Raw genomic sequence first — 102599 nt, 5'->3', positions numbered from 1 at the left:
TTTGTTGGTCTTACAAGATAATTGGATAACAACAACCATTGCTTCACCCATTTGTCTTTGATATGCAAAAGTATTATCATTCGGTTTCCTTTGTAGGAAGGGCTTAGATAATTTGATAAACAGAAATGCCAGACCTAACAGTTTCTAACGATACTGAGATCATCGCAAAAGTCTAAAACAGCAGAGATATTGATGATTTTCAAAGTTCACACTTATGGGAAACGGACAGTAGATAAGCATAATCCTAACAGCAATTACCTGTGTCATGTTAATCAATGTCTAATTGATATTAATTTTTTATTGCAACATTGTAAATTTATGCAATTTTTGCTATTGTTGTGACTATCGTGCTGTTGCATATACACTATGTGATTTTATTGTGAATATATGTGATTTTGTTTGATTTTGTTGTGAATTTATACAATTCTTTTGTTATTGTGTTGCGGATATATGCAATTCTGTGTCAGGTGCTGTGAATACATGTGATTATGTGTTTTGTTTGCATTTATGCAATTGTGTTGCGATTGTGTCGCAAATATATGCCATTCTGTTGTGAATATATACGATCAAGTTTTTTATTATTTTGGAATATATGCGATATAGTTGTGAATATAAGCAATTCTTTCTCGATTCTGTTTTGGATATATGCAATTATGTTGTGAATCTATATGCAGTTTAACAACCAATATGTACGTGATGCTTCTTCATAGAAGAATTTAGGTATGCAATGCTTCATTTAATAGATGCAATCTTCGCACAGACACGTATGACCCCGTTCAACGGTTGGCATGCTGAGATTGTTCTTTCGCATCTCTATTGAGCAACAATTAGCGTGCTATACTTTGATACCTGACTATGTAGATGAAACCTCTTAACAGAATTAAAGATCCATTTGATTATGTCTTTGAGAATCGAGACAACTGTACCAGAAAATTTGCTCTGCTTTCTGTGGCAATGCCATGCTGTAATGGCGAAACGAATTTGCTAAGAATCCTTGTATTGAGAGCAGATAGGTTTGCAGTTATTTGCTGAAAAACATCTCTACTACAAATGTCCTCACATCACTTGATGATTTGGGTAAGGCAATCAATTAAGCTGCAGACATTCTAGTAACCTTGTTATTAGTTCAGGAATCATGCCCGTTGCAATAGTAATGCAAAGTCTGAAAACATTTTCAGCTATGAATGCGTTAGCAATCAAAACTCAAAGGGATGTCATACCTTCAGCCACTGGGCTCATATCCTGATCCTTTAGGAGCTTTCTTGATGTAATAAAGAGATGTGATGACAACTATATAGGAAAGCTAATGACAGTGTCTGCTACTTAATGGATGTTCAATTAGAGAGGACCTCAGATGGTGTTTTGCTGCAAGGTTTTGGACAGTTTCCTTTGTTGCTTGGGCCAAACCAGAAATTGTGACAATGTGAGCAGTTTTGGATGGTTTACCACATGTAATCAGTTGGAGAGCTGATTTCTGGCTGGATCTTTAGTTGCCATACTGTCGTTTGATGTCACTGTCTGAATTGAAGACTCTCCAGGTAATGTAAGCTAAGAGAGACACTGAGGCTGCCCAAATCCATGCCACTGTCAGTGACAGCGATGGCGACTGTCCATCTGATATAAACATCAACTGTTACTGTTACAGAATCATCAAAATTAGGCAGGTTGACACAGAGCATGCGTAAAACAGACATCACCACTTGTCTAGTTTGTAAGTAACACTGTAACAAGAAGTGGAAGAGACAGAAGAGTGAGTCACTTTCTTACAGTATGACTTTTCAAGCTTCAGAAGCAGTCAGAGAGGCTGCTATTGCACGAGATGACGATCAAGTGTTGCTGGAGCTACAGTGTGGACCAGATGCTATTGCTGCTGAAGTTCAGTATCACCATTTTGCTATAGTGCCTACACTGACAAGAGAACGATACCGAACATGTTAGAGAAAAGAGTGTCAAATGAGAATAGAGTGTCTAAACTGGAAACTCACCCTTATCAGCTATCACATTTTAACGCCTTGCCACAGAGATCCAACAGCAAATTCTATTGCCATTGGCAATGCTGATCTGACGGCAGCTATTACAATGAGCAATTTTTGAAATCGCTATGTGCTTCTTCTTCACAATAAGGGCGTAGAAGCACTTAATTACCATATAGGCCATCTAAAAGTGAGGCTTCACTTTTACAGCAGGAATGCAGCAGTTCTTCCAGGGAATACTTCAGTTTTATAGGGAGATGAGTGACCGAGCCAGAGATTGTTATAGTTGCAGAGGTATCGATTAGCGTTCTTGTCCATGCTACTTGTGTGAATATTGATGTTCAGATTGATATTGATGGCATCTAACCATGCACGTACTGATGAGACTGTTAGCCAACCATTTGCCTACAAGAACTGTCAAGAACTCTTCACTACAGCAATGTTTTTTAGAGTCATTTTGTCAATGAAGAACACCCTCCCAGGAATCCCAGATGCAGCAGACCTTTCTTCTGAGAACATAGATGCCCATGTGTCATTAGATAACTTTCTGGTATGGTTGCTTGGCGGTTGCTCTGATGGTAACAGCAGTACAATAGACCGTTGCATGTCTGACCCCTCACATATCCAACCCTTTTTGCAATGCGGATACGACTCACAAGCCCATTTGTGCAAATGCAGTGACAACTTCCAGTGATGGCGACGTAAGATACAGAGGCGTCTAGGATTAGTTTTGTGATTACAGTATGCATTTAAACTTGAATGTCTGTTATCCGGACGTCTAAGATACGGGCACGCCTGTATACCGGGCACGCGTGAGAACGTGCGCAATCATTTGTTGCAAATACTTGCGCGAGTACTGTACATGTAATCATGCATTAGGGTACTGTATTACACATCTAAATGATAGCTGCAGCATCGACATACACGTACAGTACGTACATATTCACTCTTGTGTAATCTAATTTTCACATGAGAAAGAGCTTTCAACACTGTTCAAACCGATCTACTGCTTGTAAAATGTATTTATCCAAGATATGGGCAATTCTGAGATATGGGCAATTCTGAGATATGGGCAGTGCCCGGATAAGAGATGTCTGAGTGTAGTACACTTATTACGTCTTCGTGCAGTCATTTTATCACTGGCGTATTGTACATGTTTCAGAGTTTAAACCACGTACATTCTGGAACTCAAAAAGCGGACTGGAACTCCGAGGTACAGTTGAAACTTTGGCACTTTGTTTATTTATTCTTTTCACTTTTTCGACCCTTGCTCTGTGGCTTGCCCAAAAGGGATCGGATATGTGAGGGTCAGATATGTGAGGGTCTACTGCATCTCCATTAATCAGCTTCAGCATCAGATTGGTGTCATCATCATGCTATGTCATTATTGTAAGATAGAATCTATTGCGCCTCCAACAGTCATATTCGCACTTGTAAGAACCTGACTTTGCCATTGACAGGCATCACTTGACTCAAAGTGAGCAGGTCCATATTCTGAATCAATTTCTTCATTGCTGTTCCAGTTCAAACTACTGGAATATGAAACAGCACTTGCAGAAGATCTGATTAGACAAAATGAAACTGAAGATTGCTATATTCCAAGCAACATTGACCCACATTTGCTAGTAATATTTTGCTGAGACAACAAGATTTAATAGAGGAAACTCTATGGGGAAAGGGAACGACTCATTGCACTAATGGCATTGTTATGCAACGCTCATTACACACAAAATCACAGGTAATCGTCATTGCACTGAAAGGAAGGGACAAAGCAAAAGGCTGTCATTAACTATGCCTGTTGCTTTGCCATTACAACCCTGGAATCAGGTGTGGTCCTCCTACCGCAGTTATTGCTGACTCTGTAAGGCATTTCCACTGTGATTGTATGTTTGAGGCATAGTTTGCTGTTAAGGCCAATCCCAGGAAGACCGACAGACTATCCTATGTTGGTCTGCCTTCAATGCAGTTTTATTGACCCGGGGAGGGTTACTGTAATACCGCTGTGGACGACCAGCCAATTGGAATGCAGTGCACGCGCTCATTGTTATTGCTTGTGTTAATTAGCATGCCAGATGTTGACAATTCTGTGTGCCAGTTCCATTACCTAAGCTAGCAGCCCAGAGTTTAGCACTTTAGTGCTTCTTTATTTTCTGCTGTTCTGCCTGTTAAAAGCATTGTTTGGATATCTGCCAATCATTCTTCAAGCTCCAACCAGTCTGGCAGCTGTTTATGAATTGCTGATACAATCTTGCGGTGTTGCATCACAGCTGCAACAAGACAAGATCACATAATAGTCAACCGTGATCACGCCATTTATTACAAGTCTCTGGAGGTAGTATGGAAACACTCAGAACAGTTTAAACAAGTTCTGTTGTGTATGGATCATCTGCAGCTGACAGTGTTCTATCTGGCAAGTATTATAGTCAAGCTCTTCGAGTCCATAAATGAGTGTTTGTGGCGTTACTTTGATTAAAGTGGCAGGTTTGTCAATCACTGTTAATTGATGACAACGGTGATGCTAAGAAAAGCTTGCAAGACTTGGGTGAAGAACTTATTATTTTTTGGTAGGAAGACAGGTGCTTTTATGTCATGAACTTGCTTAAATCACGTGGTTTGGTATATTCAACCAGGTCCTAACTGAGAGCAAACAAGTAGGTGTTATGTCAACATTCTGGCAGTTATATAGATATGGTTTCACTTGTTCTTACTTTCATTCAAGCAACACATGAAGGTGATCGGGTGCTGCATACTAGCTGTGTGTCGCAAATGCTTCCATGGTTCTTTGCCTAAGACAGAATATATTATTCTTACTATTTGTTTGTATCTGGTGGCAAAAGGTTTGTTTGCCCCAAACACACCCCAAGTGCATATGAACAGCTCATTAAGGAAGAGTTTGTGTGCAACCTGATCAGTCACTGTTTGTCTAGATAGCTGTGCATTACTGCATTGAACACAGTGGTGTATGCAGGGTTACTCACAGAGGTACCGTATAATCGGTTATTTCTGCGAATTCTGTGAGTCGTGAAATGCACAAATAGAATTCACAAATGTTTAGTCCTATCCTCAGAGTCCCAAGAAGTCACTGTTGCAACACGTGTACATGTGTGACACTGTGTGTATCAGTAACTGTCTTTGCAGTTGGAACGCATAAATTTAATTTGCAGTAATTTTAAGACCACAGAAATAACCAGTTTACGGTATTGCTGAAGTTAGCTTGTGTGTCAATATTTATGACATCAATTTTTAAAGATAAGGCCACACTGACAAAATTGTCTGATTGGGTAACATGCAGTGGAAAAAGATGGGCGGGTGGGCAGGCGGAGTTTTTATTTTTAATTTTTTAATCATCATCTAACCCAGTGTCTTGTTAGGAGGAAGTGTGTGGTCGCAGTTTGCACGCTGCATGAGTACATCGTCCACTCAATCACCAAATCCAACTTCCTGCAACATCTCACGAAGGCTACAGTTGCCAGACACATGAAGAATCTTACCATCTCTCAAAACACGTGCCTCTCGGACACGGATAGGCAACAGAAAACATCTTATTTCTCAGCAATGTTCATGAGCAAAACACAGCAGCCGTCCAAACACGGCTCGCTGAGTACATCGTCCACTTGATCACTGAATCCAACTTTCTACAATACCTCATGAAGACTACAGTCGCCAGACACACGAAGAATTTGAAAAATTCAGAGGCCCTCCAAACACGGGCGGACGAGTTACCCAATCAGACAATTTTACGGTGCGACTTAATAGTAATGTTATTCAATTAACTTGTACTGATTTGAAAAACACTACAACAAAGCAGATTAAAACATCAACACTTAAATGACTCACTATTTTATAGGCTATATAGTTAATTAGCCATTAGCTGTAAGAACTTGATGGCCATACATGACAAAGATTCCTCTTGACAAACAAGTCAACCACGCCAGCAATGATGTTGTTGGAATCTGTCGATCTGCAATGTACAAACAATAGCGCCAGTGATGTCATCCTGTCATTGGTCATTGTTAAACACAAATAGGTTTTGAGCAGTTTTAGCTTGCTAAAGCTATACTCACAACTATTTGTAGTGACAGAATCTGAAGGAGTAATATGAGATGCAATGTGCTCACGGAGAACCACTGAAGTGCCAGTTAATTACGATATGAAACGCCTAGAGAGAAGCTCAAGGAGCATAGAACTTTGCCGGCTGTCAAGTAGGAATCAATCTTTTTCCGTCTTTACGAGTTCGATGTCGCTAATCAAGTTTCCTGGATGCATTATTTACGTCTCAAGATAAAATGCTCTAGTCTAGGGGTATTGCTAGCTGAAACATATGCTCGGGGAGAGGTGGCAATGAATATCTTTATTAGAGACTGTTTAGAGACTTCCAAGGATCCCTTCTATAAATAAGCCTATATCAAGGAAAAGTTGCATACCTTTTTTCTCTTCTAATACTGAAAAAAGCTAAAGTGAAAAATTAGCAAGCAAGAAATTGTTCTGAAAGCTGATAGAGCAATGTTTACGCGACTGCTATTTGTAGCTCAGAGTTGGACCAATTTCATCGTCTTTAGCCAATACAGATAGACCTTGGCAAAAATCGTCAAATCAAAACTGTTGGATCTGATGGAGGCTGGTACACCTATTAAAATTGGACTAGCTATAGTGAATTTTGGATAGTATGGCTTTACTGCAGAAATTGTCCTCTCTTTTGTAATTGTACATTTGGTGATTTGGCAGACCAAGGGTGTGTTTAATTTGCAGTTCTAGAACTGAAATGAGGGTGTGTTGGAACTGTTGGAACTGACAGAAGCAGAACTAAGTCAAACGAAAATCTGCTCTGTGAACCAGAACTGCTAGCTGAAACAATGTCAATGCGTACTGCGGCTCGTCAGCTACCGATCTATTGACTATCGGAACCACTTCAGCTAACAGTGTTTCTTGCTGACCTTGTGATGCCAATTTTCCTCAAATGGAGCAATAGCGTGCTTGAAGCTGTTCTGCTGTCTGCAAGATAGTGCGCCATCACTCATTCGGGACTTTGCAGGAAATAGGGATGTCAGTCCTAGCCTTAAACTTTCAGACCAGAGAGCATGCCGTCAGTTCTAGCAGTTCTGGCTCCTTGGACGGAACTATCGGAAACAGTTTGAACAGTTCCAGAACTAAATCGAACGCGAGTTCTCGCAGTTCCGGCAGTTGGAACTGCAAATTGAACGTGCCCCAAGTCTTTTCATGTGCTACGTTTGCATTCAAGTCTGGAAGCCATCATGTTGACTTTGTTGTGGTTCCATCAAAGCTTGTGAATGTTGCAGGAGGCACGTAGCAGGTCTTTGCAGACAACAATTCTCCACAGTAAACAGTCTATTATTAGCAGTGGAAAGAGTATTTATAAAATGGCGGAAACAAACTGAATAGCTAGTTTTCTATGTCAGGAATGGAAACCTATTTGTACCTCGGTTCTGCTAAACAGAGAACTATATGCAACTTTGGGATTGATGTGTTACTGCCTGTGTAGCAGCAATGGGAAAACTGTAATGTCTGATGATCAAATGACTGTCAGGATGTTCTCTTGAGGAAGCTGATACTTGTCTCCTGTTCCATGCTCATCATGCTGCTGTGCACTGACGTATCTGATGCAAGCGTAATAATTAAGTTGCCTGTCATGGATGTTGCAATTTTAGCATGCATGTGCACTCCACGGATTGCAATTTGGAAGTGTTCTTCCAGAATGGTACTAGGGAACAATCACATCTATTGCCAATGCATTCAATCACAGCCCACCTTGGCAATGATGTGTGTACAGCCTTGGTGGGATTACACTCGTGTACAAGTTGTGATTCAATAAGTTCTTTGTGTGCGAAATGGAAAACAGAAAGCTTTCAAGCTGGTATTGGAGTTGCTGAGTCACCTAGATGCAATGCGTCAGCTAGGTCAGATGTTTCAGCTGTCAGATGAACTACAAGATGCATTTTAAGCTTTCACTTGTGCTCTTTTTGAGAGCCACGGAACTGTGGTAAACAAGGCACGATATAATTTGTTTTGTTCACGGTTGGTACAATGCTACCAAGCTGCTATTTGGAGACGTGCTTTATCTTATAACCCTGACATTCCATCTCCTCACTTACACGGCTGGATTTTGACAGAGAAATAACTCTACATAGACTGGATCGAACAACCGCCAGCACCAAAGGTAATCATTAAGTTTGTTTCTTGTTTGTGCCTACCAGACGACAGTTGTACTAGTGGAAAATGCTCATGCTTCAGAATTGGTCTGCCGTGTACTAATTGCGGTTGCTGCTTGGACTGTGGCAATCCTATCATGTCTGAAGCACGTAGGGACGGCAATGAAAATGAATCAGACAGCAAGATGTAAATGTACTGGGGCAGTTGCAACTTAGAATTAGATACCACTGGATACCAGTGTACTTTAGTGTGTATAGGATATTTCTTTTGCACCTGTAACTTAACGTACAGTTTACTGCAGTATAGTATTTACCCTAGTTTTTCATTTTACACTGTAGGCTGTTACGCCACCCAGCTGTGTTTGGGAGAACTGCATACTGTATATATAAAAGAACTTGAGACTTGAGTCAGGTAAAAGGCACTATTCAAAAGAATATGATTGTTGCCATGGCTACCATTACGCGTAATTGAAATCACTGCTGCTCAGTTCCTGCACATTTGATCAAAGGCCAGCATGCACCGCTGATGGCCTTATGGTGTGTGTTACAGCATATTTCGGTGTTATATTGTTGGACAAAAGTTACAATGCAACTTTTTCAATTTTCAGACCTGTACTATAGACTACATCAACATGTTAACATACCAAGTTTGTAAACAATAACAAACAGCCTTACAGCCCTGGACTTCCAGCACAACCAGAACATGCCCATCGAGGGTTGATAACAACTGTCCGCAAATAACACAAGCAAAAGGAGAATCTATTAGTTCTTTGAGAGAAACAGAACTGATGACTCAACAACTAAGTGTCTAACAGTCTCGAAAATACCGCAAATATACAGATAGGTAGACCTAAACAGAATCTGATGACTCAACTGCTAACTACTAACATGAATTGTTTAAATTCATGGTGTGCACGTGCATGCAAACCACATGTACTTGTCAAAACTGTCAATCTGTAGTGTGCACTGTGCAAGCTAAATTTAGTATAACAGTTTTTGACTTCTGCTACAGTAACAGTTCTTGACTTGTGGCACAAAAGTTATGACAACAATCATGTATGTAATTGTTTATATTCCCTACGCTTTTATTGATATGACACTTTTCTTCATAGCACCTTGTCACTTTTATGTTTCAGCTACTGTCCCATTTGTATGGTTGGCACACTTGAATAGGTATGCTACAGACAGTGAAAAAGGGAGGAGACGAGTAAATAGAAATTCTTTGGATTAAAACGGGAGTATAGGAATGGTAAACAAAGGAAGGAGACAAGATAGGGATGACTGTGGTGCTCTTGCAGGGTATGTGTATATCTAATATTTATGATGGCCACCACAAACTTCTACGATGCATGTCCCATATTGTCGCCATGTATAGTGCATCAAGTAAGTGTTGTATACAGATTTGTTAAAAGGTGGCTATTCAAGTTTGTATACTGCATCTTCCATGGAGCAAACTATGACACATCAACAATATAAGGCTCGTGTGGTAGAAGTTTGTGCTGTTATCATCAATGTATTAGGGGTATAGTGTTCTCCTCCCCTCGTTTTAAATTCAGAGAATATTTTAACTTACTTGTCATACTAGAGACGTGTAACACTGGAGTAATTGTTCAGACAATTAAGAGATCTTTCTTGCAGCTTTAATTAACGACTACCATTTTATGTCTACATTCAGCACCACATCAAGTAATGTAATTTGTTGTATTGTACTTACAGTTTAGTCAAAATATATCAATTTGTCTGTTGGTGTGTCGTGTTAATTAAAGCATTATCCTTATTTTTAGGCTGGTCTGTTTCCATGTTCATGTCTGTCATTTACTATTTTTCTCATTGCATGAAAATATTAAAGCCATTGGAAAACACAGTAAAATACTAGTGGAACTGTCTTAATTCTAAATGGAAACTTGGGCAAAAATATAAATGACATTCTAATGATAGTGCTGACTGTCCTGAGTCTATTAGTACTTTTCTTTGTTAATTAATGAATGCTTTCTGGATGGAGAAATTGATCTTCCAACTTAGGGACATGAGACCATGGAGAGATGATGACATATGAATAGTTTACCACTTTTATCACATGCCTTTTAGACCTAAGGTTTCCTGAAACAACAGCTAACGTAGCTTTACTTACAGAATTTTACTGTCGTACACGATCCAAGTCTAACGAGTGCATGGGATGTCTGTAGCTTGCCTTTGTGTCTGAATCAATTTTAGTAGAGTTTTCAAATTCAAACTATATTCAGCATCATCACATTTGGTTCAAATCACAGGGAAGCAAGGCAACGACAAGGCAGATGATACATGTGGATAAAGTAAGCTAGTCATGCGTTGTCATCTTTCTAGGATGATACACCCCAAATTTGGATGCTTAATTGCTTTATCCAGAAAGAATTTCTGTAACAGAGAAATGTAGTAATAAAATCAGAGCAGTTAATAGTAGTATTCACAAAACATCACTTGTATTTTGTGGTACTTCTTTTTAATTAAGAGTACACCAGTTGATTATACCACTTACTTCTAGAACTTTTCTTTTCTTGTGATTGTCAGTTTTGTGGTATTGCATGGTTTTCTGGTCTGATCTGCTAGACTGGAAAGTTTGTGTGTTCCTTGCAAGACTTACAAGGAATCAGAGAGTTGATGAACATTTTGTATAAAGATGTTTCCGTCTGATGTCTATTGTTACTATTTGTATATTTGAGAACCTCTTGTGTCAGTAGATGTGGAGCAGTTTTACTGATTTTGTTTTTGCACAGGGAGCTGCAGAAAGGAGCCAGTGTTATGGTCCCATTTTGGAGCAGCTAAAAACCTTGTGTCCACTGAGTAACAGGTCAGACATTGCATGTACAATGAACCTTGGATTTAACGATACTTCAAGATCTGCAAAAATTGTGTTGTTAAATCAGAGGTGCTTTATATTAATTAAATCAATAAACACATTGTAAAGGAGCACTCTCATAATCGCAGATGTGCACTTTAGTCGATCTCAATCGAGGTATAGCTTTTGCATTGTAGCTGTGGCACATATATTTTCAAGTGCCTGGCAATTTTGATTGCCAGTAACCCCTTTCTAGTGCAGTTTGTGGGTTGTGCTTGCATAAGAGTCCATAGACGAAACTACTGCAAGGCTGTCTATTTAGGTGTCGATTGACAGGGATGGGAGCAGTGTAAGATTTGAACAATGCATTTTCTTGGTGCCCACTGTGAACTGAGTGTGCTTACTTACTCAGAGGAAGCCATTATTTGAGTAAGCGCTACGTATGGAACAAGACATGTGCTTTCCGGGTCACATGCATAGAGTAGAGAACCCTGTTCTGGCTTAAATTGCCAAGCGCTTGTCAAATTTTATCAAGACTGCAGTTTAGCAACCTTAATTTTACAGAGCTAAGATTTTAGCTGGAAATTTTTAAGAACTATATCTATAAGGCCTATTTACTAGTAGTAGACACAGTTTAGCGCAACCTCTTACTGCAACATCTTGATTCTTGCAATTCCTTTAGTACGAATTAAAGCGTACAGCACTTTGTGGTTCCTGAATGTTTGAATTGTTGCACCGAATTTAAGAGCGATGAAATGCTCATGTGCTGGCATGAAGGTGCTTCTTTAAAGTACGTACTTCTTTATTTCTGACATTTTCATTGTCTTTTTAGAGTGTTTCTTTCCTTTACCGTTGACGGTAGCTAGCATTTTGCCAGTAATGAAAAAGGCAAATGGCAAAACTAGTGTATACGCGGTCTTAGCAGTTGCAACCCACGTAACATCTTTGTAGCAATGGAGCTGTTATATTCAACAGCATGTATACAGCACAGACAGAGACAAGTGGCCATAAAACAAGTTGTAAATAAATCTGAGGCTGTTAAATTGAAAGTTTTTTACAATACTTTTGCTTAATTGTGCCGTTAAAAGTCCAGCGTCATTCAACTTGAGGTCGTTAAATTCAAGTTTGCTGTAACTTGAATGCTGGGGAGTGAGGATATGCACCTTTTGCTAACATGTGATACACATGAAACTTCAAATTTCAAATTTGCCAACATTGCCTTGTTACTATGGAAGATGCTAAAACTTTAAGAAGTCAACGTCTTCAAATTAGTGCTACTTATACCTTGTGCATCAGAGCAGTGGTCAGAAGCATGTGTATGATCACTGATGGTAACTGCATGCATCTATAATTAATGGCACTACTTGTTTGAATAAGAGCTGACCTCTGGCAAGTGGTAAGTTTAATTAAGTAAACAAATAATGAAAAAAAAGTAAATTTGTCTTGTTGCATCAAGGTATTGTATTTAAGCATTGAATTACAAATTCAAAATTTTGATTTAACATATGGTTTGATTTAACATATGGTTTGATTTAACATGTAGAATATGTTGTATTACCTATGGCCAAGCCATAATTTTTGCATGCTCCATTTATCCACATCATATTTTCATTCAAAAGTGTACATTATTTGTTAGTTTCCTTAGTGCGCTTTGCTGTATTGCATTGAAAGGCAATTACGAAATAAACAAAGTCTGTTTTTACATGTGCATTGTAAGAAGTGCAAGAGGTTAGATGTAGATGGTGTGTAAATTTACTGATTTGGATGTCAGATGTCAATCACAAATGCTTTTATAAAATTACTTTATCACCAACCATGATAGTTGGTATATAGGGATGACACTGGTCATTACACCCATACATTAGGATAATTTGAAGTTTTGAATTAACATTACATCAAAATCCAATTTTGACACTGCAGACATGTTTGTAGATTCAAATATGGGAAAGCTGAAAATTGGTGTTAATTGCACTCTGCATTATCAAGTTATTCACTAAAGTCCTTTTGTCGTTGACGTTGCTTAGTTCCAACTCGTATAGCTCAAAACCAGATGAGGTAGTGTTGAAATTTTGTATACATGTTGAATTCCATGACACTGCATGCAGTGCAAATTTCAATGTTTGTGGAGCGTGTTGTTACCTGTAATTAAAACCATAAAAAATGGCACATCATATTACTTTGTGATAGACACAAATTCTGCATTAACTTTATAAAGGAGAAAAGTATAATGACAAAACTTTGAACGTTTATGAAGCTTCTCGTAACGAGTTTGTTCCTGTGAAGATAATTAATTATATGGGATTTGCAATACGGCTGTAGACGCAGGTGTAACGTGATCACTTCTGCAATTTGTAAACAACAAAAAGACACTCTTTGATAACACCCATAAAATTTTGCGCACGTGCAATGTGTGGTTTTAATATATACTATAGTCTCAGTAGAGGCATTCACAGAGGTTAGGCTCGACTAAAGAAGAGAGCCGAAAATGTAACCTCTACCTCAATTTCAATGTTCAACTTCAATTTGATTAATTAATGTAGCTGTATGGATAGGTTTATGCATTCTGTAGCACATCTACTTATATATTTCCTAATAAAATACATACACAATACATTCCCAAAAAACTGAGTCAACCAGAGTTTAATTTCAAGTCACCTAAACATAACCGAAGAGGCATCTTTGCATTGTAATACTCTAAACATACTGAAATTTGTTCATGCAAATGTACTAATGCTTTTGACTACTGGTCAGTTTGTTGTGTATTGCTTGTCTCAGTGCAGTAGTCTTTGTAATCTTGAAACTGGGTGTAGTCCATAAATCAAGTGTCTCTAGTATCCATGGATAGCAAGATGAGCTAGCTGAAACATCTCAATCATATTTGTCGCCTTTCTCCAATTCTCCAGCTGTTATAACATGCGGGCACGCACATTATTATGGTGCACACACACACACACACACACACACACACACACACACACACACACACACACACACACACACACACACACACACACACACACACACCTACACACACATGTGCGCGTGCTGTTGTTGTGTGTGTTGTATATATGCATACAACACACGCTTGCACACACGCCGTTGTTGTGTGTGTGTTTGTACAAATACAGTATTGACATGTCAATTCCTCTTTACAATGCCGGATACGGCTTCAAAACATTTTTTGTTCACAGCATAGAATACACCTCCCTGTTATCGCAGCACTGGGTTCCCAGCACAACCAGTGCATGTGTTGTTGCTTAATATCAACACAATCTTTAGTTTATTTACAGGACACTTTTTTTAATTGATAAAGAGCATCATTTCATTATGTCTCAAGATACCAGCTTATTTATATGGTCAACGAAACTCGAATAAGCATGCTTCGTGCAGTAAAAATGAGACAAGTAGATAAAAATTTTCAAATTTGAAACAGGGGAAATAGGGATGGTATGAATGGTAAAGAGACAAGATATGGATGACTGTTGTGCTCTTGCACAGTATGTGCATTAGACTCACCCTTGATATTGATGATAGGCAGCAATAACTTCTACCACACAGGATCTATATTGTAACTACTTAAAGTGCATCAAGTAAGTGTCACTACCATAACACTGTTGTGACAATTGATTAAGAAGTCTACATGTGTTGTTTGTGTTGTATGCTTAATTGAGCCACTCATAATATTAAAATTTTGTTGACTTATTGTTGATTTTTAGTTATTTACTTTGTGTATGCTTTTGTCTGTTGTGTGTGTTATGGTGGAATCTTGTTTCAGTTGTCAATCAGTATCTGTGTTAGTGCCGGGTTCTGGGCTTGGAAGATTGGCATACGAGATTGCTAAGCTTGGTTTGTCATGTAGTATTGCATAGTTGGTATGTTGTAGCATTCACACTGTATTGTATTCCACAGGATATCGTTGCCAAGGAAATGAGTGGAGTATGTTCATGTTAATTGCATCTCAGTTTATTCTCAACCGGTATAGTGTTATTTGCTTGTTGTGCTGCATTGTCTGATGTACTGCGACATGCTTAACTAAAGCCTGATTTACTGCTTAAGAGGTGAAGGGCGATGATTGGCATGCTACTACCATCATTGTTGAGTATTATGAATATGGTGTGTGTAGTAGAGAATAATACAACCAAGATAGCAGCATGTTGTCTGTTTTTACGATTTTTGCTGTCTGAGTAGCACTGAGTGACTGTCTGGACTTTCACTAATCACAAACTTATAAAGAATTACGTGTTTATTTGAAAATATTTGAAATCCATCAGTACAACAAGGCAGATTACGAGATTGCAGATGATACAGCAACAAGCAGTACTTAAACAGAGAAGGCAAAGTGACTGTATGGTATACAGGTAGGGAAGAAACTGACTTTCAGAAACTAGACCAAACAAACACAGTGAGTGCAGTAGTAGCTAATTTATGTATGAGACTAGAACATGGCAACCATTACCATCTTAGAATTTGTCAGCCATTCTGGTTTTAACTGATGAATGAGAGACGTGTACTGTGAATCAGGCTTAATGCATCTCCTTGCTGCTTTTTATATTGTTGATAGTGTTGTTTAGCTACCACGAGACTTCAAGACTGCTTACTTAAATTTGATGTGTGGTAGATTGGCTCTGCATCAGTGTAGTTAGATGCTTTATTGAGGTTTTCATCTTGAAAATATTATGAGTTAACAGTAAGTGCAAGGCATTGTTGATTTCAGTGAGCATTGGATATCATAAGAATAATTTGGATTATATTTTAGATTTTATCGACATTTGTAGCTAAGGTGAGGGTTGGTACTGCAAGCTAGAGTTGATATAACATGAACATAATGTGACTAAATAGAAGTTTGAATTGACATATTAAAAGCAAAATTAATGTGACTACCCTTGCATTTGATCTAGAATAGTACAGTCTGTAAGTAACATATTTTGACTACCGATTTACAAATGTCAAATCAAATTGACAATTTGTGATTTCAAATATTTTAACCATTACATCAATCTTGGAGTATATAAAAACAATTTTTCAGCTGTCATTGAAAGACAGTTAGCTTTCAAATGAAGGTAAAGTCAAATCGAATTTTACCAAAGCCATCATTCTGTCAATCAATTTTCAGGCACACCCATGTCCAAGGACATGTACAATTCATGTACAAAGAACGTTAATGTATAGAAGAACAAATGGTGGTATTCTTTTTTGATAGGGACTGCTAAATCTTTGTCTTTCTAACCCAGGATCTGCTTAGACAGTACTGATGAGAACTCATTTTCTCTGCATTTAGCTTCCAGTCTCTTGTCTCCTCCTTCACAATGCTACAGCAACACACGTTTTTTCGTACATCCTTGTACTTGTTGTACATAAACATAGGTGTCTGAAAAGTTGATTGACAGAATGCTGACTGTTTGGAAATTTGATTTGGTTTTATCTTCATTTGAAATGACACCTTCAACATTTTCTTGACATAGTCTGAGGTTGATGTGACAGTTAGTGGTATGAAATCACTAGCTGTCATTTTAATATGGCATTACATAAATTTGAAGTGACAGAGAACACATTTGATTTGATAGAATATGAAATTGATGTGACAATGATCACATCACATTGATGTGACTACACGTGAATTTGGTGTTGAATCAGTTGCACATAATCAGATTAAAGCTGTAGAACAGGTGGATTAGTAGGAACATTATATCTTGGAGTTTTGTGCTTTCACGACATTTTGTCTAGTGGTAACGAGGTTATTGCCGGTACAAAGTCTTTGTTCAACTGCTTTGGGATTATACTGGCCATGTTAGCAATGCTGCTTGTTGGTGCATGTTACAGAATTAATTTCTGTCGAATACAATGATTACAGTTCATAATAATATTGTACACTTCTAATACACACTAAAATATGCATGATAAACTGCAGTGTGCTCGTTTGAGTTGTATGGTAGTGGTATTTTTTGTATCTGAATTGGGTTAATGGTGATGAGTATCTCTTTCTCTTTGCTGTTTATCCAAGCTTCATATTTGTGTGAAAGGCAAGCAAACTTGCAAGTCAGTTTGCATAGAACAAGACATTCTTCAAAACTAATTTATGTACTAACACTGATTTACATGTATATGTACTATTTATTCCTATGCATCAAACACAAGTTGTAGTTTCATTTACGACTTGGCAAAGTCACTATCTTTTGCCATGGCATTGGCACTTTGCATTTTAAAAGCACATAATACCTAGGCTTGAGAGTCCAGCCGGTTAACTCCCCTCGCGGCAGAGAAAGATGGTAAGATGGTCTTTGTCCGCCGTGGGGGGGGGGAGTTAACTGGCTGGACTCTCAAGCCTACATAATACCGGGTATGCTTCTAAATTAATTAATAGCTGTACTGTTTGTTGTGTATGTGCATGCATGCATGCTTGTGTGTTGATATCAGTTTGATGTATTTTAGAGTGAAAGGGACAAATGTATTTGTTATATATCCTTGGGTTCATAACTTCTGCAACAACATGAGTAGTGGAGATCAGTTGAACAGCTGCCTTATACCTGATGTTGACCCACATGATTTGCCGCCAGCATCAGACTTTTCTATGACAGCAGGAGATTTCAACGAGGTCTATAATGAAGAAGGTTGTTTTGCTGTTCTAGAATGTATTTGAAACAGTAAGTGGTAAGTGGCATTATGTATTGTAGATACGTGGGATTGTGTGGCAACATGCTACTTCATTGATACTTCACCAAATGTAGTTGCGTATATTGAAACAATTCAAAGGATCTTAAAACCCGGAGGACATTGGATTAATTTTGGTCAGTGTCTACTACTTAGTTGTAATTGTTGACTACATCCTGTATCAACATTTAGAGTTTGCATGATGTTCTTTGTTGCATTAGGACCACTTCTGTACCATTTTGCAGACATGGCCAATGAGCGATCAGTGGAGCTTAGCTATGAGACAATACGAAGAATAATGTTGAAGCATTTTGGTTTTGAACTACTGGTGAGTTGAATCTGCATAATTAATTAATTAAGGGTGTATCATCTACCTGTTCAATCACAATAATTGTTTTCTACAGAAGGAAGAGGTACGGATACCTTCTACGTACATCCAGAGTCCACTGTCAATGATGAAATTACAATATGAATGTGTGTTCTTTGTTGCAAGAAAACCGTTGATATCAAAATAGTGTTATGGAGTTACACCAGCAACATGTTCAAATACTGCAGATACAGTTCACGTATCAAACTAAATCAAACTTTCATCGCTATAGTCCAAGCTCCTGAACAAACAAACAACAAAAAATCACACGTTTCTGTACGTAGACGTCTTATAACTAACGAGGTGTGGCTTACAGAATCAATGTCAAGGCTATATTTGTGTTTGTACGTTGGACCAATGTTGGCTGTTGGTTCCGTCCTATCTACTCGTGTGCCCTTGCTGGTTCCCACACATTGTAGACACTTGTAACCGCTTGATCGTTTGGACATCAATCCTGTCTGGATGCAGGCTGGACACCACTGCAGCCCACATACAACACAGATGACACGCCCCTGACCACCGCATCCACAACCAGGGCAACGGAGAGCGCTGTATGCGACCAAAAAAGCAGCAAACACTACGTAATACGTACAGTAATTACATATGTAAATCATTTTATTGACGGAACCTTGATTTCGTGTCCTTGTCATACCAGGTAGCTTGTGCACTCATTATGCAGGATCTCTAGCTAGAGATACGTCTAAATAAATTTGAAGTCCAGCAGTGACGAGTCAATGGTGCATGCGCCAAACTCGCGACTCCAGTATCCCCAAACCTGGTTTTGACTTTGCAGCCTCGGATGCCTGCACGGCGGCTAAAGCTAGACATGGCTACAGCTACGAAAACACTTCCATGCGTTTCCTACCGTCAGCCCTATGCAGCTCTTGTGCTAAATGGCGTCAAGACCATAGAATCTAGATGGAGTCCTATATACAGTGAAGTTTGCGAGAAAACTGTAGCTGTTTATGTGACTTGGAAAGAATGGGAGGGTGTTGAATGGAGAGACGTATTGAAGGAGAGAGGAATGAGCAATGAAGAAATAACTGAAGTTTCTGCGCTTGCTTATGGGATGATGCGAGGCCAAGTTGTAGGTATGTACTCTAGCATATAATAATTCCTGTGTGTGACACTGCATTGTAAAAATATCTAACAATACTACATAATAATTTTTACCAAACAACATATATTTGAATAGATTTGCACTACGTCCATACTGCTACATTTGCAAAGAAACGCTAAGCTCTAAAACTAGAGTGTTTGTGCTAGTAACATATACGTGCAATATAGCTAACTAAAGAATCTTAGAGAAAACTATTTTGTTAGCAAATTAAGAAAGTTTACTAATGAGTTAGTGAGCTAAGCAGCCATTGACCCAGGGGCATAACGTGACCTCTAGAAATGGGGGCTAAACTTTGATGCTACTTGGCACGTCCATTTTTATGGACACGCTCATTTTTGTTGGCTTCTAATAATATTATTGACTGATACGGTAGAATCAGTGGCAGATCCAGACTGGAAAAAAGGGTGCATGTATATACTATACACAGCTTGGGTCCTCGCATGTATTTACAGTCCACAATTTGTATGACCATGCCTACAAATGATGGGCTATAGCCTGGTATAGCCCGTGCCACACTACGCCCCTGATTGGCGACAGCTTGCTCTATGCCTCCTTCATATTTGTAAACTCTTTACTTCATTCTGCATCCTCTCGTGCACATGACAGCAGATCTAATACGTGCATAGCAGATTCTGCATTGTAGCCAGTTGATTGTCATGTTGTATGTGAAATGAAGCTTTTCAGCCAACAACGTTGTTGCAAGATAATAATAATAATAGATTCAAACCTTGTGGTGACAGCAATATAATGAAACGAGTCTGTTGGTTCTTTCTCACTGTCTATTTGACTATATCTGTGAGAGTAGACTTGTTTCCATCGATGGGGAGTTTCTGTGATCTGGCGTGGGGACCGTTGACAATGTTCTGGTAGTCATTGATATCTACTGGGCGTGCTGTTTAGAGCTGGCAAAATCCTCGTAGCTCACACAATCAACAATTGATAAGCCAGTTACTAGTGCCAATTGATTACACGGAGGAAAAATGTACCTCTCTGGGACTTGCCTGTCGGGTTGGTGGGCGCCCAGTTGAGGGTAAAGACCCCACTTTTTCTATCTAGAGGGTGATGACGACATAATAATTGTCGGTTTACTGCACAGCTGCAGGGTAGTCTTTCTAAGGACAACAAGTCACAGAACCTGCATGGAAGTGGGATCGTCTTGTCTGATGGTGTCTTCGAACAAGCACCTCAGACAGATGCGAAACATTTCCACACTTGCAGCAGTTCTCTTCATGTACAGTCCTGGAGCAGAAAACCTATGCATGGTCAGTATCACTGTCTCACTGAGAAACCACCTGTGGACATGAAAGAGACGTACAGATGGCTGAAGTCATCGAATCTTCCTGCTGCAACTGAGGGACTGGTTGTTGCTGGTCAAGACCAAGCTCTTTGGACTCGGTATTATGAGCGCAACGTTCTGCATCGAGATGTCAGTCCCACTTGCCGCTTGTGCAGTGCAGTGTAGGCCTGGAAACAGTTGACCACATTGTGGCAGGCTGTAGTGCCTTGGCACCGATGGACTACACTGATTGACGCAATCAGGTGGCCTCCATTATCCACTGGGACATTTGTCGTCATTTTGGGTTTTTAGTGGAGAGCAGATGGTACTGGCATTATCCTGATAGGCTTGTGGAAACGGACGGCACCACGATGATGTGGGATACAGCCATCCCTACTGCTAGGAACATCGGTGCCAATCGTCCTGACATTTGTTTTAGAAATAAGAAGACAAACACTTGTCTTCTTATTGATATCAGCTGTCCTGCTGATAGCAACATTGCCAGGAAACAGGCTGAGAAGTTGACGAAATACAGTTACTTGCGGGTGGAGGTAAGCTGCATGTGGCAGTGTTGGACACTGGTTGTTCCAGTGGTGTTCGGAGCGTTGGGCACAGTGCACGCAGGTATTGCATGGTGGCTGGACATTATTCCAGGTCATCACAACCTGCAGCACTTACAGAAAGCAGTGCTTATTGGATTCACTCGGATTCTACGTAAAGTCATGTCTTCTGTCTAGACAGCCATGATGGTCTAAGCACCTCTGAGGCAGGGTTTGCCTCCGGTGCTTGCAAGAGACCTTACGAACCAGAATGATCTGGTTGCATGAGCACGACATAATAATAATAATAAAATAAAAGTCACCGCCACGGCTTAGTGGTTAGCGACAATGGCTACCACTTCATGATTTGGGGCTCAAACTCCAGTGACGACAATAAATTATGAAACTTGTTTGTTTTTCTTTCTCGTGTCCAGCTTTGTCCATGAGACTATGGACTTGTTTCAGTCATTGGGGAGTTTCTGTGGTCTGGCGAATGGTTCGTTGGCGATGACGTTCAGCACTTTCTTGGTGGTCATTGATATCCACTAGGGATGCTGTACTGAGTTTGCGGTCACCGTAATGTCAGCAATCTATATCGAATTGGCTAGTCATTGATCACCGTGTGGACTACACAGAAACATGTACCCTGCTGGGCTCACCTGGCTGGTTGATGGGCGCCCAGATGGGGGTAAAACCCCACTTGCCCATCATGGAGGGACATAGCGACACAATATGCCTGTGAAAGGAGACTTGTTTTTGTTGATGGGGAGTCTCTGTGATCTGGCGTGGGGATGGCTGGCAATGAGGATCAGTGCTTTCCTGATAGTCATTGATATCTACTGGGCATGCTGTTCAGAGCTGGTGAAATCCTTGCAGTGCACACAATCAATCGATAAGCCAGTTACCAGCTTTGTGTGGATTACATGCAAACATGTACCTCTCTGTGACTTACCTGCCGGGTTGGTGGGCTCCCAGTTGAGGGTAAAGACCCCACTTACCCTACTGAGACGGTGATGACGACATAATACGTGGCTTAGTGGTTAGTGACAATTGCAACCACTCCATGGTTGAGGGGTTCAAACCCCAGTGACGACAGTAAATTATGAAACTTGTCTGTCTTTCTTTCTCATGTTTCTCTAACTACGTCCATGAGACTATGACTTGTTTCAGTCGTTGGGAGTTTCTGTGGTCTGGCGAACGGTCCGTTGACAATGATGTTCAGTGCTTTTCTGGTGGTCTTTGATATCCACTAGCCATACTATACTGAGTTTGGGTCACCGTAATGCCTGCAATCTATAACAAATTGGCTAGTCATGATTGCCGTGTGGACTACACAGAAACATGTACCTTGCTGGGCTCACCTGCCGGGTTGGTGGGTGCCCAGATGAGGGTAAAGACCCCACTTGCCCATCATGGAAGGGCATAACAACACGCAATAGCCTAGTGGTTAGAGTTCTGGTTCTCTAACCATGATGGCCTGGGTTTAATCCTGGGTTGCGACAACTATATAATGAAACGAGTCTAGTTGGCTATGTCTGTGAGAGTAGACTTGTTTTGTGAGAGTAGACTTGTTTCCGTCGATGAGGAGTTTCTGTGGTCTGGTGTGGGGATTGTTGGCAATGAGGATCAGTGCTTTTCTGGTAGTTATTAATATCTACTGGGCATGCCATTTAGAGCTGGCGAAATTCTTGTAGCGCACGCAGTCAATGATTGATAAGCCAGTTACTAGCACTATAAGGATTACACGGAAACATGTATCTCTCTGGGACTAACCTGCCGGGTTGGTGGGTGCCCAGTTGAGGGTGGAGACCCCACTTACCCTACCTAGAGGGTGATGACAACAATACTGTTTCAGAAATAAGAAGACAAACACTTGTCTTCTTATTGATATCAGCTGTCCTGCTGATGGCAACATTGCCAGGAAACAGGCTGAGAAGTTGACAAAATACAGTTACTTGCGGGTGAAGGTAAGCTGCATGTGGCAGTGTCGGACACTGGTTGTTCCAGTGGTGTTCGGAGCATTGGGCACAGTGCATGCAGGTATTGCACAGTGGCTGGACATACCAGGTCATCACAACATGCAGCACTTACAGAAAACAGTGCTTCTTGGATCCAGTCAGATCCTATGTAAATTCACGTCTTCTGTCTAGACAGCCATGATTGTCTAAGCACCTCTGAGGCAGGGTTTGTTTCCGGTACAAGAGACCTTAGGAACCAGACTGATCTGGTTGAGCAGGACATAAAATAATAATACATGGTTTTGGAGTTCAAACCCCAGTGATGACAGTAAATTATGAAACTTGTCTGTCTTTCTTTCTCATGTTTTAATGCCGGGTTGGTGGGCACCCAGATGGGAGTAAAGACCCCACTTACCTATCATGGAGGGGCATAACGACACATAGTAGACTGATAATCCTCTTGCATCATTACCTGTGGTGCTAATGATGCAAGAAGATCATCAGTCTACTAATTACTTGGGAAATGGCTTCTTTGATCAGCCAGTCACTGTTCTGTCTGGAGACTGCACATCTATGGATGGCACTTTGGATAAGGTCAGTGCAGAGCTACTAAGGAATCACCATTCCCTTGTAACTCTGTGGACCGTGATCTGATGACCACACATCAGACCACACCGTGATCTGAAAGACCGTCCTTCTCGGCTAGAAAAGATGGAGACTCTGACTTCTCGAATCAGTTTAGTTTACTGCCAGACAAAGGACGGTCCTTCACTTGATGGTGATGCTGCTGTAGACCCTGTACTCTGTCGGGAGTTTCTTGATGAGCTACAGAAAGTCAGGCAAATTCCTATCTGTGAGAGACCACGTCATTCAAAGATCACTGTGAACAGCGTGACCCTGAAGCTTATTGATGCTCTTAATGCAATCATCAATTTAGTGAAGGTGAACCAGATATGAGTGAAATCAGTTACCTGGTGTATGCTGCTGCTTCACTAGTGTCCAAAAGGCATGGCTCAAAGATGGCAAAGTCAACTAATTCTCAAACACCGACACGGAGACGAAGACTGGATATGGAGATTCTTGCACTTTAGCAGGCAATTCTATGTTGCGGGAAGTTATGTGGGAGTCATCGAGCATTCGTTTGTTACACGAGCTGCAACTACTCCGTCATCAATGGAGCATTCCTCGTTTGGAGACTTGTGAGGTCACCATAAATTGGCTGAAAATGGAACTGCAGTCCAAGGTTGAGCAGGCTAGGAGACTGGAAAAGAATCGTAAGAGACTTTGCCAGAATGGTTTGTTTTAACGGGATGCTGGGCGGTTTACAGGGAATTGGGTAAACAGCCTATCCAGATCACTTCCCCACCATCTGAGTCTGAGATTGAGCAGTATTGGGGTGATATTTTAGAAACTGAAGTGTGTCATAATGAGGCTGCCTTCTGGCTGAGGCGAACTGATGGTGAAACGTACCGGGCAGCTGAGCAGCAGTGGCCACCTATCTCAGGTGATGAGGTCACATTGTATCTCAAGAGGATAGGGAACTGGAAGTCTTCTGGACCAGATCAGTTTATGGTTTCTGGGTCAAGCGCATCACATGTCTTCACGGTAACTTGACTTGTAACTACAACCTCCTGTTTCAGGACCCGGACTCTGTGCCTGACTGGTTAACTCAGGCAACAACTACCCTGATACCTAAGAATGACAAGACTGACCAGGCCAAAATTACCGGTCTATCGCTTGTCTGCCTGTCTTCTACATGACCCTTACCTCAGTTGTCAGACAGAGGATTGCAGGGCATTTGGTTCAGGGAAACCTCAAGGCATCGGAGCAGAAGGGTTTTCAGCGGGGTTCCTTTGGTGCAAAGGATCAGCAATTTGATTAACAAACTGCTTACCAAGGACTGTAACACCAGGCACATGAGCCTGAGCAAGGCTTGGGTGGACTACCAGAAAGCCTATGACAGTGTGCCACACAGCTGGTTACTCCAATGTCTTCAGTTGCATAAGATTAGTCCAGTCTTGGGCAGGTTCCTGCCACATTTGATGAGGAGTTGGAAGACATTGATGGTGCTTTCCTACGGGAATGATACCATCAAGACGAGGCTCGTGTGGATCAGCCGAGGTATTTTCCAGGGTGATTTTCTATCTCCCTGTGTGTGTGTGTGTGTGTGTGTGTGTGTGTGTGTGTGTGTGTGTGTGTGTGTGAGTGTGATAGTGTGACATTGTAATTTGTAGTCAGGTGACATGGACTTATATGATATTGTCTGATGCGATGCGATGTGATGTGATGTACGTGACCTGACTAATGTAATTTGATGTGATATAATGTGATGTAGCTGTTGAACGTTAATTAAAGAAAGAACTAAAGATGTGGTTACAAAGAATGCATGCCATCATTCTATAATGCCATACTCATCTGTTCAATCAGCTATTAGGTTTAGTTTTTGGTATGCATGCAGCCACAGATTACAGTCAAAACACAATCACAAGCTATGCAATGTTTGACTGTGTGCTGTTGTATTGTAGGTGTTGTGGATGTAGGGATTACGTGGAAGTGCTCTGATGAATCAGCAGCCAAACAAATGCAACAACTGGAACATGCAGCAGTTCTTAGACCTCTTACTGACAAATATCTTACAGAGTTGTCTAACCCACGTTGGTTGACTTGTCCATTAGAAATTGCTAGAGGTCAGAAAGGAGTGTTTGAAGTTCAAGTTCCCTTGCACGCACTTCCCAAGTAGAATGATTTTTTTGTTTGCTCAATATTATAGTGAGCTGTGATTGGTCTGCTTTACAACCACTCATAAATGACCTCGAAATGCGCACTGTTACTGCATGTTCCCGCATATGATGTTGCCATGTATTTAGCTTTACAAGCTTGCGAGTAATGCAATTAAACTTCACATTATGGAACTTGTTAGAAGAGAGCCAGCAGATTGGTATATGAAGGCTAGTTGCTGTAAATTGAACTAAGCAAGAAACATGATTATGGATGAGTGGCAAAAGTCTAATGTTTTCTAATATAGTGTCAGTCAATAAGTAAACTTGCCAAGCTTGTTTCTGAAATAAGCCAAGGAATCATACTGAGGTGTTCACACTAAATCATAGATAGGTGAATTGTAGCATTTAGTATAGACAAGAACTTGAATCATACTATCAAGACTGCTTATAGATTCACTCACATTCAAGTACTGCAACAGAGACAAAACATATGAGATGGAGTACACGTATAATATCATGACAACACTCTGCATTGATGTGACGTCATGTAAGAAAATATGCTACCCCTTCTGGAAATCCTGGATCCGCGTCTGTTTCATTCACTACTACTACCTTTAATTAGTGCATCATGTGTTATGCGTGTGCCAAACTGCCTAACGGCGCTAAGAGAACTAAAGTAATGATTTTGCATGTGAGTTTGCAAACATCATGATCACGTTACTAATACGAGAAAAGGCTGATGATTGATAATTCAAAGAGGTCTGAAGGCATTATGTGGGTGGACTGTGCATCTCATAGTTCTTATGCACTTGCATTACTATCACTAATTTTACATGTGCAAAAGTTATTCCCAAAAAACAAAACATCTTTGACTCAAGCAGAACATAGCAGGACGGAGAGAGAAAAATTGAGGTGTGAAGGAGATTGCTCCATCAATTCGGATTGTCTATCATTGAGATATCTATCCCATATTGATTCTGGTGACAAAACTTTGACCTGCAATTTTAATTATATTAATTAAAGACTTTTATCAAGTCAAAATAGTCACAAATTCAAATCACTCAAATGTCTGTTGGACAAACAACATTGTCCAGGTTCACAATGATAATTCGTTTGTTTGTGTTGAAGAGGCTGCTGACTCTTGCACTGGATAGAAATAAACTGCCACTAGTTTTGTTGACCAGTCTTCACAATGATGACAATCAGAAAATATTTTTGTATTATTATTGAGTGCATTATAGCCTTGCTATATATACAGTATCATTTAAGGCATAGAAAGTTGTTATATTGATCTAAACAATGTAGACAAACTTAGGATTACGTGAGTGAGCAATATTGCTGGATGCTCATTGCAATTGAGCAGCTGCAGCCCGGGTATTGGCTCAATCACCTACTGACCCTATATTACCTGTTCACTACTGAGACATGTAACCGTGACATTGCAGCTAGACTTGTATCAGCTAGAAATTAAATCATTAAACCAAACACGGACCAAAGTCGTCTTAGACTCTATAGCAGTTCATTTCAATAAAATCTAACACAAGCACAATGGTATGCTGAAATTAATGAGTGAATTAAATATAACTTGTTCAGCAGCTCTGTATCAATTATTCACTCACTACAAGACGACTGAGGTAGAGATCATTGTGTTTGCATATGTTCTCTCCCAATCATGTACATACCTAATGAATGACAGATTAGAATCTTTACTATGCACATGTTCATCATCATACTGACTATGTCGACTGATTGTATATTTCCCTTGCAAACGATTAGTTGAGCTGTTTCAGATTGACATTAAATTATACAACAGTACTTAGCAAGTTTCAATAGCGAATTTGCCCATTGATGCAAACTGTACGAAAGGTGACCTTAGAACATGCATGTTCCTTCATCAGATATGTGATGTGCACTGTACCTTTACTGTTAGTTTACTTGACAATTGTAGGTGCCTTTGGACAATACATTAGTTTGTGAGCAACTTCAAAAGCAGTCTGGCTTCATGTGTTCTTCCTCTCGTGAGAAAACTACTGTAGGTGTTGAATCGCTCCAGTACTTGTAAAGGCAGCTAGCTATTTAGTAGCCACTCCATAACAGTTGTGTCTTCTTACTGAAACATCGCCGTGGATACAATGAAATAGTCCTTCCATTGTCACCGGTGAATGAAAGGACTATTTCATTGTATCCACATTGTGGTATCACTAAAGCATGTACTGCAACCATTCAGCATCCAGCTGTTCATGAGTGCTGCTATGAAAGGTGCATTTCTGCATTTGAGACATTAACTCCACTTGTGTGCGGGCCATGCAAGACTTGAAAAAGCAGCCATCTTACATCTGGTCTGGCTGTAATGCTCTACCCCTGATATGAGTGATTACAAAGAGTGGCACTAACAGGTTGCCTCCAACATCTACTTAATACAAGTCCCACGCAGTAGCAGGCAAACATTACAACTTAATCATACAAGAATAAAATCAGACAAACTTGTAAACACCAACGATATCATCAGGATGAAAAGAACAAGAACCAAACCATGACAAAAGTAAAGGCCAACTGCCATGAACAAGAAGACAACTTATGTCTTCTTATAGACATTATCATTCCGGACAGTATCAGTAAAGAGTAAACAGAAAACATGCAAAGTATAGAAATGTAGGAAAGTCAGTGCAAACTTTGCCTTGTACCACACCCTCTCGCACCATCATGCCTGCTTCCCATATGACGCAACAACAGGCACAACGATGCGAGAGGGTTTGGTACGAGGCTAGTAAAGCATAGAATAACTGCCACACAAAATCCTCACAATTGCTAAGATATTCCCTACACATTTCAAAAGTGTACTTTTTAACAATAGTCCACGTCTACAAATGAGATGATGTTCCTACTCTAGTCTGGGATAGCTCATAGCAACATCAGGACCCACTATTGCGCAAGCAAGTCCACTGAAAAACATAATTATGCAGTATTGTGTGACTGTTACAGTACATATAACTTACATGCTTGAATGAATATGATAAACACAAAACTCTGCTTGAATGTATTCCTCAAAAAGAGTGACAACAACACTGATTACAAGTATGAATGTTCAGGACATTTTTCTACATTACGCTTGTATCTTCCATACAGGATAATAAAAGTTCTTGTTTTTGAACTCACAAACATCATTAATTACATCGGTGAGAACTTCACAAAATTTCTTTTTGTCATGTTGTGGACTCTCTGTAATTTTCTTTCCATTTCCCACAGATTCTTGTTGTTCATTAGCAATCTCTGTTACTGGAGTTGCTATCGTGGTACCATCTGCTACTTGACCACTACATTCTGCTGCTGCATCCTGAACAGACTGAGTGTAACCAGTAACCTACAAGATTCAAAGTAACAGGGTCAGTGCACTCTCCGGCCATTCCACTTTTTAATTTTTTAGTTTGGTTAAAATTAAAAAGTACATCAGACAAACTTTTAACTAAAACTTAATATAAGAATATATATATATAAGAATATATAAGAAAATTGAAAATACAAATTGAAATGATAGCTGCACTTTCCGGCCAAGTATATTCTGTTTAGTCTTCAGTGACAGCACTGTATTGCCCCTCCTTCCCTTGCATGCAACCACGGGTCTCCTATTAGAACATTTTAGAACTAAAAAAAATTAGGATGCACCTTTGTACAGCGTGGTTAGGAAGTATGCTTCTACCCTATTCCCTAAGGATCGAAAACAAAGAAGAACATCACTGGTAGCCATGTTTCTGATGCTGCTTTGGTTGCTTCCTCCACATATAACTTTTAGTTGGCTACTTCTCTCACGCATCAGTTACACATGCTGTAAACTTGCATCAGAACTGTAGCTATCAGTGATGTCTTCCCTTGTCTTTGATCCTCCAGAGAATTCCATAGTTTCTACCCTATTCCCTAACCACACTGTACACAGACACGTAGTACCAAATGTTCTAATAAGACCCCTACTGTTGTATGCAGAATAATACGATATATTTCCATTACAACACTTCATGCCAGTAAAATAAAAAGTGACAATACCAAAACTACACAGAAGCAAGTGTTGTTGTCAAATGCAAGAGTCAACAGATTCAACACTACTCTAATGCTAGTATAAATTACTTACAAACTATGATGTTACTTACCACAAGTGAACACTAGTAGTATAGCTTTTCACCAAAACTATCATAAACAGATTCATCAAATGCCAAACACAGATCATGGAAAATTACAACCTCTCTATCCACCATGAAAATACTGAGACATTATTCAAATCATTCACAACAATTTTCCCAAGTCACAAAACAAGCATTCTCAACTAATGCATAAATGGTCAAAGTACCAACAAGTTCTGAAACATCCAAACAAACACAAATGCATGTGATGTCCTCAAAGTTTCCGAGTCTTTAGATAATTCAAAATCGGTTCCTCTACACTCCCTTTACTACTTGGTTAATCTAAACACACACACCATTTCAATGTGCCTACAAAATGAGCCACAATGGCTTTCAGTTTTTTTGAAATCATTCAGCTCCAAATAAACCCTTCAGTTTTGGTCACAGTGAATATAGGCGTGTCTCCACTAGGGCTTAAACATGTTTAAACCTATTTAAGTCTGAACATGTTTAAGAATAATCGCGTCTCCACTAGTGTTAAACCTGTTTAACTGTAAACCTAAACAGCTTTAGGTTTATCAGTCACGTGATAGTAATGTGTGTTCCACAAAAATGGACGTTAGTTCTTTCGCACTGTTCTTTCTCTTGCTTTGGAGACTATTGGAAGAAGACAGAATTAGGCAATGTCAGAGACGGCGCAGAGTGTTCGGAGAGAGTGATTTTAGGGAAGGCAGAGACTTGTGTCTCTGATCGTTCTCGAGACGACCAGAAGACAACTGACAGTCTGGTGCACAAGGAACGAATTCGTGCGGTACAACAAAGTCCCAGATAATTATTTTAATAGCCCACATAAAATGGACAAGTGGAGACGCTGTCTAGCTAATAATGTTTCGAGTTTAAACATGTTTAACGTTAAACACGTTTAAAGAGCAACAAGTGGAGACACAGCCTATGTTCTTGACTGTTACTGAATGATGGCTTCAGCAAAAGTAGAAGTCCCTTTACTAATGAAACATGTACAGTACCTTGCAATGCAAAGTTTGCCATACAGATTGACTAGTGCAATATGTTCAATCACACCGGCTGCTCACTGCATGCACCGATGCTCACAGAAATCTGATCTCAGAATAACTCTTTCAAGCCACACCATGCATCTGTCAAGCTGTATGCACATGACTAATACTTATATAAATCTCAATTTGAAACTTGCTACTAAAGTTAGCAACTAACCTGAATGCTCAGTTTTCTCTTGCATTTAGAAGTTGCAATGCAGTCAACAAACCATTCAATCACTTCATCTTGACTCAAACTTTTCAAAAAAGTTGACTGTGTACGAGAATCAATTAGTCAATTAATAGTCGTGATTATAATAGAAAGACAGTCATGGCAGAGTAGTGAAGATAGTGGCTGTGGTGACAGCATCATGTGGTGTGGTGATGGTGGTGGTGGTGGTGGTGGTGGTGGTGGTGGTATGTGTGTGTGTGTGTGTGTGTGTGTGTGTGTGTGTGTGTGTGTGTGTGTGTGTGTGTGTGTGCACGCGCACGCATTTACAGGCATAGGCACACAACATACGCAGTAATCATTGCAGCTATAAAGTCCTTCGTGTTGTGGACAGCACAAATCATAGATTAGGCAATAAGTGTATGAAAACATCTACCTAAAACCAAGTGTTTAAAACAGACAGAGCACAGCCATATCTCACAAAGGCACTACAAAGACCTACATTAAAATGCACTAAGCCAAAATGTGTTTGACACATTGAGTTATGCAAAGTAAATTCAGCCAAGCAAAGGCTTTTCAACATAAAATTGTAAAGTGTGTACATGCAGAGTAGAACAGCGCTTAGCCAAACACATGGGCACCTTAAATCACATTTCAATCAGAGTACTAATTCTCTATCTACCTAGAACGTCAACAATTTACAGTACCTTGGTTCATGCAGTAGTCATTGCATTAGAATCTTGTTTCAAACTACTGCAATCATTATCTTTTCTGTGATAATGTAGATAAAGATCCAGACTAAATGTGTGCATTTTATGAAAGCCAAAAAATGTGATATGTCAATTAAAACGAATAAGTCCAATAGAAAGCAGGTAGACCGGTACAAACAGGTAAACTCTTGAATAACAGGCTGCCTTTCCATCACAAACTACCTATTGATATTCTGATCTTTCAGTATTCTAATCAATCAGTCAGCTATTGTTATTACAGAAAGAAAAATTGATCCAAAGAACTCCTTATCACTCACTTCTCGTTTCCTTCGATCAAACAGGTAGGTTTGATCAAGTATTTCAGGCCAGTGGCGATCCACTACTTCACCTAAATTCAAGTCCTCTTGTAATTTTAGATGCACTAATCCTTCCAACTGTAATGCAATGACATCATAATAATATTCAGTTTGCGGAGTGTTCTATATCAATACTAACATGATGTTGAAATGTCTCATTAGGCATTTCCTTCAGCTGTTTAATAAACAAATTCAAGAAACTGTCGATTCGCTCATCTACATAGCTTGTGCTAGAAGATATCTTTGGTTCCATAAGTTATTGAAATATTCTATAAAATGTGCTCACCTGAATTTTGTAGCTTGTGTGCAAACCGTAACAGACAAACCCACAACACCGCATGTATGCCGACAAGTACAAAAGGCAGAGTAGCTACATAAGTTGTACACAAAATATCTGTAAATTTACAATCAGAACCAAATAATGCATGCAACCCAAGCTGCTCTTGTGTTCTAAGAACATCAAAACATGGTTCTTCCATGAGATACTATTACAAACACATCAGCAGTATTGTATAATGTAACTACATAGCAACATTCATATGCAATCATACAACAAGAAGATCAGTAAGAACAAGTTTAGCAGTAGATCCCAGACCAATCTAAACACATTTCTGTATACACATCCATGGCTTGCACAATACAATTATCACACCTGATAGTAGTTTGTCACCACTGAGTTGATGTCACTTTCATTCATATTTTCTAGATGTCGAACATGAACACCCCTTGGTAGCAACAGACAACGATTCTGTTAACAGTAGTCCGATTAACTACAAAAGCTGGCATCACATATTAATCTATGTATGATTACACCTACATACCAATTTAAAACACAAATTTCTATGCCCATCTATGTTTAATTGCACAAAATCAATTCATTTCCACTTCTTAGACTTTTAACATCTTCCAACAAATGTCCTTTTGTGGCCTCTTTGATTGCCACTTCCACGTTCTTGACAATGCTAACAATTAATTAACATAATCAATATTGGTAATGTGTACAACACTTGGCAAAATAAATAGAGCACTTGTGTCAACTGTCTCAGTTGAGTTATCAATGACAAATAAATCTGATCTTTTAACTGAATTCAGCAAAGTTAAACCTAGAATATTAACATTACATAGCAGAGTCTAAAAGTTGTTATGGATACATTATATCCTGTTCTAAGTTACAGTATCTCACATGCATCAATGACCAGTTACAATAAATGCAAAGTTATTCTATGTCACAGGGGCTAAAAATTATGATAAGAGCTCAATTATAATGTTGTGCCTTAGCATAGGCCTTTCTTTTATTATTTCAGGCGCTTCTTACACTTTATACATCTTATTTTTACTTCTCGGACTTAATTCAAACCCGCTATAAGCGGTATTATAGTCCAAATAAGATTAAAAATGCCATCATTAAACAAAATAAACCCATGGCTTCTGAAAGAGCAAATCCAAATATGGCATAAGTAAATAGTTGTTGTTTTAATGATGGATTTCTTGCGTAGCCTATAATAAGACTCCCAAAAACGGTACCAATACCAGCACCACTCCCAGCTGCCCCTACCATACAAGATGAAACATTGGTGAGAATATATATTGGCGGTTTGCTAAGAAATTGAGGGACAAAGCATATTGGCAGATTCTATTTTGGCGATCGGACATCGTTGTTTGATAACTGATATATGTCTTACCATAAGTGGTCATGGAGAAGTTTATGATTGACAGCTGTGTTCGCGGCTCACATTTCCCTAACTTACTGGTCTCCAACTACTGCCTAGTGATGAAGAACTCCAGTGTCAGTGCAAAGAACAAGACCAGCATGAACGTGACAGTCCAGCTTCTTCCATAGCCTCACAGCCTCATTCATAGGCACAACAGACGGCAAGCAGGGATTACCTACCATCTTGTGGCCTCATCCGCGTGATGTACCACCATTGACATATGATGCCTGATCACGTGGGTGATGACGTCAACATATCCCGGTGACCAAATTAATTGCGGATTATATATTGGCGGTCACTGGAAAATCCACCAGTCTGTCAAAATAAATTTCCCACCAATATTACATCTTATACAGTATGCACTTTCGTGTATGCCAACTAACTGACGAGCGATAGGTAACATCATGTTTCCTATTAGATTATGCAATAATTAGCTTGCAGTTACACAATTCGCCCACTATACATAGTAATCTTAAACAACAGTATTTAATATGCCTTTTAGGTTTGAGCATAAAGGTGGCACCAGTATGAGAGGTGCTCATCTCAGTACAAAGCATTCTCAAAGGGCTCAAGCTCTGCCAGTCTGCCTCTCTACATAATGATAAATCACGTATCATGCTTCCAGTATTTTTCTATAGGTTTACAGTTTCTACATGTATCAGCATGCATGGAACTATTTCGGACAAGCACATTATTCAGAATAGAGAATTAATGTTCTCCAGTACAAACTATTCGAAAAAGAAAATTGATTGTCAAAATTAAAGAGTTTAAAAAAATCATTACTATAGCTGAATTCACTCAATTCCGGGTGCTGCTGTAGCACAAAGGTGGACATGCATGCCAGATTGGCACCAAAAGACTTGTGCAAGTGCAGTGCTTACCTGTGTTTGCACTGCAACACATCTACCTGTTCAGTTCTTTTCATCCTTCTCCATATAATTATACTGATGTCTGTAGATGTGCAACACATCTACTTACGTAAACGTGAAGCAAGCCTCTGTTTGGTCTCGATAGCCCAGATATGTGCAGAACACCCACCTCTTGCATAATTGAGAATCCAGAACAACCTCAGTCTACTCTGCATGGCCACATCAGCATTACGCTGGCAGTGACTCAGTTTTCCAGGAACACATGACAAAGTGCTCGAATCTTGAAAGACCCAGAGCTCCAAGAATTAAGAAATTGTGAGAATTTGACTGGTAAATGCAGTATCAGATACCAACGTAGACTACTTTCTCAATAGCATTCACTCTTTTCTCTCAGTTGACTCTCTCAATCTTCATAGAAAGACGATTACCACCAAAAACACAACTGTGGGTGTTTCTTGAAAGCTCATGGTACATATTATTGAAAAACAATACCTCATGATACATACCATGGGACCACAACTTCAAGTAAATATGTTGCATAGTGTAATTACGTCCTTAGCATCCCTGCCTAAAGCATACAGTTTGACAGGTCACATAGTTGTTTCAGGAATAAAGCAGCTCACAAAAGAGACTAGATCAAGAATCAGGTACAGTAGTTCCCCTCTTGGACGACCACCCACGTGAGCGACCACCTCTTGTTCACGACCAGTTTGGCTTGGCACCAACAAAATTTGTATTGCATGTAACCCTCTTCAGCAACCACCCCTCTAACACGACCAGCGACCACCAAAGTAGGCTCAAAGTAGTCATGTGTCCCTGCCTTGAGCGACCACTTAGCATTGCTTGTCTCCGCCACTGCACCGATACATCCAGGTATGTATAACAAAATGAATTTCGTCACAATTAACCACAGCACTGTACAGTCACATGTGTACGTACAGAAGTAGTCGAATGTCGTCTCAAAAACGCAAGATCCTAGCCCTTCATGAAAGGATAGCTGTGCTGGACAAGATAAAAGAAGGCCGTTCGTGTTGCTCAATCGCTGAAGATCTCGGCGTAATTAAGACACAAATTCAAGGAATTAAGGGAACAAAAAGAGCATTAGACAGCAATGGGAAACCTGAGGTCGAGGAGAGAGGAAGTACAGCAAGGTTAGAAAGTTGTGCTACGAAGATTTGGACAGAGCTGTTTGGGAGTGGTTCAGTGCTGTTGTTTGTTGTTCTTGTTCTTGTTCTTGTTCTTGTTGTTTGTATATGTACTGTACAGTGCACTGTAGAAAACTAAATACAGTATGTAGCACAAAACTTAATTAACAAGTTCAACAAAAACAGTTCCCCTGATGAGAGACCATTCCTTTTGAGAAACCACTTTGATGGAAACTTAGAGGTGGTCGTCCAAGAGGGGAACTACTGTATTGCAACAGTCATAGTGCCAACTACACTGTAGTGGTCTCCCACAGATCCTTGTCTCCTTCTGTAACAATAACATAGATAGAACCTAAATGACTGCAGTGCCTAGACAGTCATCTATAACTGCACTAGAAGATCTAGACTGCCCCAAAATGATCATCAGAGAGACATGTTACCACAATAGGTAGTTTATGCCTAAGAAGGAGACTAATTGCACCCACCCAATATGTTATAATGTGCCTTTTGTCTTACTGCTTAAAAAGGACTAGTTTAGAACAATAAGTGATCAAATTAAATACCACATCTCAGCCTGCAAACATAGTAGACAAACTATATAAAAAACTTGGCAGTGCACATAGTAGCTGAAACCTGAACTTTGTGCATCATAAGAAGCCTAATATAAAAGTCATTCTTAACCTGGCATACTTGCCTTTGTGCTAACTATCATTATCTTACATAACATTGGATGTTTTCTTTCTTTGAACTTGCTTGAAATAAAGAAACTATCTTCCAAATAAGATGGGATTGCAATACCACATGCATTCCTTATGGTTTGTGTACTAAGACAAACATACAACTAAACACAATGATAAAAGATGACGACAAATGACAAACTGCCAAACGAATTAGTGAATGAATGGGTAAATAAATGCACACAATGACTAACCTATCCAACCAACAAGTCATACATGCAATCACTACAACAACAAAGTTATATGAACAAAATTCTAGCATAGCTCTTACTGACAACTGCGACAACTGTGACTTTGAAAGTGGCTTCAGCTTCAATTTTCTGCACCAAAGGGAACTGCTAATTGACATGAAATACACGTGCTTACAAATAGTACTTGTGTAAAGTCTCAATTAGTTCAACTGATTCCTAAAATCACTCAAAGCAAAATCATTCGACACAGTAATTAGAAAAATCACATAAGCAACTTACAACTTGTGTCATGTTTCCTTCTACCAACCCTTCAATAAATGAGTATGCCTTGAAATCTTGTACAAACATCTACAAACACATGTGAAAATGCAAAATAAATGCAAATCAAGACAATAACGTACAATACCTCCAGTTGCTTCAAGGAAATGGAATCAATTACAGCAAGTCTGTCACATGCAAGCCATTTCACCTGTTGCAAAATTTTTAACCGAGAACCTCTAAATCAGCACACTATGAAAATCATCAATCACTTCCAGAAAAATATATATCAACACTTTGACAGTTTCATTGGATTCAGTTGATGATTATAGTAATTCTTGCTTACTTGTGCCTTCACAGAAATATCACAAATTATAAAGGCAAATGTACATCACACAAAAGCAAGTGTCTACTACTTACACAGCCTTAACCAATTACAACAATTAGCTACACAGGCAATCACAATCACACCCACAACACACATATAACCAACAGAGAAGTGACTGTTAGTCTCATTGACGAGTAGAGCACCTTTATCACACTGAAGTCCTTCATGTTACATGTGAAATGTGTAAAGAAGTCTGTTATTGTGTCAAACAACAGCTAAATCACAGTGAACAACTCTATATTCCCAATCAAGTATAATGCATTCTTCATCACATACTGCTAATTTATCGCTAAACCCATTCATTTTTAGAACAAGGCCATTTTCATGTTCTGCAAATCCGTAGCTAGAAAAGAATGCACTTACATATTTCACAATTCAACCATACCATTTCCCCATATTACCTAAATTGAGCAACATCGGCATCATATGCAGTTTCCTTAAGATTGTGTTCAAGAATGCACAAAAACAAGTCAATCATTGCAGTCCTTTAAAGTAGAAACAGTCCATTCATTCACATGAAACACTGATACAAATAAGAATACTAACGTCACTGGGCTTCTCCTAACAAGAGGTGACAGAATATTCAAAAATATATAAGCTACAGTAAAACAAACAGTAACTAAACCTGAACATCATGAAATTCAGATTCCACAACACAGATTCCAATTGTCTGTTCTACTTTTTTGTATCGTGCTTATATTAAAAAAATTATTCGAAAGCAAAGCAAAATAAGCATTGAGTGAGAATTATAGAGCAGATCCTGCAGCAATGACTTATAAGGTAAACAAAAGGTCAGCACAATGAATCTATTACGAATAAGCTAAATGCTTCCTTCCAGATGTACGTATGTAATATATATATATTTAGAGTGCAAGCAAGGTAATACAAAGCAACCGACTTGCCAACAAGTGCAGATGCATATACACATACAGTATTACTTACTACTCTCTCTGACCCTCTACCGCCACGTCATACTTCCAGGTGAGACTGTAATACTTACTAGCAACTACATGCAATTGCTCACTCTGTAAATCTACCCATGAGATCACAAGAGTATGTGAGGTCAGCTGCACACCTAAAATCAAGTACGCATGACCTCTGCCACAACCTGAACCACACATGCTTTGCTCAATCGTGTACTATAAAAATTCACTGCACATGCATGCAGTACATACGCATATCAATACATTATGCACACTTCTATGCTTAATGACTAGCAATCACACACAACGAAAGGGAAATCGTCTGAAATATCAGCCAAACCCCTCTTCTGTCCAAACGAGTTTTATTACGCTTGAAAAGAAACTGCAAACTTTCGAAATGGCTCTTTTTAATAGTCAGCAAAATACTCACCTTTGGGCATATGAAACTTAGAGTCTTTCATGAACCATAACTTGCAAGTGTCTGTTTTGTAAATTAGCTCTGGTTCCTATTACACAGACAAATTACAAAGAGTCCACACTCATTAAAAAGACATACAAATGAATCAGAATCAGATGATTTAAGATCAAAGCTTGTGGCTACAACAAACTATGTTAAACACATAGACTGATCACACAAGAAACTTTCATACCAATAAATCTGTTTGGAGCTGGAAAGTGAAGTCCAGGATAAAGATCCAACTCTGGAAATAGAAAATTACAGCGATCACTTCAAAGATAATCAAAAGACAAACTTACTGCTCCAAGCCTCATCAAATTCTTTTGGGATTGCTACACAATAAAGAAACTCAAGTACCAAGAAATCCATTAGAAACAACTAAAGAAACTCAACCTTCTATTACAAATGGCGTTTGAAACCAAGGCTCCACATCAGTCAACTCACGATGAGAAAAATTATGAGACAAGATTGTTATGTTTGCAGAACTTGGCAACAAAGCATTCTGAATTTCACAAATCATCTACATAACAAGAAACAAATTGTCATACGACAACAACTTCACCTGAACAAGTACTAAGTCCAACAATAATGTTTATGCTTCACATGCAATCAGTAAAATGCTGAACCATCTACATTGTATAAATGACAAGGTAGTTAGCTAACAGCTCAATATATGCTAAACCAACATGCACTTTAATATGAAATGTGTCCTGTTTCTGCCAAAAAGACTTGGTTTTTGCAATAAACCCAATGAATTACTGTATAATACCAACAACAGCAGCACTAACAACCTGCTATTACTTCTGCAAGCAAACTTATAACAACACACAAATAAAAGTCTATTTTTTTAGCTAGCTGCCTATGGTACAAGCTATTGTACTCCTGTAAGTAATCCTGTCTTTATAAGTAATCATTCCTATATTCATGAAGTTACCTCGGAAGAAACAACAATGCCTACAAAAATTAACTAGTTAGATACAAACTGTACACATACTCTCTGTCCTAGGTCATATATAATGATAAAATCAAAATAATACCATTTTCAGCTTTCTTGCATACTAGTCAGTAAGAGACAGAAAGCTACAACTGTACAAGAAAAAAGTCATCATTTGTTTAGCAAACGAGAATCCTAATGAGCATAATTGTATTAATTACAAACTTCATGGATAACAATATGCTCTAACACATCCATAGATGTTTAGGCCGACACAGTTGATATCTTCACCACACATTAGTTAATTAAGGCATGACTCAGTTGGCATTACCATCGTAGTGCACATTACCATGCTACTTCTCTAGCTACTGACGCAGAATTCTGCTTTGAGCATGTGCATAAAATCAAATCTACCGGACGGCCTCCGAACTGGGGACGGATGGCAATGATAATCTATTTAATTGACTTTGCCTTATCTAGAGTACTCCTGTTGGGAAGATCGCTTGGGCAATACATTGAGTTCTGCATCACGAAGCTAGACAGTTCCGTAGCAACCAGCAGCCACATGCATGAAAGGAGAGATTGAAAAAGTACACAAAAAATTAACATGATGGTCACCGTGTAATAATTATAATTCAAGCAAAGCTGGCGCATGCTCTTTCATACTTTAATAACTCCACACAGGTATTTACAACTCACACTTGCCTACATCACATTTATAAATGAACTAGCCCACCATCCTGTACTCTGCACGAGCAGAATAGCTATTAATATTACTAATGTTAGTAAATTTCTATTGTTATTATTGTTATTATTAGTTGTTAGTTATTAATTTATCGTGTATACATTCATGAACTATATCTGCACAAACCATGGATCGCCAATACAAACCCGTAGATTCCTAACCCTAACAATAACCCTTACCTCAACCCTAACCTTAATCCCAACCCTAAAATTACCTGAAAAAACTAGACCTCCAAGGTTTGTCCATATCCATGATTTGCACATAACATACATATTAAATAGATACTAAAAATAAATATAAAATCCATCTGTCTGTACCAATTTTAAGAATCTGGATAATAATCAATATATTTAGTTGACTTGGCCTTAACTAGATTTTTGTAAGCTTGCCACGTCCTTCAATTCCCAATCCCCCAGTATACCTTCATCTTCATACTTAACTGTGCAAACCTCAACCATTAATTGTTACACAAGCAACCAACATTTCAAGTTCAACATTACTGCTTGCGGGTTGTACCCAGCATACAAATGGCACACCGCTCAGCCATGTCTTGGTTTCCACTTGGTCCAGGCCGTCGTGCTTTTCTGCAGGAGTAGGTAGTGATTAACTATGACGACAATGGACATGTACTTTGCACAATGGAAAGCTGTCGAGGCTAACAAGTAGTCCCTGGGATGCTTGGTTGGAAGATAAGACCAATTAAGGCCAAGACTGCCATATGGTATAAAATTAAGTCCTTACCTGTTGGTATAGTATTCTTAACAAGAGAATCTAGGCAGCTACATGTATATATGACTAGCTCACTGGCCCCTTCTCCCCATGGGCAGATTAGATTACGCACTAGCTCACTGTCCCCTTTTCAGCATGAGCAGATTAGATTATTAATTGTTAGTAAATTAATTTATCATTGTATGCATTCATGAAGTACATCTCATTCACAGAATTAGCAGCCACAGACAGAATTTTCATAAAGTTAATTAATTTAATGTTATATGGAAATTTATGTTGTTGCATGAGTATCCCCTTCTGACAATTTAGCATTAAGCATATCTCGTTCACATGCATTTTTACTTCGTTCTGAAGAATTAATTAGCAGCGGGACAGAATTCTCATGAAGAATTTCATTCAGAGTTATATCCTGTTCAATGATATCCCTTTCAATGATATCCCGTTCTGAAAGTGATTACCCTATAACCAGTTATTTCTGCAGTCTTAAATTTCTGCGATTTGAGAACTTAGACAAACGTTTTAATTAATTACTGCGAATTAATTTTCTGCATTCTAACCCGGGAGACAGTTACTGGTCCACATGTAACATTGTACACATGTACATGTCTCAAAACAGTGACTTCCTGGGACACCGATGATAGGTTTAAACAGAGCGATCTAAATATCTGCGAATTTTATTTGTGCGCTTCGTGAATGTCTTCGCAGAATTCACAGAAATATCATGATCGCAGAAATAACCGGTTATACGGTATACCTCAAAGTAGAATATATGCCGTTACAGATCTCATTCTTTGCCTGAGCTCATTGCATTTATAGATTACTAGTTAATATCCCGTTGAAGACAATTCAAAATTTAAAGACCCGAATACATGCAATAATATCTTGCTTTTTCAACTTCCCCATAATAAACGACACGCTTCGTGCGTACCATCCCATGTCAGAAACAGACAGCTCAAATTCGGTGAAGATCCCAAGTTCGAGTGGAGGCGGGTTCGATCCAACTAAAGATGCCACAGATCACAATATGTTAAGATGGAGTCTAGGCCAAGCTCCCACTTGCCCGTGCATAGTTCTATGCATTGTACAATTTCTAAGACATTAAGAAAACATTACACTGTTTTCAAGATTTCTAGCGAGTCTCTTCTTGCTCGCAGAAGTGCCATGATGTCGACAGAATGTGACCTATGACGAAAAGATCAAAACGTTGTATGCGAGACCTACATAAAAAGGTCTAGTTCGACATTCCCTTCCTATCGTCACTTCAAAGACATTGCTGGCGTTGCAGGAAACAGGCATATAGAAGGTGGCAACTCTTTGATGGGAGTCAACGAGCAAACAAATGTACTGTACGCGTTTCCAAGACCCGGATATACAAAAAATTTCTTCCTTTTTCGACGTTACCGCAATAAATGACGCACTCCACGCGTACCGTCGTCCAACATAAGGAACGGGCAGTGTAAATTCAGTGGAGATCCGATGCGCCGTTCCAGAGATATATTCACGCATGTGGAGGCGGGTTCCATTGACAGAAAATCGCGTTATTGCAAGAAAAGTCCGAAAGATGACAACAATCTCACTTTCGACCTGGATGGATTTGGCGTGTGCAAGTCAAATTCGATGGAGATCAGACTCGCCATCTTGAGATCCTCTCCTATGGACGGATAAACACACAGACAGACAGCTCTCCTTAAAATATAGATATACGTATTTAAATAACAAACGCGGTCGGTAGATATCTGGGCTCTCAACTTCTTGAGGTTTGGAATTCTCCCCCCCCCCTCCCCCGGTTAATATAGCTATCATGTGGTCAAGCACCATGAACTACTGTAAATAATTTTAAGTCAGACAGATACCATTTTGTTCCTTTTGTGCCTGAGCATCCTGTGACACAAAGCATCTCAGTAAGTAAACCTGCACCAAACCTTTTCAAGGGTGCCACCATAAAATTTAGAGTGGGCGTGGTCATAAAATTTCCACCATGCTGGGACAACCCTTGGCTGCCACCCCAGCCGACACCCCAGCCCCTCCCCTTCAATTTTACAATGTAATTGACAAGAATTGCATTAATTTGTAAAGTTATTCTACTAAATTTTTGTCAGAAAGTCATGTGTGACTGCTTGTAGCTGTTTCATACCTGACACAATGCACTGAGTTGAAACACCTGTGTAGGCACCCTGGTCTTCAGATCACATTGTCAACTGTTTTCAACACTCTGCTCTTGTTTTAGCTGGAAGATATATGCTGTCAATCACTTCATCCTGATCCCAAACAACCCAGGAGACAAACTGTCACCAAATTTTACTAAGCTGGGATGACTCATGTTGTGCAGCCACTAAGACTCCCATGCATTACTTAACATTGTCAGGTGGATGTAAATAATAGTAAAATAAGGTAAGCTTGTGTAACCATAAATGGAAAGACTAGCATAACCTCTCACAGGTGCGCCTCTTAACTTAATTAAGTGCTTTTACCATAGCATATGCAAGCTAAGCTATGGAACTAGGTAAAAGTCCATGAATGTTTGAATTCAATATGCTAAGTTCGTTTGTTGCATTTCGGGTTCACTCTTGACTAGTACCAATTAATGACATATACTGCTAATTATTATTTCACAACAATTGTCAAATAGAATGATCTGTTAATTAACTTAAACATAATATATATATATATATATAATTATACAGCATTTGCTTTTTACATCTTATATTAACTGAAATTATTAGCTAAAGAAGATTGTCAAGTAAATGACATGCATCATGCATTCGTAATATAGCAAACAGCAGTACATATAAACACTTCACGACAAAATTTACACTCCAAAATGCCTCATACTAATAATACAAAACAAGGATATTCAACTACAGAATAGAGCCCATCAGTGAGGATCTGTTAAGCTGCACCACCCAACATTACCAACCAGAAACAATCATTGTTTCCTTTGTAAAACAACTTACATCCAGCATAATTGCTTCTTTAATCAATAATAACAACACAGTTATCATGACCACTCTTCTTGAGTCATCAATGCTTATTTTCCAGATCTCGTACTTCAAGATTTCGCCTATTCATATTGATTAAAGATTCTTTATGTAAAGTTAGACTTCCAAGCTATGAAGGTCAAAACGAGAACATAAAGATCATTTGGCAAAGGTCATTATTGAGTAAAACTTCCAAAAAACTTCCAGTCTGCAGTAATCAGATTCACTAACAAGTTGATTCTGTGATACTGATTATTACAGGTGATGCAAACATTTGTTTCACTCAGACTTTAGAAATTTATGTATACCTGGTGGCACAGTCAAACACTTACCTGTTCATTAAACTCAAACATAAGGCTGGCACCAGTCAAATATTCACATGGAGAAAAAAGCTACAAGTATGACATAATGAAATACTCGATGACTAGAAAAGCAATAAAATGTGTTGTACCTGCATATTCTCAACAATTTCAACCACATAGTCTACAGGCTCCATCTATATGCCACAATGACACTATGACAAGCATTACTCAGAAGACATAATTTCCTGACCTCTTCTTGAAACTGAAATTCAATTTCTTCTATTGTTTTCAGCTCATCAAATATACGTTGCTGTGGACCATAACAACGTAACATTTTCAAATATTGGAAAACAACAGTACAGCACTACAACAGACAGCATCCACATTGTTCAGTGCAACATCATTTAGCCAAACAATTCTATACCTCAAAAACATTTGTAAATCCTTCTTCCTATTCATAATACAAAAAGTAAAGTAAAATTAGTGTGCATAAAGTGGCAACATTAAGTGATCACCTACTGTCAAAATAATGCTACAAGTAAATAGACTGAAGTTGGTGTTATACTCATAGCCCTCCTCTCCATTGCCTGCCACAATCTCCAATGCCCAACCTCTGAACAAATGTCAATAACCTAAGTCAGTTCCTATAGCATGATTATGATTGCTTCTGCTGCTGAACTTTTGTTTCAAGAGAGACAGCACTGATCCCGGTCCTTCATGGCCAAGAAGCCACCCCACATAATGCATTGGCTTACACCTGTTGCACATACTAGTTCACTATTGGTGCTTGCCGTCAAAATTATTTGATGTCATATCACCTGTACATGTGGTGCAAACAAGGTAGCTGCCATACAATGTCCACTTGATTAACTTCTTTAACAGACCTTACTACCAATGAAAGCACAATGGCGTTAGGCAATATGTATGCTGCGGCAATACTACAACTCCACCTTTAACTAAATGATGAAAGGTTTCAAATGGCAACTATGAGAAATAAACAAGTAATTACAGTTGCAATCCAAGTCATATAAAGTATCTGTACAGCTAAAGCAAAACGGTATACCAAAATCTTGTAAATCTCAAACTCCAGCATCTTTTTATTTACATAGGTTTGCTTCACATTCACATTTATTCATCAACTATCACGTGTGAACAAATATAAAACAAGTAGCAGTGCTCATAATTCAAAATTGTATCTTCAGTACTTAGAACAGCAAGTCAACTTTAGTATTTTCATGATGTATAGCCACATGAAAACTAACTGCGTATTCATCCAAACTTTACACCGAAAAAACTCAAATAACACTGTAAATTATACATAGTAATACTAAATCAAGGCATCTATTTTAAAGACTAAAGCAAAGCACTAAAATCAACTGCCTGACACATCTTCACAATCTAATTACTACCTAGAAACTGTTGAATAGTATCAATACTTTAATATGTTTAATACTAATAAACACTGCTGTAAATTAAAAATAAAATAAACAAAAAATTAAAGGCAGCTTAGCTTGGGAACATTACAATGCTTTAACAATTATTATATTGTTGAGCTAACAGGTTACACTTAACTCTCAAACTCTTATACGCATATTAATTAAGATCTATTTATGACAAAACGTCTTACATCAACCAAATCATCTCTGAACGATGGCTGACGTAGGCCACTATGTAAACCAAATTTGTCACAGCAAACTACATTCTTCTAGCTTGAAAGCTAAATTACTTATTAGGAATAGATGAGAAAGCTTCATTCACCCAGCTCTCCAAAGTGTCCAGTGTCTCTAACAGAAAAGTCTATTAATCAGCAACGACAGTGTCTGTAAAGCATACTACGCTATTTAACTCAACCTCCTGAGAAAACCACCAGAGTCATGTAGTGTGCTGAATAAAAACGAGCATAAAAGTCTTGAACATGAGCATAAACATCCAAAGCCTAAACATTACACTTAATCAACAATGCAACTCACAGTATGCACACGTTTCATTTGACTTGTTTTGCAGGTAAGAATAACAGTGTTTCAGCATTCCCTGTCACAACCAAAGTTAGTTCATTTCTTTACTCATATCTTTCTCTGAATTTACCCCAGAGAAATTTAGAGAATGGATTGCATTGGTGACTTTGCTTAGATAAAACTTGTAGTTTCCTTGCAGTGTCTGACTGAGAACTCATTTGAAATTCTAAACACACAATAAAGAGAAGAATGTTACACACAACTACACCATGGCAACACATAAATCATTAGGTTATACTAATAACAAGTGACTTATAACAAACCATGAAATTAGTTGCCAGTATAATTAGTATAAGACACACCCACTACACGTGTTACATGCATCTATTAATCAAAAAGCTGGCTAGCTGGTGCAATAGTTACATGATTGATACAGAACATGGTAAATTCACTCTGAGAGTAAATTACAACAGCATAAATAGATTGTGTACTAAAGAAACAAGAAGTGGCTTCAACAATGATATACTGTCGAAGAGGCTTCAGCAGTCATAAAGATTTACAATGTTGTGACTCCATGCTTGTGCAAAAAAACATTACGTCAGTATGACAGGCTTGCAATTCAAACTCATTTTTCAGGAAACACTTGGTTGAACCTCAAACAAAAGCAAATTTTCAACATTTCTTTCTGATTCCTGTGGTCGAAACAAGCAATAGATTAATCTGCCTACCATAATGAACAAACCACACCAGTCCAAGCACTCTGAGGAATGAAGTTGGAATACAACAGAGCCTGCCTTCTTGATTACCTAGCATAACCATCATGCCTTCCTAATCACCTGTGTCTGCACATTCTAAAAAACAACAAGTTAGTGGTCTCATCACCTCCCAAGCATCCATAAAGTGTTTCCAGTAGCAACACAGTTCAAAATCACACTCTTCAATTTCTAGTTTTCCTCATTGGTGCTTGACTGTGTCCTTAAGCATGTTGTAGTCATAATATCCTCCTACCTTAGTAACAACAATATTCACTTAACTCTTCTTCTATCAGCTTATATTAATAAAGCAATGATGCAGCCCTGGCTGCCATAGTAATACCATAGAACTAACTTACCACCTGCGGCTGCCAAAAAAGAATATTAAATAATCATTGGGTCTAAACATGATTGTTAGGCGGGAGATGATTATAGTTAAACCAGCATACGGATTCAAGAGCCCCTAGTCATGCCTTTTCCACAGTAGACAAAAGAGATACCCACAATTATGCAACCATGTAAGTAAAGAGCTATGGTGTTGGAAAGGTTTCACCTGCTAACCTCAGCCTTAGGGGACTATAATACCCACACAGTTTACAAATTCTACTGACCACACAAAAGAAGAGCCACTTGAGGTAGAATTAACCATTTTAGTGATTACACTACTTACTATTTAATTGTAAACAAAGTATCTTACATCACCAGAACTAATAGTCAGAACCAAACGTGCCTCACCACTGTCTACTGCCTGGATTTCCCTCTTAATGCTGTCCTTGTTCAATAATGGAGACACAAAGAATTGAGCAAATCTAATGTAAAACAGCATAAATCAGAGTCTCAAACCATAGAAGATGCACAGTGTAGACACGTACCACAGGTTCAAGTGCACACACACACACACACACACACACACACACACACACACACACACACACACACACTCACACATCCACACACACACACACACACACACACACACACACACACACACACACACACACACACACACACACACACACACACACACACACACACACACAATGAGTGAACCTGTCCAAAGCTTCCCTGTAGTGTTCTCTTCTTACTTCAAAGTGAAAGATGGTCTAGATACAAATTCTATCAACCACTCTGTGCCAGTTGGCTAACTGAATCATTCAATGATGACCCGTTCACAGTCTGTGGAAGCATTAGACTGTCCCCCATACTTCTTAAGAAAAGAATCAAATTCATTTTCTGTTGGGTATTTCTTGGATCCCATAAACAACACTGCAAAACAGTGTTTTGTCAGCTGATGACTAGATGAGTTTATACAATCAGTAAGTATACTGTGCTCAACGAGATGAGCTAATCCAGGTATTTCATCAGGATCAGAGAAACTCCCAACGCCAACGCAAAGTGCAGCTGCAGCCTATACATATGTCATAGATCAAAACGTCTACCAGAGCAAAATCTGCAGCCTAGCTAGACAACTACCATTTTCAGGGTTGCTTGCGTATTGCCTTCTCCTAGTTCACTTGCATTGTCACTTTCATTATCAGGCGTTTCAGGGTCTTCACCGGATGAGGAAGTAGCTTCCCCGTCTTCACTGTCGAGGGTAGTCACGTGACCATCAGTTACGAGCAGAACAGTCAGTCCGTTCTCCAAGAAAACGCATCTAGAAAGGTATCCTACAACTCGTCTTAATGTAAATCATTTACTCCAATAAAGTAATTACCGGTATTCTCGCCGATCTCTCGGGGATTTCACAACGTCAAGTGAGTTCATAGAAAAGTGTCAGTAGTCACGTCTACATCCCGGATGTACGTCCAAGACTCGGACTCCAGGCAATGCGTCTCTTGAGATACGTTGATTGATATACAAAACCTATTGCTGTCTACTACATATTCATCACTGTTCAACTTTTGAAAAGTAAAACATCATTTCTTTGATAAAATTTTAGGATTGCTAGCTAGTGTACAGGTACCGCAGGGCAATGACATGGAGGAAGCGTTGTGTAGGGTAGAGTTTTGTTTGGTCTTTCTTGTGCAGTACATGTGCCAGATGCTTTATCACCTATCTTCTTCCGGCCACCTTAGTCCACTGACCGTTGTGGTGTACGCTATCTCTACAGAGAATCCCACTGTGAGACCGTTTGAGACCACCCGAGTAGAAGCTACAAATGCTAAGTTGAACGAGGGAGACACCGGCGGAATTCTCTTCTGGCACTGAATTTCCATGCAAACCGTAATTCCTAGACATGAAACGCTAATGTCGACAAATGTGCGAAACTCTCACACCATCACGAACTGGTACAGTTACGGAGCTTTCGCGTTCAGTCAACGCATCTCAGTAACACGGTCTGGCAGGTTCCGGATGCAACATCTAGCGGGCACAACACAACGTGTTAAATTTTCGGCAAAAGTACCGCGATCTGTAGCACTTTGTAAAGTTTTCGTCTATAGAATTGTTTTCGATCAGAGCGCGCCTTTAGAGTGTGACATCGACATGTTAGGGCACACGCAGCGACGTTGACTGGAAACGAGAGAAGCCGAGCTACAACTGACAGACTACAGCCACAGAACACCTTGCTGCTAGCTCTCCCGCCTTACTTCCTCGCTTAGCTAGACAGCGCTTTGCAATTTTACAATCCACAAATTGACAAGACTAAAGACAGGGAAAATGAAAACTATCAGGAATACCGGTCAATGAATATGTTCCGTCAGTTAATAGAATGTAATGGTCTTGTCAGAGTCGATTAGAAGTTGAAACATCCGAAAGGAGAATTGCAAATCCAGTTACAGCTCACTAGTCTTGATAGCAGGAAGGCCGGGCGAAAACATGGCATGTCAATAAGTTGAGGCAAATCTAATCAGAACTACGCCGGTACGTTTTCATGAATTCGCCGGTAAACGATTCCTTCACAAGTCGAGATGGTAAGGGCGTATCCACAAGTTACACCATGTTCGCACTGTACACTGAGAACAGCGTAGAGTTCCGTTGCCGTCGAGTATGCACCGCAAGCCTTTGCTTCTCGTGTAATTTAATTACTTTATTATGCGCGGCTACACCCCGTAGTGGCGCTAGCAGACGGTGCAAAAGCCACAGGCACTCGTACGCTACCGTATTGCTTTATATTTTCGCACACTTAACGTCTTTCCTTCAAGCAAGTCTCCTAGACTCGTTGTTATGTCACTCGTGACTGTGCGACTTTAGCTTGGATTTCTTAAAACGAGCAGCATTTTGCTCTAAATGAACAGCAAAGGCGGCTGCAACCTTACTAAACTTGGCGATAACGATAATTACATTACTTGACTGATATAGCGGTACCCTGTGACTCGCTTCGACCAAAGCATATTAGACTCTACCGGACATCCCACCTCAAATCCCGTTATAAGGCTGCTTCAGGCAGAGCTCTCTTCATAAGGCCTCCAAGAAAGAGTTCGCAGTTCATTTCGCCTCAGAGCGATCGCGTGACTCATCAGTGTCAAGAACTCTGTCAATTCTGTTAGGAACAAGATGATGCGACCGGGGTTTCCGACACCAGTTGACTATCATTTCTCTATGGGTCGAGACACAACTTGTTCGAACTCTGCAGTTCAGCAATCGTCATTACTACAACAGAACAGCTACAGTGGCTCTCCTACCCCTGAGGCACTAGGCAGTTGCAAGGAAGCTATCAAAGCTTATGACCGCGATGTCAAGGGTAAGAAGAAGAAGAATCAAAGCGAGACTACCAAACCACCCTACTCCTATATCGCCCTTATTTCTATGGCCATCTCTAACTCGACAGACAAGAAACTAACACTGGGGGAAATATGTGACTTTATCATTGAGAATTTTCCGTATTATCGTAAAAAGTGGCCTTCTTGGCAGAACTCAATAAGACACAATCTCAGCTTGAATGACTGCTTCGTCAAAGTTCCAAGAGATGCATCCAATCCTGGCAAGGGCAACTACTGGGCTCTGGACCCTAACAGCTCTGAGATGTTCAAAAACGGTAGCTTCCTCAGACGTCGAAAAAGATTCATTCGAAGAATCCCACCTTCACATCTTCGACTTCCCAATGATCAAGACCCGTTTCTCTCATATCTAGGACCAGCACCCGGATCTCTGCAAATGTATTCACCTTTGACTCCTTCTGTTTATCATCACAGTGATCCATATCATCAGTCTGGACAACTGCTGGATTCTACTTGGCAACAACCGGTTGTCTGTAGACCTACACAACTCTCCATGTCTGCAGGTCTATACAAAACCCCTGATCTATCTGCAAGCAATGAAAGTGCCCTGGGATGGCATCACCAGCCTCATAGTGGAAGCTACCATGCCCCTGTCATTATGTCTGGGTGTTCTACAGATCTTCAGCCTGCATTCTGCAGTCCCCAACCTCATGTCATTCAGTCACCACTGACAACTACAGTCAAGGCACCTGTACAACATAATCCGTGCACAGTCAGTTCACTCGTCTCACCCATTTCAGATACAGGTATCTACAATACCAACAGAGAGAATGCATGCGATGAAGAAACTGCCAAAACCATTCGACGATTCAGTATTGACACTATAATGGCACAAGGCCACTACAGTCTCAATGGCCTCTCTCCTCTCAGTAATTGCACATTCAGTACAGGCGGCAGTTATGCAGAAGGAAATTCCACTTGCCTTTCATTTCCTCCTAATGAATATTCTTCATACAATACATTCTCAAAAAAGCAGAGCTTCCATGACCTATATGGACAGCCACAACACTATCAGCAATCAGTTACAACCATGTGATGAGAACAAAGCCATGTCTAAGGTCAACAATTTTCATTGTGCTATTGCACACGAGTGAATTAGTTACTTATTTGAAGAAGGACAGTACAGTAAAGAAGTAATTAGCTAGTTAGCGTAATTGTCGTGCCCACTTCTACATACCATGTAATGAAACCGCGCGGTTGAACTGTTTTTACCGCCGGTTTGGAGAATCCCTAATTGTGAATACGACTACAAGTAGCAAATTTAATGCAATGTAGAAATTTTAATAAAATATGTACAGTACAGCTTACCCATACGTACAGAGTACCGTGTAACTCCTACGATACGCACTGTCACCGTGCCACGCTTCTATCCCTACCGAACGGGGAAGACACGTTCCGTTGGCAGTAAGACGATGCGAAAATCTACATGCTCCCTCTCTACATACTATAGCCGTGGTACGCCGACTGCCTAAACGCCGGAACTACTGTAGGCTGTGCCCGCAAGACTGGACATACGGGACACCAGTCGATGGTTAAAATGGCGTTTCAAATTGCTCACAGACAACGAGTGACAAGGCTCTATCGTCGCTGTTTGAAACATCTTTTGTCTTGGGCTATAGACCGTAGTGTGTGGAGGGAAGAAGCCGTTAAATTGAGGGCTCGTTTTGATGAACATCGCAATGAAACGAATGCTCGTACTGCAGTGGCGTTAGTGGAGGAGGCAGAGATGCTGTTTGAGAAGTACAAGCATCCAGAACCGTACACATGTAAGAGTGATGATTAGCCATTGCCAAGAAAGGGAAAGTTTATAGAGGCGTGGGCGTGGCATCTTTTTGATTCTCATAATTAATGGGCACAGTGTGCTCCTCAATTCAATAATTATTGAGTGCATAAGGTAGTGAGCTGTCAGTTGAGATGATGTAGTGGCTAATGATTTAGTGGTCTAGTCCATATTGCTGGCATATGCTGTTAGGAGAGGCAGATTGGGCGGCATCCTCTGTCGCTTCTTTAGCTGTTTCTGTGTTAGACATGGCATGGTCCTGCAGACATGGCATGGTCCTGCAGACATGGCATGGACATTTCTCATTAGCCACTAATTTAAACTGAACTCATTGGTTTCGATTTAGCCCCTGAGGCTCCAGATGGCAGCAAATGGGAGCGGAATATGCCACCACCGCCTCATGTAAGCAGTCGTTCAATACTGTGAACTATAGCAGGTACATTGTCTGTAATGCTTGTATGGAACAGGTACTGGTGATGACTCCTGAGGAGGAGAAATGGTATAAAGAAGCAAGTCAGTGGTGATCGTCTGATAGAAAATTCTGAACTCTGAACTTGTCGCTATTTGTATAGTTACCCTCGCACTACAGTACACTGCTATTTATATAATGACAAATGTACTTGTATATCCATAGTTACACTTCATCACTACTTGAGTCATCTCCATAGTCTACAAGTGCAGCTAAGCCTTTGTATGCATTCTCTTGCTCTTTATCCACATAATCTAAATACACGTGAATACCACCTTTCAAGGGACAAGTAAAGAACTTGTCATTTACCTTCTGTGCATAGTTTCTTATTTTCTGATTGAGTGGCCACGTCTGTGGATTTCCTACACAAGAGACACCATATCAGCTAATGAAGCAATAGACAAGATAGTCGTCGGGAATAAACATCATGAAGAAGGTGCACTAAAATTGGCTGGAGAGATATGACTGATTGGGGTGCCAGCCATTTCCTAAATAAAGTGGCCAGATGGTGTCTGACAATCCACCAGTGTAGGAAGCAGGGGATGGGGGATGAAACCCCTCGCTCAGTGTAGAAATTGACATTTTCTGTGACTTTTGCAAATCTGTTTATGATGTGGCAAGTGAGGTAGTTTTTGCTTACTAATGACGACATCCACGGTACACCCCCTGCTCGTGAACATCTTCCTACACCACTGAATCAACTCAATTCCAAGGCTGACCATTTTATAGAAGAGTGATGGCTCTAAGCAAATCCCAATGTTCTGTTTCTAAGGTATGGCATTACTACAGAATTATAAGGACATGGACTTTGAAAGTACTCTTGGTTGGTCTATAACAGTAGTTCACTATTACCAATCCCAAAATATGCAAACTTCCTCTTAGAATCAATATTTCTTAGTAATCATAATTAATGATTGTTTTAATATATCATATTGTGATACATGGCAATTGGTTTGCACTTGTACCATAACATTGAAACATTTCAAATACTCAGAAAACAGTTGACTGTTGTGTGTGTGTGTGTGTGTGTGTGTGTGTGTGTGTGTGTGTGTGTGTGTGTGTGTGTGTGTGTGTGTGTGTGTGTGCATGCCAACTTCAGTCATCCACATGCTGAATATGGTGAAAGGTTGAGTGTGCCAGCCTAGCAGCCTGGTCACTTGAAACTTCAGTTGCAGTACAGACCGTGCTCCTCCAGTTCTGCAGGGTATACAACTGTGTGCATAAACCTGAAGTTCAGGTTTACGTGTGTGTGCATGCTTGGGTCTGTGTCAAAAGAACTGTCTGTATTCGCTGTAATATTAGAGCATCGTTAGGTAAACTATTGGCTATAACACTATCTATACTCTTACATTACCAATTAATACAATATTAAACAAAGTCAAAAGTATTATTTCTCTTCTCCACTACATTGGACATAGCAATTGGTAGCTGTACAACTTACCCTTTTCTTTTTATGCTTCCTACCAACAAAGACTGCTGTGATTTCCTATTGGTTGGTTGGATGGTAGTCAATTCAACATATGAATCAGTTTTCTTCTCAAGATCAGCTAATGCCATTGCTTCCCATGAAGAGTGAAGAAATTACAGTAACTTTCAATTGCATATATACGATACATGCTGTAACCGTACTAATGCAACTTCAATGTTTGCCTACCAAATTGTGTACACTTATATACTACACTTCAAGGATACTCTGCATTCTTCTAGGAACTTCTTTTCTGTTTCTCGTCTTTGTCTGTCAACTTCTGCTCTTTGTTGTGACACGTTAGATAGAAACTTTGCTTCATCATCATCAAGACCTTTGTAGATCATATTTTCTATCAGCATGAAAGATATTGACAATAGGAATGGTACAATAGAAAGGGTACAACTGTTGCTGCATGAGACACTCACTGAACTTAAACTGTTCTTCAAACTCAAGATCTTTAGCTTCTTTTACCTCTTGCAGTCTCTGGTACAGCGTCTTGCCATCCCACTGATCAGTCTCATCAGGACAACCTTGGAGTGATAACAAATTGGGATCGTATAATACTATTTACCTATTCTAGCCACGTTGTTTAATATTAAAAATTAAATGTTTTTGTTACTTACTCCACACATATTATTCTTAATTGACTCACACCTAGTAATGTCTAAAGATTGTATGTAACAACTAGAAGCAATTTCTTAGTTAGGTAATTTAAGTAGAAGTGACAACGCATGATCATGAACTGCTGACTTTCTGGTTCATCAGAATTACGAACTTTCTCCCATTCTTCCTGCCGTCTTTTCCGTCTCTCTTCTATCTCAGTCTCAGTGACGAAAGATTTTATATGTCCGGTATCCATTTTGCAATATTTATATTAATAACCTCGGTGTCCAGATTGCAAACAGCGGATAGGTTACTGCGCAATGAACGTTGCATTCAGAAGACGACTAGCTCACAAGTTTGCTCATGTTTGTGTGAATAAATGTTAGCTGCTGGTCATTGTACACGTAGATTTTTCAATTTCTATCTGGCCAGTTTGATGTTTCGTTTCAGCGTTTGGTAAACTCGTCTTGGATGACGTAGACTTAGTCTACACGAAATCTCTTAGCTTGAAGAAATTAATACTTTCAGGCCAGGAGTTGAAACACCTGGAAGTGGTACCTGAATTTTGCAGTCACGATGAAGAGAGAGAAATAATGGTTGAAGTGGACAGAGCTCTGAGAAGGAAACGGTATGAATACGACCACTGGGATGATGTAAGTGCGTTCGCGAATAATCAGTTTTACTGCATGATTCCATCTTATGAATCACTACAATTGAAGGTGCATGTATACCTTGAAGTTTCAATAGCAACAGCTGCACTTCTGTCTAGATCGGTAGTCTATACTATTATATTAATTAATATACTTAATACTTTGTAATGGCACAGGCAATCCATGGTTTCAGAGAGACAGAGAAGTCTCAGACAGCGTGGAATGACACAAACAAAAACGTCATTAGTCGTCTTAGTCGACAAATATTCTCTTCACAGGCAGATGGAAATCCTTTACTGAATGTTCATGTACTCGATTTGGCTGATAATGGGTTTGTTTTGATTTGTTTCAATTTTGTTCAGTGGTCTATTTCAGTTGTTTTTATGTGTAGATACATCAAGCCCCACATTGATAGTCACAAAGTAGTACTGCTGTGTTTCTCACTTGTACATATCTAATTTTTGGATTACTGTGTAGTTTTGTGGTTCTACTATTGCTGGATTGAGTCTCTTGTCAACCAGGGTGATGCGATTACAGCATGAAAAGGACATAACCCAACAAATAGAATTACTTCTTTTGCCTCGTTCTCTTTACATTATCAGGTTTGGTTCTATTAATGTGAATACATACGTGTGTGGAACGTCCATTTAATTGATTTACAATTAGGTTTAAAATTTAAAACTAAATTTTAGTTTATTGAAATCTGTTACATATAAGGCAATGATATTAATATATTTGAAGAACATCACATTTATTCTTTTTGTGAGTTGTGTCATGTTTGGAAAGAACATTGAAAGTTGTGTGATTTCTGGTAGTGTTAGATGAGCGATTTGACAGCCTGAGTCTTGGTTAGCACTTTGCAACCATTTGCATTTTTCTCAGAATGCACTATAGAATCTCTATGGTTGAATCAATTTGAAAGAGAGTGTAGGGAGTTGTGTGTTACTCTAATTCCGTAAGCATTCACTTGCTGTTTGCTATGTCATGCACATATACATGTAACGAGGCACTTGGTAGTCATGACTATCAGCTACAAACATGTGTGCTGGTCTTCACTTGCAATCTCAAAAGAATTGACATTACATAAGTTGATAGAAACCCCATTAACTATTTTACTATGTTGGGCAAACCATGGGTAGGCACTGGAAAATTGCAGTTAACATAGTTAACATGGTTATAGCCAATCGTGGGCATGAGACTGAGATGTCAAAGCAATGTGCATGTGAAGCTTAACGTAGCGTTCTGTAGTACCAGTAATCACATGTCTAATGGTAGCTGATTTTAATTCTGCTGCTATTCATATGATTTGGATGGCTCAAGGTGTGATCTTGCATGAGGTTTACATACAGGAAAAGTAATATAGTCTTGATGTTAGTGCAGTAACTACTGTATATATACGATATATCGAGACTTGGATCACTTCATGGTAAGGAGGAGGAAGATGGTATGTAGTTCAAAATCTGCCTTGTATGTATACTGTTATGCTTACAAACCAAAAGTTTGAGGCTACATGATGGTACATTATTGCTACGGTACATGATAGACTATTGCGAATGCACTTGTTTGTAGTTTTTAATGAACAAATGGGTTAACTAACCATGGTTACCTAGTTATCAAAGCTATAAGCGTAGTGCCACTTACTACATTAGCTAAAGGTAACAGGACGTCATGAGTGCCCTCTTGGAATTTTCAACTTCATTAATGAAATGAATATTACCTCTGAAAATGTGTATTTAATTCTAGGGTTAGGGTTTTAGTTTCTATTTTACCACAAACTGGTTTTATTAGGTAATTGCAAAGAACTCTAAGACTGAATTAGAATTAGAGTATAGAATGGACGTTACATACACTGATCGAGCGTATAATGATGGTGACAAACAAATTAAGTTGTGTTGCGTTTAGGAATGAATTGAGACATAATTTCACTCATGAAATCTTATTAGAGTGCAACAACTCTGTTTTTAAGATAACAGAGCCGCCATCTCGACGAGTATCTCTTATTATGCGCAGTCAGCCAGATAACATTGTCAAGACAACATGAATGTGTTGAAAGATAGATCTACTTATTGCTACGTAGAGTATTTTATCAGCATCATTATAATGTGCTACATGCATACATATAACTTCATATTCTAACATGAATTTTGTACAAACTGGAGCACGTACCTTGAGAAAGCTGTATTATTATAATATCTGCAGTTTATAATGACCATATAGCGCAGCAAGCGTAACAGTCAGAGTCTTCGCTTCAAGCTTGTGTGCTATGTACACATGCACTATAGCTCCTCTATGCATGAAAAAACGCACACACGCGCACGCACACACACACACACACACACACACACACACACACACACACACACACACACACACACCTGAGGAAAGGAGCAAAGAAAACGCAACAGAAGGTGTAGTGTTATGCAAATTGTATTGTGAAGCAACATTAACATCAATCTATTGTCTAATCAATAACCAGTCCTTCATCTGTCAAGCAATTGATCAATCAATAAATTATAGTAAACTAATTAATTAAGCAGTAATCATTATCAAGAAGGCAATTAATCGATTAATTAGTTTGTATTTGATAAGGTATCATACACTGACTCATTGCCAAGGGTGCTTGTAGTTTGAGCGGCCTATTAATAAATATTTTCAACTTTGAATTTTAGAGACACTGGCATTTGTTTCAGCCTGTAGTAAGCACTGTCAGTCAAAGTGAATCAACCTAGGTCATAACTTTTAGGTGAAAGTTTTTAGGACAAAGAGCAAATTTATAAACAGAGAAGCCATATTTAAAATTGGGCTTGCATGGAAGTATAGTGTACATACTAATGCATTCCAGTTAATTTCTAATGTGGGTTCAGGAACCAAAATTATGAGCAATTTTAGTAATGACATGTTGGTTGCAACAAACTCTTACTTTCATTCCATTTTTCAGATGTCTGTTCATTATAAGACAAGAGGATTGTTGAAGGAATATTTCAATACGTGTATATACAGTGTTTGTGTAGGATACAGTTTGCTTTTGGTGACTTATTTATTTAAATTGGCTGATTATGTAACAGAATTGTCAATCATGGTTGCAGTAATTATAGATACCTAAAATTGTACTATATTGTATATAAAAGCATACAAAATCAAAATAATTTGGATTACTACAGATTGAGAAGAGGTAAATTTAACTGTCAAACAGTTCTACTATGACAGTTTGATGAAAGGCATGTTTTTATATACTTTTGGAAAGTTGTTAGCTAGTAGGGAGCTGATAGTTGGGCTAGAAGACATGTTTACAATTGGGTCCTGCGGACAGCAAACGAATTTTTCTGTTCAGAATGGGAATAATGCAATTTTGCAAGCCTGTGTGACATTCAAAGCTTAGGTACTGGTATACAATCATTGAATGGTCCACTTTCTTATTGTGTCAGGAAGCTAGACTGTGACGTGTGTGTGTGTGTGTGTGTGTGTGTGTGTGTGTGTGTGTGTGTGTGTGTGTGTGTGTGTGTGTGTGTGTGTGTGTGTGTGTGTGTGTGTGTGTGTGTGTGTGTGTGTGTGTAGCAGGGCAGCCTTTGGGCGTGTCGGCTTTGAAGGATTTTGACCCTCTCCGGCCTACCACCTTTCTGGCTTCTGCGATATCTTCAAACGCCATTATCACTCTAGACCATCTCAGGTCGACGGGGATGCCACATGCAGCCAGCGTCTATAATTAGCGAGCGTCTAGGGCGTGTTTCTTTGCGAAGAACAACCGCGCTACTCCCACGCTGTAAAGTATATAGTATAGTGCTTCGATCGCTTGCAACGTATACTACTCATTTTCGTGATTAAACGGCTATTTCCAGTTATAGCGCCGCGATGGAGACGGAGCCATGTGAAAATGGCGGCGCAGCTTGGAAAGAAGTTGTATGGTCTCCAGCGTGGAAAGAATTAATTAATAAGGTAGAACGATGGTCTATGGTGCGTAGGACGATGCTGGGTTAGCAAGAAGCAGGCTGCAGCAGTTTGACAAGAGAACTGAAGGATTCAGGACGCTGTACACGTCTAGACTATGTTAATTACTAGTACCTATTTACAAACTGGTCTAGATAAAGATGAACTGAGTAGAGATTTGCTCTTTTCGCGTTTATGCCATCATCTTTGGAGATGGGCTGGTTATGGCTAGGGTTTATGGTGTGTGTGTGTGTGTGTGTGTGTGTGTGTGTGTGTGTGTGTGTGTGTGTGTGTGTGTGTGTGTGTGTGTTGTGTGTGTGTGTGTGTGTGTGTGTGTGTGTGTGTGTGTGTGTGTGTGTGTGCACGCGCGCGCGCGCTTTTGACATTTTGCGGTACAGTACACCCCATTTCAGAAATAGCTTGGATCTTTGAAGAATCGCTGCCACCATCTGCAGTCATGATATGTTCCGTATAAGTTCTAACGGACTTTTTTCTTTCAATAGCATCTTTTTTCTTGTTCAGTTTAGTACTTTTACTCTTATAAAGGAGCGATTAGATTCTTGTCGTGATCTGCATGCATTTGCTTCCGTCTGCGTGCTGCCTTTGCCGACCAAAAAATGTCATCCGCTCTAATATTCACACCAGTCGGATTTCTAATGCTTGATTCAATCTCATTTGAAAAATTCCCGGTGCTACAGATATTCCGAACAGCATACGGCAAAATTTATATCTGTACCTAGTGCATGGTGTGTCATATTCTAAAGAAGTTTGTTAATTAACGAAAGCGACAAATGATATCCTTAGATGGCTTTGTAGAGATATCGATCGAGTGACGTATGTACAGTCCAGCAGAACTTCCTAGATAATTATGTGTAGGAAGTTACGAACAGCTCTTCCTAACACCAAAACAAAAAACCCGTTATACCGGATATAACGAAAAAAGAAAGTACTCAAAAAGAGAAAGAAAAGAGAAATTTTGATGAAAGCCCTAGATCTACGGAGTACGAGAATAGAGAGCGGGACGGGACAGTTGTTAGGCTTGCAAGCAGCACCGAGATCTTGTCTGGTGGCTACTCTCATGGAACTTTCAGACAAAACAGACGACAGATAGATAGTGAACTATAGGCAGTCAAAAGGAGAAGATCAGTGGCGCGTCCAGAGGGGTTTCCGTGGTTTCCGTGGAAACCCCTTTTGCTGACCCTTCTTCTATACGCTAGTCTACATTGCAGTTCTAATATTTACTCTATAGAAAATGCACTTTTTATGCGGTCTACACTAGAAATTACAGCACTCTGGATCGCGTTCAGTATCATTTGCTTTGGTCTGGCATTTCAAAGCAATCTGTAATCTACACCACAGCTACAAGTCAGGGAGATTCAACCCAAGTTCATGGTCTCTTGTATTGGATCCAATGAGTTCAAAGAATCGGAAATCGAAAGTGGCTAAATAACGTCATTTTTTGCAAAAACGGCAAACATGAAGGTGAGAGACGTAATTACTAACTAAGTCAGATGACCAGTGTGACATTGTGCTAAAACGTACCGATGTACCACAACTACATTCATCGTTTCCGAAGACTGCATGCAGTTGCTCTTGAACATGCTCCTAAGAATGCGTGCTATACATCAAAGGCCATTCAAAACGAACTGATAAAAGTCGTCGGTAACCGCATTCAGTCTGACATCATAAGCGAAGTGAAAAAAAGCAACGTATTACTCCGTCATAGCGGACGAGGCGGAGATGACTGATATTGCGAACAGGGAGCAGCTGTCTCTGGTACTGCGATACGTTAGTGACGGAAAGGTCAAAGAGGTCTTTACAGACTTTTGGAAGTGGAAATGATTACTGGTGAGGCAATTGCAGACGCAATCTTAAAGACTCTGGAGACTTGGGACTTGCCAGTTGCTAACATGCGCGGCCAATGCTATGATGGGGCTCCGATATGGCTGGTGCTAAGTCTGGTTGCAAGGCAATTATACAACAACAAGCTCCAATGGCTATCTGTGTTCACTGTGCTTCACATCGGTTAAATCTCGCAATAGTTTCTACTTGCAAAATTGAGGCATTTAGAAACACGAAATCTTGCATTGGTGAAATTGCCATTTCTCAGATTTTCGGCCAAAAGACAGCGCTATCTAGAACGAGCCATCGATCTTGTCTGCCCTAACGTTACCGCAAAGAAACTGAAAAAACTCATGCCGAACGCGTTGGATTGAACGCATCGATTCATATGCTGTATTTTTTGAACTGCTTCCTGCCGTTCACGCATGCCTTCAAGCTATAAAGTGGCAATTGGAAGTGGGACGGAGAAACGTTTACAAATGCAAGCGGGTTTTTCTACCAACTGCAGCACTCTTCTTTCTTACTGTGCTTCAAATTTTGCTTGAATTTTTTTCTGCGCTTCGAGGCTTGAGCGCAAGACTACAAATGCGGGCTTCAAGTGTTCCTGTGCGTATTCATGCACTCTAGTTTGTGATGTTATAGCCGATATAAGAGCTTTACGGGATATTATTCAGATCAAGAGTATAATTTTTTTGAAGAGACCACAGAATTGGAAAACACCTCTATATGGACAGAACTTTGAATTGTCAAAGCCAAGAGCCAATCCACGACAAGTGTATAGCAGCAACGTTGAAATGACTGGTCCTGAAGAGTACTACCGGATTACTTTCTATCATGACATGAATTTATATCCCACGCATTGTCTCTATTGAAAGAAAGGTTCTTAGATAGCCCGTTACACGGTATTGGACTCCAACATCTGTTGCCAAATCAATGCCAAAGTATAGATGATGAAGTCAAAATTCCAGAAGATCTTTTTGAAGGCCGTTAACTTCTACAGTTTGATTTACCTCATCCTGCACTTTTCCCAAACGAGTACATGTACAGTACTTTTGTGCGAAAATGGAAGCGACAGCCTACGAATTTGCCCAAGGACCTTGTAGGTACTTTGGAAGCTTGTGACGCGACGTCTTTTCCGAATTTAAATATTCTTTTACGGATAGCATTGACAATTCCTCTAGCGTCATGTGAAAATGAGAGAAGTTTCAGTCAACTGAAACTTATTAAAACGTGCCATCGATCTATCTGATCGGCTTAGCGGTCTCTCTCTTATGAAGATTAATCGTGACAGGTGTGAGGAACTCCAACAGAGTCCAGCAAAGCTAAATGAGCTAGTACAAACATTTACCAACTACATCCTAGACGGATAAAGCTTCTATTTATACTTTCTGAATAACTATGATATTATAATATTGGCATCATTGTTGTAATTTTAAAGTTTGGAATATATATGATGTTTCAGTTCAAATAATGCTGTAGTTTTTTCAATTTTATTAGTAATAAAGCATTATAATGTATACGTAGATACTGTATAGAATTTTAAAATACTTAAATCTGTTTAACATTTGTGACACGCCTACTTTTTTAAATATAGGAAAACCCCTTTTCAAAATCCTGTATCCTCCACTGAAGGTGAATCACAATCGTTCGTTGACTCACAAGAAAGTCACTACGTATCCATAGTATTACTATCTGATAAAGTAGACAAATCATCGTCCTTCTCTGACTCACAAAATATTCAATTGCCACCTTGATGAATTCTCAAACCCTGTGCAGTACTGTACAACACTATGGCCGTGTTCACAAGTAACTATCTAGAGTACAATGTGAACACTAGCCGTGGTTATCGCCTACTTAAAGCGTAGTTAGAGCCGCTAAGCGTAGCGTAGTTATCGAACTCCAAACAGGTTGCGACCTTGGCTACCAGAGCGTAGTTACAGTAGTTACGCATGCGTAGTAGGCATAGATGATTAGTCTCGCGTAGCTGGGTACGCGAGACTACTAGCTAATGTCTAGTCGTAACTCCCGTAAGTCTGCTGTTGAAATGAGGCGTTTTTATCAGACATACTAATGCACGTAACGAACTTTCGTTTGTGCACATTCCACTTCCGGATACCTAGTAATGAATTACTACAGAAGCACACTACAGTGCTAAACTCTCAGCTGGTGTTTGTAGTCACATATCTTGTCACGTGACAATGTTTGCATAGAGGGTTTAGCCCAACCCACTCGTCTCAGCTAGGGTTTCCAATGCATTCGTCTAGCTAGACAAAGGTGCAAAGCGTCTCCAGACTTGCGTACTTACAGGTCACTCGCTTCTTCCGACAAACAGACGCGCTGTCATGGACAATGCACGTTCTCCTTTACAAATTCCCGTTGGAGCATCAAATTTTTGTTGAAGACGACCCTCTAGATCTAGATGTCTAGTGATTTTTGCAACAACACCGCGGCCGCTCAGCCACGCACACCGAAAATTCAAGCTGTCAGACTGCAGAAACACTATGCAGAAACACTGTGGAACAAGCAAAAATGTTACAAGTCAGGTAGAGCTACACGTACCGCGTGGCACCTGAACCTTCGGTCTCTAGACGCCTGGTTGTTGGTGGCAAAACATGCACGTGCAAATGTAGACTAGGCGTTGTTTCTATGTGCTAAACGCTTATGTAAAGTAAAGGACTAAACACCATGTACAGGATGGACGCCCGATGGCCGAATTCTCGTTACCAAACAAAGAGATCGAGTCTTATAACTAGTGACATCGTCGATTAGCGCAGATGCGAATGAAGCTATTCCGACCAATAGACGAGAAGCGGTGTCATACCGACCAATAGTTTACTCTAGACGGGGTCATACGGTCGTTCGTACAGTACGTCGTCGGCCAGACGACTAGACTGTACCCTTAGCCCGAAAAACCGGGCCTCGGGTAATAATCGTCACGCTAGTGTGAACAACAGCCTCTAGGTAACTATATCGTAGTCACCAAACTAACTATATAGTTGCTTAATTAACTTATAACTACGCTCTAGCTATAGCAGTGTGAACACGGCCAACTAAGTGACAAGTTCAAGGAGAGTCGTCCGACGGCCAGAGAAATTGAACTTGTAAACATCACTAACTAATCAATACACATTTGTATTATCTCGTCATTTGAAAAAAAGAATGAAGATGTTGATACGGTATTGTTTATATACGGGACATTAGTGATACCGGTGTTCAGTCCTTGTAGAAGCTTAGAGAGAAAATTACATGTGTAACTCGTTGTCTTTATATACATTTACGTGTCAACTATCAACAGTAGACTTGAAATTTTCTATCTACCTTCTTTCGGAACTTCTGACACCATGTCAATTATCTATTGACAATTAATAAACAAACGTCATACAAACCTAACAAAGAACGCAACCTCGCTTTCAAGATCATTCACCGCATTTTACCGACGAAATGTCAGCTTCATCGCTGGAATCGATACAATGTGTTCTATCTGTAGCGCCCCAGTGGAAAGTCTGGAACATGTTTACAATCCATGTCACCCACACTGACGTTAGTGCCTAGTGCATGCGACCATTATTTGCTTCTCTCACACCAAAGAATCTCACAAACGTATCCTAGCTTGCTAGCAATCCTTTTCTCGCGTTCACGTCGAGCACCGCTTTGGCTGTACTCCTCTGGATAGTTCTTGTTGAACTATGGCAACACAGAACCACTCTAGCTAGAGCTCCCCTCAACAGATTTTTCACGTCATCCGCCACCGTTTTAGAATACGCACTGCGATTTGGCATCAGTCAATGGCATTATGCCCACCGCATCGCCAACCTGATTTCGAGTTTTTCGCAGCCATTGGATTCCTCTCCCCACGATGTCGCACCATCACTGTGTTGTATTTGAATTTTCTGATGTTGATCAAACTCTCCGTACCTTTTTCTAGATACTATGACAAAACAACAAAAATGGCTAATAAATATATCCCTAGTCTAGTCAGTTGAGTAGACTAGTCCTGCAGCTAGCCTGTAATATTATTTACATAGAACAACGGTATTGACTAACGTAGCATGTACACCTTGCGCCTCGGCTGGGGTCGGGTCAAGGTCTAGCCTAGAATCAGAGCCGCGTACGGCTCTGCCTAGAATGCATACGCTAACTATACCTACTGTAGATTTATTAGAATTAGCATGCAACACATATAGGGAGGAACAGGAAACCTGCTCAGAGTGACAAACACGAGGCGACTCTAGTGATCGGCGGAATCGCCTGGTTCCCTAATCCCCACGGGTGTCTTTTGACGTGCTAGCTAGTGCATCGCTCAACCGGGCTGTATTTCAAAAAAAAAAAGAAAGCAACGTCTAGCACTGGAAACTCCCAGTCATTCGACCGACTCAGACTCGGCGTATCAACCGTCTTGTATAATAATCTATTTACAATACCTAGCACACAGTATAATTTAACTGTAACCCTCGCGCATGCGCACCTCGGGTTATTTGATGTAATCGTGTTTTAGATATCTAAGTCTGTAGTTTTCTTCTGTGTTTGCGTAGTTTCTTTGTGTATAGCCATGTGGTTTCTAGCTTTTACGGAACCGAGTAGTGTACGTACTAAAAAATCTAGGTTGTACTGTAGTGCGATCAAATTACTATAGCTAAATAAATAATTTATAGTATCTGCGTCGCACATAGTAGATAATAAACAAGATATACTATTGTATTCATGCAGTGCTAGGAAACTAAATATCCACTTACTGGACATAGGACGTAGTCTTCCTTTCATGCCAACTATCTGAGTAGTCTAGTAGAGGTCAAGACCACGATCATGTATGCTCTAGGTCCTCTTGTTCTAATAGTATACGCTTTTCAGGGCCGGATCCAGGAATTTTTTAAAGAGGAGGTTCACCGTTAGCAGTTATTTATAGCATTACTAATTTTCTCTTTTCTAATGAAATTATATAAAATTATTGAACCACCTCTATTGGAAAGCGGGGTGCAGCCCCCTGAACCCCCTCTCTAGATCCGGTCCTGCTTTTATAGGTTATTAATTAAGCTGCCGGTTACCGTTACTAATATGGGTGCAAGTAGGGTGTCCGACAGCCGACTTTGGCTAGTTCTTGTAGTCGTAGGTCCGCCTACCTACTATTACGCTTGTCAGGCATTGTCTTCTAGACACTCAAAGCGCAGAGTTGGCATTGTGTTACCGTAACCTGCATCTTTTACTATGTTTTCCTTCCTAGCTAGTAATTAATTAACTCAGACACCTTACTCACAACCACGTGTCGAACGAGTGTTTACACGATCATATCAAGACTACCGCCGACCGCGTTCTGTAGCGCACTTGTCATTCAAAATGGATGTACGCAAGTGACTATCTTAATTCTTTTGCAATTATAGACTAGGACCGTTTTAGTTAATTCACTGTTTTAAATTTTATTTTAGAACAAATTGTTTCGTTTGCTGCGGGGTTGAGCAATAAGAACATTTTATGCTGCAATATTTTGACTGAAATATAGTGTTTAAATGTCCCGGATTGGCGACAGTCTAATGAAAAGCAATGATTTGAGTTTGCTTTCCCTAGTCCTATTCGCGTGTAAGCTATCTTATGGCTTCTAACGGGAAACAAACAGAGAGCGAAACCGGAGTGCGCACGAGTAAACTGAGTGCGTACGAGAAATTGACGCGTGAATTAGAGATCGACCAGAAGACAATCAAGGAAGTGACTCTCGGCAAACGTGTTGGGCTCTATCGCGTTCGAGGAGAGCTAGGTGTAGGAAACTTCTCTCAAGTGAAGATGGGAATTCACGCCTTGACGAAGGGTGGGTTTGTCATTTGACGTTGTTGTTTTGGTTTGCAGAGTGATTGACCGATCTGATAAGGTCGACCGTAGCTGTATAGTGTGCATTTCCTATGTTGCTTTGTAGAGAGAGTAGCAATAAAGATTTTGGATAAGACGAAAATGGACTCGCAAACACAACGACTTTTATCTCGGGAAATCAGCTGTATGGAAAGACTGCACCATCCTAATATTATTCGCCTCTACGAGGTGGTTGAGACGATCACCAAGCTGCACATCGTTATGGAATGCGCAACAGGCGGAGAATTACTTGCTAGGGTGTCGAAAGAGGGCAGGTTGCGAGAAGAAGATTCCAAACCCATCTTTGCTCAAATTGTAGCAGCACTCCATCACATGGTAGGTGAACAATTGAGTATTTTGTTTTGACAACTGCTGTACATTGTTCAGTGCACGAACTACGCGTGCACGTGTACGTAACTATGGGCAGTGCATGATGAGGAAGGTCTTAAATTACAACGGGGAAATTGAGACTAAGAGTCTTACTAAATGCAGACTATTGTAACATAATAACTACGGAGTATATATAAAAGTTACTATTGTTTTGGAAAGCAGCCATCTACTTCATTTGTAGTGTTTAGGCATGTTGCTGTGGTTACATCACACAAAGAGAAACAACAGTCCCATGTGTTTGACACTGTACAGGCAGCAAGCAAGAATGGATACACAGAAAATACTAAGATACAGAAAGACAGTTTTGAATTGCAAAGATCAAAGTCTTGTACTTTGATTAATGGCTAGTCAAGATTTCAGATGTTTGAGTTGTCATGGATTCAGGTGGCTAAAGAGGGTTATGCTGAGAAGAAAAGCTAGAATTCTCATATGATGACAAGATGGCATATATTTTCTGTGGAACAGGAAACTATGGATAGATGAACTCTACCTGATTGAAGCTTAAAATACAGTACTATAGACTTCGCAAGCTGTAGTACGATGAAATGTATGTGTCGCTATGCCTCTCCATGATAGGCAAGTGAGGTCTTGACCCCACCAACCCAGCAGGTGAGCCCAGCAGGGTACATGTTTCTGTGTAGTCCACATGGCGATCAATGGCATTACGGTGACCGTGAACATTGGGAGAGCATGCCTGGTGGATATCAATGACCACCAGGAAAGCACTGAACGTCTTCATCAACGGACCGTTTTTCAAATCACAGAAACTCCCCAACAACTGAAACGAGTCATCGGCTCATGGACAAAGCTGGAGAAACATGAGAAAGAAAGACAGACAAGTTTCATAATTTACTGTTGTCACTGGGGTTTGAACCCCCAAACCACGGAGTGGTAGCCATTATCGCTAACCACTAAGCCACGGGGGTGACTCTGTTGTGTGTCGTTATGCCCCTCCATAATGGGCAAGTGAGGTCTTTACCCCCATCTGGGCGCCCACCAACCCGGCAGGTGAGCCCAGCAGGGTACATGTTTTTGTGTAGTCCACACGACGATCAATGACTAGCCAATTCGGTATAGATTGCAGGCATTACGGTGACCATGAACTCGATACAGCATGCTTAGTGGATATCAATGACCACCAGGAAAGCACTGAACATGATCGTCAACGGACCATTTGCCAGACCACAGGAACTCCCCAAAGACTGAAACAAGTCATAGTCTCATGGATAAAGCTAGAGAAACATGAGAAAGAAAGACAGACAAGTTTCATAATTTATGTCGTGCTTAACCAGATCAGTCTGGTTTGTAAAGTCTATTACAAGTACCGGAAGCAAACCCTGCTTCAGAAGTACTTAGACCATCACGGCTGTCTAGAAAGAACACATGACTTTACAAAAGATCCAAGTAGATCCCAGAAGCACTGTTTTCTGTAAGTGCTGCAGGTTGGGATGACCTGGAATAATATCCAGCCACTGTGCAATACCTGCGTGCACTGTGCCCAAAGCTCCCAAGACCACCGGAACCACCAGTGTTCGACAATGCCACATGCGGCTTATCTCCACTCGCAAGTCGCTGTACTTCGCCAACTTCACAGCATGTTTCTTGCCAATGTTGCCATCAGCAGGACAGCTGATATCAATCAGAAGACAAGTGTCTGTCTTCTTATTTCTTAGACAGGTGTCTGGACAATTAGCTTTGATCTTCCTGGCAGTGGAGATGATAGTATCCCACATCATAGTAATGTCATCCGTCTCCGCAAGCCTATCAGGATGATGCCGGTACCATCTGCTCTCCACTGGAACCTCAAGATGGCGACAAACATTCCAGTGAATGATGGAGGCTCCTGATTGTGTCAATCAGTGTAGTCCATCGGTGCCAAAGCACTACAGCCTGCCACAATGTGGTCGACTGTTTCCAGGCCTACACTGCACATGCGGCAAGTAGGACTGACATCACAATGTAGAATCTTGCGCTCATAGTACCGAGTTCAAAGAGCTTGGTCTTGATCATCAACAACCAGTCCCTCAGTTGCAGCAGGAAGATTTGCTGCCTTTAGCCATCCGTAGGTCTCTTTCATGTCCACAGGCGGTTGCTCAGTGAGACGACGATACTGCCTGTGCATAGGCTTCCCGCTCCAGGACCGCACACAAAGAGAACTGCAACACGTATGGTAATGTCTTGTATCTGTTTCAGGCGCTTGCTCGAAGCCATCTTCAACCGAGATGGATGCATTCCTGTGTAAGCTCTGCGACTTGTCGTCTGAAGCAAGACTCCTCCGCAGCTGTGCAGTAAAGGAACAAGCCATGCGCTTGATTGAGTGTGAAGATTTTCTGGAGTCGCACTTCCGTATCATCTGTATGAAAGGATCAGAACTGTCAGCAAGGTAACAGTTCAGCCTCACAATACAAGATTGATATGACCACTCAATCTGTTGTAACACGCTACCCCAGGGCATCGTGTAATAGGGGCTAGAGGGGGCTGAAGCCCACCATTTTTGGGGGGCGTTTTCCTTTTTCAATATCAAAGACCGGAGCTGAAGTCTCAGCAGCGAGTCAACCCCACCACTTTTTGCACCCACGCAATGCCCCTGCCTATCCCCATCACTGCAAGGAGCGTACAGTCGGTCAACGTCTGCAGAAGGATGGTGGATAGAGAGGAGCTTTCTGGTCCATAATAGCAGAGAGATTGGGATATTGCAGAACAGTTCTGTTCTCTTCTACAAGATTTGTTGTCAGAAAAAAAGTAGTGCATGCCACAGTAACATAAAGCATTATGACGTTTCAATAAGGTACTGTCATAGCTGCAACCTAACAGATGATCACCAAAGCGGTCAATGACTTGACCACACACACATCTTAAAGCGTTGTTGGGATTTGCTGCAGGAAATATAGAATGTCCAACCATAACCTGATGGCAACTATAAATTCATGCTCCATAGCCAGGCTGAGATTTCTGTAGCCTCTGGCATAAGGAGAAGCTATAGTATTGATCCTTGCTTTGTCTCTGATGCTACACCCTTGTTTCAAAGCCTCCAGTTGAATGCCGTTAAGGTGTGACTGTACTGATTTTTGTGAAGCAACAGAAAGATCGGGAAAAGTGACTGGAAGGACAGTTGATGGCTGCTGACAAAGGCGATCTTTCATCACAACTTCTCCTGAATTTCAACCATATCCAATGTAGAAATCAAAGAAGCATCATCTAATTCTGATGGCAAGGGTTTGGATGAATAGCCTAACAGCTACCAACAAAAAGCAGCAGCAGACGAAGATAGAGCAGAACACAGGCCAAGACCTCCTAAACGTATTGCAAAGCTTGCATCCATGCCAAATTGAGATGGAAGAACATGTTATATAGCATAAGATCTTTGCATCCCTAGGTCAAAACAAGAAAGTTGGTCACTGACCATGTGACTGGGAACTCTTTGAATAAGATGGTTGAGTTTGCAAATACTCTGGCAACTTCTTAATAACTGAATTTCCACTTGTGGATTGTTGAGATCTAAAAGCAATTCCTGTGCCTTCAGAACTTTGTCCACTCTCTTGCTAAAATATTTCACAAAGTATTGGTCAGAGCCAAGTAATGGTATGCCCGAGAGCTCTATTCCTCCATTACAAGAAGACCCACTTCTAATTATCTTAGCGAGAAAGTCATGAAACAACTGGTCTCCAGAGAGCCAAGAGATTTCACATTTCTCTAGGTTCAGTTGAAGACCAAGGCTGGACTCTTGGAGATCATAAGATTCAGAAAATTGGAAACAGAGTCTCTTACCAATGAATGTGCCGTCATCAAGATACCAGATAGACAATTGAATGCCACTGATGTTTCCGATGTCATCTAGAACCTTGAGAACAACAAGGGAAAGAGTAGAAATGTGGTGTTGGCCAAACCTCAGATCTCTTGCAGATTGATAAGGCCATCTAGCCCATGCAAATATATTTGGAAATTCTACTTGCAATCAATGCAAGAAAGATTCTCTGTAAAATTTGTTGAAGACATTTTCATATCAATTTTTAAACAACACATCTTTGTTTAAGCTATTCTTTTCGTTAAATGTCCTTATTGTAAAGTTTGTCATCAGCACACTAGCACTTATTTTTATGTGTCAGAATGCAAAAGTGTCTAATGTTTCAATAAAAGTGTTTTGATGGTTGTTAACCCGAGGCACTCACTGCTGGAGACCAACAACCCAACAACCAATTTACAACCAATGTTCTGCAATTGTGCATGTGCTCATTGCTATTGCTGGTGTTAATAATATTTAACACTGAAGCGTGCATGAGCTCGACCACCAGCAAATGTGCACAGGTTGATAGATGGATGTGGGCAGTATTGTCTACTTTGTGTAGTTCTTTAGTTACAGCAAACAGTTAGTGAAAAAACAATTACAATCTATATATAACTGGTGTAGAACTAATGAGCAAGGTTTAGCACTTTAGTGCTTCTTCATTGGTCAAGTAGCTACCACATAAAGTAAAACGAAGTAACATGAAGTAAAATGATGGCTTTTGAGGGGGTAGTTAAAATGAAAATTTTTGCCTTTTACCTTTACCATCACAGCATTCTACTATGAGCAAACTGTTTCTTTGTGGGCACATGGACGTACAGGAGTACACTGTTTCTTTTTGGGCACATGAATGTACAGGAGTACTTGTAACAGGCCAGCTTCTCCTGGCCTAAGTTGGCATGGTTTATTTTCGCTACGTGGATGCAGGTCGAGCTGTGCCAAGTTGTGCTAAGCTGTGCTTGATTAGCTCTATGAATCTTGCCGAGCCAGCATGGACTGGCTTGGCTCAGCTTGGCTTTACATTGTCATGTGGACACAGGCCAAGTTGTGCTAAAGGCCACATGAACTTGCATCACATCAGTTTGTAGGACAGAGACAGCACACAGGTCCATATAGAAAATGCGCAACAAACATACAAGTGTAGTACAAGAAGTGTGCCTGTAAAGTCATCTTTATACTCAGTTCTATTTGTCAGCATGTGTATTTGTGCATTTGATTTTGTGACTCTAGCAAGAAGAGAATGCGGATGACTTGTTGCCAATCTACAATTATACTAAAGAAGTTACCATGAGTGTTTCTACTGTAGACCTTATCAAGTAGTTAGCATGAATACCAGGAAACGCAGTCATTAACTGGGCTGGCTCACTTTTTGAAAACACTGTGTGAAATGAGACTGGCTTGACTCGGTTTGAACAGTGCTTGTGTTAAAGAGACGATTTCACTTCGATATGATGGCCTTGTGGTGCTCTAAGAATGGTGATTTCTGTTGCTAAAACACTTGCCTTTAAATTTGCAGCCTCACAAGGATATTAAACTTACTATTGGTTTAGTGGTGAAGGAAACTTACGAATAGGCTTAAATTTGTGTAAACTACACTATTCTCGTTCTTACTGATCAAGGTTGCTTACATGATGCTGAATCTGAAGGTCAGCAAAAATAGGGGTTGCAGATTTGTGAGTAGCAGTGTGTGTGTGTGTGTGTGTGTGTGTGTGTGTGTGTGTGTGTGTGTGTGGGTGTGTGTGCGTGCGTGCGTGCATGCACGCTTGTGCATGTGTGTGTGTGTGTGTGTGTGTGTGTGTGTGTGCATGTGTGTGTGTGTGTGTGTGTGTGTGTGTGTGTCTGTGTCTGTCTGTGTCTGTTGTGTCCATGCATGTGTGCGTGTGTGCACGTATGTGTGCGTATGTGTGCGTGCATGTGTACTATACCTTTTGTTTGTTATAATCAGGTTAGCTGGACTAGCCATGTATGGTTGACCATTTAGAAAATAAGTTTTGCCAATGGCTTCTGTTCCAGAATTCTTACTGATACTACAGCTGATTAAATATGTAACATATCTATATTTAGGCCATATGAACTTAAATTATTAAATTCTTATCCTCATGGGCACTGACTTTTAGGGCCCGCATCAACACAATTTATTACTTGGTTTGGTCTCTTTCCAGACAGAAGGTATGGAATTGTAGCAGCAATGTAGCATAGATGGCGTTTGTCATCGCGCAAATATCTTTGGATCGTCAAATTCTGAAGAAATGGTTTGGGTGTGTTAGGGTTACGGTTAGGGTTTTGCTGAGCCTCATTGTACAGTTGATATGCCTCCAGACAGCTAGATAACTTTGCTGCAGTGTCTGATGAGTGCATCTGCAATCTCTGCTCACTCGATACAGCAGAGAGAAAATACATAATAAATTTACATTTACTGCCCGCCACACCAAGAACTAGACATCAAGGTATGAGAACTTTATAATTAACCTTATGCAGTAAATTTTTTCCCATGAGTAGTAATGGCTTTACATTCAGGATATTGCTGTGATGCTTCACGATTTGTGTTCCCATAGAAGTTCATGTTCCATGCTTAGTTGTGTCATTTAGTGGTCATTAGAATAATACTTGGCTGCAAGACTTTAGTGCAATTGTTTGCAATTAGCTTCAGCCCTCTCTGAATATTGTTGTTTGTGTTTTGTTTAGCATGAAAAGGAAATTGTTCACAGAGACATGAAAGCTGACAATATTATGTTCTCATCTGATGGTGTGGTGAAAGTTTGTGACTTTGGATTCAGTACAACAGCAAATTGTCAAGATCTGCTTAACACCTACTGTGGGTCTCCTCCCTATGCAGCCCCAGAACTGTTCCAAGATGAAAGCTATGTTGGATTTCCTGTTGATATTTGGGCAAGTGGAGTAATCCTCTATTTTATAGTGACAGGCAATATGCCGTTTTATGCTGACACTGTAGGAAAAATGAAAAAGTGTATTTTGTCAGGAATGTATAGGATGCCTGACTTCCTTTCGACTGAATGTCAGTCTCTTATTACATCACTTCTGCAGTGTAATTCAAAGACACGAGCAACGACAGATCAGATAATGCAAAACAGTTGGCTTGCTGGGGAACACTTTCCGGCTGCTCTTCCCCCGTATGCTCTTCACCCTCACGATGGAGTTACTGATGACAACTCTGTGGAAGCACAAGCTCTATTGGATGATTATGGTATAACAGATGAACACTTAGAAGGATCTATGGCAAATTCCCGAAGTAGTGTCACAGGAACATACCGTATTATTTTGCATCAGTTGCATAGGAAAAGTTCAGTTGCTCAATCTCATACAATCCCAACTGTAATTGCAAATGATGAAGTAGCAGTGAGGACCAAGAAGAGCTGCAATGTAACTGTTGAAAGAAATACAAGAAATAGACAAACGTCTGTTCACACCAAAGTGTGTGCTATCTTATAGTTGCATATGCAGCCTACAGTAGCTAGTTTATTTTTGGCCAAACCGAGGTCATGCTATTGGATACAAGAGAGGCTGGTACCTTTTCTACATGAGACGACCTACACAAGATGCGCAGTAGATAGTGACTATAGTTGAATATCTTGTACTGTACTATAGTGTTGAAATAATGAGTTATACTTATTTATAGTTCTATTGGTTTCTGTACTGGCTTCTTAATGTGTCTCATTGATGATCCGGGTTCTGATGGTTTGAATGGTGCATGTGCGCCGTATGGTTTGGGTAGTGGTAATTCTCCATCTCCTTCAGGAATGTAGGCATTCGGTCTTGGCTCAGCTGTGGTGAATACCCCACTCGCTAATTCATACTGTTGTGCATCCTCGCCGGCTTCCCTTTGCTGTTTCTTGTCTGTCTCCTTTGTCTGCATTGTTGATTCCTGTTTCTTCCATTCCCTTTCTACCTCGTCACTGGGGCACTCCCCACACTCCATTCTTAATTTACATATTTCCAGATTGGCTTCCTTTTCTTTTGCAGACTGCTCGAGTTTAAGCACATTGGCTTGATTCATTGATAGCTCTGACACTATAGCCATCATTTTCCTTGTAGTCAGCTTGATTTGAGACTGGAAATCATTCACTTTCTTTGCTAAGGTAAGAGTGTCTTGTTTACCACTCTCTGCCTTTTTCCTTGCCCTCTCACAAAGTCGGGAAACCTCTTCTAGGACAAGCTCTTTTTCTAACAGCAACTCCTCTTTGTCAGCCAACCGAACTTCAAGCTGTAAAACAAACTTTTTACATTTCATGATACCATGTTATAACAGATCAATAACAGAATACAACAATGAAAACAGACCATTCGGAATTTCCAATAATAGAAATGCAAAGAAGTATACATACAGTTAGAATGTAACTTAAAACAAGACAGAATTTCATTCAGCACCTCCTCAATCTTTCTTTCAGCATCTTCAAGTGACATATCGACTCCCTCCAAGAGGCGAGTGTTCTGAGCTGAAGGAGATTGAAGCTGTGCCTCCAGCTCTTCCATTCTTTCCTTACATTGTTCCAATTGGATCTGAACAGTTGTAAGCCCATCCTCAGTGCCTCGTTTGTTAGGGACAGCAGAACGCAAGACATCAATTTCTCGCTTTAGATCAGATATCTATGTTACAGGACAGATACCAGCAACCGATACACAGCAACATAAAGTGTAGTACATTAGTAGTATTTATTCATGAAGTTTCTTTCAACCCAGTGCCTTTAGACTGTCTTAAATAGTTCACATTCACTATTGCATGGTGTGGTTGTCAGTAACGAACTAGTAGTCGTGCTTGGATAAATGTTCATGCTACTTGTGTTAGCTTTATACTCACTTCCATAGTCATAAACCTAATTTCTTCGCTCTTTCCTTGCATCTCAATATCTCCACTGCGCATCATTGTGTCTGAAGAGACAGCACAAAGGTGTCCCAATAACATCTGTTGGATATTTACTAATTATTACCTTGAAGGTTCAACTTCTCATAGAAAATGCAAACTTCCTCATTTCGTTCAATCAACTGGACACCCCTAAAAATACGGAACTAGACAATTGCAAAGGAAATACATTGCATGTTAATTATAACAACAACAATTACAACAACAACTGACTCCTTAGTAACTTCCTTTGTTAACATAATTTTCTCTCTAAGACTAGTTATTCTCACTGCATATATATCAGATGCTGCTAGCACAAACACTCTAGTTTGAGTGCTTCGTGTTTCATTGCACACGTATTGCAAATCTATTCAAACATACGTTTATTGTCAATACTACAACAACAATAGTAATAATCGAATTGGCTAGTCATTGACCGCCGTGTGGACTACACAGAAACATGTACCCTGCTGGGCTCACCTGCCAGGTTGGTGGGCACCCAGATGGGGTAAAACCCCACTTGCCCATTATGGAGGGGCATAACGACACACACACACACACACACACACACACACACACACACACACACACACACACACACACACACACACACACACACACACACACACACACACACACACACACACACAATAATACTTAATAATGAAGCAGCACTAAAGTGCTAAACCCTCTGCTACTAAATTTTAGGTTATGGAACATGCAGCTGCTGCACTATTTAGCCTCGACAGTAGGCCATCTTCGCCTTACATGGTGGACTAATGCGCGTGATTAAACGTCAAGATCACATGACCAGAAACAATGTACCTATACTTTTGCTAACTTTTGTGCTGGTCTGACGCTATTCAAGCACCCTTTGGCTGTATTTAGCAATCGCTCTGTTTCCTTTTAGAGGGATCCACCGCTTACTAGATCCAATCACATATTTGCAAATCAGCAGGGCATCTATCAAAGAAGAAATGGACTATGACAAGCACAACACAAGTCAACATATCCACGCAACAGAACTTTGTCTCAAACAAAATAGTTAAGGGTTACAACAGATCATGTCAATGTATCTGGCTTGTATCATGGGGGGTAGACTGTTACCTGCCTGACAGTTCTGATCCCTTTATGCAAATGGTACAGGAGTGTGATGCTAGGAGGTCCACATGGCCTGTCGCTTTGCTGCACAGTTGCAGAGGAATCTGGCTAGAGACAACAAGTTGCAGAGCCTGCATAGAAGTGGGATCATCACATGCAATGATGTCTTCAAGCAAGTGCCTCAGACGGATGTGAAACATTACCACATGTGCAGCAATTCTGTTCATGTACCGTCTTGGGCAGAAAGCCTATGCATGGCCAGTATATAGAAACCACCTGTGAACATGAAAGAGACATACAGATGGCTGAAGTCATCGAATCTTCCTGCTGTAACTGAGGGACTGGTTGTTTCTGCTCAAGAGCAAGCTGTACAAACTCGGTATTATGAGAGCAACATTCCGCATCGTTATGTCAGTTCCACTTGCCACTTGTGCAGTGCAGACCTGGAGACAGTTGACCACATTGTGGCAGGCTGTAGTGCCGTGGCAAAGATAGACTACACTGATCGACACAATCAGGTGTCCTCCATCATCCACTATGACATTTGCTGTCAGTATTGGAGTTCCAGTGGAAAGCAGATGGTACCGACATCATCCTGATAGGCTTGTGGAGACTGACAACATCACTATGATGTGGGATACAGGCATCCTTACTGCTAAGGAGATCGGTGCCAATTGTCCAAACATCTGTTTCAGAAATAAGAAGACAAACACTTGTCTTCTTACTGATATCAGTTGTCCTGTGATAGCAACCTCACCAAGAAATAAGCCGAGAAGTTGGCAAAGTACAGCAACTTGCGGGTGAAGGTAAGCCGCGTGTGGCAGTGTCGGACACTAGTTGTTCCAGTTGGGCACAGAGTACGCAGTTAGTGCACGGTGGCTGGACATCATTCCAGGTCATCACAACCTACAAAGACAGTGCTTCTTGGATCCAGTTGGATGTTGCATAAAGTCATGTCTTCTGCCTAGACAGCAATGATGGTCTCAGCACCTCTGAGGCATGATTTACTTTCGGTACTTACAAGAGACATTACGAACCAGACTCAGACAGATCTGGTTCAGCACAACACACACAATAATAATGACATCCAGATGAAGTTTGGTCTGGACAAGTGTGCAACAACAAGTGTGCTATTGTACACTTTGTCAGTGGCAAGGTCTGGGACAACAGTAGGGAAAATGGACATCACCAACAGTAACAAAACCAAGTTAAGTCGACGAGTGTTTGGGTGTGGAAGAGAGTAACGGTATCCAGCAGAGCATTATCAGTCTATGCGAGAGACATTTGTCATGAGTAATGTAATTTTGTAGAGTAAAGATGGTTCTCCGGACAGAGTTGTATGGTCAGAACAAGATTCTGGCCATCAGTGGGTTTGCGCTGCCGATCTCACTTATGGTTTTGGTGTCCTTCATTGGAAAACCAAGAACCTACAGCAGATTGATTGTCAAACCAGAAAACTTCTATGTATGCACAGTGACCACCATCCTGTGGTAGATGTTGACCGACAGTATGCTATGTGCACTGAGGGTGTTTGAGGGGTACAACAGATCAAGTCACCATATCAGTCTTGTATTATGGGAATGGACTGTTACCTTCGTGACAGTTCGCATTCCTTCATGCCCATGGTACACAGGAGTGTGATTCTAGAAGGTCCTCTCATTTGATCCAACGCATTGCTCGTCAGTTTACTGCACAGTTGCAGGTGACTCTGGCAAGGGACAACAAGTGACAAAAGCTGCACGGAAGTGGAACCATCATGTGTGGTACTGTCTTCAAGCAAGCTCCTCAGACGGATGCAAAACATTTTCGCATGTGGAGCAGTTCTCTTTGTGTGCAGTCCTTAAGCAAGAAGCCTGTGCATGAAAAATGGCTGAAGTCATCAAACCTTAACTCACAAAACAAGTGTAGTAAAATAGTATTCTAGCCAGGTTTCAAGATCCATATACAACAATGTCATTATTCTCTTTCTTGTTTTGTTATCCACTAACTGCCACAGATTTCCATGTCTCTACAATAAAAGTTTGCAAAATCATTAGAAGAACGATTTGCTCATCACAAGAAAGCTGCTGGACATGCAGTAAGTCCAACGCTTCCCTAACAGATTTCCTGAGGCGTTCACTAGGCTAGCCCTGTTCAAGAACCCAAGTCCTCTCCTATGATATCCTCTCCTTCAGGTTTGATACAGTTGTCATTTGATAACTTTGCAACTCAAATTATGAATTTTTTGCATCCATACTTCAGTATAGGTAATACCTTATGCACAATTTCTCAAAGTTGCCACATACACCTTGACAGTACGTCCCAAGAATGGAATACAGAGATGCACCTACTTGCAGCCAGTGGATAGATATCATTTTTATAAGCACCATACCCAAAAATTTGCCACTCGCACATAAGCCAGCCCAGACCAAGAAAAACCAAACAAGTAAATCACTCACTGATGTACATGATGAATAAAACAAGCAAGAGTACACTGCCTTGACATACTTCATTAAAACATTGCACTTTAAACTGATGTACTAGTAGATTAGAAGTTCCAGTTAACACAAATAACAAGACAAGAGAAGTGGATAAAAAGCTCCCTTCCATTGTCACTTGTCTAACTGTCACATCCTGTACAACCATAGTAATAGTAATACCTTACTCAACGAATTGAGCTACAGTAAATATAGAATCATGGATAGCAATTAACAGTACATCTAATAGTACTATCATTGACATTACACACCAACAAGAACAACTTCAGGGCTTCAGAATTTATATCTTCAAGCACTTCCCCATCCAAATTTAAAAGTTTTAAATGATACTCACAAGTTATCCTTTTGCCAAACAAAGTAGTATGCAGCGATTAATAAACAGATTCTAGATTATGCTGCCACCCGGCATTTGCAATGCCATGCATCTAAGAAAGAGCTAAAGGTAAAGAAGTCATTCAAAAAGACAATCAATTGTGCTCGGCCCACATTCGCAACACAGAAATCTAATATTTGAATGAGCAAATAGACAGTCTTTGTAATCCTCTTTCCAATGGCAATACCCTTACACCATACATAACACTGTGTTACATAACATAATTTGGCCAACAGAGCATATTCTTCTGTAAGGATTCATTTCATTTTCTCTACTGTTATTTCTATTAAATCATCACTAAGATTGAATAAAAATACTCACGAGTCAAAAACTTATAGTACTTTTCCATTTAATGCATGTATAGCTAGCAAATATTAGCATAGTTACGTCATAGTAATGATTAGTTATTGAATATTTCCAAACAAACCTGTCATTTCTTTCTTGCACAGACTGCTCATACCGCTTCCTCAGCTGTAGAATTACAATTATTTAACATGATCAGTAATATACAAATAACTCAACAAAGCTGTAGTTAACCTACCTGGACCATCTGCTCCTCAGCTGCATTGATTATTCTATTTAGATTTTCTATATTCTTAACTTGTCTCTTTGTTCTTGAATGATATTCCTCTAGGACTCTCTGCTGTTTGCACAGCTCATTCTTAATGCTGTCTCTCAACATAACACTTTGAGTGACTTTTAAGTGAGACTTAGCAGTCAGCCGTTCCTTAGAAGCAATACTTGCTTGGAGAATCTCAATTTCATTTTGTAATATCTTAATCTTCTCGTGCATTTCTCCTGCTTTCTAAACAACACATTTACAAAACAAATTAAGACTAATGACCATGCATGAACTTGTGTTAATTATGCAGCTCTGCTGCAATCAGATATATAAACAAAACTGGGCAAAGAAAGCTTACACAAGTCTGGTTTGACAGCTAACTCACTCTTTATCAGGGGAGTCCAACTGTAAACTTTTTGTTGCCAAATGATGACTGAATATTTGTAACAGAGTTAATACCAAAGTAGATGTTTGAGCCACTTCCCAGAAAGAGAGAGGAACAAAACAACATATGTAGAACTAGTATAACAAGTCAAACCTAATTACAGCAGTACATATAGATAAGAGTAAAGATACTCACATTACCAAAGAATGTACTGTATATACAGTGTGTCTTTAGGAATTCTAGTTTGAATGAAGATCACCAATAACTCTGTTGCTAATTAATTTTTTTGGTCATTCATTCCCAGATGCTTAATTGTCTTTGTTGCCAAATGTGGTAGCATGAACACCCTCTGTTCATAATTTAAATACAACCATAAAATACATATGCCAACAACTGCAGTAATTTTCCACAAATGGGTGGTCCAGTAACAAGACATACAGGTTAGTAAACCATGGTGATCATCTCAGTACTCAGCTAAAACAAAATAGCATAAAAACAAAGTACAGTAGAGTGCCAATTATCTGAATGGGTTAGGACCAGAAGATGTTCAAATAAAGGTGTCACAAGCAATGACAGAGAAGCAGACAAGGGTGATGATTAACTTATTGACAGGGGATGATGGACACGTGATCAAGGACACATGATGAAAGGCATGTGATTAAACCTGAAGGGTGGTGACCAAGCCTTGAGGAAAGGTATATAAAGATTGCAATTGCTAGCAAAAGTCATTTGCAGTTTTTTCGTAGAAGTGTACTGTGTCTAGAGAGATGTTGGGGGTGAATCAGTTATCTAGCTAGAGAGTTGCATTGGTTGAGTCAATAAATGACTACTTCAAAGACAACAACTCTGGCATACCGCTTCGTCTGCTTGAACCAAGTCTCGTATCATTAAATGGTAGTCTTGCCTTTCTAACATTGTGCGCGACAAAGAGATTTATGTTCAGATAATCAGTATGATGTGTAATCACCACTGGTGGCTATCATATGTAGCATAAAGATACTCATAATTATCATAGCAAGACTGGGAAAGCTGCTGCCATTATCAGCCCCATGCAGGGTGCATCCGATTTGCCCATTCCAACCATTTCGGAATGAAGAGAATAGTCATTCCAAATCAAACACTTGTCCAACTCAAACTGCATTCCGGAATCTAGGGCGTGATGTTGAAGCATGTGACATATGCGCAATTGTTTCTGTTCATCTGTCGTCTCGACATGGCGGACGAGCATGTATGGTTTGCAGTTTGGTCAAAACAAACAGGTATTCCATGGAGTTTACAGAACGATTAAATGTAGTTGAATTCACTTATTCGGTGTGGCCTCAGCACGTGCAAGAAGGCTTACACGATTGGCACCAAGTGTCGACGCGCAGGCATATAGCTTACCTCAGTTACGCACGAGTTAGCAGCTTCTGTGTCAGTTTCTTGATGGCAAAGCAACAGCACCCTGCAAGCCTCAAATGACGCCCAGGGTGGGCAAGTACTGTCCAATCAGCAGCTACAAGAGCTGATGACCAAGACGGCAAAAAGGCAGTCATGGAGTTTGCACGAGCTTCTCGACTGGCCATTTCTGAGACCAACGCAACCGTAGACTGTAGTCTACTCAACGTGTCATCAGTCGGGGCGTTTTTTGTTTATGTAGCCATCTGCCAGATGTAGTCACATAGTGCACGTGCGTCGAGAGCAATTCGCCAGTTGTACGCTTAGCCAGCGCCTAGGACTTATATAGCTTGCATGGGAGAGTGTTCAGAACTGTCAGTTATGGTGTGTGTGTGTGTGTGTGTGTGTGTGTGTGCGCGCGTGTGTTGATGTCGGCGTGGTTAAGTTACTAAAAAATGGCGGTTGTGTGGCATGTGGCGGCCACGTGGCCGGCAGTGCAGTCACTGGTGGAGAAGGCATTGCATGATCTGGGAACGGCAATGATCCAGGACAGCAGGTTCCCAGATGGCCTACTGGAGCAGCTTGGAAGACAGGCAACCATAAGCGGCAGACAACTGTACGTACTATGTATATAGGTAGCTAACATAGGTGTCATGTGCTAAGCTCTGATGTCAGAGCTAAGGCGAGAGCGGCAAACAAGTGCCATTAGAAAGGCATGTTAGTCCTTGGGCTACACAATAAGACACATGGCAGGTGAGTACAGAAGCAGAGCAGAAAGGTGACCGGGCGAAGCCTAATGCAGGTGCAACTGATGCAGGTGCGACTGATCAGCGAAAGATGAGAGCGCCTATGCTGGTGGCTACTGTGGAACCATCCACGGATGGTTGGCGCAGGGCTAGTGGTAGTCGGGGTTGGCATTAACACAATCAGCAGGCGGTCCCAGTCAGTGGTGGGATGGCTGCTCCAGGTCTGGTGCAGGGCCGGTGTTAGTCATGTTGGCTCACGCACGATCAGCAGGTGGTCCCATTTTGTGGCGGGACGGCTGGCCCAAGTCTGGTGCAGTGCCGGTAATAGTCAGGGTTGGCTCACGCATGATCAGCAGGCGGTCCCACCAGAAGTGGGATGGCTGATCCAGGTCTGGTAGCAATTGATGAGAATGGCATGGCACAGGCGGGCAGGACCATCTGCGAACGATTAGGGCGGCTGGGATCGGTCTGCAGGATGCCGATATCCACTAATCTAATATGAAAAAGAAACAGTGCTTATTTTTGCTTGAAGAGCTACTGCGGCAGAGTGGCCTTGCATAGAGACGGAACGGGTTGTACGTGAGCGTTATAATTTAACTCTGTTCCACAATTGCTCAGTCCCTGGTGTGCAGGCAACAAGATCGATTTGGATGTAATGCCACCAGAAATGGCGGCATTGGAGCACGTGCCCCTGCTTGAACAAGGGATGATGGACACCAAGCAGCGGTCACAGGAAACACTCAAAGTCACCACGCCCAGAAGCCAGCAGGGAGGTCCATTCTTTTTGTGAAGTGTTCGCTTACATGCCAGCAAAGCTGGTAAAGAAAATCCAGGTGCTGGAATTCATGGACATGGCAGAGTTCCTGCCGGATAACATTGAGATGCGTCAGCGGAGGAAGGAACATCTCTGGGAAAGGCAGTGATAGAGGTGGGTAGATGGGCACAGCAAGTGGCGCAACTGCCCACGTGGGTGCAGTGCTTCACCACATACATTGCGATTGTGGCAAAAAGGCACCCGAGTAGGGTGCAAGACATGCTGGCGTACCTCAGGCTCATTGACAGGGAAGTCTGTTGCTGTGTACCAATCCATTACATGGGGACAGCCGAGCCGCTCCCATACATGTACGTGTCATGCTTCATAGCATCTCGAGCACTGTCTTCCCGTGCGAGCACTGCCTGGAGCTGGATCGCTCATCAGCAAAATGTGCCTTGGCAGTGCACTGTTAGCCCTCTTCCCACAGTTGAACGCACACCTTGTGGCCAGCTCGACTCGATTCGGGCCGTATCCTTCTGTGCTGGCTAGGCCAGTGACAGAATACAGCTCCAGACCGATATGATGCACGTGGAATATGGGCTCATGCAAAGGAGCACCGTGGTGCACCTTCAAGCATGCTTGTGGCAAGTGTGGGGAACGTGGTCACAGGTCTGGTGATTGCACAGAGAAAGGCTTGGTGAGCACGTCTTGAGCTCAACGAGTGGTGGAGGTGCTGAACAATAAGGTTAGTTGTGCAGTTATGTTACGTTAGTGGTAATATTGGGTTTCGTGGTCCTCTTTGTGGATGGTCTTGTTGTTCACATGAGTGTGTGATATTATCTTTTCTGTTGTGCACGTACCTCTGTTAGTGTCTACTTAACCTGACTGTCTTATACACACATAGCCCGAGCTGGCCGAGTAGTGTCGAAGCCACGTGTTACGTTTTCTGGCTATTGGCTTTAATTAATTAAGACAGCAACAGTGTAATTCCCTTCTGCATTCTCACATGTAATTGGTGTGCACAGGAGTCTCTGAGCAGTCAAGGAGCTGGCTCGATTGCAACGTGGTTGGTGGGCGATATCAGTATGTGATAGACTTGCTAGCTCTAGACCAGTGTCCTACACAAAACCTGAGGAGGGCATCAGAACAGGTGGCAGCGTTGAGTAAAGGTGCATTCCCCCTTTGGTTGGAAGCGTGAAGCCACTGCCTGTCATCGCAGCTCGATTCAGAGTACGTCAGCTACATCATACGAGGACTTCAACAGAGTTTTCAGATTGGATTTGACTATAGTCACTTTAGATGCCGTAAGGCTAGACGGAACATGTTGTCAGCAAGACAGAATGTGTCGGTGGTACTTACGCGAAGAGTAATTGCTTGGTAGAGTTGTAACAGAAAAGGGGTCTGGGTGTGGACTTCATATTAGCCCTCTTGGCGTCATCCCAAATCTCATCAGCCGGAAAAGTGGCGCTTGATAGTGGATCTGTCGTCTCCTCACGGGGTGAGTGTAAATGACGACATCAATAAGCAGCTGAGCTCATTGTCATATGCCCGCATTGACGCCACCACACAGCGCGTTCTTCAGACCGGAAGGAGTACCCTGTTGTCAAAACTGGATCTGCACAGTGCCTATAGAGTGATACCTGTACATAGCAATGACAGGCATCTGTTGGGAATGAAATGGAATGAGCGAGTTTGTTTGGATACCGCTCTTCCATTCAGGTTGCGCTCTGCTCCTGAGATCTTCTCAGCGGTGGCGGATGCCTTGTTGTGGGTTATGTACGGTTCAGGCATGTCTTCAGCACTCAATTATTTAGACAATTTTCTCTTCTTCGCCGAGCCAGGGTACAAAGAATGTGCCAACAACCTGAGTCACGCATTGGCAATGTGCAGATGTTTGGGCGGTAGCGGAGCACAAGATCGAAGGCCCGGCCTGTTGCATGACATTCCTTGGCATTGAGATTGACACAAACAAAGGTTGTTGCGTTTACCCAAAAATAAGGCGTGGTGCCTCTGTGAGCTGCTGAGGGAATGGTTGCACAACCAAGCCTGTACGAAGCGCAAGTTGTTATCGCTGGTCGGTCTATTGCACCATGCCGCCACCGTCGTTAACCCTGGTCAGCTGTTTGTTTGGCGGTTGATCGACTTGTCAGCGATTCTGAAGGAGTTGCAATTCCACGTTTGGCTGAACAAGGAGGCTCGATCGAATATCTGGTGGTGGGTCAGATTTATCAAGAGATGAAACGGTCAAGGTTTGCTTGCCACTGTCGGTCGCCTGCTCCCGTCCGTTACAGTGCAGTCGGATGAGTCCAAAGGCTGGGTTGCGGTGCTGTCTGAGGTGAATCGTGGCTTCAGGTTCAATAGCCCTCGCTGTGGGCCGACGTTTCCATTGCTCCAAAAGAATTGGCACCGATTGTTCTCGCCGCCTTTGGTCTTTGGTCGGGACCTTCAAAACCACCATGTCTTGTTTCAGTTGGATAACTCCACGGTTGTCACAACGCTGCAGCAAGGTGCATGCCGGGATCTGCGTGATGCAACTGTTTTGCATGCTTCACTTCGTGGCTGTGCACTATGGTTTTACTTTTGCGTCAGCACACCTGCCAGGCCGGTGTAACAAGCTCACGGAAGCCATATCTCACAACCAGGCTAACTCAGTGTTCTGGTTTCGTCGCAATTGGCTCAGATTTCCCATCCCATCTCATCAACCATCATCAACCTGGTGTGCGATCTGGAGGTGGACTAGACATTGAACAATTGGAACAGTCGGTTATAAGCTTGCTTGGAGCAAGTATAGCTATGTCGACGAGCTGTTTGTATCGTTCTGGTTATGCACGGTATTGGAGGTTCTGTGTCAGCGCTCATGTGTTGCCTTTGCCAACGTCGGAACAGATCCTGTGCTTGTTCGTTGCATCCTTAGACAATGCTCAACTCTCTCATGCCTCCATCAAGTATTACCTGTTGGCAGTACGGCACTTAAGATTTTCCATGGCTATAGTAACCCGTTCTCTACCCCCTCCCGCAATTGGAGATCGTGCTATGGGGAATCAAGAGGCTACAGGAGGCGGCAGTTCGTCCTGGACGCTTGCCCGTTACACCGAGGTGCTCAGAATCTTACGTCACCACTGGTCTCCAAGGGCTTCAGATTTTGATGTGGCAATGCTATGGGGTGCTTGCTGTCTGGGGTTCTTTGTGTTCATTTGTTTGGGCTGGCGAATTCACAGTACCGTCTTGAGCGGCTTATGATCCCTCGGTTCACCTGTCTGTCGAGGATGTCGCGATAGACTCACGTGCTGCTCCATTGATCATACGTCTTTGGCTGAAGCAATCAAAGACGGATCCATTTTGATGGAGCGTCAACATCCATTTTGGCAAAACTGACTCAGACCTCTGCCCCGTCACCGCCGTGTTGGCATATTTGGCAAAAAGAGGATCAGCACCGGGACCATTAGTTCTGTTTCGCAACAGCGCGACACTGTCCAGATGCCGCTTGATAAGTGAGGTAAGAGGTGCGTTGGCTGACAGCGGTCATGACCCTGCACGCTACTCAGGGCACAGCTTCAAAATAGGGGCAGCGATGGCAACAGCAAGCCGGGGGTTAGAGGACTCAACCATCCAGACGCTGGGAAGATGGCGTAGCAATGTGTACAAACGATATGTAAAGTTGGATAAAAAGACTTTGGGTAGCTTTTCAAAGTGTCGTAGCACCTACGCAACAAAAGTGGTTTGCGTGACTCTAGAGTAACATGTCATTCACGCCAGCGTCGTGTGTTAGGCTGGCCTCCGGTGTCCACACGGGCTTATGCAAGAAGCTCACGCATGGAGATAGGTGTCAGCTTGGGAGAAGTGGTAATCACCTTACATGGTCACCTCTCTGTGTTGTGTTATATGGGTCAACTATAATGTAGGTAAGAACCATGTGGGTCGAGGGTCCGATCTCGGTGGCCCGGACCATGGCCGAGCACCAACCTCCTGTGCAGCTTGGGAATCTGCGCCGTACCCACTCTACATGGCCATGCTTTCTTAGGCAGGCGGCCGTTACAGAATGGAAGGCAAACAAGAGAGAAGGTCTAGGTAAGAAGTTTGTTAGGAATAACAATAATTCAATTTCATTCTCACATCTCTAATAAACCTATAAACCGAGTAACCAGTTGATGAAGTGGTTTACTCAGAATAGTAAACTGATCATTTCAGAATGCAAATCGAATGATTATTCCCATATTCCTAGTATTCCAGAATGGTTGGAATGGACAAATCAAATGTACCCTTATTTATTTATTTATTTATTTATTAAATTTTCTTTCACATCATGTACATGACATGGTACCCACTGGGGCAACAAATAAGAACAAAACAAACAAACAAACACATTAAACATCCCAGTTACCCATCCTAATTACATGCTAGAATTCAGTGATTATTGTTTGCACAATGACTTTGATTATGTGACTTTGATTTGTATCATGCACTGATTATATGTGGTCATGTGATAACGTTGTGAGTAGTGTGCCTGTTTAGCCATGTCATATTTGTAAGCAGCCCAATGCATGGAAACTGCACATACTCAAAATGCCACATGGTCATTACATTTTATTTCAATTAAACAAAAGTTCATGTCAGAACATTAATTAAAGCATCAATGCAAAGCTTCACAAAACTGCTTACTGTTTGTCTTTTCATATAAAAAAGGATGGACTTTGTGTACGTGCAAATCCATGAAATAAGTACCGAATGATATCATTCTTGTTGTGGGAGATTTTTGACAAAACATTTCCTGTCATTTCAATACAAACATTGTGTGGATTGTTGCGTATATCTGGAGAATTTGCTATATCTCTGGGTATTTTCCTTTTTGTAAATACTGACCAACAGAGAATTGATTAAACAATCTTTCCTTCAAGGAATAGGCTGCTCAGCTAATACGCTACAAGTACAATTAAGTGATGTGAGCAAATGACAATATTCTACCTAAGACCATATGCCTTCAAAATAACATGTAGTCCCCAAAGTGCTACCACAGAAACCGGAAATTAAACTCAAGAATCTCTTGGCACCAACCTTGACCCACAAAGTTATAAAGCCAGATGGAATATTAATATTCAACTGATGGGTTGTTGATAAGTTGGATTTTAGTGCATACAAATCGAACTACTGGTTATTATCACAACCACTATAATTAACACCATCTCATCTAAACCAATATTAGTGTCCATTCTTGCAAGATATTACTGTCTCCTACTTATACTGTGGTCATTGGAAAAAGCTACTGTATTTATTCATTACTCATGTATGCATAGACAAAAAATACAAATTTAATCAAACAGCAATGATTCCATTTCAAATGACAGCAGGCACTAGAGTGTGTATGTGTGTGTGTGTAGGTCATAACTCTGAACTTGTTCTACTGCAACACACCAATGTTTGGTATGATCAGTTCCACAGTCATTGTATTCATTAGTGTAGTCACGTTTCCACTGCAGTGCTTATTTGCCACAAAACCTTTCAACTGAAATAATTAAGTAAACAGGTTATTAGCTATTGCCTTACATCATGTCTAATGGCAATTCCCTTTAGGGTGTGAGATGGTCAGCAAACTAGATAAGGTCACCTAACTTGCCAGAATTAATTAGTTAAGACTACAGTTGCATAGTCTTCACCATGCACTAGCTAACTGGAGAGCTTCAGAAATTCTGGCCTCACCTGAGTAGTTGTCTGTATGTGAGTGACACACTTGTTTCTCTCTGCTTTCAAGACATCATACATTTCTGCATATTGTTTAAGTCTTCCTTCTATCTCTCTATTTCTTTTTCTGCTTTCTTCTATCACATTCTCCTTTGTCTTCACATCATCATAGATAACTCTTAATCGAGACTAAACAAAGGTTAACAATAAGATGGTGTGCTGAGAAATAGAAACAGAGCCATGTTTAGGCATAACCTTTAATTAAACCAGTAAATGATCACATTTTACAATTAAAGTCATACGGCAGAACCTCGCTAATCTGAACAGCCCATGCCAAGCCCTGTTCAGATTAGTGATGTTGTTCCGATTACCAAAAAGGCCAAAATGTGTAGCCTTGGAGATCCAGACCTTGCCTCGGACACCCAGACCACTAGCGCATTTAAGTACGTCTCTTCACATGTCATGTTTGGTAAAAGACATCACTGCAATAACTACATGTACTTCTAAATAATGTGGCAGTCAAGAATTAAAATAGTCAGATACACACAATTTCTGAAAACATAACCGCAACCCGGATCAGGCTGCCTAGTAGGATCTGGGCGCAAAGCAGGGCATCAGAGGTAATTCGAATTAGCAAGTTTCGGATTAGCGAGGTTCGACTGTAGTCACAAATTAGAGTGCTCTGCTATTCATATTAATATGTCAAAGATCAATAACAGGTTTTGCTCAATGCTCAACCTATGAAAGACAGGGAGTACCAACACATGCAGTAGTACCTATATACTGATTGTGACTGTCATGGCTTGTTTATTCAGTGACACACCCAGCAAAAGCAATGCAATAGACCAAAGAGTTTGTTGTACCAACTCAACACAACTGTGACTACTGTACTACAACTAAAGTTAATTAGTATATATGCTAGGCTATATACATGAGGGGAAACGAGCGTTCAATCATTTGACTCCAGTCCACTGTCTCTGCCAAGCCCCTCCTTATCTCCAAATTTGGTGATGGATTATAACACAATCACTTTTCTTGGTTAGACCGGGCAGTGACACTAGCATGTCCATGTTGAACTGGTAGTGGAAACTGAAAGATGCTCATCTGGAGGCTGTATATAGTGCAGTTGTACTCTTAGTGCTGTTGCTGTACCAAACTTCTTGTAAGATTTTAAAGAAAGTAGCTCTACTAGTATTTATTCATGCTCTTTACTAAATGGGTGTGCAGAATCATTAATTAACCTGCTTAATTACCACCATCTAAACTTCCAATCAGTACTAACACAGCATTTATGAAAAAGCTGTTGATTGACGTGCAGTCCTCCTTTAGAAGTACATATGCAAACTGTAGCATGTATGCACGCAAGTGTGTGTGTGTGTGTGTGTGTGTGTGTGCGCGCGCGCGTGTGTGTGTGTGTTCATTTTCATACTATTCCGTTTATCTAAATAAGTAGCATGTACAAAACAAAACAACTAAAAATTGACTCACACCAGATACTGTATAACTGGTTATTTTTGTGGTCTTAAAATGTGACTTGAGAATTTAGACAAAGTTTTAATTACTGCAAATCAAATTTCTGCATTCAAACCAAAACAACAGTGACTGGTACACATGTACATGTGTCTGAACAGTAACTGCCTGAGACTCTGATGATAGGCCTAAATATCTGCAAATATTAATATTATTTGTGCCCTCCGTGAATTCTACGCAAAAATATCATGATCGCAGAAATAACTGGTTATACAGTAATACCTTATACCATGGTCATGTGGCATGCAACCAGTCACAAGCGCATATTAAGATGGTGTATATGATGTATTGCAAGGCAAGTGTGCAGTAAGTTACTTCTGGTTAATACCACACTCTCACTTATAATCATACACGTCACGTGACCACAACATAAATAACTTATTGTATAATTAGTGTGCTATATGGATTTTACCAGTACTCAGAGCAAGATTAGAGCCGAGGCAATAACCATGCCCCTCATGCTGGTGAAAGCCATATAGCATGCTACTCATACGATAACCTATACACACAACATTGTGTTTGGTTTCGGTGTTATAATATTGAACAATTGTCCACGTATATATATATGTATATACTGTACATTGTAACAGAAATGGCTTACATTTGCCCTGTGAGTTTCTCTAGCTTTCTGATCTCTTTCAATTGTCTATTAAATAGAAGTCAGAACTGACTTTCAGAAGGTTGAGATTAGTTTAAATCAATACCTTCAATGTGATTACACGATTGTTGTTTCGCGTAACCTCTTTCACATCTTTCAAGAATTCAGAAAGAATATGTTCATGATGCAAAGCATCATCTAATGCAGCCTTTTCAGTTGATGACAAGTTCTCCTAAAATAAAATAATGTAGTAATACTCATCACATTTAAGTTGTGGTGTTGAATAAGATGAACAATCTGGAGAAATCTTCACTGAAATCGTTCAGAATTTAACCCAGGGACGTAGCCGCCGGTCCGGTTGAAACTGAATCATTTTTCAATATTTGTACTTTCACCAACAGACCATTCCTGTGAATAGCCCCACAGATCAGAACGCATACACCTCGCAGACCTGCTCATTCTGGTTTTAGAATAGCAGATAGTAAGTGGAACCAGCTGGTGTTGCTTCTGTCACCTCCCTCTAATGCCTCATCACCCTATGAACTTTTGCTTCATATGAGACCCTTCTGGGAGTCTAGGAATTAACTCTGTGCTGCATCATACTCTGCACAGATGCAATGCATGGTTTTATGCCCGGCCGCCTCTTCACTACAACGTCGGGGACACTCAAGACGTTGCATTCTGTCACTACAGTATGTAACATAAAGAAAAAATTATCTCTGTGCCAGTCTGTGCATGTGCGTCTGTGTGTGCTTGCTAATTTTCAACCGGACCACTTCCAAACCACTGGCTACGGCCCTGTAACCCTAGCTAAGTGACCACCAACCCAGAAGAAAGCCATGCCTAGCACTTGAATAATTACATGTATGCAGACATAAACAGTTGCAGCATAGCTCCCCTGTAAACGTTGTGCTTGACCCATCAACAGCAAAAGAAATATGTTGACCTTAGTCACACTGTGTTGCACATTTATAAAAACAGCTCCAAGTCTATTCTGTCTCAGCTACCATCTCACATAAAACACTTCTCATCATCATTATACAATAAGCCACAATGACATTTCAAGCAAAGCATGTTAAGAAAAATCCAGTCAGTTTCTCCAAAAAAACTCTAGACATAATAAAATTAAGCGAAAACAAACCATGATGCAGCAAAATAATGCATTAGACATAAATTTAATAATGTATTACCCACGTTTATGATGTATTATAAATAATCTGGCCGCAAAGTTTTCCAAATTTATTGCAACTGCATGTACAGTGCTCTGTTGAATAAAGAAAAGGAAAGAATGTATTAAAACCAACTTACGAGAAACTGTCCATAACTTTTAACAATATTAGAAACTTATGTAAGAGGTACAGAAAGAACGTCACTTCTTTTAAACTTAAAACTAAACGAGAAATCTACTTTCTTGAAACTGTATTATTATGCCCTCAAGCCCATGTTTACACATTCAACATGCTGTGCAAAGCACTTTGGTCACAAAGACTGCATGAGTACGTAAATAGAGTTGAAAGACAATCATCACTCTTGGCACATGATAGTGTCCTCCAGATCCTTGTGTGCAATGGAAATATACAATAATAAATGTAATTTGTTACCAACCAGTATGTAAGATAAGGCTATGCAGTGTACCATTATCATCATCAGCACAAATCAATAGACCTTAAAAACAAATGTAAACATGAAATGGGAAGAACGATTCCAAGAAAATACAAACACTTTAATAAAATGATCTGGCTTCCTATAGTTTTATAGTCCACCAGTATAGCAATCCTTTCACAGCCTAGTAGATATAAAAAACCAATTCTGATACCTTAGGCTAGAAACCTTTCAATGCAAGAAATACATGACAAATTCAAAGAGTGCATAAATAAGAAAGACTATGCTAGAAATAAATCAGACAAAATACGCATAATTACGTTATGCCATAACACCTACCTAAAGACAATAACTTACATATGCTTTTGAATATACATGCATTATGTTGCTATTCTAACTTTTAGCAGCACCAAAACTGTATACCATTTCAGTTTAGGTACAAAAATGGTATAAGTAGACCAGCAAATTTCTGTGTTCACTTTATAATATTTACAACTATAAATAGTCCATTAATCAATTAAGAAATACTAAAAGAAACAACATTCAGATTGGTTAGCAAACATTTCTCCTCTTTGTTATTATCTACAGGAAACATTAAAGAAGTAAAAACCTTGCAGGTTAAAGATCCAAAAACAATATGCATAGATAATCCACAATCATGTGATTTTTAGCAATGACATCAACTACAAGTAATGTTGATGAGCCTGCTTCAGCAAATCAATTCACAACAGAGTTATTGATAATTGTTAAATCAATTAAATATAAGTACCACAGTTTAAGTACAAAGTAATCAAATAAAAGAATTAGCATTGTTGAATAAACACACTGCACGTTGAGCATGCGTCTAAGTTTATTAGTACGTCAAAACCTCTAATTTAACAAAATGTGTCAGTATGCAAGAAAGCAATACCAAACAATGATAGCAATATGTATTGAAAGTAACATATTCCTCACAATTTGGGTGAATACATCCTGTTATCAACTGACAAACCGACTGTCAACTCACCAGTAATGCAGCTTGTCTCCTCAACATGCTTACTTCATCCTTAACTTCATGTTGTTTCTGAGACCGAATCTCTGCATTCTTTGTAAATTCCTCTACCTAAACAAGCCACACACCTCAAAGTCTAAAAGTTGTTGTTAAAACAACCAAAGCCAATCAGTGTATTCAATCAGGATAACTTTCCAATTTATTTAAATCAACAGCAAGATATTGCACTAGTAAACTCTTGTTACTGCCTTTAGTATACATGTTAATTAATTACACTAACCTCTGTCTTCAGTCGAACATATGCAGCCCTTGTCTGTTCCAATGTCTCCCTTGCATTCTTCAATTGTAATTCTGCTCTTTTGACATGCCTTTTTTGCAACAGTACTAAATGCAAGTGCACCACAAGTGACTAGGCAGTGTCACTTACTTCAGCTCCCTTTCTTTTTCTCTGCAGCATCGACTATGAGTTTCAAGTTGAAGTTTAAACTCAACAGATGCATGCTGAAAATTTATATCCAATGTTGCTCTACAGAACAAATAATCATTCTAAAATCACCATCAAGCTTAACATTCAACTGAAAGTTCTGTTGACATGCTATCATATTTCTACAACATCCTAAACATGTTAAATGTTCTATCAGATTATCAACAATTCTATGTTTAATTGTAGCATAAAATACACTCACTCAATTACTATAGAATATAAACATCAGCTTCAGTTATACAAAAAATTTTCTAGTCAGCTCTGTTTTGTAATTAGAACATGGTCTTTGCACGTTCTTATAACAAATCAAACTACCTTTGACTCTATGACTAAGATCATAGTATAGATGCATGCATTTTGGCTATTCTGCATTCTACAGCAGTTCTTTCTAGTATAAATGTAAGCATTATAAAAGTTTACTGTGTTAAATATCAAGTATTAATATCAACAGTTACAACCCCAAAATGTCCTTGGGGCCACAATTTGGGCCCCTTTGTCAAATTCAAACAGCAAATCTGTATAATATAAAGAGGACACGTTCAAAGTAGACTATTACAAATGAGTGCTTTGTAAACTGTTAGAACACGATTGACAACATCATCCACTGCCTTTAATGCCAAAAGAATCTCACAAAATGCCAATTCTCTTGAAAGTTGCTGAACGGAAAAAATTGCACGAAATGAAAGCCAGTCTGTAGACAGTCTGAAAGTAGCACAATGGTTTCCACCGTTCTTGGAGCAACGGAAACAACAGAGAGACCATTTCCGGGAATGTCATTTTGTCAGTAAGGCTCACGTAATCTGATGGCACACAAAAAACGCTTCACTTGATCGATGAAATTCTTGAAATGGCCTGTCAGTTTTTAAGTTTTTAAACGTTCTTAATGTACATCTGTCGGGTTTGCTCTGAGATAGAGCTCAGATACCCAACTTGGTCAGAATAGATTTCCCATTAGTGAGCGAAGGCGGAGCCAGCAGCTAGCGCATATCTCCGGAATGCTCCTTTAAAGTACGTAGCCATCCCTGCTTTTTTATTTATCACATAATATTTTGTATTCTTGTTCCTCTCCCTTTTATAGAAACACATGCATTGTTACAACTCATAGTATTTTTGAGAATTACTTTCTTAGACTGCTTAGTTAACTACTCTAATACTATATACAGAAGCAAAGTTTCATTAGTACCAAGCAATGCTAGAACATTAATTAGTTAATACTACACAAGCTAATTTACTACAAAGAAACATTGTTACAACTCAGTATATTTGAGAGTTGTTTCGACTGCTACGTTAATACTTCTACTCTAGATCTATACAGAATTAAAGTTTTATTAGTACTAGGCAATGTGATAGTCTTGCTCAGCCAGCCCCTCCCTCTTTCCAACTTCATATCACAAGCTAATTTGATTATGATATGGTAATCGGTGTGTGCTTTCCAGTCCCACACAAGCAGGACTCATACTTTCTCTTCTACCAGTTGGAAAAAACGGTCTCTATCACATGCACGTGCACGTTTTCTGCAAGATCTTGTGAGGGTCGCGGAGATTCTGTTTGCGGGCCAACGCAGAGAACAAGGAAAATCAAACGAAACTGTGGACAAGTTGATCAGCACTCAGATCTTGCGAGTAATTCGATGGGCATTTCAAGGAACAGGCAAACAACTGCAAGGCAAAGATCCTGTGAACGACATGAATCCCATGAGAGAAACAAAGACCAAAACTGGTAATTGCAAGCCGATCGGCACTCAAGTTTCGTGAATACGCTAGATTTGTCGAGTGTTTCAAGTCATACAGAATGAATGGAGAAGCTCAGATCCTGTGAGTGGCTTCAAGACAGCAAAGATCTCACAAAACTGGAAAGTCGGCACGTGCATGCGACTCTATATGTCACATGCAGAGAAAGGCGTGGCAAATGGCGTGTCAGATTTCACAGTAAAAACCTCGTCCCAACGTCGTCCGAAAGTGATAGCGCCAAAGGGATAGCCAAAGACCATGGCCCCTGCGTAGCCATGCAAGATGATATAAAAATTGTGGCATTTTATGGAAGAATTCAGAGCTATGCTATCCCAAAGTAAAAATTTGGATTAATATTAACTACCGGTGCCATCCCTACTTAGGGAGTGCTAGCGCACTCCTGGATTTGGAGTGACCAATCTAGTCAACATACAAAGAAATGGCACAACACGTTTAAATATGCCAAGTACGTCATGTGACATGGTGTGAGTGCAGCTTATAAAAGAAATGTAATTTGCATGTGTACCTAACACTAAGAAACTCTGCACATAACCTAGCACATACTATTAATAAAAAAACCATAAAATGACTACAGTAACACTAGAAACTGCATGACCGCAAGTCCTACCAGTCATCAAATAAACTAGCAATCAAATTTAGATTGCAAACAAAAACAAATTACTACTAGCTAAATATAAATAATTAAAATTTACTACCTTTTTAGCAGTTGAGAACATTTGTGCGTGCATATACAGGGTTCAAAAAATGTGTTTGAATCTGGTCGCCAGTTTGGCCACCTAGAGGAACGGTTGGTCGCCAAACTTTCACTAGTTTCTAAGTCAGAGATTCCATAAGTCAACAAGACATTAATATCACTGTTGAGACCCTTTCCCAGATTATCATGTTTGACATTAAATTAAGACCTAACTAGGAATTTGCAGTAATGTTGGATGAACATTGGCTAGTAAACACCTCAATCTACAGTGTGGTACTTGGGGTTCTTTTTATGTAATAGTATGAGTATTCATATTTTATATAAACTTTCCACTAATTGTATAGCTACAACCAAACAAAACGTGGTTGTCTGTTTTGCAATGTTAATAACGTGATTATGTGGTTTGTCATCACATCCACATCCTGGCTATCCATCAATAAGACATGAGCATTCTTTAAGCGTTTTTTAATTAAATTCTCTATATGACTCAGTGCCACTACTGATTTGCTGAGAACAGGACATCCGGTAACTCTCCAGGAAAAACCCCACACCCCACGTGGTTTCCTATGGCTAGCTGTGTTAATCTCTGAAATGCCGTGGCTTCATTCAACACCTAGATTTCACATGCAGAAACTTTTGTCTGAACAACCTTTCTTAGTAGCACTAGGAGACGTATGAGATTCTGGACGTACACCTTGGTCTAGTTCTTTTGATAGAAAGACAGTCGGGCAGCTTGCTGGGGAAAAGCTGTTTGTTTTGCCACTTCTTACGCCCACCGTTTGCAAACATCTGCATAATAGTGTTTATTTGTCTCAATTCAAGATGGTCAGATTCTTTGAACAGCATAGAAAAGGATCTAAATAGGCAGTTGCTGTCACCTTCAACTACAATTGGCTGCGAATTTCATGTTTCATTCGGGATAAGCTGCTGCGCAACGGCGTCTCGTCGATGATAGAGCTGTTGACTTGGATTTGTTGGTGTAGCCTATGAAGGATAGGAGTGACCACAATTGTTTGAAAAATTATACGCACCTGCGGGTCTTTAGTTGGATATGTCTGGAGCTGATGGCACAGACCAATCAGATCGGTACAGGCACTAGAGTCCGTAAAAATGATGGTGTACCAGAGAATAGCAATGACTTGCAATAGATTGCTAGGTGATACGTTGTTACACCATATGTATGAAGGTGCTAAGTAGGCGGCATACAATCGAAGGGTGCCACTACATGGTAGAAGTAGAAAGCGGAACGCAAAACATCTGAGCAGGTGGTTCGCATCCAAGAGCTGCTGCCACAAAGACTAAAAGCTACCAATATTTCTAGTCACCAATTCACACTGTTCGACCACTGTTCTAGTCACCAGCCATCTAGAAGTGGTCGCCATATGGTGACTTGGCAACCGGATTTTTCGAACCCTGATATATATGTTGTGTGCAAAGTGCAGATTTGGACAATCCATGGATTACCCGGTACAATCCATGGACTGTCGGTACAAACCATGGACTGCCAATACAAACCATGCATACTTAACCTGTAACCCTAACCCTAGACCATAAACCTAACCTTCAAATTACCCGGAAAAACTAGAAATCCACAGTTTGTCCATATCACGCTTTGCGCATAACACATACATTAAATTTCCTACTTCAGGCTAATTTTTAACAAGAGCTAATCCTATGATCACAGACATAAAAGTGAAGATAGCTAGTAAAGTAGAAAGTGACTGCATTTCTGGTACACTGCTAATAGAATCGTCAATGCAGGCAAATGTCCAATATTTATTAAACATTAACACTGATCTCTATTAATATAATTACAATCTTTACTCATAAATTAACATTCTGATGATAATATTTACAATTAACTTACTTGTCACCCAGGCAAGCGTCTCTTCGTTCACATTGCAATCGGTAGTCTTTTTCAAATTGTTGATAGTCTCTCTCCTATCACACAAATGATGCACTACAGCAGGCAACACCATTGCAAAATTTGTAAGTAATTCCAACTGCTGAAAAGTACTGTACTAGTTCTATAATTACAAGTATATGCTTAACCGTAACACCAAAACCAAACTATAACAGTGAGTCATTACAAAAACAGCAGATAACCTACATATTTCAATCTTGCCATCCTCAACTTAAAAGTATTAAGAGCTAAAGTTCACTAAGATTACAAACACACACCAATAACCAACCAAAGCTTCATTTGATCGCTGTTGTTTATCAACTAAATCATTGCACTCTTCATGTTCAGACTGAAGAAGTCTCTGCTGCTCCTTTATCTGATCCAACTGACAACAAACAAAAAAAACAAAAATTATACAACAAATCATGTAAGTCCTACAGGTTTACTACAAAAGCAATTAATGTCCCGGATGTGTGATGGCGGAGTCATCTGAATTGCGCTCAGTGACAATATGCAGTGTGTTGTGCTACATTCAGAATAAAATGAGGTACGTATCGCGTGATACACTTCGAGATGTGGTCGTGCGTGGATTTAGTGAGCAAGACATAAATTCCGCGAAAGAGTTGCTGTTTGAAGTATCCTCTGGGATAGCGGCACTAAAGGATATCAGAAAGAAGAATAGGAAAAACACATCTTACAAGAAGAAAGCGGAAGGTGACGTTGAAGATGTATTACATTTATGTTAGGAGGCGGATAGACTCCAAGCAGACGTGCCTAAGTTTGATGCTGTAGATATCAATTCGTTTCCAGTCATCCCACTAGAAGAGGTTGACTGCAGTAATTTAAGGTATCGGCTAATCTTAATAACAAATTGGAAGGTGTGGTTGTTAGGATGTCCGAGCAAGTGAGCCTTTGTGAGAAGAGAATAAAAGAATTGGGAGAAGTAATTACAGATGGTAAGAAATCACAAGTTAGTAGAAGCTATTCAGAAATTCTGAAGGTTTCATCAGTACAAAATCCAAATTCTGTACAACCACAGTCTGCAGGTGTTATTGATGAGAAGGGTGATGATGTAGTGAACAGAAATAGTAACAATACGGATAATGATCAAGAATGGAGATTAGTAGAGCGTCTTCAACAAAGAAACATTAAAGCTGTAGTGGGTTCCAACAAGGAGGTGTCATCTCTGGTAGGTGTGGAAAGAAGGAGGCGGGACACATGGGACATTTATGTTGGAAATTTGAAAGAAGATGTTACTGAATTACGAATTGTAGAATACCTGAAGGATAAGGGTGTGGAAGGGAAAATGTGTTTTTTGTTACCATCAAGAATACAAGGTACAAGGAGTGCAAGAGTGAGAGTCCCATTGGAGTTCAAGAATATAGTATTGGAGTCTAATTTCTAGCCAGAGCACGTCAGAGTCAGATCATGGGTATTTCATCCAAAAATGTCTGTTCCTGAATATGAAAACAATCAATATGAACATGTCAACTAAACTAAAGGTAGCCAGTTTCAACTGTAGAGGGTTTAAGTCGGCAGCTGACAGTACTTCAGATTTGTTCAAAGAAGTGAATATACTTGCTATACAGTCTGTTTCTACTATTCAAACTGCTTCAGACAGAATGTCTGCAATCCGGATTACTACAGATCTAGGAACTATACTTATTATTTCTGTGTACATGCCAGTTGACTATGGTAATGAGCAATCAGTAGAGGATTAATTACATCACTGAAATTGGTTTTTTGGGAGGTCTTTTAGAGTCAAATGAATATGATAATGTTATGATATTGAAAGACTTGAATACTGATCTTTGCAAAGGCACAAGTCGCTTTTCAAGACGACTGGCTACATTTATGTCGGAGTTCAACCTGACAGCTATTGTCATGGATGATATTGAAGCGAATACAAGAATACATGGCATAGTTCAGATTTCCAGACTCAATCATGGATTGACTACATCATAGTCTCTGATGGTTTGACAAAAACGATTATAGATTTTGAGATAAGGGAGGACGGTGGTTATTTATCTGATCATTGGCCTATTGTCCTGTCAGCGAGTGTGGAAGTAGATGGTAAGATTTCAATACCAAAGAACAAGTCTGTTGGCAAAAAATTGTTGTGGAAACAAACTGCAATGGACAGTTTGGAGAGGTATAAACACTGTGTAGAACTGGAACTAAGTAAAATATCTATGCCAGTAGAAGCTGCTGTGTGTAACGAGCCTGAGTCTTGTGGTCATCATCACGATATTCAAAAATATCTTGATGCCATATGTGGAGCTTTGCTGAGATCTGGTAAATTATGTGTACGGGAAGGCTCAGGTAGAGGAACGAGTAAATTGGGTTGGAATGATGATCTCTAGAAATCAAAGCGGCAGGCTAGAAATGACTTTTCTAAATGGAAATGTGCTGGTAAGCCTAGAGATGGTGAATTATACAAAGCAATGCAGAATTCTAGAATGATCTTTAAAGGTCATTTAAAAAATAGAAAACGGAAGGAACAAGAATGTCGGTGGGAAAGTTTGGCCACAGACTTAGATAGTGATACTGATACGTTTTGGAAGAAAGTACCAGGAAGGAAGTGCGAAACGCAGCCTTGTATACAAAATGGTATGTCTGACAGTAAAATGATGGAGTGTTTAAAGATGCAATTTAGCCAAATTATCAACAGTCAATCACACGATTCTATAGATAGAGAGCGTCAAATATTTGAGACAAATCTGAAACATCGAATACAAACATCAAAACTACCATGGTGGTGCGTTGAGATATATCCCAGAGGTCGAAAAAGCATTTCATCAACTGAAAGTAAGAAAATCTGCTGGACCTGATGAAGTAGAGTCCGAACACCTTAGGTATGGTGGCTTTGAATTAGCTATCCACATGAGTACAGCCTTTACTGCTTGCGTAAGACATTCTGTAGTCCCAACTCAATTTTTGGAGTCTTATGTTGTCCCAGTCATTAAAGATAAACATGGTGATGCCAGTGATCCAGACAATTACAGAGGAATAGCTGTTTCGTCAACAATATCAAAAGCACTAGAACTAATAATGCGTGACAAGTTGCATGGTATGCTGATGTCTAGTCAACAACAATTTGGTTTCAAAAAGGGTCATGGATGTTCTAATTGTTCCTTTGTTTTGAAGGAGACTGTCGACTACTACCTATCAAATGGTAACAAAGAAGTATATGTATGTGCTCTTGATTTATCAAAA

General features: G+C 40.2%; 9 protein-coding genes and 1 long non-coding RNA gene across 14 annotated transcripts; 6 read left to right on the top strand and 4 right to left on the bottom strand.

Annotated features, from left to right (window-relative positions):
- Nucleotides 1–10737: 10737 nt before the first annotated feature.
- On the top strand, nucleotides 10738–18317 carry LOC134186067 (carnosine N-methyltransferase-like). Its single transcript, XM_062653975.1, has 7 exons — nucleotides 10738–10967; nucleotides 14731–14801; nucleotides 14865–14931; nucleotides 17385–17563; nucleotides 17627–17740; nucleotides 17825–17931; nucleotides 18008–18317. Exons 1-7 carry the CDS (start codon nucleotides 10858–10860, stop codon nucleotides 18116–18118), a joined length of 759 nt encoding a protein of 252 aa, XP_062509959.1. The 5' UTR covers nucleotides 10738–10857; the 3' UTR covers nucleotides 18119–18317.
- Nucleotides 18318–18769: 452 nt separating this feature from the next.
- Nucleotides 18770–25853, top strand: LOC134186068 (protein EOLA1-like). Its single transcript, XM_062653976.1, has 2 exons — nucleotides 18770–19061; nucleotides 25389–25853. Exons 1-2 carry the CDS (start codon nucleotides 18770–18772, stop codon nucleotides 25601–25603), a joined length of 507 nt encoding a protein of 168 aa, XP_062509960.1. The 3' UTR covers nucleotides 25604–25853.
- Nucleotides 25854–28594: 2741 nt separating this feature from the next.
- Nucleotides 28595–49030, bottom strand: LOC134186261 (nardilysin-like). Of its 5 annotated transcripts, XR_009970940.1 has the most exons (42): nucleotides 48772–49030; nucleotides 48531–48711; nucleotides 48384–48465; nucleotides 48223–48323; nucleotides 48108–48160; nucleotides 47793–47866; nucleotides 46436–46531; nucleotides 46344–46381; nucleotides 46202–46286; nucleotides 46077–46134; nucleotides 45978–46017; nucleotides 45301–45334; nucleotides 45169–45238; nucleotides 45030–45107; nucleotides 44870–44963; nucleotides 44775–44801; nucleotides 44601–44714; nucleotides 44500–44544; nucleotides 44381–44440; nucleotides 39056–39182; nucleotides 38962–38994; nucleotides 38856–38906; nucleotides 38762–38802; nucleotides 38636–38711; nucleotides 37829–37880; nucleotides 37684–37767; nucleotides 37559–37625; nucleotides 37426–37497; nucleotides 37191–37246; nucleotides 37043–37133; nucleotides 36916–36984; nucleotides 36821–36852; nucleotides 36717–36765; nucleotides 32635–32730; nucleotides 32534–32581; nucleotides 32415–32467; nucleotides 32269–32352; nucleotides 32122–32212; nucleotides 31944–32060; nucleotides 30926–31021; nucleotides 30721–30857; nucleotides 28813–28944 (listed from the first exon to the last, which is right to left on the bottom strand). XR_009970940.1 is itself a non-coding variant. In XM_062654176.1 (41 exons), exons 1-41 carry the CDS (start codon nucleotides 48819–48821, stop codon nucleotides 28687–28689), a joined length of 3123 nt encoding a protein of 1040 aa, XP_062510160.1. In that variant the 5' UTR covers nucleotides 48822–49024; the 3' UTR covers nucleotides 28595–28686. The 5 variants fall into 5 exon arrangements, 3 of the variants coding, with proteins under 3 accessions (XP_062510160.1, XP_062510161.1, XP_062510162.1); XM_062654176.1 differs by lacking the exon at nucleotides 30721–30857 and having other exon boundaries at nucleotides 28595–28944; nucleotides 48772–49024; XM_062654177.1 differs by lacking the exons at nucleotides 30721–30857; nucleotides 48108–48160; nucleotides 48223–48323; ... (1 more) ...; nucleotides 48531–48711; nucleotides 48772–49030 and having other exon boundaries at nucleotides 28595–28944; nucleotides 47788–47850.
- Nucleotides 49031–50395: 1365 nt separating this feature from the next.
- On the top strand, nucleotides 50396–51812 carry LOC134185999 (forkhead box protein D1-like). The gene has a single exon (XM_062653903.1). It carries the CDS (start codon nucleotides 50553–50555, stop codon nucleotides 51810–51812), a length of 1260 nt encoding a protein of 419 aa, XP_062509887.1. The 5' UTR covers nucleotides 50396–50552.
- Nucleotides 51813–52301: 489 nt separating this feature from the next.
- Nucleotides 52302–53189, top strand: LOC134186058 (NADH dehydrogenase [ubiquinone] 1 beta subcomplex subunit 9-like). The gene is made up of 3 exons (XM_062653967.1): nucleotides 52302–52542; nucleotides 52903–52958; nucleotides 53024–53189. Exons 1-3 carry the CDS (start codon nucleotides 52305–52307, stop codon nucleotides 53078–53080), a joined length of 351 nt encoding a protein of 116 aa, XP_062509951.1. The 5' UTR covers nucleotides 52302–52304; the 3' UTR covers nucleotides 53081–53189.
- Nucleotides 53139–54559, bottom strand: LOC134186059 (uncharacterized). Its single transcript, XR_009970894.1, has 3 exons — nucleotides 54467–54559; nucleotides 53335–53387; nucleotides 53139–53279 (listed from the first exon to the last, which is right to left on the bottom strand). It is a non-coding gene; the product is annotated as an uncharacterized LOC134186059 (long non-coding RNA).
- A 134-nt stretch (nucleotides 54560–54693) lies between these two features.
- Nucleotides 54694–55352, bottom strand: LOC134185998 (PSME3-interacting protein-like). The gene is made up of 3 exons (XM_062653902.1): nucleotides 55244–55352; nucleotides 54919–55023; nucleotides 54694–54842 (listed from the first exon to the last, which is right to left on the bottom strand). The coding sequence occupies exons 1-3, from the start codon at nucleotides 55350–55352 to the stop codon at nucleotides 54694–54696; spliced, it is 363 nt and encodes a 120-aa protein (XP_062509886.1).
- Nucleotides 55353–55365: 13 nt separating this feature from the next.
- Nucleotides 55366–57996, top strand: LOC134186057 (alpha-ketoglutarate-dependent dioxygenase alkB homolog 7, mitochondrial-like). Its single transcript, XM_062653966.1, has 6 exons — nucleotides 55366–55477; nucleotides 55547–55749; nucleotides 55923–56077; nucleotides 56138–56168; nucleotides 56224–56348; nucleotides 57649–57996. The coding sequence occupies exons 1-6, from the start codon at nucleotides 55417–55419 to the stop codon at nucleotides 57785–57787; spliced, it is 714 nt and encodes a 237-aa protein (XP_062509950.1). The 5' UTR covers nucleotides 55366–55416; the 3' UTR covers nucleotides 57788–57996.
- Nucleotides 57997–67023: 9027 nt separating this feature from the next.
- On the top strand, nucleotides 67024–74971 carry LOC134185657 (serine/threonine-protein kinase NIM1-like). Its single transcript, XM_062653497.1, has 3 exons — nucleotides 67024–67309; nucleotides 67415–67683; nucleotides 74207–74971. The coding sequence occupies exons 1-3, from the start codon at nucleotides 67096–67098 to the stop codon at nucleotides 74969–74971; spliced, it is 1248 nt and encodes a 415-aa protein (XP_062509481.1). The 5' UTR covers nucleotides 67024–67095.
- A 181-nt stretch (nucleotides 74972–75152) lies between these two features.
- Nucleotides 75153–99810, bottom strand: LOC134185997 (coiled-coil domain-containing protein 146-like). Its single transcript, XM_062653901.1, has 14 exons — nucleotides 99673–99810; nucleotides 99348–99421; nucleotides 94979–95077; nucleotides 94832–94919; nucleotides 94567–94662; nucleotides 92065–92190; nucleotides 91962–92006; nucleotides 89849–90019; nucleotides 80872–81135; nucleotides 80758–80801; nucleotides 76468–76532; nucleotides 76338–76408; nucleotides 75908–76126; nucleotides 75153–75743 (listed from the first exon to the last, which is right to left on the bottom strand). Exons 1-14 carry the CDS (start codon nucleotides 99808–99810, stop codon nucleotides 75153–75155), a joined length of 2091 nt encoding a protein of 696 aa, XP_062509885.1.
- Between the last annotated feature and the right edge of the window lie 2789 nt (nucleotides 99811–102599).

This window comes from Corticium candelabrum, chromosome 10 (genome assembly GCF_963422355.1).
Source record: "Corticium candelabrum chromosome 10, ooCorCand1.1, whole genome shotgun sequence".
NCBI classification, from domain to species: Eukaryota; Metazoa; Porifera; class Homoscleromorpha; order Homosclerophorida; family Plakinidae; genus Corticium; species Corticium candelabrum.
Note: the sequence above shows the minus strand (reverse complement) of the source record. Positions and strands in the feature narration are given on the sequence as shown.

Excerpts from the sequence above, each read along its gene's own strand:
- LOC134186067 (XM_062653975.1), top strand. The coding sequence starts at position 10,858 with ATGTGGAGCAGTTTTACTGATTTTGTTTTTGCACAGGGAGCTGCAGAA. Across the intron at positions 14,802-14,864 it reads ATACGAGATTGCTAAGCTTG|GATATCGTTGCCAAGGAAAT; the intron begins GTTTGTCATGTA and ends TGTATTCCACAG. Across the intron at positions 17,564-17,626 it reads CGAGGTCTATAATGAAGAAG|ATACGTGGGATTGTGTGGCA; the intron begins GTTGTTTTGCTG and ends TATGTATTGTAG.
- LOC134186068 (XM_062653976.1), top strand. The coding sequence starts at position 18,770 with ATGCCTGCACGGCGGCTAAAGCTAGACATGGCTACAGCTACGAAAACA. Across the intron at positions 19,062-25,388 it reads GATGCGAGGCCAAGTTGTAG|GTGTTGTGGATGTAGGGATT; the intron begins GTATGTACTCTA and ends GTTGTATTGTAG.
- LOC134186261 (XM_062654176.1), bottom strand. The coding sequence starts at position 48,821 with ATGAACTCACTTGACGTTGTGAAATCCCCGAGAGATCGGCGAGAATAC. Across the intron at positions 46,018-46,076 it reads TTCTCATCTATTCCTAATAA|TGGCCTACGTCAGCCATCGT; the intron begins GTAATTTAGCTT and ends TGGTTTACATAG. Across the intron at positions 36,985-37,042 it reads TTTCCTTGAAGCAACTGGAG|ATGTTTGTACAAGATTTCAA; the intron begins GTATTGTACGTT and ends ATGTGTTTGTAG.
- LOC134185999 (XM_062653903.1), top strand. The coding sequence starts at position 50,553 with ATGATGCGACCGGGGTTTCCGACACCAGTTGACTATCATTTCTCTATG.
- LOC134186058 (XM_062653967.1), top strand. The coding sequence starts at position 52,305 with ATGGTTAAAATGGCGTTTCAAATTGCTCACAGACAACGAGTGACAAGG. Across the intron at positions 52,543-52,902 it reads GCATCCAGAACCGTACACAT|CCCCTGAGGCTCCAGATGGC; the intron begins GTAAGAGTGATG and ends GTTTCGATTTAG. Across the intron at positions 52,959-53,023 it reads ATATGCCACCACCGCCTCAT|GTACTGGTGATGACTCCTGA; the intron begins GTAAGCAGTCGT and ends TGTATGGAACAG.
- LOC134185998 (XM_062653902.1), bottom strand. The coding sequence starts at position 55,352 with ATGGATACCGGACATATAAAATCTTTCGTCACTGAGACTGAGATAGAA. Across the intron at positions 55,024-55,243 it reads TAATTCTGATGAACCAGAAA|GTTGTCCTGATGAGACTGAT; the intron begins GTCAGCAGTTCA and ends TATCACTCCAAG. Across the intron at positions 54,843-54,918 it reads TGAAGAACAGTTTAAGTTCA|AAAATATGATCTACAAAGGT; the intron begins GTGAGTGTCTCA and ends TCATGCTGATAG.
- LOC134186057 (XM_062653966.1), top strand. The coding sequence starts at position 55,417 with ATGAACGTTGCATTCAGAAGACGACTAGCTCACAAGTTTGCTCATGTT. Across the intron at positions 55,478-55,546 it reads TCATGTTTGTGTGAATAAAT|CGTTTGGTAAACTCGTCTTG; the intron begins GTTAGCTGCTGG and ends GTTTCGTTTCAG. Across the intron at positions 55,750-55,922 it reads AATACGACCACTGGGATGAT|GCAATCCATGGTTTCAGAGA; the intron begins GTAAGTGCGTTC and ends GTAATGGCACAG.
- LOC134185657 (XM_062653497.1), top strand. The coding sequence starts at position 67,096 with ATGGCTTCTAACGGGAAACAAACAGAGAGCGAAACCGGAGTGCGCACG. Across the intron at positions 67,310-67,414 it reads AATTCACGCCTTGACGAAGG|AGAGAGTAGCAATAAAGATT; the intron begins GTGGGTTTGTCA and ends GTTGCTTTGTAG. Across the intron at positions 67,684-74,206 it reads TAGCAGCACTCCATCACATG|CATGAAAAGGAAATTGTTCA; the intron begins GTAGGTGAACAA and ends TGTTTTGTTTAG.
- LOC134185997 (XM_062653901.1), bottom strand. The coding sequence starts at position 99,810 with ATGATTTGTTGTATAATTTTTGTTTTTTTTGTTTGTTGTCAGTTGGAT. Across the intron at positions 99,422-99,672 it reads AGCGATCAAATGAAGCTTTG|GAGAGAGACTATCAACAATT; the intron begins GTTGGTTATTGG and ends TTTGTGTGATAG. Across the intron at positions 95,078-99,347 it reads GACGCTTGCCTGGGTGACAA|AGCAACATTGGATATAAATT; the intron begins GTAAGTTAATTG and ends TTTGTTCTGTAG.